A 132,589-nucleotide genomic window follows, 5' to 3' on the forward strand; every position below is an offset into this window, starting at 1 on the left:
ACAAAATTTCCAATAATATACAAAAAATTTCAGATCAATATCGTTTACAGATCCAAAAATATACGTTTTTTAATTTAAAAATTCAAAAAATTTTAGATTTTTGGCGTTTTTTTGCCAAAAATGTGTCTTAACTCTTTTATTAATAAAATAAATTTTTTATTAAGAACATATAACAATTTTATAGTTTTCTAAAAGGTATCTTTATGCAGAACGCTTTGGCGTAAAAAACTAGTCCTATTTTTTGAAAATGTTGCCACTGCGTCCTTCCGAATATGACCTATTTTTTATCAAAACTTCAACTTTGGGCGACATGTTCTAAAATCCCAAAGCTGGGATCAGAAAACTGAAAGCAGTTTTGGAAACCTCAATATGTTTTCTATTTACTCCAAAAGTATTTTCCCAGCCCTGAAAGAAATGTGGACCCTATGGGCAAAAAAATAAAAAATCCCATTTTTGGGATTTTCATTCCTATTTTTGGGAATTGCGGGATGCCCTTTGACCTTTTCAATTTTTTTTTTGCATATTCTTATTTGAAATGACAAATTTAACAAGCGTTGAAAATTTCATTGAGTTTTGTTCATAAATAAAGATTTTGTCATATATTACATATTTGTTTAATTTCTAAAACTATGATTTATATCAACATTTTAATAGGATCGCAGATAGCTACAACAATTTAGTCCATATTTATCCCTTAATATCATTTTTTAGTTAGATATGGAAATTCTCGACCCTTTACAAAAAATTTCAAGCCAATATCTCAATTACATTCAAAAATATGTTCATTTAAACCTGTGTCCTTTAATTTCATCTTTTTCATATTTTAGTATTAAGTATGACAGAACATACATTTGGTGTTGAATAAAATATTTGGACAATTTTTAAAAATTATTTAGTTAATTATTTTATTATAATATTGTATATTAACTAAAAAATTATAATTTTATTATGAGCCACGCACAACAACACCTAAATCACCTCACACAAATTACCTTTCCCGCCCACCGAAATATAAAACACAATTTAATACAATATCATCAGTTAGTATAATAGCTTTTTTTATTTGAACTGTTTATCTTAAACATAATACAATTAATTCTTACAACCTACTTATATAGTTAATTCCTAACACTACTTATTTTCTATAAAATAATCTGTCATATCGGTATACATATCCAGAAGGTAATATAAGTCCTTTAAATCTTCCTTGTTTTGAGATGATAGAGTTTCATAACAAATCCATCTTTTTCGCATAGTTGAAAGAACAGGATCAGAAGATAGAAGTAAACTATTAAAAATATCTTCATTCTGTGATTGCCTGGAGCATTTTCTTGAGCTGAATAGTTGAACATGCTTAAAATCTCGATTCCTCGCTTCCTGGGCTTCTTCTGTTAACTCTCCAAGTGGAAGAATATTCGATTCAATTATTATTTGACCATGACACAATACTTTGTGTACTGTTGGTGTTAGTTCCCTCCATGGATACAGAGATACAAGTAATTTAGAAATTTCAGATGTGTATTCCCCAAATTGATTTTCATTAATTTTATGTTTACTATTCAGTGCCATTAAAATAGTTTTAACTCTTCGAAGCAACTCCTTGTCGATTCCAGTTATTTTTGAAGTAATTTCAAAATCACGAAAAAACCTTCTCGACGTATTACCGTCATTTGTACTACCGCAACTTGAAAGTGGTTTGTCGATGTTTAATCTCATCTGAACTTTAAATTCTTCTTGGATTCTGCTTTTTTCCGCAGCTCTCAGTTCTTTCAATTCTTCATTATTTTTTGTTGATTTAGTAGGATCGCCTTGTATGATGGTAATATATTGTGTCCTTTTTCATGCAGAGCTTTTCTTAATATTTGGTACTTATTTCGACTGAGACCCAGTTCCAACATAAGCGCTATTGCTTCCTCTTCAGTAAAATTTGATTATGATGTTGGAGTTGGTATACTTTCCACAATTCGCTTAAGTCGTTTTGGTGATGCATTAGGAAGAATAGTTGCAATATGTACGACATCCATATGTTGGTTTTCCTTTTTCAGCATTTCGTTAAATGTATCAGCAATTTCCTCATTTGAGATTGAAAAAAGTTTTTGTGTGACCCTCTTTTTTTTTACCTTGAACATAAGTCTTCGTATGACTTGCAAGGCGCTCCTATTGATGTGTTGTAAGTTGAGATTTCCGTAGTAGTTTCCATCCAACTACAAAATTTTAATCGAAATTTCTTTTGATTTCCATCCACAGACTTACTTTTTACATCAAAAAGTTTTAAAAAGTTTTCAATTTTTGATATGCCTGTTTTGTCTACTTTTCTACTATATGTAGTTTTTATATAATTTGAAATGTCTTCAATTCTTTCTGGCCCTTTTGAAGATATACTCCATAAAACGGAACACAACTCTTCGTACTTTAATGTAATCTTCATTGTAGATTTATTAAATATGGTACTTAAAATCTGAGAAGTTTACTTATATACCAATTCTTGTCATTTCCGATACAGGTATTCCAAAGTAAAAAATTACGAATTGTCTACCTATTAACATTTAGGACTATTTTACTATAACCTGTAATTCAGTCATTGATATTTCTTATTAGTGAATGAATCGAAATTATCATTACCTGTACATTTTTACCTACATGATCATAAACGAAACAGAACGAAATGATCTGTCGAAAAAATTTAGGTAAAAAATAGTTATAAATTTTTGAAAATTTAAGCATAATAGGACCTTTCAATTATAAGGATAAGCAAACAAATAGAAAATAGGTAAATATAAGATTTAAATATGTGCTGTCATACTTAATACTAAAATATGAAAAAGATGAAATTAAAGGACACAGGTTTAAATGAACATATTTTTGAATGTAATTGAGATATTGGCTTGAAATTTTTTGTAAAGGGTCGAGAATTTCCATATCTAACTAAAAAATGATATTAAGGGATAAATATGGACTAAATTGTTGTAGCTATCTGCGATCCTATTAAAATGTTGATATAAATCATAGTTTTAGAAATTAAACAAATATGTAATATATGACAAAATCTTTATTTATGAACAAAACTCAATGAAATTTTCAACGCTTGTTAAATTTGTCATTTCAAATAAGAATATGCAAAAAAAAATTGAAAAGGTCAAAGGGCATCCCGCAATTCCCAAAAATAGGAATGAAAATCCCAAAAATGGGATTTTTTACTTTTTTGCCCATAGGGTCCACATTTCTTTCAGGGCTGGGAAAATACTTTTGGAGTAAATAGAAAACATATTGAGGTTTCCAAAACTGCTTTCAGTTTTCTGATCCCAGCTTTGGGATTTTAGAACATGTCGCCCAAAGTTGAAGTTTTGATAAAAAATAGGTCATATTCGGAAGGACGCAGTGGCAACATTTTCAAAAAATAGGACAAGTTTTTTACGCCAAAGCGTTCTGCATAAAGATACCTTTTAGAAAACTATAAAATTGTTATATGTTCTTAATAAAAAATTTATTTTATTAATAAAAGAGTTAAGACACATTTTTGGCAAAAAACGCCAAAAATCTAAAATTTTTTTGAATTTTTAAATTAAAAAACGTATATTTTTGGATAACTAACAAGAAAAAATTGAGTCCATTTGGTCCAAAATTACGCCCGGTATTCAAAAAAAGGCGGACCAAGGTATGGTAAATTTTGTATCACTAAATTTTTAAATGCCTATAACTCGGATATTATAAGAGATAGGTAGTATATCCAAGCATGTTTTTTCAAGATCTCGTCGTGCGCTTTCACAAAATATAAAAATCTTTGTATTTGGGTGAAAAACAAAAAAATGGCACGAGTTTAAAAATTTTACATGTCGTAGGTACCCTACTTTGAGCCGCCACAGCGCCGTCCCTGGGGCATCTGCAGGGTTCATCTTCAAAACTTAAACTCGAATACTCCTTGGCTACGCTCACGCCAAATTTTATCCCGATCGGATCAGCCGTTTAGAAATGCCAGATTTATTTCCAAAAAATTTCCATTCTGCCCCACTGTGCACTCTGCTATATTTTCCTTTTGGCAAAAATTTGTCAACTTTATGAATTGTCTCGTCGTTGTAATATTATGTCAAAGGCATTCAATGTTACTTGAAGAACTGATTCCAGTCTCCTTTCGTGCACGTAGCGAGTGCCAAGTGTTAATTCAATTAATTAGTATTCTTGAATGTATTCATGGCAAATGACAGATATTTATCATCATAAATATGTATCAGAAGATTGTTGCTGATGTAGTATGTATGTATTTGAAAAATCAAGTCAAATACTTAATAAAATGTAATTTATTTTTAAGTCAAAGAAGATGTTATTTAGCCAATAATAACATTATTTACCGTTGATGGCTTTACTGTGACTTGTACAAACCAATCTACAGGCAAACAGTAGTAAATTTTGATTTCCATATTTTTCTCTTTTATCCTCGAAGCCAAACATAAAACCGTGTACACAATCATAAATTTATAAACACACATTTTGCTACACCCTTATAGTCAGTAGAGTGTATCTATGAGGACTTCTTTGTGTGTGAGCTTTAAAATAACAAACATTAGCTTCAAAAAAAATGAGAAAATGATGAATACAAAACAGTTGTTCACACCCTTATCAAACACGTGTAAGGTCTATAGGTTTTAACAGGTTCCATTTCAAATCTTAAAATGATCCCAGTGACACTTTATTCATACTCATGAAGACTTCACTCAAAGGCTGATTATTATCTAGATTAAAAAAAAAATATTTTTGTAAGTGTTGCTAATTAAGCAATTGAGATAAAAAATTTACAATACAGGTATAGAGGAATTACTGGCGGTTAAGCTGTAAAGAATTCCCTATTAGTCTGAAAAAAAATATTGCTGGGGTATTTATTGTCTGAAATAATAAAAAAAAACACAAATGGAGACTTTAAATATATTTCAGGGGCGTAGATGTGTACATTTAAGGATTCGTTAAGAACACGGAACTTTATAGTGTGTCTATTTAAAATGGAAAAGGAATTGCAACAGATTTCTAATATTAAAAGTGTTTTATGATACATTTTTTAATATTTACTTTTTTACAAAATTAATTAGTGAGATTAAGGCTAAATTTGGCAATTGGTCCCTGCCATAGAACGCTGTCATGCATAAATTCTTGTAAAGTAAATATACATTTAATAGCGATAAAAACGCAAACATGCATAAAAGATGTGAAACTAATAAAAAATGATGAAAGTTTAAAACCACTTAACTAAGATATATTTGAACTTGAAATTAGAATGTCAATCGATTTATATATAGTGGTAAATATTAATGTCCTCCTTATCTCAAGTTTGAAAAAAATTGTTAGTTAGTTGAGGTCAACATTTTAGCAGTGATGTGGATACAAAACAAGCTGAAACAAAGAAAAAAAGCTGCACAAATACATGATGTCTGAATGTAGGAAAGAACAAATGTGTTGGTAGACTGACTATACATAAACAATAGTAAAGCCATACTTTTATGTACATATACAGATAAATATATTTATGAATTTAGGATGTCCAAATTTAATACACATTCTTGATTTCTAATAATTTTTATTCTAGCGATAGCTATTCTTTAACTTTTTAAGAACTATTATTTATTGCAAATATTAGAAAAGCACAGCTATTAAGATATTTAAATATATGTTTATTATAAAAAACTATGGAATATTAAATATATGTACATAAAATTCAATTCTATGGAAAATTCTTTTGAAATTAGCCAAAAATTTAATAATCATATTAACCTCGATTCCATATCACAAATTCTTTGCCGTATGATTTGCTTAAATTTATAAATCCTATTAACTGAATACCCTAATGTATAAACAATCTGTGTGCCGAGTATAAATTTCAATGTTGGTGGAAACACAACAAAAGATTGAAGATTGAATGTAAACATTTAGATACTAATGGGTTTGTGTGCAAATAAATGTGAGAAATGAAATAAAAAAACATAAATATTGTTTTATATGAATTTATATGAAGGAAAATAAAATATGAAAAGGATTTTTTAAATAAATTATCAAATACAATATCAACAATATCCAAATTTAGTAAAAAACAAATAAAAAACTTGTAAGTACGCTACATAAATACTTTGATATTTGGATAAAAAGTATTTTCTTAATTAAGTATACATACATATGTATACTTTTACTAGAACTTTTGTTTTTTATAATACATATTAAGTAAGTAACTATAATCCCGTTAATATTGCATCTACAACTGGAGATAAAATTCCAACATTTTACAAATTGTTAAAACTTATTTCATTTTTAATTGATTAAATAAATTGTTATTCGAAATTTAACAAATCCTTTGAAGCTACAAATAGTATGACAAACTAAAACTACTTTAACGTCTTGCCTCGCTTACCATGGAGGTTTGTAAACACATAAATGTTGATGATGTTTTACGGTGTGTGTTGTGTTTGAAAATAACTTAATGTGACTCAACATGAAAATGTCACTTAAAATTATGTGAAATAAACATTAATTCCAAATTGTTTGCTTTAAAGTATTTAAAGTGATTTAAAATTTAAAATAATGACTACGTAATGAATAGTAATGAATCCTAAAAAGTTAAAGACTGTTGAATTTTTTTTAAGAATTTAAATTAATTTTTTTTTTTTTTTTGAGTAAACGTGAGTTTTAGTATTGACGTTTATAATAAAATATTTCTTTGACATTAAAAATAGTAGAAATTTCAGAAAATATATAACTCTATAAAGGCTTTATAACGGAGTCTTCTTAGTTCCCAGTTGCAAAAAAAAAAAAACAAATTGGAAAGCAGTTGTGATTATATTTAAAATGTGATTTGTTCTTTTTTTGTAGTAAAATATGTATGTTGGTTGAATTCTACTTAAATTACGGCATACTTTAGTAATTTATTGATGAGAAACTGATTTTGTGCAAGGGGTTTTGTATGTGGGCTAGGGTCAAATATAGGCCTATCCTAGTAAAATAAGGAGGAAGGATTTATGTTTATATATGAGTTTATTATTTATTTATCGTAATATTAATGTTTATAAGTCATTTTTGGGCGTTCAAGCCAACTTCTGAAAGGAACTTTGAATGGGGCAAGCGTAAAATGAGGCCCAATCATTACAAAAACCCACAGTAGCATTTAAACTTATATAAAACAGTAACGATACGCTCTACAACATAGAAATTATTAAAAGAAAATGTTTAACTTTACATAATACATACTAAAATCTCTTTAAATCATTCTCTTTTTTTATTTTATTTTTTGCAAATTCATTTACGTCACATCGGCAACAATTGCATGTTGAATAAAGCAACACTGCAGCCGCAGAAGCAGTAAAGTATATGTGTATACGAACAACAATATAAACATCAAGGATTGTCGACAAACTGGCTAACTGACGACTGGTTAGAATAAAATGCACCAGCAGAAGATAAATAAAAAAATATAAAACAGTTTTATAAAAGGCAAAACGGAAATTAAGTACACAAATCTTACACAGCTGATTTCGTATATGTTAAGAAGACAAAAATAAATGTAAACAAACACAACAGAAACAATGATAAAACTAAACCAAAGCATACTGACAGTCATACTTATATGTGTCTGATATACATACATATGTATGGAAAACAGACGAAGAAAGACAATAATGTTGAAGGAAAATATTACCACGCTTTCTGTCTAATAAGTACAGAGAACAGAGCACAAAGGCACAATTCCTATTAGGTCACAAGGTATAGGTTAACTATGTTTTGATTACGTTTCTACCTTTTCCAAGAAGTAAACATTCAAAATAAACATATTAAAATCGTAAACAAAGTGAGTAAATGGCAAAAACAAATGTAGAACTAAGCGAGAGAAATGAGCAGTTTCATAAAGAGCAGAAAGCCAATCACAAAGGAGATAAAATATAAACAATTTGTGGTATAAAAATAAATCTTTGAAGGTTATAAACAGGCGCAGGATCAGAACATATCAACACGTGGTTCCAGTTTTGTGATTATGTAGTTAAACATCATCATCATCATCGTCGCCACTAAGATAAAATGCATAAAAAACATTTCAGAGAGAACATGTATACAAGAACAAAAAACGTGTGTAAGAGTATTCTATATAATTGACAATGTTACGAATAGTAGATACTACAAGTAGCAAGTATGTATTAGAATGATAAAAAGGCATGGCATGTCATGCGTATTAACATTTAATGTTGTTGTTGTTCTTGTTTAAGCTTTGTTTGTTTATACATGTGAACCATGAAAAGTGAATAAACTGTCAAAATTGACACTAACAGACAACAATTATCAAATTCACATCTTTTTACATTGTTCATTCCTTAACGCTCCTCATTCACTTTTACTTACACTTAATGCTCAAAAAAGAGAAGAATTCCCTAATAAGTATGCACATACATATGTGTATACATACATACATACGTTTATGTATGTACGTAATGTACATATGTATGTATATTGTACATACGTACATGTGGAATTCGATAAAAATAAAAGAGAACTTGTTTTAATTTGACAAAATTACAAGGGCGTGTGATTTGTGAGAAAAATTTTAAATAATTGACATTGAACTGAAGGAAATCTCTTTTATTTATTTATTTTTGTTATAAAATTGCCGATATTATAGAGACATACTGAAATATTAAGAGACATACTGAAGGTATGAGTACTAAAAATACGTACAGATCATATTGAAACTAAACTCTTGCCAAATGTGGAGAAAATTCCCTTTCTTTGCAGGGAATTTTTAATTTACAAAATTTAATTTTTTTGAAAAGTTTCTTACAAATTCTACTAGGTTTTTATTACATAATGAAAGTATTTTTAAATTTGAACAAAAAGTTTAATTTTTAATATTTCAATGGAATTTTAAATATTTGAGTCAAGTATATCTTACAAAAGGTATCTTCCATTTTTATAATTCCCACAATAAAATAACTTACAGTGTCAACAACAAACAATCATTAAAAAACGTATATTATAAAATATGAAATTCGATTGAAATAATTTAGATTGTTTTACTAAAAATTATTTTTTTCAGATCTCTTTCAAGTTTAAAAAGAAATCGTGAGTTTTGAATAGTAGAATAGTTGAATTTAATATGTTTCTTATCTGAATTTTACCTATATTTATACTTAGGCTGTGTGTAATTTTTTAAGTCATGGAAATAAAACCATATACGGACATCACTACGTCATTGAGGACCAAAAAGATCAGTGACTTCCAGTTTTGTGTAAAGTCATGCATATTTTTAAGGGTCCCCTCGGTATCATTTTCCGAAATTATGAACATATAACATTTTTTCATTTCATGTGAAAAGTTTTACATTGTGAAAATAAACTGCTTTTATTATCGACACCTGTACGTATACGTGTTAATGATTTATTGATATTACAAATATTAAGTATACGCCTAATTTAGAGAAGCACTTGAAGTGGTTTTTAAAACGTAAAAAATAGAATTTATGTATTGTTTTCCGATTTTGATCTTGAAGATGAAGAAAATGTCAGTTTTTTTCAAAAATGACACCAAGGTTCCAAAACTTTGGAAAACTTTGAGACACGGGTCTTTTTTTTGTCTTTTATCAAGTACTGGTGTCCGTATATGGTTATATTTTTTCGTTCTGCACTGTTTTATCAAAAAAACATGAAAACATTACTTTACATTTTTACATTTAAAACAAAAAATAGTAGGGATTTTTGAAAAAAATATATTTAAAACAAAATGGTCTTTTGTAAAGGCCCCTTTTGTTAACGCCATTCATTCTTGTAAACTCTTCAAAATGAGTAACATGAATAAGGATTTAAAGAGATTTTTTTAATCTCTTTTATATTTCATTTCAGTGAAAACCAAAATTTTTTGGATGGATGCTGTTTGCTCTGTAATTCTTTATTGTGAAATTGTAATGTGGAGAAGTCAGTGTATAAAAGTTGCTCGCAAAGGACGGCCGAAAGAACTCATTTAAAACGGAACAAAGTAGCGTCTAAACAAATTATTTACCATCATCACCAAAAAAAACAGACACAACAATAAAAATATTCTTAGCGATATAATGTATGTTGTGAGTGAGTGTGAGTGAGTGTAACAACCAAGCCTAGCCAAACAGCCACACCAATTTAGAAAAACAAAAACATCAAACGAAAGGAACAGAGAGCCTTCGTTTAAGAGTGAATAACGGCAGAAACGAGAGAAACAAAAGGATGAAAAAGAAAAAATAATAATAATAATAAAATGTATTTGTGTATGTGTGCTATGACGAGACGCGCCTAGCCTAGCAGCTGTAAGTTTTCCAAATAATGATGATGCCGACCGATGTGATGTGACGGCGACGATGATGCTGTGCGAAAATTTAGTCTACTCTATACATTTAAAGCGTCAACATCCCGGATTGGAATGTAGCGTAATGTAAATGTTTAACGAATAAAATATTACTAACGGTCTAATGTAGTTTATTAGAAAACGTACAAATATTGTGAGAATAATGCTAGAGGGGACTCAAGAGCAAAGGAATACTCAAATATAAAGCATAAATGAAAGAAGAAAAACAAAAAAACTAAACGAAAATCTAAAAAAGTTGTATGCTATAATTTTTTGGGTGTGGACTTTTTCCTTTAGCAGTGATATTGAGTGCTCTTGTTTTTATAGTTTTTCCTGTACCAACAATAACAAAAAATTAAACGAAAACTTTATAATTTGATAAATGATTGTATTTAATAATTACAAAACCACAATTATGATTATTTTATAAAAGAGAAAAAATAAAATTGTGGTTAAAGAATGAAAAAATATTTATTTAAAAAACCTTTTATTAAAAAAAGAGAGAGCAGAGCAAAATGATACACGGATTTATATAAATTTATCTATATTTTGTGTATGTGTAGTACAATGTTAAAGTCCTTGAAACATGTTATGCATGTATGTCTACGTATGTGTGTATGTGTATATTTGTATGTGTGTGTTTATGTGTTACAACAAAATATTAGACAACAAAAACAAAAATACTCGTTTATGAAAAAAATGAAATAAAATGAACGTATTTTAAGGGCAACTTGTGCGTCTGTAATGGAAAAATGGCTAAAATAACTAATCTAATCTAAATCTAAAAAATAACACAGAAATCCTTTTAAGAGTGCACAATAAAAAATAAGTCCATGCAAATTGAATTGAAAAAGTGTTGATACAATTATAAATGTTGTGATATTTATTGTAAATGGAATTGAATGTGTTGAAAACAAATTGCAAAAGATCTAGTTAATTTTATACACACAACCTTCACCATCGCTATCATCATTATCATCACAGTCATCATCGTCAATATCGGCAGTGGCATTAACCAATAAACATACCCGTTGTCTACGTTGGCTCCATTAAAGTTAACGCAAAGGACCTTTTTTATTATTGCAACTATAAAAAGGGACTTGAGGCAATTCTAATAAATATTTCTTTCTGTCTTTTTTTTATTTCGTTTGGCCTCTTTTGTTATGACACTTGCTAAAAGGAATATAATAATAAAAAAGACAAAAAAGAAAACAACAAAAAGAAAAACCAGATTGTACAAAGAATTTGTAATGACAACGCCATAAAAATCTCATATCCTGTTGAGCAGCAAATATTTTCTTATTTATTTTTAACAAACACCCAATTACAAGACCTAGGGTCAATCGTATATATGTACATATCGACCAAAATGCCTAATGCCTGCCACCCAACAATACATCGATAACATCCATACTCAATCAAATGTTTAATATCGCGTGAATTTATTAGGTTTTTTTTATAGAAATCGAATTAGGATTGTCATGATGCTGACCAAGTCTTTCCTTTTTTTCTTACGTTTTGGAACTTTTTTTGCCCTTTCCATAAGTCAAGATTGTTTGTGATTTTTTCATGTTCCTGTTGTAGTTATTGTTTTGTGACAACTTTTATTGAAAATATTGTTGGACCAAATATTAACGTTCATATGTATGTAGATACAAACATTTATGTATACTTAGTACAAAAGAAGTTACAAATATTTATATTATTTACTATATCAAATTAATAATTTATCAACAACAATATAGACATCGAGTTAACAAGAATTGGGTGTGGAAAAAATTCACACAGGCAAAGAGATTACGGCATAATATTTATATAACTTTACCTTATTCGAAGAATTATAAATTAAAGTTAAGAGCGATATAAGTTGTTTTCACTTTTATTTTTTGTTTAATACAACCACTGTTGTAATACATTCACTAACAACAAAATATAATATTTTATATATTAATAAAAAATATGTGTGTATAATATTCTTCTAAAGGATTAAATTTAAATTTTGTTAATTTTGAAAAACAGCCTTTTTCCCCACATTGCAATTTTTCACTTTATAAAAATTCTACTACTTGACTTATTAAAAAACAAATTAAAATGTGATTAAAATACCAAATTAAACTATAAATACTAATTATGATCTTTTGAAAAATAAAATATAAAAAAGAAAAAAATATAAAAAGGAGTGAAAACAGTATTCTACATAAACAGCAACGAAATTCAAAAGCGAAAGCAACAAGAAGTTTAAGCCACAATGACCATCAGAATTAAAAAGGAAAACCACGTCGAAACTCAAATGTTTTATAGAAAATTTAAATAGAAAGTGATTTTTTGTTGTTTTCCTAGACGGCATCTTCTTCTTCTCGAGTTTATTACCAACCAGTCAAACAAACCCACCCAAAATTAACCCACATTTTATATTGCAAAACAAAAAATCCAAAAATTACATGAGAATATACAAGAAAGTGCAAAAAAATAAACAAAGCTAAACAACAGATTCTAAAACAACAACAACCAAACAAAAAAATATAACCTTAAATAAAAAAAGCTTAAGAGGCAAAGTTAAAAAAAAAACAAGTTGAAGTAACAAGCAAAAAATAAAAAAATATATATATAATAATAACGACCGTCCTTAACAAAAACATAAAGTAAAAATAAAAATAATAAAAGTAATGTAAAAAAATAAACTAAATAAATAACTTCTTCATACATTCAAAGAAAACATTTGGTACAAACGACAAGTCGGCGAGTCTGACAGTCGACCAGTTTTTTCGTCATTTAGCCAACAAGCAATTCTTTTAAAAAAGATCTAATGTTGTAATAGTTTTTGTTGTTTCTATATTTTATTTCATTATATTCATTTTCTATCGTCGTCGACGTCGTAGTCGTTTTCCTGGAAAGATATAAAAATTCTTGCATAAAATTATTTATACGAGCAGAGCACTAAGAAAACTATAAATGTTTTTTAATACAACTCAAAATATTTACATATAAAAAGTAGCAGAAAAACAACAACATCAAATACAAAAAAAAAACAACAACTAAAACATTAATCATACGCCTCGATGCCTCTTCATTTGCTCATCTATAATAAAAAGAAAAGGTAAAAGCTAAGGGAAATGTAAAACTATATAAATACCTATACATTTACATACAAAAACAAAAGCATTAGGATGGACCAAAAAGCTAAGTTAGAAAGTATAGTTGGGCAGACTGGAATATATGACAAGTTTAATAGTTCATTCATACATATAATATAAAAAATAACTTTCTTAAATTTATGTGAATATTACAAAAGAAAATAGAAATTAAATTGATATCGAAAAAATCCTGAAAATTGTTTATAAAAGCCATAGAGTGATAGTGAAGTTCTTTAAGATTACTATTTCTTTTTATCTATATTTGTATGCCATGTACATTTTTTCTTATAACCTTTGACGCATATAAACCATACTTTAGCAGTATACAAAGTATATAAAGTAAAGAAAATATAAATTAAAAAACATCAAAAGTTGACTTAGTAATGTGGTTTCGGTATAGTATAAATATGTATGTATGTACCTACCCTAATGTATTTATATGTAAGAGTAAAAAAAGGTTTGTTTATATTTAGTTATTTCGTTTTATGTTTATTATAACAATAACAAATAACAGCAACATGTATTTACATTAGGTCGAAAACCAAACTGGAGCAGAGACCTTCAATTTATTCTGTCGTTAAATTTAAACTTGATTGAACTGACAGAGATCCTTAAAGTTCTCATTTTTACTTTAAGTGAAATGCTTTATTAAAATGTTAAGACATTCTTATGTGTTGTTTCTAGATAACGAGCGAGTAGTTTGAGCACAAATTTTACTTGTATTTTATTATTGTAACAAAAACAAAATACAAGTAAAATTTTAACTCAAACTACTCACACGTTATCTAGAAACAACACATTAATAATACTTTTGAGAGTAGTTAAAAATCTTAATACGTTTTTTATAATAATACGGTAGTGGTTAATAGTTGAAGAACTTATTTATAATCAAATGTTTATTTTATTTATACATAAATCAAATTTTGTATGGAAATATTGTTTTATATATATTTTTTTAATAAAAATTTGATTATAAAACATTTTCTAGTGGCATATTAAATAAATTTCAGGCGAATATAAATTGATATTAATGTACATACGTTTAATATTTTTGGGCTAAACACTTTGTAAATGGCGCGCAAAACATTTAGCTTTTAAAGTTAAAATTACACACGATTTAATAAAGTTGTTTAAGTTTAAACATAAGTATCCAGCAAAAACTCGGTAATGACTTGTACTTATAAAACTACTTACTTTTCAATGACTGATACATACCCTTAAAAGTATTGACTTACATATAATCAGATACGTACGTACTTTATTTTAAGTTTTGCTGTATTAGTAGGACCTTTTATTCGATAATGCGATAGTGTGTGAAAACTAATATTTAACGCACAATTAAATAAGTAAGCAGTGGTTTCGTAAGTTAGCGAACTTACAAACATGAGAACCAGGTTCGTATTCTGTGTGAGCATTTTTTGTGCATAAAACAAAACAATTTTTTAACTACTTATTTGTAAGTACTTATACAAGGAGTTATTTGTAAGCGAGCGTATTAAGTACTTGCCGCCAAAGTCATCAACGTGTTAAAATAATGAGTTAAAATGCTATTAAATAAATAGTTAATAGCGGCCTTTTTAGCTTTTTAACTTATTACATTTCTATATAAGTTTTTGCTGGGTATAAATCCTTAAATATGCAACAATGTTTTGATACTACAAAATTTTTAAAAAAATCATTGGTTTAGAAAAATTAAGCATTTAATTATCAAATGTCAAAACATGATTTTTAGTTTTAACGTTTACAACAACGAAAATTATAGATTGGAAGAGCGCATATTTTATAGCACTCAGTTCAAAAGATTTTATGTTGTGTCAGTCTTGTAGAAAAAGAACGTTATGTAAGACGGCGTAATTTCTTTCAGCAATAAAAACAGCTTTAAATTTTAATGCCATTTTACTAATTTTAATTAATTTTAGTTTAATGCTTATGTTTTAAATCTAAATATAAACAAAAGTTGTACTTAAATTGGTATCTATGCTAAATTTCATTCATAATTTGAATAATAAATAATATTATTGCGGTAGAAAGGGCGTAATATATTTACATATATTCTAAAATTCTAGAATTTGTATGAAAATGAGAGATATATAGGATTGTTTGCTGAATATTGACAAAAGACATATTCAACATGTCAAAGAACTGGCACTTCAGAATAACAACAATGTTCCATAGAAAATTTAAGTTAATAGTTCCATATGCATTCGTTATAGAAATATTTTTTTGAACAAGTTCAAAAATTTTCTCCGGTGTTAAAATATATATTTTTTTAATTTCCATTTTGACCCATCAACACACATTTAATTAACCTTAATACATTAAATTTATGTTTGCTTAAATATCTTTGATATTATGAAAGTATATATTTAAGACAATATAAATCGTAACATAATAGTTTCACGAAAAAATCCAACAAAACAAATAATTTATATGAAAATGTATATTAGAGAGTCCCGTAAAAATATTTAGTTATAGTATAGTTCATGAAGCGATTAAATAAGAAAATACAAAACTTTTGGGGAAAGTTTTTTATGTTATACGACTGAACTGTTTTCTTGTAACCATGAACGTAAACCCTTAAAATGGTTTGATATATAAATTCTCAATAATTAGATAGATTTTCATACAATTAATTTACAAAAAGCACTAAGGGACACTCTAAAGTATATGTATTTATGTCGTTATAAGTATATATACATACATATGTATGTATATATTGTAGTTATAGTTATAAATGTTTATGTGCTTAAGTATATTAGAATATATTATAAAAGTATAGTAATCTCTGCTAAACTAATCAAATTCAAACCACACCCTCTCGTTACAGAGTACAACACAACAATATCGAGTGAAGCTCAGCAGCCACAGTCAAAAACTAAATAAACATTAGATGAAACCTTCGAATCAAACGGCGAAAAATTAGAAACTAAAGTAATGTGTTTTTATTCTGCCTGTAAAATAACAAAATGAAATCTTTAGAAAAAGTTGCTGGCACAATGTCCTGCTGTTTTCAATAACAAAAATTAAACAAACAAACAAAAAATAGATGAGAAGAGAAGAATACATTCATTACGCCAGCACAAAAACATTTGCAATTTCATTTTACGCCGATTTCAAATATCTCTGTAGAAAATTCAAGGCATGAAATGAATTCTATCCATGAATTGGAGAAATTAAAGAATAGTGCCACACAGAGACAACAAGAGAAAGACGGAGATTGAGAAAGTTGGAAACTTTTCTAATGTAATAAATACAAATCCTTTCAAAATGAAAATTTAACCAAATATTTCGACTTTAACTAAAGACACCAACCACCTCATTTTGAAACAGTGAAACGGATGGGAACCTAACCGGAAGAGGGAGTAAACGATTTATATTGCAAAAATGAAAGGATTTAATTTAAGACAAGTGAAGGAAGGCTTAAACAGCAGGTACAAATCAAAAAACTGCTGGAGTCTTAAACAGCAGCCACCACTAAGACTAAGAAATAAGGCAGGTGGTAAAAAAACAATTCAAAAAAATCTTGAAAGTGAAATTGAATTACAATTGAGAAGACAAACATTCGAATTGAACATGGCACAACCCTACGAGAGATGGAAATTGGGACGTGGGGAAACAATAACGACAACAGCAATAAAAACAAGTTGTAAATTTAACACCAAAAACACTGCCGATTTTAAGTGTATAAAACAAACTACAATCAACACCTTCAGTAGGCAACGTTGCCATCGTTTTCTTCATAAAGATAAACCAAACAATAGCAGCGGAAGAAAAAACAGCAACAGCACTTGTGTTAATAATACCAAACATCATTTGATACGAAAAAGTCCTGAAGACCCAACAACCATTAACACTAAAACCAAAACCAACACCAGCACCATAACCACCACCTCCAGTAACAGTAATAACTACAAGAGCAACAATTACAATTATTATTATAGCACAACTAAATGTTTAAGTCCTAAAACAACACACTTTTTAAGTTTAGAAAAAACAACAACAACAGCGACAACTAGAGGAAAAGGAAGAACAATAGCCACAACCAACACCTCAAATTCATCATCAGCGAAATCTGCCTTAATCACAACTACCAACGACAAAAGCAACTACAAAAACAGCATGATTAACAACAACGATTCAACCTCCATTCCATCTACATCCTCCTCATACCAAACCACCTTAAAAGTAAACAACTCCAGGACAAAGTCGACTACAACAACCGCTACAACTCCTCCACACTTCGTAACCAAACCCTCGATATTTTATATTATTTTGCTTCTCGGTTTTATTTTATTGTATTCATGTCCTGCAACGCAGGCCATCCGCTTAGCAAATAGCATAACGAAAAGTTCTTCGGCCAATAAGGAACAATTGTACATCGGCCTAATAGCGCCGCATACAAATTTTGGCAAACGAGAATATTTACGCGCCATTCACACTGCCGTATCGGGTCTCAATAGAACGCGCGGTGCCAAATTAACATTTTTCAAAGACTATCAATTCGAACCAAGAAATATACGCTTCGACATGATGTCCTTAACACCAAGTCCAACCGGTAAGTGTACAATACCGTTTTTTTTTTTTTAATATTAAACTAAAGCCACAAATGGACAGAGTTATACCTAAAAAATAATGGTTATTTTGAATATAACGTGGAAAATGCTTGTTAGGACCTTTGCTTAATATTATATTTTATTACTCTTTATCTGTTTGCTCCGCAACGGAAATGTTGAATGATTCTAAAATAAACAATGTAACGAAAAGGACAAACAGTTTGTTTTCGTTTTTAATTTACTTCTTTATTTGTATTTTTATGGTCAACTTTTCCTTAGTAGGTAATTTCTTTTTTTTTTTTCATTTGTATGACATTTACCTCATTTTATATAATCTCAGCTGTTATATTAAGTACAATTATCTATAGAAATCTAAATAGGGTGTAAATTAAAATTTTGGGATATTCTACACAAAATACACATGTATATTGCCACTAGTCATTAGGACGTTTGATTTCATTTTTATTTGTATATACTTTATTGTAATTTTATAGAGAGATGTAGGGTGCTTAATGTAAAATGTAAAATTATTTAAATATTTATTTTATGTTTGTGGTAAATATAGTTTTAAGGTATTAAATTTTTACTCCCAACTAATGGTGGTGGTTACTAAACAAGAATTTTTTACGACAAAAAATTTTACCATAAACCACTTATGGTAGTGAGAGATGATTATTGTGTTAACGATTAAATTGAAACACCTTTAAATGAATAACATAGGTACACCAAAACACATTCTAAGTTACAATTTTCAGTTAACTATATTAGGGTATTTGGTTTTGTCTTAATATTGAATAGTCTTAATTTTTGGAAGTTTTTTCAGACATTTTCTACATCAAAAAAAAGTGATAATTCAGAATAGTTTAACATTATTCAGTATTGTTCAGCTCTGTTTGGCAAAGGCAAATACATATATTCAACGTAATAAATATGATCAGGAAATAGTAAATATGTAGACATATTTTAGTTTTTTTGTTTATTTACATAGACTGCTTCAAAAGTTTCATTTGAAATCTAAAACGACTAATCGCTTGCTACTCTTATGTGGTGAAAAGGATATTAAAAAAATTATAACAAGGAAGCTAAATGATTTAGATGAATAATTAAATGTTCCTTCAATTGTTCATCCATTTTTTACGACACAGTCTTAAAAATTAAATATTTACTAAATTGTGATAAAGAAACCTAAATAAACATTGTTGGTTTACTGCATTGTATGTGGATTTGGTCCTACATAATTATATAATTACAATTTTCATGCTTATATGACGGCATGTATTTTACAATGTTTTGTGTTTTATTTTATAATCATTTATAAATTATGTTGGATTTAAAATATTTAATAGCGAATACTTATGAAATTAATTTATTTTTATACCACTATTTAATTTTTATGATTGCAAATGCCATTTTTTATAAAAAAAAGTAATTACATTAAAACGATGCTGGAATATACAGCTTACAGGAATATAATTATAGGTCCGATCTTTTGCTTTACATAAGAAACTAAGTACTCCCAGTAATATAAGCTTAACTTTCTAATCAGATTTTTGTGTTAAAACTGCTTTGGAATTTTTATTAATTTTGTTATAGTTGTTAGATTAATTACGGGTTTGGTCAAAGTTTCTTTGTTTTCACTTCCTAAATACTTACGAGCACAATTATTTTTTGTTTCCTCTTTGCCTGTTCATTATTAAGCTGTTTGTGTTGTTAATTAAAAGTTGACGATTTTTTTCTTTCGAATTTTCCTGCAGCATTTCTTTTGAATTTAAAAAAGGAATCTAATTCTTTTTATAAACTTACTTTGGTAATTTTTGGGTTTCCTTGGTTTTTTTTACCAGTTTCCGGTGACCTCTTGTCACAGTAATTTCATTTAATGATACTAATGTAGCAAAGATACTTAAATGTAGCTGAAATGAATTATGGAGTAATGCTTTAGATTTATTATACATTTTATTAATCCTCTTTTATTGTTTGGACAAACGAACATCACACATCCATCCCACAGCCTCCCTCGGCATCAGGGGTATAATGGGAGGTTTCCTAAAGAAAAATTGATGAATTTCTCTTTATCAAGCAAATTTGTTGGTAATTTTTTGATAAATAGCGAAGTGTTAACGAGCTTTCACACATTGTGGGTGTGTAACTTTAAAGTTTTTTTTTCTAATGGAATTGCTTTTAAAAACACTTACTTCTAATGTCGAAATGGTATGAGTGTGAAAATTGTTTAAATTAATCTTAAATATTTGAATAAATTCGAAAGATGGTCGAAATGAAAATGAAAACATTACTTTTTTATTTTAAAATAAAAATACATTTATTATCTTGCAAAGAGAGATACATTTAAGGCACATTAATATATGTATGCTTTAGAACAACTTAATAAGATGCATGTCATTGTCCAAATTTATGATATTTTATAAAGTCTTTATAAGCCAGTATTTGTTTAGGAATTGGATTAAAATCTTCCTTGACTGTTGCTGAATATGAAATAATACAACAATCAATCATAATGACTTAAATGTCGATTTACATAATTTTATCAGTTTATATTACAAAAATATGAAACAGCTGACCAAACAAAACATTAATGGATTTTCCTCAAAAAAATTGAAATATTAGGGATATAACTTTTTTTATTAATATAAAACTTATTAATATTTGAAATATTTATAGTTTATCAATATTTTAATATACATATTTGGATTAAGGTTTATGTTTAAGATGGAAACATACTTATGTTTCCGAAAAATATTCAATAATGACCAATATAGTAACATTTTGAAAAATTTAACCAGACTCACTTTTTTATTAAAATATTCCAGAATTATTCGATACTACTAAGAAAGCAACTACACGTTTTAACAATTAATCAAATTTGTACATACCCTGCCAGCAATTTTGTAGTCGACTACGAGAAAAATTCACTTCTAGTTTACTTTTACAGACTGACTATAAGCTAACTACATTGTAATGCAGAGCTGTCCCGAAATTTTGTATTTGGCAACATAAAGAACCGACTTTTAAATACTAACTACAAGCTAAACATAATGTAATGCAGAAGTGCCTCAAAATTATCTGTATTAATTGTATTTCAACATGTTTTCTCTTGTTTCTCTATTATTATGATTTTATTTGTTAACTTTAGTAGACTGACTATAAACAAACAACAATGTAATGCAGAAATATTCCAAAATTTTGTATTTATTAACGTAAACAACCGACTTTTAAAGACTAGCTACAAGCTAACTATCATATAATGCGGGAGTACCCCAACATTATCTGGAGAGCATTTTGTTTCGACATGTTTTCTCATGTTTCTTTATTATTTGGAATTTTTTTACATTTTTGTCATTTTCTTGTATACGTTGTGAAATTAGAGTCAGTAAATTGGAAAAATTAATTATAAAAGGTTAAATATTTCAAAACTCGGTCCCTAAATTCTGCTGATTAATACTGTAAATATAATACATTAACAGTTAACATTACACATAACATTTTAAAATTTAGATTTGGGTCAATGGGAATCATGGAAATAATGAACAAATCATTCATAATTTTATGGATACCGGTGTTATTATTAGTTCCCCTGCAGAAAACTGATGTCTATTAATTTTAACGAACTAATATCATAACTTGTATTAAAGCGAAATATAATTTAGATAACTAGTAGTTAAATTTTAAATATATTAAATAAAATGTTATTAATTAATACAGTAGGGAATACAAAAGAAAACTATTACTTGACTTTTCTGAAACTAACTTTAAGTTAGTTAATAAAGAGTTTCCTTTAAGCTAATTTTTTAGTAACTAACTTTAAATTAGTTGAAAAGTCATGCAGAGGCGGACAATTGACTACTGCGTAGGACATCGCCATGTTAAAATAGTCAGTTGGCTCCATTAAGAATAATCCAATAATCAACCATAACTAGTTGATGAAAAAGTCGGCTTTTAATGCATTTAAAGTTAGTTGAGTTGCTGGCAGGGTACATACATACATACATACTTCTTTACAGTTGTGTATGTGCGTGTTAATAATCATAGATACAAACTAATGTAATTGTTATTTAATTTTATTTCAAATTTATTATTTATTCATTGAAATTCCCAAGAAACCTTTTACACACATTGAAATACGGGTTGCATATTTTTTATATAGAAACACACACACAGACTTTAGAATGAGAAAACACTTTAAAATACATACTACCTTCAGTTCGGAGCGACGGTTCCCACCGGCGTTTTAATATTTACGAAGGGGTAATTGACTTTTCAATAAATTATTGTTCATAAGAAAAATATAAAAATAAACCATAAATATGTATGTATGTATGTATATACAAAAATTGGATTCATCCAAACAATTAGAAATTGGTCTAATTGAGCACGATTGCCACTTAAAAAACTATTGAGTTATAATGGTAAACAAATACATACATACATATGTATGTACATTAACAGTTCATATACCCTTTGTTCTTCTTAAATAGGTTCTTATTTTCCATAAAAAAAAATTATTTCCACATTATTTTCCACAAAAAAAAATCATATTTATGAACTTACATACGTATATTAGAGTAGCTCCCTTTATATGGCTGAAATAACGTACTAATAATGTTCCCACCGAAAATGAAAGTTTGGTGCATTCTAAGATACCGTTATTCAAAATTTTTGTTCTAGAGTCAATATTTGCTGAACTGGGACAAAGGATAAAAACATCCTTCTCAAAAGCTTTTTAAATTAGTTCATTTTTAACGCAAAGGAGCGAGATAAAATTTTGATTTCATGTGAAAAGTCTTTTGGGAGACGCTTCGGAACCTTTTTTTGCAGTTTTTCGAAATTCAATTGTATATCAAATTTTATTTCATTTTTTCTAGACTAAAATTAATCCCAAACAACAACATTCATACATATTATCTGCATCTTAATTGAATTGCAAAAGCATGATTGGGCAGAAAATGAGATTTGAAAAATTAAATGCTAAATCGATGAAATTTTAAACACCAATTCGGTGAAATTGTATGTTATGTAACAATTTTGAAGACCTTTGTGGAAAAAAACTCAACAAAGGACCTCACTAAGTATCTTAGAATGAACTTCATTTTTTTTTAATTTCCGGCTCCCTAATATGTATGTGTATATATATACATCCCAAACACTTACATACATAGTATATAGATGAAACTATATATACATTAAAGACACGTTAGATATCTTAGTCATGTATATACTTACTTATATAGAGTTTAAGTACATTTCTTCTAATTTTACTATGAGAATTAAAATGATGAAAATGAAATTATATTGAATTAACGTTTATTTTTATCACTTTGACAACAAAGAGCTATTTCATATAATATACATATAGAAAATCTCGCTCAAGTAGGTTAACTACTAGGAAATTATACATACATAAGTACATACAATGTTACTCTGTTTTAATTGTGTAAATAAAAGATAAAAATGTTGAATAACAAATTGATAAATATCAAGAAAATTTAAATTACTATTCATCAAAAATGGCATTTTTTTGTTAAGCATACTAATACACATTTTTGAAATGGAATTGGAAATTAAATATGAAATAAATTTTCAATTTCTAAAATACATGTAAAATTTTCTGAAAAAAGTAGAAATTTAAGGAATACCTTTAAAAATTTCCAGAAAACAATTTTGATGAAGGTTACTACTATTGGATAGTAGACCAGACAGACACCTATTGGTCCTAGTAAAAATTGTCATACAAATTTTTTTTAATTTTTACAAAATGGGCTTTTTTTGCCCGACAGAAACATTATACCATTTCCTTTAAAGGCTTTATAGACCCATAATGGGATGCGAGTGGGATATCCATCATAACTCAAGCATACCATGAAAAATCGATTTTTATATGAAAAACATAAAATCGGCTCTAAATCCTTAAATAACGCTCCAATCGACAAAACTGTGAAAATCTGTGATCATCATATTTTCCATGAAAAATCGATTTTTATATGAAAAACATAAAATCAGCTATAAATCCTTAAATAACGCTCCAATCGACAAAACAATGAAAATCTGTGCTCACTCATAAGTTCCATGAAAAATCGATTTTTATATGAAAAACATAAAAACGGCTCTAACTCCTTAAATAACGCTCCAATCGACAAAACAATAAAAATCTGTGATCACTCATAATTTCCATGAAAAATCGATTTTTGAGTGTGTGCCAATCGGTAACAATTTACTTAAATATGTAAATTTTTGATAAATATGAGGTGAATAAAATTTTACTAGCTTATAGGGTTATATAAATTTTTGACAAATGAAAAAAAAAATTTGAAAATACAAAAAATAAAATATTTTTTTAATTTTAGTTTATAATACATTTGTGATTGTAGAAATTTATTTCAATAATAAAAAAATCAATAAAAGTGTTTCTTTTATTAAAATAAATGCAGATTTTCTTGTGAAATTAGTGACAATTGTAAAAATTTAATGTAATCAAAAAAGATATCGTTTGGCACAGCAAAATGTAAAAATGTTCCCACCATAGGAAAATTACAATCCACCATAGAACTTTGCTATGATTTGGCACACGCTCTTTATATGAAAAACATAAAATCGGCTCTAAATCCTTAAATAACGCTCCAATCGACAAAACAATGAAAATCTGTGATCACTCATAATTTCCATGAAAAATCGATTTTTATATGAAAAACATAAAATCGGCTCTAAATCCTTAAATAACGCTCCAATCGACAAAACATTGAAAATCTGTGATCACTCAAATTTTCCATGAAAAATCAATTTTTATATGAAAAACATAAAATCGGCTCTAAGTCCCTAAATAACGCTCCAATCGACAAAACAATGAAAATCTGTGATCACTCATAATTTCCATGAAAAATCGATTTTTATATGAAAAACATAAAATCGGCTCTAAGTCCTTAAATAACGCTCCAATCGACAAAACAATGAAAATCTGTGATCACTCATAATTTCCATGAAAAATCGATTTTTATATGAAAAACATAAAAACGGCTCTAAATCCTTAAATAACGCTCCAATCGACAAAACAATGAAAATCTGTGATCATATTTTCCATGAAATATAGATTTTTATATGAAAAACATAAAATCGGCTATAAATCCTTAAATAACGCTCCAATCGACAAAACAGTGAAAATCTGTGATCACTCATATTTTCCATGAAATATCGATTTTTATACGAAAAACAAAAATTCAGCTGTAAATCCTTAAATAACGCTCCAATCGACAAAACATTGAAAATCTGTGATCACTTATATTTTCCATGAAATATAGATTTTTATATGAAAAACATAAAATCGGCTCCAAATCCTTAAATAACGCTCCAATCGACAAAACAATGAAAATCTGTGATCACTCATATTTTCCATGAAATATAGATTTTTATACGAAAAACATAAAATCGGCTCCAAATTCTTAAATAACGACAAAACAATGAAAATCTGTGATCACTCATATTTTCCATGAAATATCGATTTTTATATGAAAAACATAAAATCGGCTCCAAATCCTTAAATAACGCTCCAATCGACAAAACAGTGAAAATCTGTGATCACTCATATTTTCCATGAAATATCGATTTTTATACGAAAAACAAAAATTCAGCTCTAAATCCTTAAATAACGCTCCAATCGACAAAACATTGAAAATCTGTGATCACTCATATTTTCCATGAAATATAGATTTTTATATGAAAAACATAAAATCGGCTCCAAATCCTTAAATAACGCTCCAATCGACAAAACAGTGAAAATCTGTGATCACTCATATTTTTCAAATATCGATTTTTATATGAAAAACATAAAATCGGCTCCAAATCCTTAAATAACGCTCCAATCGACAAAACAATGAAAATCTGTGATCACTCATACTTTCCATGAAATATCAATTTTTATATGAAAAACATAAATTCAGCTCTAAATCCTTAAATAACGCTCCAATCGACAAAACATTGAAAATCTGTGATCAATCATATTTTTCAAATATAGATTTTTATATGAAAAACATAAAATCGGATCTAAATCCTTAAATAACGCTCCAATCGACAAAACAATGAAAATCTGTGATCACTCATATTTTCCATGAAATATCGATTTTTATATGAAAAACATAAAATCGGCTCTAAATCCTTAAATAACGCACCAATCGAAAAAACATTGAAAATCTGTGATCACTCATATTTTCCATGAAATATAGATTTTTATATGAAAAATTTATAGTAAAAATCTACGATCACTCATATTTTCCATGAAATATCGATTTTTATATGAGAAACATAAAATCGGCTCCAAATCCCTAAATAACGCTCCAATCGACAAAACAGTGAAAATCTGTGATCACTCATACTTTCCGTGAAATATTGATTTTTATATGAGAAACATAAAATCGACTTTTTATATGAAAAACATAAAATCGGCTCTAAATCCTTAAATAACGCTCCTATCGACAAAACAGAAAAAATATGTGATCACTCATATTTTCCAAGAAATATCGATTTTTATATGAAAAACATAAAATCGGCTCTAAATCCTTAAATAACGCTCCAATCGACAAAACATTGAAAATCTGTGATCACTCATATTTTTATATGAAAAACATAAGTGACCACAAAGCAATTTATGCAAACTTATGATGCATTACGAACGGAATGTGTTTTAGTGTAAAAATCTTTAACTATGTATTATAAAATTTTGTTTGTTGCTGCAAGTAGATGCAAACAACATTATAAAATTAATTGATTTTAAAAATTCAATATTGCCACAATACTTACATATACTGCTCATTTAATATGTTGAGTTTACCCTTTTGAAGAATTTGTGTTTTTCCATTGAGGGAGCATATTAATTTTTATATTACATACATATAAACTTGACCTGATTATATTCACACATTGTTTCTTTGTTCCACAGCTTTTTCGTTAATCGGATAATTTAAGTAATTTTTACTACAGAGACGTAAATTTAAGGTTTTGGAAAGTATTCAAAGTTATTTCAACTCATGGTAAAATAGTTTACACACAAAAACTTTTAAAGCCTATGAAAATTCCCCAAAGATGGCTTTAAAATATGTATATTTTTAAACAAAATGAGAATAATAGAAAAAATGTTCGACTTTTTTTCTTCTCTGTCTAAAAATGATTGAATGAATACTACAATGCAAACAACAAAGGAAACAAATTGTATTTTTCAACTATTTTTGAAAAATACCCAAGATATTCTTCACAACAATAATTATTTATAAAAAATGTTTTAAGGATATACAAACAACAACAATAGCTGAAATAGCTGAAAAACAACAACAATGTTCTGAACGACAATGCTGCGGGCAACGAATGTTTTCATTTTTAATACCAAAACATTCATTGTTTATGGTTTTAAATGAATATTTCAGTTTCTGTTTTGTCTTGTGTTTTTTTTATTAATTTTTGCTGCGTGTTAAAAAAAGAAAGAAAATGGAAAAGAATCAGAAGAAGAAAAAGAGACATGGAGAGTGCGTGTGTGAGATTGAGAGTGAAAGTTAGTATGTATGACGTAAGAAAGCCTTGAATAGAAAAAAATAACCAGATGCCCTCAGCTACGCTATTGTTCTTAAGAGTAGGACTTGTTTCCCTTAAATTCATTTCATTTATTGTTGGTTGTTTTTTTTTTCGGCTTCAATACAAGTTCAATATGGATTTTGGAATAATTTTATTTCGTACCTAAATATCTTTGATGTTTCGTAATGCTTGTGGCCAACTGATACACGTTGTTCTTTTCCAGTAAGTTGTTTAAGCTAAAATCTTTTATATTGGTTTTGATTTTTTCTTTTTAATAGACCAATAAAAACTATGTAGATGAGCAGGCAAATGTATCTCTTTGCAAGTTTTGATGGTCGAACGCAAAGTGATGATAACTTAGCACCATGTTTTTATTATAATGTTTGCTGGTGTTTTAGTGGTAACTTTAACTCATTGTTTTTAATTGTGTCAGTCGAAAAAATAAAGTGTGTACATAAAAAACTTTCTTCATGTTTTTTTCTTCTTTCTGTTCAACTTAGTCTGCAATTCCATGTACATTCGATTTTTCCAGTTTTGGGTTGTTATTGTTTATAGTGATGGTGTTTGCTGGTACTGATGGTGTTTGTCTTTGAATTTTAATGATGTCTCAAGTTGTAACGAAATAAAAAATTAGTTTCATTTCTTAATGACAGTGATTTCAATTCATAGGGACACATGCTAACGAAAAATAAAAATAGAGAGCAAAAAAAGTGAAAAATAAACTTTGTTAGTTTTAGATTGCCTTAAGAATCTTAATGTTTCTTTCTCTTGTGTTCTTAAATAAATGTTTGGTTGAGTCTAATCACTTTTCCGTTGAAGTTATAATTGTGTTACATTTTGTCTCTTCTGCTTTTCCTTAAAATTTATTTGAAAGATGACAAGTATAGTTTTCTCTTATTCATAAATATTTACATAAACACTATGTTGTAGCAACAAATGCTGAAACATCTTGTAGTTTATTTATATTTTCAGTTTCTGAAGTTTTTGAAGAAACAAAAAGAAATTTTAGTTACTTAAAAAAAAATTTGTTTTCATAATGTAGGTTACAGAAGTTGTGTAGTTTTATCTTTTTAACTTTTCCGTTAATACTAAAATTGGGTTTCTTGCCACAAATTACTACTTAAATGTTAATGCCTTATAATATAAAAAATTAAATAATAATTATAATACTTTAATAAAGTTTATTAAAATTTAAAAGGTTTTCGGCAATTTACGTTTTTTTTTTTTCAATCATAAAGCAATGAAAACTTAACACATGACGTATAATTTATTTATATGTATAGGTAAATAATCATACGCAGTGAAGCACTATTGTTTCGTATTATTGAAGCTAATAAGAATCAATATTTACTAAACCCTAAATTTTAAACTTTAATTCGAGAATCACTGAAATAATAGAAATTATAAACATTTTCTTATAGAACTTTGTTCCATTTAAAATACAAAAAATAATATTCGATATTTTAGCAAATTGTTATACACAGCAAATTTATGTATCATCCAATGTTGATGATTTTGTAATAGGAAAATAATATCATACAAATGTTTATTTAAATAAATTGGTAAATGATTTTAAAAGAAAATCATTGAAGGCATGTATTTGATTTATAAAAAAGCTATGTAAATAAATATTTAATTTAAATGTTCTACTATCAATAATTGCCTGAAGCTAATGAGAAGATTTTATTTAACTTGCCTTGTTAGTTTGTTAGATGGCACACATTTTGTAACTGTGTTCCCGTTGCCCGAATTGTATGAACACACACAACATGATGGCAAATATTCCACTGCCATCATGTTGTGTTTGAAAATTATTTTAAAGACAATAATGTTTTAACATAATTTGTTTATTTTTTATGGGGTAGTAGCGTCAAATATTTCCCGATCCTCATAAAATTTTTGGATATAGGTATCGGTTTCTATATAACTTGTATGTGTCGAATTGTATCGCTATGTTGACATTTTAAAGCCAGTAATGAGTGTTAAACTTACTTTTTGAGAAAGACCCTATATTATTCTGGAATTTTTGGGGAAATATTTCCGTTTGTTTAAAACTTATTTGTGTCGCCGTATTTTTAATTCAGACTTAACATCATTTTCTGATGGGGGGCCTTATATGAGGGGTATGGACCGATTGAATAAAACACTGTATGACCAAAAAGTCCGGCAGTTCTTGACCGATGGAGCTGAAAATTTGTGTCTGTCCTATTATCCAATAGTACTAATTGGTTCAATTTCATCCAAATCGGAAGACATTTATTTTAAAATCTGGATCACTTGACACGAAATTACCTATATATGTATATTTTCTACGACCAATATTTTGGTGTGTTACAAACAGAATGACAAAACCAATATACCCTCATCTTTTTTGATGGTGGTTATAAAAATAAACCTTTTACCATATTTTTTACTGTTATTATAATTTTGAAACACAAACATTTTGTAATATTTTAATTTCGTTTCCCAGCTGACAAATGAATATTAATCATTCATGTGGAAGAGTCGAATTTGAAATCTTCTTTTGAATTCCATATTCATACAAATATATGTAGATACAAGTATACGTATGTACATTAGGATGGCCACAAAATTGAAGTTGCTGTTGTTCCCACTGAAAATAAAATTTTGTTCATTCTAAGATAACATTTCACAAAATTTTTGTCCTGACGTCAATATTTGGTGAGCTATGATTTATGTTTACATTTTTGGCAAATAAACCATATGCAAATTTAGTATCATATAAAAAGTCTTTGAAAGACGTTTTCAATCACATTATGTTTTGTATACAAAATTAATTTTGAGGAAAAATTTTATGTTTTATGTTTTTCATGTAATTAATTGTATAATGAAATTAATTAATATAATATTTGTAAACCTCATATAATTACATCGAACCGATTTTTTCTGTTTTTGAAATGTTTTGTATTTTATTTAAATTTTTTAAATCCTAATTTCTCCCCGATATTGTTGTTGGAATAGTTTCATTCAAATATTAATCAAATTTTTCAGTTTAACTAAAATATTAACACAATTTATCCTAAACGTGTGCTTCTTTTTTACGCTTGGGTAGTATGTTTACATTATTTTGCAATGTTTTGGTCAACAAATTTAAATAAAACTGAACTTTAAAAACGGAAAAAAGTTTCGGTATGATTTAATGAGGGTTATTATGTATTGATTTTAACAAATTATATTGAATTTATCTGTGTTAAAATGTAAAAAAATTTACCGAAAATTAATAAAATTTCGTCAACTTTCGTTGGAAATTTCTTTCCTCCATTTTTTCCCGCCACACTAATAAACATATGTATGCCGAAAAAAATCACTATTCATTTTGATTTGTCTTTAACGATGCGTCAAATTAAATTTATACAAAGCTATAACTAAACATATCATACATACATACATATGTATATAAACACATCTATATGATCATTCGACCTACTCTAAAAAATATAATTTATCTTAAATGGACAATATAACTCGCCATAATACTGTTCAATACAGAGTGTTAAAAATAGGCTTAATTTCGTTCTAGTAATCAATGTAGAAATAATTCGAAGAAATATTTTTTTTTTGCACATAGACAAATTTTTTTACAATTTTCGTCCCAGAATTAGTAATTAAATGTTCATTCCATAAGAGGTTCTGTAATTCTGCATAAAGACAAGTGATCGACTAAAAAGATTTAACAAAAGAAATCTTGTGATCTAAATCTGCCAAAATTAAAGATTGATGTATGATATAGATTCTTTAAATACAATCAACAAAGGAAAAGACGAATTTTGCTGTTTAAAATTTCATAATTTCCATAAGAACACTTCTGCACCATGTCTGCAAAATTTAATAAACCTTCAAATGAAAGCTACTTTACCGTTCATATGAATACATACATACATATGTTCCTCCTACATATGAATAAATATGGTTATACACATACATACCAACATAAATAAATATTTTAAAATTCATGTGACAATATTTTAACATGAACTTATATGTTACTGTTCATCTTTATAATCAAAACACACACATAAACACATAAACCATTCACAGAAAACAAGATTATCATTTGACACATTTTCAGAATCAACTTAACACCCAAAAACAGCGTTAACGTACATTATCTACGACTTAAGAGATAATGGAAAAAAGGGAAAACCTGACCTTAAATGCCAATAATACAACGATCAAAAATAAGGGCAAGAACGAAAAATGGCACATAAAATCATAAAGACTTGAGTTTTAAGTAAACAATTTTCCAACTCATTCATATGTATAAACTAGAGTTTTTGTATATAAAAGCAGTAGATACTTTTAATCTACATACTTTTGATCTATCTACTAACTAAACTTAAAAAGAAGATTGTGGAATTTCTTAAATGGAACTCATAAATTTCCAATTTAATGCTTGTAGATACACATTTGTTTAAATGAAAAATAAATAAATTTAGTACATAAGTAATAAGTTATTTATTTAAAGGAAAACTTAATATAAATACATACGTCTGCACATGAGTGCGTATGAGAAGTATTTTACAAATTTAAATTTATTCATACGCAGTGTAGTACAATTTGTATTAAAACTCTCTTGGGATTTTTAATGCGTACTGTTTTCGCAATTAGTATTGCTTTCAAATTCACTTAATTTATTCTCATTTTTGGGAGTAAAATTGTTGTTTAAATTTTTTTAATTTTATTTTTCTATTGTTTTAACTGAACAATTCGGCAAACAAAATATTTTATTTTATTTAGAGCGTTTCATGCATTGTTAGTTAGTAAAAAAAAACATTAAATTGCAAAACAATTCTCATAATTCGAAATTAAATTGCAACATTGTTTAATTTTGAGATAAATAAAAATAGTTTCAACTTTTGCATTACAGCTCTTTAATTGCTTAACATTGCTTTTAACACCAGATTTTAAGCAGAAAATGTCTAAAAGATATCGCTTGAAAAGTGTAAAATTGTATAAATAATGTATTTGTTTATTTCGTCGAAAATTGTGCAATTAACATTTTCTTATCTTCTACGAGATAGAGATACAATTTTTGAAGAAATTAAAAACAGCCTATAACTTTGCTAAGAAAGTCCTATTATTTACCCAATTTTACACTTTTCAATCGATTTCGGTACCCGTTTCGGATTCCCGTTATCCGATTGGGCTGAAATTTAACACCAGTTAGTTTTAGACACTAATGAACAATATAAGATTCATCCAAACAAAATCAATATTTTGTTGGCACTTCTAATGTACCAAATCTTATAAATCAACTAAGAGATGACTTTAGTAAAAAATTCTTATATCTGTTATATGGAATTTTAAAAGGATTTATAATTTTCCGAACATTCAAACAATACATTTCCTAAAATTAACTGACTTAATAAGAATTTTAGTAGAAATCTTTAAATAAATTTCTTAGCATTTCTGGAGATTTTTTAAAAAACGCAAAAATTTATTGGAAAAATGTTTACACAAAAAAAAACATTTTTTTTAATTATATATGAATCTGCGAATATTTCGCAGACTCTTGTAATTCAATGTGATATTTCTAAACTATAACATAACGATTATTATTTTTTTTTTTTGCTAAATAACTGTTCCATAAAAGGATAATTGCAAAATTGTACTCATACCAATTTGGTATGAGAAAATAATATGTAAATTAGAAAACAACATTTTAAAAATTACGATGGCACATAAATTTTTAAAAACATTCAAATGTAAAACCTTTTATATCTTATTACAAAAACAATTGTACTCATACCACTTTAAAAATTAACAGCTCATATTAATATTCACCCACTCTAATTCACTATATTCATATTGTATTCGTATTGATATGTAAACTAATTATACAATTTAAATATTTTACTATTGTAAGCACAAATAAATATTTTGTTTTATACAAAAAAGAAGAAAGGTAAAAACACATCGATATGCTTTTATTGTTGTTTTAAGAAGAATTCTATTATCTCCAGGTTTTTGCTTTAGGGAAATATCTATTATCAGTGAATCTCAGCATCTTTCATAAAAATACCTAGTCATCATACATAGAAAAACTAGACACTCACAGAAGTATATATATCAAGAACTCATCTACAAGTGTGCATTCGTAATGAAGATGTTACATTTTTCAAGTGTACCCAGCAAACATATTTTGCTTTGTTTAAAGTTTTATTATAGAACTAATAGAATATTTCTATTAAACTAAAATACATGTATATTTTTTTTCTATTTCATACATCCATTTAACTGTGAAAATTTTCGAAATTACTTGTAATGAAAGTTGCTTGTTTGTTGGGTAAAACTATATGCACATACACAATTTGATTTGTGATTTGTGTTAAAATTGCAATACATTTTTAACTACAGTGTATACTTCTGAAAACACACATTCCCACTAAGTTGTTTAGTAGAGACTATAAGGAAATACAACACAAACACAATCTTTTGTAAAAGTGAATAACCAACTTTTTGGGGTCTTTGACTTAGATCACTTTGGAAACAAACTTTACTAATACATGTTACGCTTTAAATGTGTGAAATTCAAAAAAGTACTATAACATTTACTATTATTATTATATTGCAAGTCTTTACGATGATCTAATTTATGCAAAACCCCAATGTTTGCCTTAAACTGGTTTTAAAAACCAACAAGAAAGGTTTAACAGATGTTCATCAACTACATTTTATTTAAATTCTTTTATATATAAATGTTTACATGCATACACTTGCATTTGAATACTTTTCATACTAGTATTTTCACATGTAGGTAACATTAGAGGCGTCCAAAAATGTGAATTTTGCTAACTAAATGGTGTAAAATGTTAGCCCACTTAGATAAGGAGAACCCGTGACGGAAATCTATTGAAAAATTTAAAACTTCGTAAACAATAGAACTTTTTGATTTCTTCAAAAACTATGCCCTCAGATTTATATATTCTTAATATTTCGACCAAATCATATCTTCTAGAGAAATGTGTCTACCCAACGAGGTATTAAACATTAATGTCGAAGGTCAAATAACAAAAAAATGTTGTTGAGTTGTGTAATTTAACCCGACAATCAAAGTATTTCCACTTTAAATTAAAAAAAAACAATTGGATGTTCTAATACTTTTCATAAAAACACAATTTTTCCTATATATAAAGCAATACTGATTTATATACGTATATATAGATTTGAAAAGTTTTGTCTGTTTAATCTGATTGATATTATATAAAATTTATCAAACAAAATTACAGACATAAAATATACATACGTTTTATATTACTTACCTTCAGGAAACAAGTTAAACAAAAGAATACTAAAATTTTCCATTAAATGAATATTCGTGTGAATAGGTTGTTCAATATAATGATTTACAAATATCTTTGCAACATCCTACAACAATACCAAAAGAAAAGCGAAAGAATAAACTTTGTTCTTTAATATTTTTCAAACTTTTTTAAATATCTCAAGCAAGTCTGTGAATAAAACGAACACATTTACATCAGTAAACAATGAGCAAAGATGACGATGTCAAATCTTAACATATTCATAAGATTGTAAAAAAAAGCAAACGAACGAAATTAGAAAAAAATGACAACTAAAAAACCATCGTTGGCGTAATAATCATCCTCAGCATACGTGTTGTAGAAATAAAGATGATTTTAATGTAGATCCTTTCATTCTAAAGCGTCAACGGAATCAAATCGAAATATGTATGCATGTACATATATTGATGAAAAACTCGAGTTGCACAAGCATAAGTACGGGTACAAGTTCTGTAAATAAGACTAAATTTGAAGAAAATTGAAAATTTGTATATATTTAAAATATAACAAAATCTATTACATTTTCTTTCTTTCTCTGAGCCACTAAAAATAATATAACGTCATGTGTATAAAACAAATGTATAATTGTATGAGTATATATGTATGTTTTTACATATATGTATCTGTATTTGTCTCCATAATGAAGGCAACAAAAAAATTTAATATTGTATGTCACGTCAAATAAACACAAAGAGTAGAAATGTTTCAAAATATAGAAAAATACTTTTAACATGTACTAAAATACTAACATACAAATACACAGAAGATACATACATACATACATACATACATATACTAGTTATGGAAGGTATTTTTTAACAACGAATGCTGACTAGCAGAAGCCAATAACAAAATCCAGTGAAAAAAAAAAAATGGCAAAAATTTCGAAATATTTCAATACGCTGTCAGTGAGTAGTAGAGCCTTTCTCTTTCGCATATATAGCAGAAACAGTAAATATTTCACTGATACATACAAATGTTGTTTTCTTTATCTATGCAAAAGCACGTCAGGTCTTTCTAAAAAAAACCAAACCGAAAGATAGAATCAAACTCTAGTCCGTAATGATGGTTGTCCATCTAAGTTCAATTTTACTTTTTCCCTCAAAACAAGAAACACTTAGACTTGATTGTCTATCAATTAATATAATTATATTGCCTACCATTTGTAGTGTAACACAAAAGAAACAAATACCAAAGATAAAAAGATTCAAAAGCTGAAAAAGGAAAAAAAGCAACAAAACGCATCAATCATTTTGCACTTTTAAATATACATACTAGAAGTTCCGTATTTAAAGAAATAAACACAAAAGTGAATACTTATATAAGAAATAAAATTTAAGTACAGGGCCACATTTCGATCATGTTGTGACATTCATCTTTCAGAATTGCTCTCGAGAAGTTTCCTATATAAAATAAGGAAAATCGGTAAATAAATATTTTACAGTGTAAAATTCCGAAACAATCCAAGAAAATATTACGTTTTGTTCTCATTCGTGGTTTTTTAATTGATCATAGCTCCCATATAAAGTAATAAACATTCCTATTAACGTTAAAGTGATTTTTTCAATGGCGATACGGTTTTTATTGGTGTTAAAATGCAATTTCAGACACATAAATGGTACCTTTGTGAAATCATGGACTGATTTGAACCAAAAGGGGTTTCATATGGTTAGGCGTGGTCGGTATGCTTTTCTACTAGTTTTTTGTTATTTTCATGCATTCTTTAAAACTTATTAAAAAACAAACATTCATTACAAAAATAAATATGACAACTTTAAATTAAAAATGACTTTATTCTAGCACATTATTTTCCTGGGATATACCTGGGTATACTGCTAAATTATAATTTTCGCTACCAGATAAAAGTAATATAAAACATAAAACAAGACGCTTTTGGTAAAGTTCTTTTGATGTTCTTGCCATTTTTCTTCTCTTGTTTATTTTTAAAAATTCTTTATAATAAAAAGCATTTTTGCTTGTATTCTTTTGATTTTTATCGATATTTAAATATACCTGAAAATTATTCAGTGTTTACCTATAATTGTATCTTTAAAATCCGTTTAAAATGCTTTCAATATTAAAATTGTGTACGTCTATTTATGTGTATGTATGTATAAACATTATATATGATACTAAATATTGCATGTTCCCTATCAAAAACTTACTAAAAGACTCGTCGAAAAGGAAAATGGAAAATCAAATATGATATGAATTTTTTGTATGATGTATTTAGGTGCGTATGTTTTAGGAAATGAAAGTAATTTATTTAAAACTCAATCAATGACTCAAACAAAATTATATGGCATTAAGTGAAAACGTTCAACAAACAAACGGATACTACATATTACATCCATATATTGTAGAACATTTCAAACAACACAACAAATAAAAAGTAAATTTTATGCGGGTGAACTACTTAGAGCTTTTAAATTTGGCCAAAAGTGACATATCAAAATGATAATTTAACAATCAATAAAACAAGATTTAAACGAGAATGTAAATGGTACGTGTTCTCTAACACACCCCCACTCATACCATTTTTTATCTCACCCCTACATACATACATATGTACATTAGGGTGGTTCGAAAAGACGTTTTGCGCTCGGATCAACTTCAATTTGTGAAATTATGTTGTCAAATAGAAGTACGTAAAATATAATTTATTATTTTTAGGGTAAAAATTAAAGGATTAATGGTTAAATTTGTCCAATATTTGTCTTTAAGTATAATTTGTATTTCCAGTAAAGGGCTTTCACAAGCTAAACTGAATAAGTCCATTTTCAAATTTTTTTATATTTTATTTTCAAAGCATTTTTTTAAACTTCTTACAATATAATGTTATCTTCGTCTTATTTATCCATTTGGAAAGCTTATTTTGTATACATTACGATTCTGTTTTTGAAAAAAAAGTAAAAAAAAAACTAATTTTGTTTCATATAAAGGCCAATTCAAAATTTTGACGCCGATGCACGGGCTCTTACCCTAAAAATAATTAAATGATATTTTAGGTACTTATAATTGAGTTAAAATACAATAAAATTTCACTATTAGAAGTTTCTCCTGGCGAAAAACGTATTTTCGACTCACCCTAATGCACATGTTAAAGATGGTTTGTAGCTTACCGAAATATATATGTAGGTATGTATAAGAAACAAACAAATTTAAATAAATGGAAATGTATGGATGTGTGTATATCAGGGATCTATGCATATTTTATGTACATACGTGTAGTTAATATTGTTGTACGCAAAGACCATTAGATAAAATGTACATTTCAGTCGGTATATTGAGGAAAGTCCGAGAATATCTTTAAAGGGATTACTTACATACATATGTATGTGCATTAAGGTTCACTTTTAACTTGACCAACTTTCCACAATTCTTCAACTTAGGAAACTTAATTCTTCAAAGAACTTTTTAAATTACACTCGTTCTAATGTAAATACATAGATAACTATGTTTATACATATCAAGACTACTTTACCTATTTGTGTGATTGGAGGACTATGGAAGAAGATGTTGAAAATGTTGAGAAATTAAGCTGAAGAAATATAGAAAAAGATGCTGTTAAAAATTAAGAAAATCTTTTTATCAACCAACAATTTTATACGATAGTTCTACAATAATATTAACATATAGAGTTATAACTTTTATACTTTTATGAAAAATTCAAATTCCACTACATATAGAGTATAAAACTACGCCTAAAAAGTGTTACAGGAAGAAAAATATTGTCAAAAAGCAATAAAAAAACATCAAGTTTACTTTTATTCGATTACCCGAATTATTTGGAATTATACGATTATTAACCGCATAATATAAAACCTCAAATAATTACGTTAAAAAAAGCGAATAATTGAAAAACCCTTGTGTATGTATATCTGTATTGCTATTTATATGCGAATGTGGATTTTCGTCATTGTGCGATATAAAAAGTACGTATACGGTCTGTTGCACAACATTTAAATTCATTTGCATTTGTGTGTAGAAATGTCACAAACAAAACATATTACACATGTAAATAATGCCAATAAGTTTTAGGATTTGTATTCGAAACCCGGGTTTAAATATGCCATAAATTTTGGCTAAACAAAAAAGACGATATGATAAAATCTAAAAGATTTGTGTACACGTTCATAAAATGTTTTGTATGTTATATGTACATACATACATATGTATAATAAATATGTTTATATACAAAAGACATTTCGTAAAGTCTTGCTTATTTTATTAACTTTAATTTTCTTATACATACATATGTATGTATAAACAACAAAACTAAACACAAGATTTGTTTTTTTTTTTAGTTTAAAAAAAATCTTATTACACTTTACTACTTAATGTCATGACTAAAAGGATTATACAATTTGTATTGCTCAATAATTATACAGGGAAACTCCAGAACATTTTGTAGCATTTTATCCTCAAAAAACATAAACATTTATTTGTCGCAATAATTCAAATGTTAAATATATTCTATATCTTTTTAAACTCAAATTTCAAAAAAAACGTATTCCTTAAATTATAATTTTCTAAATAATATCTATTGATTTATAACTCAGCTAATTTTCCATTTGTTTGAGTACTCATAGTAGATATTTAAGTTTGTATGAATTTGTTTCCCTCTTATCGTCATCGGTATTAAAAAGCATGTCAAAAGACAAAGTGCTTTTAATAAGTTGAGTCACTGGAAACAAAATTCCTTAGTTCCTTTTTTTGTCAAGAACTTTTTGTGTTGATTTCTTCTTCAAAACATAACACGCATCCACACAACCCACATACCCACTCACGGATGAAGTAAAAGTTTGCCGTATCAAATATTTTCACATTATTACAGTAACATGAGCTGGACTGATTTCAATCTGCTAAAAGATGTATATGTGTGTGTCTCTTTAGGGAAGTGAAAATATTTTCTTTTCATAAATAAAAAAAAGCTTAAATAAAGTGGCAGACGGAATGCTATAAAATCTGATTATTTCATACTAAAAGTAAGTACCTAATAAATATTTTAATTACTTCAAATTATAACTTGATTTATTAGGGATGGTCACCTTTAAACTCAAAAATATATATATTTCATTATGTGTATCTCTTCAAATGCATAGTTTAGTTTTATAAAAGTTTTTGAACCGTAGTCTTAAGGAGTCAAATAATTAATTTTGTGTGGTCGTTTAATAATATTTTTAGAAACAAGTTTGCCTTATTGTTTCATTTCTGTTTTTCTTTTCTCATTTCTCTTAGTTCGTTAACAGCAATATTCGAATTCTTATCTCGTTATATTGAATTTTTGTTACAATCATAAACACTGAAAACCAGTCGCACACAGAAGGTGGTCAATAGTCATATTGTTTAAGTAGATGTTTCATGACTTTGTAAAGTTGCCCAGTAGTCAACAACACGAACAGCATCCATTGGAACCAAATGAAATATAAAATTATATCCACGTAATAACCCGCCGCACTCATTCTTACAAACAGTACCAATGTAATTTTGCCGCACAAAAATAACGACAAAAACACAGAAATACCCGAAAGAGTAGTCCTCTCAATAAATAGTGAAACTGGAATGAACATACAGGGATGGAAACAAATGTATAATTATTTACTTAATATTTTCTAAACAGAAAAAATTACTCAAAATATTTCAAGTTAAAATGTACTCATTAGTGTCATCGTATTAGTCATTTTACTAATTCTCAAATAACTTTTAAAAAAATAATCGCTTTTGAAAAAATTTTTGTTTTATTGGATATTTTTCTCCATTAAAAGGTCGCAAACATACAAATGTATATGTTTACCACATATGGTTTATATATGCAAATGTAAACAAACCAAACAAAACTAAAAATTGATAAATTTCATATTTTTTTAAAGAAGAAATATAAATTAATAGCATCATTAATAAAATCAATCTAGCGTTTTTAAAACACTTTAGTGTGGATTATTTTAAGCCACATCGTGTAAATTTTGATTTTTGTAATCGGCTTGATCGTAATAGGATATTTCAAATATCCCTTTATTTATAACAAACAAAATTTTTCTATAGTTTGTTTAATCTTTGTTTATAAACAGAAACTTGCAATTTTGAGCAAATTAGCGTTTGCGTACTTCTTAGGGTATTTAAACTCTACACCACTTTAGTGGGGAAGTTATATACAAGCATTGATGATCCTGATGAATTTTATAATGATAGTGCCTAATTTGACCCTAGCCCTATACAAAGCCCTCTTCAAAATATGACTTAAATGTCCATAATTTTATTCAAAAATAAATGGCTTAAGTACTTATATCTGAGACAAGGTACAATTCAACTTAAATGCTTTATTATGAACACTAAATCACATTTTATTTTTATAACTGGTGTAGGGCCTCGGCCTCGTCCGACTATAATTTCTTTTTTTTATGGAGAGCAAATTAAAAATTACTATCTATCACCAAGTTACTGGATATTTTTTTAATGAAAAGTTCGCAAATACACCTATTAATTTATTATATAAAAATTAAATTACCATCTCTGTTTACGCATTCAAACTGACTAAAAAAACATTAGGCGAACCCTTGAAAATAAATTTGCACTAGAGGGAAAGGGAATTCTGTTGTTTATCAGTATATAAACATAATCGAAAATTGAAAACTTGATATATTTGTCATTTATTTAAAGAACTTTTGCAAAAAATATCTTCTAGGTGAAACATAATTTTAAAGGGCCCATCTAATGTATTCTGTACAAGCAATCAGCAGTTGTTTTTGTTGTACTAAACGAATGTATGAAAACGTGCAAGTTGTGTGCGAGATGAATGAAAAAAATCTGAATGAGTGAATGAATTGAGTACTTTAGAACACTTAATTCAGGTAATGGTCGTTTATAATGAAAATATTTACACAAAATGTCAATAAATGTCATCATTGTGGACGTTGTTTATTTTTTAAGAAGCTATCTTTACTCTCGCGCTTCAAACCAATGGACGACACCGCATTCCATTCATTCATACCTGTACCCTGCAAAAATTATTGGATCCATTTAAGTAATCCCAAAACTACTCCCTCGTAAACATTATTGGAGTACATGATCCGTTTAGTACTCCTTTGTAATGTAGGGATGGATTACATGTAGGACCATGTTGCGGATCATGTACTCCCAGAATTTGAGCAATTGAGTAGTTTTTCAGATTACTCTGATGTAATGCATGGATGGACTATGTGGTTCTCACCTAGAACATTACAATATTTAATGGAGTATTTTTTCATTTATTTGGATTAGTGTTGGACAATTCCTAGTCCTTTGAGGAGTTATTTTTACATGCGTGTGTCTTAATTTTTGCAGGGTATATGTATGTATCTTTAAGTTAGAATGAGCTTGTTTCTCCTTCAATATTTGGTAACTAAAGTGACAAACCAAAATGAGTATATGAATTTATGGCTGGTTTAGTTGTTGTTTCTTCACTCTCTCATATTTTCATCATTTTCTTCTTATTATTTAGTTAAAAAAGACAGGTACAAATTATGTCATGACAAGTTATTAAAAAGGCAAAAAACAAATACGAACTAAAAACTTTTTTCGTAGTTTTGAAATTCTATTATTATAGAGAAAAAAGTTGCAGAAAACATCAACATCATGTACTAACGAGACATTGAAAAGTTAAAGTTTTTTCTTTCCTAATTTTCCACACATTTGTTGTTTGTAGACAAAGTAGAAAGAAAATCTCAAGTTTTTAATAAAACAAAAGGGTGGCGGTACGAGTTCAAAGGATGGTTATATGTATGTATGTTGTATATAGTAAATGTATGAGAATATTTGTATGTGTGTGTTGTAATGTAGTAGTGGTAGTAAACATATAATTTTAAAATATTTTTCCTACCAAAAAAATGAAAAAAGGAAATAAATTAGAATTTTCAGCTCTATTGACTTTTCACAATGTCATCTACAACTAATATTAAACAACAAAGACGACAAACCACTACAACTATTCTCGAACACAATGAATACACTCAGATAAAATATTTGGTAGAAGTGTGTATTCATTTCAAAATTTAAATGAGTCGTATGGAAACAAAAAACTGCTTACACCTAAACGACTGAATGAATGCAACGTCAAAGTTGTATTTAAATCAATAATTAAGCCAAACTTTACAAGAGTACTATTTGCTTTTATTAGAGTTTTAGTTGAAAAACAGAAGAATTGTCAAAATCAGCAAGTTGCCTTTAGGAATGTGCGTTTACATTGAGGGTATGAATATTTTTGGACTAGAACTGTCTTAAATTAAATGAGTTTAATTTTAATCTTAAATTAAGAAAATAAATAACCAGTATATTCGCCAACAGAGTGATTTTAATATCTCACAAGATTTCTCTCAATTTTCTAATTTCTTACTAAAAAGGTTTTTTGATTTTTATACTAATTAAATTTTATGAGAGTATTATTCTACTCATTGTCTAAATTTTGAACAAATTATTTAAGACAAATTGGTTTTTGTTGTTATTTAATATTGTTTTGCTGTTGTTGCCACTGATGATGCTGTTGCTGATATCGGTATAGAAAACATACACACGCATCTAAATAAATTAAATTTACTTTCGTATAAAAGCATTTCAAAAATAATTCAAGAGAAGGTAATGTTATTTAAAAAATTAGAAAATTATTTTAAACATTTAACAGACTTTCAATGGTTTAAATTTACAACAAATTTAGAATTACAGACATAAAATAATATTAAAGAAAAATTTTATTAAGTACAAATGTACATTAGGGAGATACATAACTATTGACATTTCTTGCAAATATGAAAATTTACATAACATAGTCCAAATTGGTGTTGGTGTGTGATGTTTTTGATTTCAAATGACCCATAAAATTTATAACATTGGCCATTATGTAGTGGTATGCCAAAAATTTCACCAAAATTATTTATATACCTAATGAACTTACATATGTATTTTGAGAACACACTGTTAAAGGATGAATAAACGAATAGTACTTAATACATCCCAACTGTTTTCTTGTCTGTTGGAGGGTATTTTTCCAAATGTGCTTGGTTTATTATATTCATGGGTCACTTTACTTTACTTTTAAGTTATATACTTTGTACGAAATTAAACTTTATTCAAGAAACTTTGATGAAATATTTTTTTTTACTTCTTGATTATTTTTGATAACACTATAAGTATGTCAAAAATGAAGATATTGCGTTTTAAATTATGAACTGTTTATGATGTGATTTTTTTCTATTTTTAGGATATTAGTTTCATGTATTTATTTACTTTTCTATGCGAGAAAATTTTTTTTAAATTTAAATAATCAAAAATCCCCTCAGAAACAGTTTAAACTTTTAAATCCAATATCACCCGATTTTGACCCAACTTTTCAAAACGGAGTATGCCACTAGATTCTACGACCGAAAATTAAGTTCACGTGTTTCATTGTTTTTCTGTTTCTTTTTGAAAGTTGAAATTTTACTTACTGTGTACTTTTTCTGTAATTTCAAATAATCCTAATTACTTTTAGATTCCTTATAATCAAAAGCAATTATTTACAATAATTTTTTAAAAAAATACTATTTTTTAAAAAATTACTAATCTTAATTTAACCAGCTATGATTTCAATTATCTATATCTATTAGCCCAAGAAAATTAGACAAAAAAACCGTGGAATATAGGACCCAAAGGTTACAAAAAGCAGATTTTACAAATATTTCACTTATTGTGATTCATTCCTATGACTTTAGATGCTACTTCATTTCTGTTGAAATGAATCATTAGACTATCATTAGTTGTTTTCATTATTTTTCCACTGCATTACTATTTATAAATCTCAATATAGATAATAAATTTGTCATAATTTTTACGTTATTAATAAGCTGTTAACATATAGGTCATTTACTACAAGACAGGCATAATTTATCTAATTTCAAATACGTCTATTCTTTTCCGTGTGAGATCGATTTTCTGTTGTAAACGTAAAAACTAAAATTCATGTTTTCACGAAAATTAGATAAATTCAAATTGAATTTCAATTTAGATGAGAAACATATTAAACTCTGGTTAAATTTTCTGGTTGAATTTTTCATATAGCTTGTTTTTATTTTTTTTTTTTTTTTGCTCGATTTATCTCAGAATTGCTCTATTGCCCATAGTGCAATATCTGTCTATCCATAATTTCAGATAGTGTCACAGGCCATAGTTATAAATTAAATTAAAAGTAATGGTAGTCACAATACTCATATTAAAAGTAATATTCCCACTAATTTTTATCAAAATTAGTATTATGTAGCCATTTGTGAATTGTCAAAAAAGTACAAACACTATGATATACATTAATGTTAAAATGAAAGCCGATTGTGTGTATTGCACTATGGGCCAGAGAATGATGATATGACAACAGGTCTAATAGAAATTAATTATGAAAATTTAGCTAATATTAGAAACAAATTTGTGACATAATCTTTATTGGCGTCAAAAATATTAAGATTTTAAAATATCATTGCAATGGAAATATAATGAACTGAGCATCAAAATGCGTACGACGCATAAGTGAGATTTTTGTGACCTTTGACCTCCAGCGCTAATTTTCATTTAGCTCTCTAAAATTCCGCATCAAAACTCATATATTTCTGGGGTAAATTGGTTAATCTTTGTTAAAATATATATGTATATACTTAAAACAAGTACTTATTTAATTATGAAAATATATAATATTTGCTTTAATGAAAGTAACATAAAGTCATAAATAGAAAAGCAAAAGTCTGTTGAACAGTGTTATTACAATATGTTACGAGGTTTTAGAAAATCATAAAAATACAGCAGTTTATTTAGTTTATAACAAAAAATCGTTACAAAAACTTTACTGCAGACTTTATGTAGACAGATAATAATCGTACACAACAAGGTTAAAATGCTGTTGGCAAAAAGGTAAACCAAATCAAACATAACCTAACAATAGCTCAGCATGGATGTTCGACTGACTATAAAAATAAAACCATAAAGAATTGTGTCTGATGAAGTGCAATATAAAAATAGTATTTCCTATAGAATAAAAAATTTATGTATTTATATAAAAAAACTGTCAACTGCTATTCACAGATTGCAAATTTTCTAAATGGGTTAAAAATATGCACAATACACAGAATCTCGTCAGTAAGATTTATGTTTGAAATTGCAAACTACAAATGTTACAGTTTTATACTGTTCATTTAGAGTAGAAATGTTACAACTCAAAATTGCGGTAATATTCCAACTTGACACTTTTGTCAAATGTAATGCCAAAATTTCTTGCAAAGGTCGAACAGCTTTTAGCTGTATATTAATAAGTTAAACAAGGAAGAGTTCTATATTCGGCTATGCCGAATCTTCTTCTCCATGATGTGTTAAAAAAAAGCAGTCAGTACGAATTTTATAACAAAAAATCAAAAAATAAAAGTTATAAAACGAAAAAGTACCAGAACGTTCCATTTTATAGATTTTCATTTAATCAGGGTACAGAGTGTGTGCATAGAAACCGAAAAGTACCAGTCATAGAACGGAAAAGTTCAAAAAGTACCTTATGAAGAACGAAAAATTACCAAAACCAATAAATGCGGACTTGTATTGGTTCTTATAGAAAATTCAAAGAACACCTTTTGAAGAACGAAAATGTACCATCCCTTTTTATAGGTTCTCACTTACTCTTCTACATGCCTTATTTCATGTTTCTATGTTCAATATTATAGAAAATTCAAAAAGTACATTTTAAAGAACGAAAAAATACCAAAAAGTCTATATGATATATAGTTTAATCTGTACTTGGTCTCGTTCAAGTCCATTAAAATATGTAAAATAAAATCACATTTGCAGTCTAACTTAAAACAAAACCAAAGAAGGAAATAAAATACTTATTAACACTTTTGTGTTTTGTATCCTGATATTGTTTTCTCATTTTCGGTAAAATTAATATATTTCAAAACTAGTACCGGCGTGGAGGAAAAACAAAAGTTAACAAAAAGTTTTCTTAACTATATTCATACACTAAAACTTGTGTTAATGTTAGAAAAATTTGGGTACTTCGAACACGGTCATATGACGAGCTGTCAGTTATAAAGCAACCATATACATACATAATTTTTTGTATAAGTGAGTATGTGACAGATTTAAATTTTAACAACCTCCCAATATTAAAAGCATTTGTTAGCAGAGAATAACATTTGGTCATACCAAAAAATTGGAAAACTTTTTTCATCATTTTACTTTTATTTTTGAACTCCTTTGGAAAAAGTATTAAAATCTACAAATAAAACCCAAAACGTTGAAAATGTCATTTAGACAACAGCAACAGAAGCTGTACCAGCAATAACAACTAACAACATCAACATGAATAAAATAAACACAACAACAAATATTCAAGAGTCAAAGATGAAAGAAAGGCAACCACATTGGGCCGCATACAAATTGAATTGCTAACCTCGTATTCATTATATAGATAAAATTGTATGTGATGTGGATTTGAATTATAACTAAAACCAACCAAAAACTATTTGAAATGGTGACAGCTTTGTCACATCAATCCTAATGTCAAGCAGACAAAACTACTTCACAAACTGTTTTTTCTACTGTTTAGTTCACAAAGGAACCGACAAAAAGAAGTGAAAAGAAAAGGATCCCATTGTAATAAAGTCATTGACGTTGAAAATAGATGTTGTCTTTTCTAAGGATACACAATGGCCGACAAGGTGTCCACAATTCAAACTTTGAAAAAATGAAAATAATACAGAATTGGCAACGACAAAAACATCAACTAAAACCACAAATTGGCACACAATAAGTACAGTTAATCCCCGGTTCAAAATTGTCGAAAATTCAATTATAATGTCTTCAATTGTTAACTAAACAGTTTGTTAATCTTATTTATATAAATAATTATTTTTCTTCGATTTTTACATATACTTGTAATTGGAAAAGGTTAAAAGGATGCTAATAAATTTGCAGAATATATTATTCAATATATTTCCACGCACATTCCAACAACGATCAACTAACGAAGACGCAAGAAACTCTGGTTGATACCTACTTATGTATGTACGTACACAGCCACTTTACAAAAATTATCCAAAATAGAGAAACGAAATTTGTCTTACAAATTTTCAACATTAATTCACAAATTTTTGCACAACCCACAGCATGTTTCTCAAGAACGTTTAAAATTTTTAATAAGAAAAAAATAATATATTTTCACTTCCTATAATTCTTTAAATTTTCAAAAATGTTCAAAACCAGAAAAAATGGAAAAAATAATAATAACGAACATTTTTAAGTTAGTTTTACATAATTGTAATTCATTAATTTTACAGAAGTTGTGAATATTGTTATTCTCGAAAAATTTAGCACGATAGGACCGCGTTAACTTGTGCAGCCAAGGCTCTGAAAGGCTGTATATTAGGGTGTCCGTGGTCCACTTTTTATTAGGAATACCTCTAAAACGAATGTACTAAATACGAGAAAAAAGGTCCTCAGTTCCCTACCTAATGGATGTAAAAAATTTAGTAATTTTGAGCTTATAGCGGACAAATTTTGTTGGTGTATTTCTGGTCCGCACATCCATTTCGACAAAAAGCCCACTAAAAACCATTTTGTGGACCAAAAATATTCTAAAAAAAAATTAAAATTATTTTTCCCTTAATCAGCTCAAAATTACGGGATTTTTGAAAAAATCGAAAATATTTTATTTTTCAAAAATTATACTGAAGTCAGGATTTTCAATCGCTGGTAGGGAACTGAAGACCATTTCAAAAAAAAATATTTTTATTTTTCTAATGTTCAGTACATTAATACGCACCGATTGAGTGGTATTCCTACATAAAATTCTTAAAAAAGGGTGTTGCTCGGGACAATCTACTGTATATTAATAAAGTTCTATATCACCGTCCGACACTCAAAATTATACACGAACCGGATTATATACGTCTGAAAATATAAATTTAATGGAGAAAACTGCGTTTTTAGTTTTCCATTTCGTGATCCTGTGTCCTTTTTAATGGACTTCAAAGTTTTAAAACGTACATTTTTCAAAAAACATTTAAAAATACATCTTCTAATCAAACAATGCCAAATTTGATGTCAAGCGAATAAGAATAGTTGGCAAATATTTTGTATTAATTTTGTTTTAAACTTTCAGGATAAAAAGATGTAAAAGGGCCACCCTAATGTATTATGTATGTACACAGAGGGAAAAATAAATATACAAGCCTGGTACCAAATTGACACACAATTTTTCAATAACATCCATTGTCAAGTATACATACATACAACAACATGTAATGTAGACCACGCAATTTTGTCAACATTGCAACAATTCGTTGTCGCAATATAAACTTTATGCACATCCGTTGTCTAAAAGTTAAAAAACGTGATAAGCTCAAAATGCGTTGCCAATAGTAAAAATATAAATAAATTGATGACATTAATTTATTCATACTTGTACAATTTCTAAATCACCTCTGACAAAGGTCGCACAAAATATGACTAATAAGCTTGAAAAATCGTGGAGGAAAGTGTCAAAAAACTGTGGCTTTATTGGACATTTCAGAACCAAAAAAATACACTCTTACATTCATACTATCTATCTTTGAAATTAACAATATATCCAGTCATCAATTCAGACATGCAAGACACAAATAAACAAAAACACATCTCAATTGATATCATACATTCAACATAACAAGACTGAAAATTGTTAATGAGGACAGTTTCCTAAATAGAATCTTGTCACATGAATCATGCGGATAAAATAAGAAACTGAAATATAAAATAATAATTCTTGCAAGTTCAAAAGTCTTATTGAATATCACATTTCGGAACGAATGTATTTACATATATTTATTTCTATAAGAAAATAATATTTAAAAAGCAGTTACACACGTACCTACTTGTATATACACAAAATTAAAACGTTCTTTTAAAAACCATCTAAAATGTTAAAGGGGACGAACAAAAGAAAGTAAATACATATATATTCAAATTGTAATACACACTTGTAAACGGCAACCACCTCACCTGGTTTATGCAGACAGACAGAAAGACAGACAGACACCCTTTGCAAAGTGCGAGAAAAACTCAAAACACAAACCACAATGAACGTTGTTACCATCACCATTCTACCAACCCAAAAATGGTTAGCTGGCTATAATGGCAACAAAACGATAAGAACCTAAAAAAATATATAAATTTCCGACAAACACCTTTTGGAAAATTTTAGTTTTACTTTTTAACAAACAAAGAGATATACAGATGTGGGGAATGATAAACCCTAAAACCTGATAATAAATTATAAAACTATTTGTATTCGGTAAATTGTAATTGAACTAAATTAATGGCCGATAACATTATTACGCTCATTTTAAGGATAATTAATGTTTGTTTTATTCATCATTCGTCTCAGTTGTCCTGGAATGCAAATGATGAAAAGCTGTGTACAGTTTGGTAAAGTAGTATGTATGTATGTATGTATATATGCATGTAATAATTTTAATAATAATTACGGCATTTTTTAATTTTAATACTAATATTTTAAGATATGTATTAAAAAGTGCGCTATTATAAACTGCAACTTAATTAGGATCCTTAATAATTTTAGTGATTTAAGTGCTGTATTATCTATTAAGGTTCAGTTTATAAATAATATTTTATTCCTATGTTCACAGGTTTAAAAGATACATGGGTGTAAAAAATTACCACAATACAATTTTTACCCATTTACGGCAGTTTTTAACTATTACACGTTTTTAACTCCTAAATATTTAAATTTCCAAAAATCCCATCTTATTGGATCTGTCCAAATTTCAACTTTAACCGTTTAGGCTGATTTGGCTTAATCGATTTCCGGTACGGGATTCCGTTATCCGATTGGGCAGAAATTGAACACCAGTTAGATTTAGACACTAATAAACAAAATAAGACCCATCCAAAGAAAATCGATATTTTTTGGGCACCTCTAATGTACATACATCAAAAATGACTACATTCTCTATCCCAAACAACTCACGTGTAAAAACCATTTAAAATAACATTAAGTTAAGAATCATATTAACAACATATTGAAATTGGATTATTTGTTGTCTAAAAATAAAGAAAAGAAAAATCCATATTTATTTTGTAAAAGATGTTCCACTTTCACAGCAAGAGGAAGATATGACAGGGATATATTTTTGCATAAGGAAAATGATAAACAGCAAATAAATATAGAAAAGATAGAAGACATAAATATAAACATATGTAAATCATAATTTTCATTTTGAATAAATAAGAGTGTTATATTCAAACGACAACACCATTAGAACCATCAACACCACTGACTGTCATCGTCATCATCATCATTTTTACATTCATTTTAATATGAGACATTTGAGACCAACAGATTTTTTTTTTAAATATGCAAAAGACATGAACAAACAAATCAAGATTATCCATGACTGAGCTAACGGAAATTGGTCAGGATATCTGCTATATTGTTGTAAATGTTTATACATAGTACATACAATTTAAATACAAACATACAGTGTATGTACATACATATGTATAAACATAAATACATTAACATGTACTAGAACGGCAGAGCTTCTGAACAATCAATTCTACTCTGATTATGAGGAAGCAGTTTTTAATTAAATTCTCTTATGCCATTACTTTTCAAACAAGTATTCTGATGACATGTCCATTTATTTAACAAATCTAATTGAATTGAAATGAAATAATAGGTGTAAATGGAAAAAATCAAATGTTTGCTAAACAACCAAATTGTTATAATTAAATTTATTCTAAAAAACAATTCATTCTTTAAAGTTTACGAGTATTCAGCATTTAATGAAAATAATGTGATTTGCATGGCCCCAAGAGTTTAGCGAGCACTACATAAAATGAAAATGAAAATGAAAAAATGAATGAGGAACAAAAATACTAGAGGAAAACACGAAGAATCATAATAAAACGTTTGCTTTGTTTTCTTTTCAACATTTAACGAGTGTAGAGAGAGAGACAGAAAACAAAACGGAAATGAAAATTAATAGAAATTTATTTCGTTTTATGCTTAAAGAAGGCGATAAACATTTACAGTTGTATTTATCTAATGAAATTTTAGACGCACTCTCTTTAACTGGGTAAACATTTTTTTAAATTTATTTTAAACACAATAATCTTTTCTTAAACATCATATACAAATAACACCAAAATATTTTCAAATGTCCCTTCATATCCTCGTCTCTCCTATCCAATTAACAACGGAAATATCCATTATAAATGTGGCTATAGATTGTTAAATTAAAAACAAATTTTCTTTCTTAAGATGGTGCTGACAAATTATCTTAGAGACAATAAATGAAGAAGAAAAAAGATTTTAAGAATGATAAAATTTCAATTTACAATTAAGATGGCAATCTCTTACAAGTACTTTCAATTGTTGGACAATTTATCTGCAGTGAACATAAACAAATGCAGAACAAAAGTTAATAATTTAATGAGGGTTCTCCATTAAAAAAAACAACAATTCCAATATACTTTTAAACGTTTTATTAATTAAATGTTATTTTTAATTTTGTTCATGTTATTACTAAGGATTTAAAGCCTTATTGATAAACAATTTGTTTATACCCACCATCAATAAATATATCCCCCATATTGATTTTATCACTCCGTTTGTAACACATCGTAGACCCACAAAAATATATATGTATATTCTGAGTCCTTATTAAATTCTAAGACGATCTAGCTATGTCCGTCTGTCCTCGATAGGGTTCTAACGGACAGAGCTAGAGAGCTAAACGTTTCCATAAATATTCCTTATAGGTTAGGTTTGTTTAGTATCTCAAATGAGCAATAAAGATCCACGATTTCATAGCCCGCATACAAGTGGCGCCGCAAAAAACAACTGTAACACTGTAACTGGTTTAAAAATACGCTATACTCGTATTTCGAAAACTCACACCGCATATATACTTGTGAGTTTTTTCACTAACACAATCAAAAAACTTACCGTTTGAGTCAAACAAATTTGATGTGTGGCCGTGTCGCTTTAGAAAATTGCTTTAACGCTTATTACTGACTTAAAAAAACAATATAGCGAAGAATTTTGACAAAAGAAGTATTGTATGAATGAAAATGGCTCTACAAAATTTAATGAAGATGGGTCCATAATTAAACCTTCTCCTCATATATAAAGCCACCTCCGAATTTGATGAGGATTGGTCTATAACAGACCACACAAAGTTCCCCTCATGAAAGGGTTTCATCTATCTATCTATCTGGTTTAAAAATTGGACAAAAATATATATATTTTTTTAATTAATATTTTGTTAATTAAGCCCTATTATAAATATCACCCTGATTTTTGTATGGAAATTTTTTTTATTCAATTCTTTACTAAATAATAATGTAAATAAATTGGCATCAATCTTAAAAACGTAATGAATCGAATGCCCAATTCAATAAGAACACTATTTGGTTACACATCTTCTATAAACTTTAAATTAAAATTTTAATGCTACTGATATTAACACGTACAAATGTATGTACATTTGAACATGTAAATACTTAGAAAGTTCATTTTAATGATGTAATCATTATGTATTTATCATCTATATTAAGGAAACTATTACAGGAAGTTAATTAATTACCTTTATGACTTTAATATAACCACTTCCTTGAGATTTTGCTAGTTCAGCTGACAAATGTGTATGTAAGACACTTCTAAGACATTCACATGAATTTTTATAAATTTGATAAAGAAATATAAAAAGTTTTTCAATCTGGAAGAGAAGGCTGAGACTTGACAAAATATCTTCCAAATATCGAATGAATACACACAAACACCTACATACTTGAATAGTGACTACCATATATACATACATACATTCATACATATGTATTAATTGCAAAATAAAGTTTAATATTAACTTTATATATTTAATATACGAGTAAAACATATATAAATTTATATATATCCTGGCAACAGGACTCCAACTATGGAATAAGTTTATATAACTTTTTTCTTTTGCTGTTGGCCTGTTAGTTTGTCTTTTAACATTTCTCTCAATTTACACAACATACTTGAAAGAAAATTTTAAAAGTTTTCGCCTTTATTATTTGATTTATTGCCAAACGTTGTTTCAAAAGTCACAAATGTGTTTAAAACCCGAAACTCTTTCATCCACCCAAATCACTAATAAGTTCATCTTAATCACATTTGGAAAAAAGAAACAGACTTGCACATCTTATGTCCGTATATAATCTAAAGTCCTAATACAAGAGTTTTTTAGGTCGATAGCGAGTTGAACGGTAAGATATTTATAAGAAAATATATTTTATTCGAATATTACACTTTTACTTCTGATAACTTGGTTTATCTTTCGTTTAATCAATTGTCCTACAGAATACTAAAGAAATTTAAATATCCATGCAAAAGGCGATTAATATGTTTTAAATAACGAATTCCAGGATTTGTAGAAACCTGTTCTGTTTACCAACCCAAATCATATAAAAATTTCTTTATAATATATGTAACGCATAGTTCTATTATTAAAAGTCAAAGGGGATGTTATATTAATAAAAATTTTATATTTAATACAAAAAAACATTATTTCCAAAGATTAATTATGTCCTAGTACGATTTATATTTGTATGCTTATTTTCAATACATATAACATAAAATTTATATTAAATAATGAAAACACATTTCCTTTTAACGAAAATTGCATTAAAGGTTGAAGGTGTAACAAATTCGTTTCGAACTAAAATATTATATTACTCTAACTTGTTTTCATGTGAAAATGTGAATAAATGTGGTTTTATACTCAATCCACAAACACTTGAAATTTATTGATGTGTGTTTACTACAATATGTATTTGAAAAAAGAGAATACGAAAAAATAAAATCGAACAAAATTGTAATACCCTGGATATTGCTTCTTACAGTCGGGAGCAAAAAAGTAGTCGAACAATGTGAAAATAAAATTTACCTATTCAGAAATACATTATCATTAAAATCAGTAGAGAAAAAACTGATATGTGTTACCTTTCACCTACAATATCCTGCTAAGCCCTATACCAAGTTTTATTTACCAATTTAAATTTCGCAGTTATAATTTTTTTCTGCTCATTTAATACATAATATCAAAAATATTGTTGGTGTAGTGTTTTATTACTACTAACATATTGTCCACTGATGTTTATATCGGTTTTGTTTGTAAAGATTTTGGATGGGGTTGAGCTCTATTTATGTTGAGTTATTATATGAAGGCATAATGCGAACAAAAAAGTCTAGAGAAAATTCAACCGTTGAAAAGTTTTTCTATATATTGTCAACATAGAGAGGTTTTGTTACCCGGGGATAGTGAATGAGGATGGAAAGAGTAGAGCAATTGTTCCTTCAACACATAAACATGTACAATATAGACTTTTAAAAGTTGGTGTTAACTTGTGATAACATTTTCGAGTTGAAAGCAATTGAATGTTGTGAGTATATTCCTAAATAAAATTAATGGATGTTAAAAAGGTGGTGTCACTCCAATACTAAAGACACTTCCATTAACTCACACCTAAACATACATACATAAATACGGCTAATGTATGTATATAGGATTGTATACATGTGTACATTTTGTGTTTAACATGCGATTGTACACAGTAGAAATCTTTCAAATTGTACCAAATACGTACATACATATGTATGTATCAGGCGCGGATACAGCTCAAGCGTCTGAAGGCGAAATTTGGTCTTTATGGTTTTTAACGAATGGCCTTTTACCAGCTTTAATTTAACTAGCGTTCAAAGTTTGTAGCTGAATTTTGGACCAATCCTTGTTAAAATGAATAAGACACTTGATTACAATGCGAAATTATGTTCGATTATTCGAACTTTACAGTTAGTTTTTTAGTACATATTGTTAAAAATTTGTAACTGAAATAACAAAATTTTTAAAATTCAATTACGAATTTTTAACAATCCAACTTGTTAGTTAAATAAAAGCTTCCCGTTTCCCAAATAGGCTGTAATCTGTTCCAAAATTGGAAAACTTGAAGTTTAAAAAGCTTCTAAAATAAAGATCTTTGAAAATTTGTACTTCTGTTCGAAAAACTTGTAAAATTGTCAAAATAATATTTTTATCATGGGCATTCATTTTAAATGATTTTTATTTTGAATTAGGAAAAGAACAACTAAAAATGAAATTTTTCATTTTGAATTCAATTACATAATTACATAATTAATTAAAAATACATTTTTCATTTGAAATTCAGAAAAGAGCAATTGGTATTGAAATGTTTCATCTAAATTTCGAAAAAACATTAAAAAGTAAGGTTTTTTTATTTGAAATTCAGAACAAATGACAATGCGAATAACTAATTTATTTTTATTATTTTAAATAAAAAGGCGAGAAATAATAATGTAATAGTTTTTTTAAATTAAAACTTTTAAAATTTTTAATTCATTTCCTTGTGAATATTAAGTGAAAAATCTCACTTGATCATTTTCGAATTTGAAATTGAAAATAACAGCAGTTTTTTCAGTTCTAGTTCAGATCTTGATCATTTTCGAATTTGAGATTGAAAATAACAGTTTTTTCAGTTCTAGTTCAATTCTAGTTCAGTTCTAGTTCAGTTTTGGTTCAATTCTAGTTCTGTTCTAGTTCTGTTCTAGTTCTAGTCTTTTCTAGTTCTGTTCTAGTTCAGGTCTCATTGAAATTTTTCTATTAAAAAAGAGAAAAAATTTTCAGTTAAAGCTTTTAACAGACAATTTTCAATAAAAAATTTCTTTTAAAGAAAACTTATTTCTCAAAAATTTTCAACTAAAAGAAACTTTTTAAAGATAATTTTTTTATTAAAAGAAATTTTCCGATAGAAAATGTTTGATAAACATTTTCTTTAAAAAAAATGTTAGATCAAAATTTTCTTTTAATATAAAATTAGCAATAAAAGGTTTCTTTTTGTAGAAAATTTTCGATAAAAAAATATACCAACCCCCCCAAACCCCTTCTTCCGTGGATCCGCACCTGATGTATGTATGATTGAAGTTCTCAATTTATTAAGTATTTTATCATAAAATGTTGTGCCTTAAATAGGTACAAGTATGTATAACAATAATATCAATGAAGAAGGGCCTAACTACACAAAAATGTCTAAATAATATAGTCTAAAATAAGTAATCGTATTTTCTTCCTGAATACCGATATTGATATTGTGGTATTGTTAATAGAAACAAAAAGTATTGTTAATTGTCTACCATATCTTTCTTAAAACTCTACTCTTAATCTTCATGCCTCAAAATGCTGTCAGTATTATTTGAGTCCTTTTGTATTTAACTCAAGAATGTGCGTATATATATTTGTAAATGTCAGTCTCTTTGTATGTCTGTCTGTGTGTATGTTTATATGTAGATATTTAATTTGATAGAACTAATTGTAAGGATTTTACATTGTTGGTTGCGAAAGGCAACATCCACTTGTCTTTCGAAATTCTGCAGAAGCAACAAAGGCGGGAAAAAACGGCTGACGAAGCAAAATTCATTTAATTTTTTAATTAATTTCAAAGTTAATGTTAAAGAACGGTTAATTAAATTTTCGTTCTTTATAAATTTTTTTTTCGTACATACATACATTGTATTTTTTAAGAAATTCTTTTTACATTTCATAAAATATTGTTTTCCAAGGAGTAAAATAACATTTTACAGAAGATGTCTAATGCAATATTAAAAATGTATAAATAAAAATTATAAAGATGTTTTGTCATTATTTTTGCCAATTAAAACTTTATCAACAATTTAAATTTGAACCATTTTAGTCTTTTGTTTAAAAGACGGATAAGCGAGATTTCACAAAATCCCAACAAAATAAAATTAAAAAAGTTAAAGTATTAGGAAGTGTGTCAAAGATGTAACTTAGATGTTAAACAAGAGTTTTTTTCCATTATCTGTCTGTGGAATACATCGTCAATATTTGTTGACATTCTCTAAAAAAATCGATATGTTTTTGTTACTAATATTAATTTTAAAATATTTCCTTCTTTTCTCCATTTGTTGTGAACTAGCAATCCTGAGTACACTGTGCAAAGAGTTTTTGCAGTTCAATGTCTCTGCCATTTTATACATGATGAATAATGAACAGTTTGGTCATAGCACGGCGTCGGCACAATATTTTTTACAACTTGCTGGTTATTTGGGTATACCGGTGATATCGTGGAATGCGGATAATTCGGGTCTGGAGAGGCGTGCTTCACAATCGACACTTCAACTTCAGTTAGCTCCAAGTATAGAACATCAAAGTGCAGCTATGTTGAGCATATTAGAACGTTACAAATGGCACCAGTTTTCGGTAGTCACCTCCCAGATAGCCGGTCATGATGATTTTGTTCAAGCTGTAAGGGAGCGTGTAGCTGAAATGCAAGATCATTTTAAATTTACCATCCTCAATTCAATTGTTGTAACGCGTACTAGTGACTTGATGGAACTTGTTAATAGCGAGGCAAGAGTAATGCTCCTCTATGCCACGCAAAGTGAAGCAATCACTATTCTTAGAGCTGCTGAAGATCTGAAGTTAACTGGCGAAAACTATGTGTGGGTTGTCAGTCAATCAGTAATAGAAAAAAAGGATGCTCATCCCCAATTCCCTGTGGGCATGCTGGGTGTTCATTTCGACACAAGCAGCGCAGCTTTAATGAATGAAATATCGAATGCAATTAAGATCTATGGCTATGGCGTAGAAGCCTATGTATCAGATCCAGCAAATCATGGAAAGAAATTAAACACTCAGTCATTGTCATGTGAAGACGAGGGCAGAGGTCGTTGGGATAATGGAGAATTGTAAGTACAAATAACCAATTGTTTCCCTTAACGGTGATTGACTATTAATTCTTTGCTTTCCGAAGGTTTTTTAAATATTTACGAAATGTGTCGATAGATGGAGACTTGAACAAACCAAATATTGAGTTTACAGCCGATGGTGACCTCAAGTCAGCAGAACTAAAAATTATGAATCTTCGTCCTGGTGCCAACAATAAAAACTTAGTATGGGAGGAGGTGAGTGTTGCATATTTTCTAGATTCCTCAGTTGATTTCAATAGACAAATTTTCTGTGGTATTTTACAGATCGGTGTATGGAAGTCTTGGGAAACACAAAAACTTGATATTCGCGACATAGCGTGGCCTGGCAATTCACATGCTCCACCACAGGGTGTTCCGGAAAAGTTCCATTTAAAAATTACATTCCTCGAAGAAGCACCCTATATCAATCTCTCGCCTGCGGACCCAGTTAGTGGCAAATGTCTTATGGATCGTGGTGTCCTATGTCGAGTGGCAGCTGATCACGAGATGGCTGACATCGATGTGGGGCAGGCTCATCGCAACGAATCTTTCTACCAGTGCTGTAGTGGTTTTTGCATTGATCTTTTAGAGAAATTTGCCGAGGAGCTAGGGTTCACATACGAACTAGTACGGGTTGAAGATGGTAAATGGGGTACACTTGAGAATGGTAAATGGAATGGTTTAATTGCCGAATTGGTAAATCGTAAAACCGATATGGTATTGACCTCACTAATGATCAATACAGAACGTGAAGCTGTGGTGGATTTTAGCGAACCCTTCATGGAAACGGGCATTGCCATTGTTGTGGCAAAACGTACCGGTATTATATCCCCCACTGCTTTCTTAGAACCTTTCGACACTGCTTCCTGGATGTTGGTTGGCATTGTCGCAATACAAGCTGCCACCTTCATGATCTTTCTTTTCGAATGGCTTTCACCCAGTGGTTACGATATGAAACTCTATCTTCAGAATACCAACGTCACTCCATACCGATTCTCCTTGTTTCGCACTTATTGGCTAGTATGGGCAGTCCTCTTCCAAGCCGCCGTACATGTAGACTCGCCAAGAGGTTTCACCTCCCGCTTCATGACCAATGTCTGGGCTCTGTTTGCCGTAGTCTTTCTTGCCATATATACTGCCAACTTGGCTGCCTTCATGATAACGAGGTACCTTTTCTCTTGAATACATCGCATTTGCCAACCAGTTATTAACATGTTTCTTTCATTTAAGGGAGGAATTTCATGAATTCAGTGGTTTAAATGACAGCCGTTTGGTTCACCCCTACTCGCACAAGCCATCCTTTAAATTTGGCACTATTCCTTACAGTCACACAGACTCCACAATCAATAAATACTACAAGGAAATGCATTACTATATGAGACAGTAGGTCATCACATTTTATTGCTACACATTTCTAAACATTTATAATCCTTACATTTCTGCATGACCAAATAAATCAACAACAATAACAACATATAAATAAAAACTAAATAAAATTGTTCTTTTTACATTTTTGTCTCGTTTCTTATTTTGCCGGATCATCATTATTTTGTTTAGATACAACAAATCAAGCGTGGCAGATGGCGTTGCGGCTGTTTTGAACGGTAACTTGGATTCATTTATTTATGACGGCACTGTATTGGATTATCTGGTGGCGCAAGATGAAGACTGTCGTTTGATGACTGTTGGTAGCTGGTACGCCATGACAGGTAATGAGTCAGCAATTTTTGTAAATTAAATAATTTAATTTAACAATTGTTTGTTTTTCTTTTTTTGTATTCTCCTTACTGTTACGGTGTTTATAGGTTATGGTTTGGCTTTTAGCCGCAATTCAAAATACGTCCAAATGTTTAACAAACGTTTGCTAGAATTTCGCGCTAATGGAGATTTAGAACGTTTGCGTCGTTATTGGATGACTGGTACATGCAGACCTGGCAAACAAGAGCACAAATCGTCTGACCCTCTCGCCTTAGAACAGTTCTTGTCAGCATTTCTACTATTAATGGCTGGCATTTTATTAGCGGCACTGTTACTCCTGCTCGAACATGTCTACTTTAAATACATACGTAAACGTATTGCGAAAAAAGACGGAGGTCACTGTTGTGCTCTCATATCACTCTCAATGGGAAAATCGTTGACATTTCGTGGTGCTGTCTATGAGGCTACCGAAATACTTAAAAAACATCGATGTAACGATCCCATTTGTGACACGCACTTGTGGAAAGTTAAACACGAACTGGACATGACTCGTTTGAGAGTTCGGCAACTGGAGAAGACGATGGATAAACATGGTATAAAAGCTCCTCAATTAAGGTAAATATCACTTTACATTATATTGAAAGTTTATATGTAACTCTACCCAGATAATAACATATATATATACAGACTTGCGTCATCATCGGATTTATTAAATCATCATCATCTCAAAGAACGACCTCCTTTGATGGGAAATTTGAGTTTAGCAGCAAGCGCACAAGATTTATACAGGTGGTAAGTTTTTCGTTTTCTAGTCCCTTCACGCATGCTATCATGAACCAACCCATCCCAACCAATCAATCCATAATTTTACACTATATTTCAAAACCTAGCATGTTTGCTTTTTAACCAACGAACAAACCAACGTCTTTGATAACTTTTCAAAAGATAATATAGATCCTTTCCACCATTAACGTGCAATCCTAATAACTTAAGAACTAATTAGAAAATGTCACAAAAACCCAACTAATGTAAAAATCTCTTTCTTAAATTTATTAATTTTACTTCTATACACATCTCTATATTGTACATATATTTATGTACGAATATAAATATGTATGTAACTTCATGCATATGTACATTAGGGTGTCCCGTGGACAACATTTTTGTTGGAATACCTCTCAAACGATGCGTATTAATGTAATAAATACAAGAAAAATAAAAAAATAAACATTTGAAAAATATTATACTGAAACCAAAATTTTCAATCGCTGGTACGGAACTGAGGCCCTTTCAAAAAATACTCTTTATTTTTCTCGTGTTAGATACGTTATTACGCATCATTTGAGAGGTATTCCTACATAATATTCTTAAAAAGACAGTTCCACGAGACACTCGTATGTAATGTACATACATACATATGTATGTATTTATTAACTTTAGGAACGTATGTGTACGTATGCATATACATATATTAGGTTGGCCCTGCTTCTATTAGAAAAATTTAGGTACTGATATTTCCACAGAAAGTGGAAGCTGGGATCCAAAATTCTGGGATCAAAATTGGGTGAGCTGGGTCAAAGGATATAAAGGTTAAATAATGACATAAAAAATTGTATTTTACGAAAAATCTTTGAGAGGCGCTGGTATATCACCAACTTTTTGGGCTAGTTAAAAAATATTGAAAAAAATACATGTTTTAAATTTTAGCAAAGCTTTATTTCAATGTGGCGTAACAACACTTTTTAAAATATTACAGGAGAGACAAAAACTAATTATAATTAAAACTGTTGTTGTTAAAAAAAATGGCATTGTGTTTCATTTATTACAACCAATCTAACATGGCACATAAATGATTGATATCGAATTGAAAGCGCCTTTCGAAGACCTTTCATGTGATGCAAAATTGCGTAAATTTTCTTTGTAAGAAATATTAATATATTATCCAGCTCACCAAATATTGACGCCAGGACAATAATTTTGATAAATGGTATTTTGGAATTTGGGCACAGCGGGAACATAATCAACTTCCATTTTAGGGCCACCCTAATGTATGTCTATCAATGTTTATATTGACTTCACGCATACATACTTATGGATACGAGTTGTAAAATGTACGTTTATCTATTTCACATATTCAATTCCAATTTTATTACCATGTTTCCTTAAAATAAACAATGTAAATATTTCCTCATGTGCACCACTATTTTATATATTATTTTATCTCACTCCTAGATACACCCAACGAAATAAGAATATAGTCCCTTTAAAATTGTTTGAGTCGAATATGTAGATTACACAATAATCACAAAAGATACATATGTATGTATATGAATGGACATGATAATTATAATCGTAATAATGGTACTTAAATGTTTACAAGAAGTATTTTGTAAAAGTCATTCCACGTTCATACTATTGGGATGAATAATCTTAATTATTACTTATGTAAATCAATAACATTTTTAGTGACATTATAATTATAACGTTGGGTGTTCCTATATACATATTTCCTTTAAATATTTAGACATATGCACATGTATGTATGCTCGAATATACACACATACATACATACATACGTGTGCATATTTATCTATTGTTTATTGTAGACAAAATATTGTGTACCTACGTATGTTTGTATATTAATGTAGTGATAATATGATTATTATAATAATGATGATTTACATTAAATTACTTTTATCTTGATTACGAATTTTGGCACACTCACACTCACAAATTTCCGTCAATTCACTTGTTTGTTGTTTTAAGCCAGCCCACCAAAAATATCCAAGCAAGTATCTGACTAAACTTTCGTTTTTGTCATTTATTTATTTATTTATTTTTATATGTAATTAGATAAATACTTAAGTCCGTACGTTTATACATAAGTATTTGTATGTATGTATGTATTCATATATAGTATGTATTTTTGAATAAATCTATAGATGTATTCATTTGTATTATAAAATTTTTCAAGATAGCGTTTTTATGACTTTCAGAACTTTGCGACATAAGTAGATTGATAGAACTAAAATAGGAATAAAATATTTTGTAAATAAACCTTAATAAAACAACTAATAAGCATTTGTGCTTAAAATTAAAATTCGCGAAAATTTGGCAAACTCTGTAATACATATGGTGCGATATTTCTATCAATAAAATAAATTTGTGTTTCTTTAACCGAGCAAAAGTATTCTTGATTAAGATCAATAACGTTAACTACTTCCTCTATTGCATCTTAAAATGATTGCCTTTCAAAAAAGATTTTGGAATGCATATGTACATACATATATTCAGCAATTATTGTTTGTTGTGTAGAAGTCTGCTTTTCAACAGCTTAAAAATAATTTAATTTTGAATCTTTTAAAATTTTAATCAATGTTCAGTGTTGAAAAATAATATTAATTCAATGAAATCAACACAATTTCAACAGTGTGAAATATAAACATTTTGGATTCCTTAAGCAGAGCCTCTATGCGAGAAATCATATATAAAAATCATGTAATCTTTCACAACAAGTGCAAACAGAGAGCAGGCCTTAAACATTTATTGCTGGGAAATAGCTGTCTATTTAATAAAAGCGTTTATTATGAAATAGGCATAAATCTTTTTTCTAACAAAAAAATAATTATGTAGTTATATGAAACCAAAAAATATTGATTTTTTTACTTTTAAGTTATGTTTTACAAAAAATTAAACATAGAACAAAAAAATCAAATATATGAATACCCTAATATATTTCATATTTACTGACATGTATATTTTATGAAAAATATTTTGAAAAGATTTTCCAATTAAGATAAATTCCGTTCTTTTTATTTTAAAAACAATTTTAATAATTTACATAACACTAGCTTACAAACTTTTTTTGTTTGTTCATGAAATGAAACATATATTTTTAATTTTTATATTTTTTTCTATACGTCAAAATTTTGTTATAAAGAGGTTTTAATTTTGCATCTTCCTTTAGTAGTTTTTACGAATTATTTTTTTTTAGTATTTTTTTATTAAAAAACATAAATTTCGAAAATAATATTGACAATTTTTTCTTAATAAATAATTCAAAAATTTTACGTCCTAATTTTTTTAATATTTTTTCTGGTCTTAGCCTAAATAAAAAATCCATATAAGTTTTATATCATGAGCAAAATCATTGTAAACTAGTGTAATTAATAGGGAGTAATTGTTATTCATTGAAATACATAGTACATTAGTTAATATTTCAAACTTACTCACTACTGAACTTATCCTACTATGTGGCCACTTAAAACTACCATCAATTTATGGGTTGATATATTTTAGACATACATACACCTTAATTTTACTTCTTTTGTAATATTTTATGGTAGAATTGGGACATATTCCTTTTTATTATAGAATAAAATAGAAAACAAAAAACTAAATTGATTGATGAGATCTAGAAAAAATTGAATAACTGGCGACAATGACCCATTTGATGTCCCAATGCCAAAAATAAAAAATAAATACATGTTTCACACATCATCAATCACACACATAGATGACTTAACAATATACATTATATTTGCATTTATGTATTAAATAATTATATCAGTTAATTAAAATAAATCTAATAACATTTTTTTCCACCTCCACTCGCCCCATTTCTTTTTACAATAATATTAGGTCCTATAAAACGGAAATAGCGGAAATGGAAACCGTGCTGTAAAGTTCAAAATATAAATAGAAAATCTTAAATGCTGAAAAAAGTCAATCCAACACATAGTTAACCATAACTTCTGTTCGCAGCAACAACACCAACAAAATTGGAAAGAGCTAAACGTTTTTAAGGACAACAAGAAAAACCTTATGGGTTTTAACAACAAATGCAGAAAAAAAGTCTGTATCTATAAAAAAAAAACAAAAAAAAAACAAAAAAGAAAAAAATCAAGCAACATTTTGTGTGCCATATTTGTAAGTTAACAATGAAAACAAAAGCCCAACATTAAATAAGTAATACATATTTAACAATAGATACTGCTCGGCCAAGTCGAGCATTTTATATCCTCCACTACTGATACTCAAAACAAATCATTTATTGTCAATATCCATAACAAAAGAAAAACAAATAGACTTGTTTGTGAATACAATGACTTTGGTAAACCAATTTCCAACCAACAACTTCATAAATCTTTTCATCTAATTTATTTAAATTCGGGGACCATTTGGCCACCGAAAATAATGTAGAATAATTTTACACAATAATCGTCCAACACATTGAAAAAAATACTTTTGACCAACAGCAATGATGGAGAGTATAAAAGCCAACAAAAAAAGAAACCAAAAGTCAACAAATACTTATACATGTACTACATACATACATATGTAGATGCTTAGGATCTATAAAAATACAAACATATTGCATCCCAACAAACACAAAATGAAACAAGTAAGAAATTATAGTCGGACCTGGCCGACCATACAAAACTCTACACCAGTTGTGAGAATAAAATGTGAGTTATCATTCATAATAGAGCATTTATGTTGAGTTGCATATTGCCTCCGATACATTTAAGCAATTGATTGACAAAAAAAAAACTAATTCTCTAAAAGACTTTTTATATGGGGGCTGGGATAAATAAAAATTTTGCTGATTGGTTTACGTTTACTTTATGTAAACGTATGTTTTTATGCTGAATTTCTTCGCCGCATTTATCCTTTTAAGTGAATTTTGGATATTTAAGGCTTTGTATGGGGGCTAAGATCAAATGAGGCCGGATCATTACAAAATTCGGCAGGGTCAATCAATGGTAGTATAAAACCAAGTTGTGCCTCTTTTTGTGGAGATACGAATATATTAAACATAACTAAGAGCTAAAAAGCCCAAATAGGAGGGTCCGGTTGTATGGCATCTAGATGAAATAAATTAATAAATTACAACCAAAATTAATAAGGTTCGTCCTTGGGACAAAATTCATTAAATTATATTTAAAATTGCGACCTGTACATTGATTACAAGGTTTAATGGACGGACGAAGGACAGATGGACGGACATACTTGATTGACCCAGCAAACAATTCTAAGTCGATTGGTTTACTTTAAAGTGTGTGTAGGACAAATACTTTTGTGCGTTACAAACATTTACACACTATAGTGGTATAGGGTATCTCAATAAAACATCAATTTCATTTGATATTTGGATGACAAATAGAAATTTGAATTCTAAATTTCCATTTAATTCAATAAAATAAATGTTTTTTATTTATATTGTTATATCAAACCACGGTTTGCTGGGATATTACAAATAAAAATACATAAATGTTTATTTATTGTCTGGGTATTTGATATGTATTGACAACAAATGAAGAGTATAAAAGCTTATTAAGCAATCTCCATCATTTTCATAAACTTGAACAAATTCTTGCGATATTTGTCTATTTATGTATATTTTAAGTCTTATTAAAATTAAAATTTCAAATTAAAAAGTTTGTGAACTTTCTTTATACATACAAATGTTTATGTACATGTATGTATGTATACTTGAAAAATTTAGAACAAATGTTTGCGTATCTTAAATACAAAATGGACATTGTTAACTTTGCTTCTATGCTCTTGAGAAAAAAGTTTTAAGTATTTCAAGAGTGTGATCAAACGATAAAATATTGAAAAATTTACACACTCATAAAAACACACCAATGACCGACCGCCAGTTGTCATACACTAAAAAATCAAAATAGTTGTTTAGTATACAAGAAAACTTCAAAAAGAGCTTTAAAGTTTTCAATAACATTCAAACTAATTTTTCTATAAAATACTACCTTACTAACTCATAAAGCTTTTAAGATTGTCGCTATTGAAATCTTTAAGGTTTTTAATTATTCTTTTTTATTTAATAAAAACACATTCAATAACAATAATTTTTCATGACGAAATCCTTATTTATTAGTTAAAAATTAAGAGAAAAGTCCCCAAAAATAATATTTATTATATTTTTAAATGTACAGAAATCAGAAGCTTTTCAAGCGTCCCGGTTTGGAAAAGAACTTAATGCATATATTAATTAATTTAAAATGTTTTTAGCTTTAAGAACGTAAATTAATTGTTGTTATACATTTTTTAACTCATTAATATTGTGATCATTTTATAAAGATTCACTTAAAAACACACATACAAACATACAAAAAACCCTAAATCTAGATTTTAAAAATTATATTTTTTCTGCTTATAATATTCACCGAAAACAAAACAACAAATGCTTAATTAATTGAAGTAGTTTAAGTGTGAAAAATCTCTCTCTCTCTGCGTACAAACAAATAATTCTTTAATTTATTATAGTATTTCTAATATTTTAAATTACACAGTTCAATTACTGCCATTTTAAACAACTTTTTTTAATTTATTAAACTTAAATTATTTTTAATTAATTTTGAAAACTCCCCTAACTAAAATTAGAAAATGGAATTGCACTAACCTGCTTTCATTATTGACATACATATGTCAATAATGACATAATAATAGAGTGTCCCGAAGAACAAACAGCTTTTTAGGAATTCCATGTAGGAATACCTCGCAATCGATGCATATTAATGTACTAAACAAGACAAAAATATAAAATATTTTTTAATGGTCCTCAGTTCCCTACCAGCGATTGAAAATCCTGACCTCGGTATAATTTTTGAAAAATAAAATATCTTCGATTTGTTCTAGATGGGTCTCAAAAATTCTGTTAAAGAGGCATAATATTTTCACTTTTTATCAAAATGCATAGGTGTCAAAATTGTCCTAATAATAGTTTCACATTTGGTATAGTCCATTTCAGAGTTTTTAAATTTGTTTGGAAATTATATGCCCCTTATAATACACTAAAAGTTGTTTTGCGGACCAGAAATGCACTAACAAAAATTTTATTTATTTTTCCCGCGAAAAATAATAATAGAGTGTACACGGGACACCCTAATGTACATACATATGTAGGTACATATTTGAATGTTTTACAATAAATCGTTCAGGTAGTGCTTTTCTGATTAGTTTTGACTTCTTCTCATTAAAACCTGAAAATCTAACGAGTACGGAACTCAGAGCAAAATATATAGTAGCTACATTTTTATTTACAGTGGAATTAGAAAAGACAAAAAAAAACAAATATTTCCTTTTAAAATTACAAAAGTATTTGACTGTCTATCACTCCACCACATTCCTATTATTCATGTACATACATATGTATGTATGTACAAATTGTTTGTTCTAATAAATAATTTCTAATGTGAAATTTAGTTTTGTAAGAAAACACAAATACAAAATATGATAAAAATAAAGCAGGGTTACACGTATTTTTTATAAAACCAAAAACAAAAAGTTATTACAACTTACATACATTCAAAAATATATTTGAGAATTTAAATTATACAACAACATTTATTTTTTGATACATCGAGAGATTTTTAGTTGTTTCAAAAGAATGACAAGAGTGACAAGTATTAAATTGAATTGCATTGAATTTGTAAAGAAATACAACAAATACATTTACGATCAAATAAAAAGCATAAATAATACATATTTTTATTGCTTTTGTGAGTGCCATAGTTTAAAAAATCATATGGTCTTTGTTAGCATTTTTTATTTGTTTTTCGAATAATTTAATTATAAAAAGAAAAATACCAATTGTTTATGAAAATTTCATAAATTAAAAATTTAATTAGAGAACACTTATTTAATATACATAGTTAAAAACGATAAATTAAACGCAAAGAAAAAAATAGCAGACATAATTTACATACACAAAATATTTAGGTCGCATTTGCAAGGAAACAGATGACATGATTCCATATTCTTAGTGCCTGTAGTGGTATGCGGACAGGACGAGTCAATATCTAGTACAGTTGTGTGAATGTGGGCCTATATTTTATTACCATAAATATGTAAATGAACATGTTTGCAAGCCCAAAAATATTTAACGGCATGAAATGCAAAAGCACTTGAATGAAATAATTGGAACCCTACGTGTCTCAGCCGTTGATAAGTGGGTATGTAATAGATTCCATACACTGAGGTTAACATTTTAAATTACCTTATTTTTAGAAAGAAAAACTAAATAAAAATAAACAAATAATGTGCTCCTTATACTTAAATAATTTTTTTATTATTATTTTTTTTTTTTTTTTTGTCAGCATAACTAAGATATTTACATACATATGTATGTATATTAAAATTTTGTAAATACCTTTTAATAAGAAACTTATTGTGGGGGTAAAAAATTTACACAACTCGAAATATTAAAAAGTTCAGGGACACTATTGCACAAATAACAGTTTTCAAACACAAATTTCAAGTTTAGTTTAAAATATAGATTAAGATAATTTATAGAATTATAAACTAAAACTTATTAAGGACAAAATTCAAATTCTTTGGTCCGTAACATATTAACTAATAATTAAAGTTGAGAAAACAGAACAATTTAAACATTACACCGTTCGACAAAAAGAAAAAAATTAGTTAGACACGAACCGGATGATATACCTCTGAAACTGCGTTTTTTGTTTTATTTCGTGATCCTGTGTCCTTTTTAAAGCACTTCAAAGTTTTAAAAAGTACATTTTTCAAAAACTGTTTTTTACATCTTCGACATCGACATTGCAAAAGTCCGTTTTGTTTCTAGCCATATTTTTGCATAGCAAACATAAATTTTTAAATCATACTTTTGAAATTTCATACTGATACTTTTTCTTAAAAAATTTCTATATAATTAATTTTATTAAAATTATATACGGTTGTTTTTTTAAATATCAACTATTCGAAACCCAGTTTTTGCAAAATGCAAATAATTGATATATAAATAATATATAAATAATAGTTGCTACTTACTAACCTTCAGTCCATGACATGTCAAGTGCATTAAATGTTTTGAGTTCAACAATTTTTATACCCCCTACACATTAATGAAACCATTAATTTAATTATCTTCAACAATATTTGATCAATTTCTTAATCGTTTAAATGTGATAAATAAAACGTAAATAATTCAATTGCAAAATGAATTTTAATGAATTTCGCTAGTAATTCCAAATATAGTTTTTAATTCCAAACAAAACAAGCAAAATTTGAATGAATAGAAATTTGAAAATATTGTTGTGTTTAATTTTTTTATTTGTTATTTACTTTTTTATTTAAAGGACTTAATAATTGGAGGGAGAATGTTCGAAGGGAGAAATGAAAGAAAAAGCAAAACAAGTTAACATTACATGATATAAGTAGTTAGTAATTTTAAAAGTTAATATACATAAAATTTAAAAATTAAATAAATAAAATGTGAAAAACTATTAAAATTATTATTTAAATTTAAGACAGTCGCCAATATAAATACAAAATTAGAAAAAAAAACAAGTTTATTTTAATAAATGTGTTCTGTATAAACAAATATACTATATGTATTAATAACAAAGTAAAATACCCCATCAATGAATAAATATTATTTCGATAGTTCCAAACCATCCAAGTACTGAGTACATAATGCATTTTCTTTTTGAAAAACACACATTTATGCATGAAATTCAACATACATACATATGAACATAAAATCAATTTAAATAATTAATTGGATTTGTAACGGATTATTTTTGTGAAATATTTGGCATATTGCACAGTGTATGTACATTAGAATGTCCCGAGGAACGGCCTTTTTAAGAATTTCATGTAGGAATACCACTCAATCGAAGCGTATTAATGTACTGAACACAAGAAAAATAAAAAATATTTTTTTTTTTTGGAATGGTCCTCAGTTCAATATAATTTTTGAAAAATAAAATATTTTCGATTTTTTTGAAATGGGTCTCTAAAAAATTCCATAATTTTGAGCTCATTGCGGGAACGTAATTTAAATTTTTTGTAGGACATTTTTGGTCTACAAAATGATTTTTAGTGGGTTGGAGAGGCATATTGTTTTCGCATTATATTGAAATGGGTGTCAAAATTGTCGTAATTTTTAGGTCATATAGAAAAATATTTAAAAAATAGTTTGGCATTCGGTTAAGTCCATTTCAGAATTTTTTAAAATGTTTGAAATTTGTATACCACTTATAATACAATAAAAGTCGTTGTGCAGACCAGAAATATACTAACAAACATTTTTATTATTTTTCCCGCGAAAAGCTCAAAATTACGGAATTTTTGACATCCAATTCAAAAAGATTTAGTACATTGAAACGCATAGTTTTAGAGGTATTCCTCCTAAAAAGTGGTTCACGGCACACCCTGTATATTTGGAACCATCGAAATATTATTTAAAACTTGATTATTTAATATTGAGTTATTATACAAATAAATTTAAAAACAAAGTAAGTAACAACCAAACATGTTTATATTGCCCACATGGTTTTTTAAATAAGTAACAAAACTTTCATATACATGAATTGATATTTTTAAGTTTAACAAGAAACCTCATTAAAAATTTAAAAAGCTATAAATTTAAAAGGCAACATTTAAATAATTTAATATAAATCATAAATAAAATTTAAATGTAAAATCATTGTTCCAAAACATAAATAAAAAAATGTCACTTTAACTAAAAAAATAAACAAAATACAAAAATTAAAAATAATTGATGGTAACTAAATAAAACAAAACAAAAAAAAAACAAATAATAAAAAATAATTTAAAATAAATTTAAAAATGGAATAAATTAAAAATTGTTGTGGTAGATACTGAAGCAAAAATAAAAAATGCAATAAATGTATACATAAATAAATTAAAGGTGTTTTCATTTATCAATCCAGCATTAATCGAATTTAAATAAAAACAAGAACCCTTCAATTTTGTATATTTTCTGAATAAACCAAAACATATTTTTTTTTTTAATTTAAATTTAAAAAACAATCTACGAAACCTTTCTTTTCATATATGTATGTTTGTACATCTACGAAACCTTTCTTTTCATATATGTATGTATGTTTGTACATACATATAATAGTACGGTACATAGGATCCGAAATAAAAAAGGAATATCGTTATATTCGGCTATGCCAAATCTTATATATACACTTACTTGTTTACATTCTTCTTCTATCTCCGAACGGAGATATTATAGGTCCTATAAAATTAGTCATGTCGCATTTCAATGCTATACTAGTAGAACTTGTTTATGTCGAATTTCATCGCAATACTGGTATTTTTAAGCCAGTTATAAGTGTTAATGTCAATTATGGGCTGATCCTCATAAAATTTGATAGAGAAATTTTAGTTTCTATAAAACCTTTTGTGCCGAATTTCATAGCTATACATTCCTTCTTTAAGTCAGTTATGAGCGTTAAAGTTATTTTCTGGAAGGGACCTTATATGGGGGCTAAGTGAAATCGTGAGCCGATATTATCGCCCATTTTCGATGGCAAACAAACTGCATCAAGTAGAAATATTTGAAAAGCTCTATAGCTTCTTCCGTTCGGACTCTATTGGTGCTGCAACCAACGGATGGACGGACAAGGCTAGATCGTCTTAATAAGGACCCTGAATATCTGGATCTTAGCCAATATTTAAAAACGGAATTACGAAATAAGTATGCCTCCCACATTTTTTGCTGGCGGGTATAATAATAAAGCTGAAATATGCATGTCTGATAGAGTTTGCTAATTTCAAATACCATTGTTCAACTCGATAATACCTATCAGAAAATTGATATAACTTCCAAAGTATTTCGAATCAAGATTGTTTTGTTTCACTGTGTAATTGGATACAAAATTGCAAGGCTTTCGTAGTGATATTACATGGTTACAGTTGTATCATGATTCTATACAAATTTTACAATAACAGCCAATTCAGACCGAGTCGAAATTACTTACCTGTTCAGACCGGTGTTGACAGTTCAGGATATTTTTTGAGCGTATTTCGACATCTATTTATTATACAAACATTATATTTTAATTAATGTTGAACACTTTTATAATTTTTTTAAAAATTTAAATTGAATTTCTTTATTTTTATGTTTTTTAATTTTTGTTCTTGTTCATGGTTGTAAAAATATGTATTTTTTATATTTAGGCAGAGATGTTCACTATAATAAGTGGTGTGTTATTTGGAACTCGGATAACAAGCCCTACAAAGAACCAAATTAACTGAATAATTTGCTACTTCTTTACAGACTTTTTGAACAGTACAAACATTTTTTTAACATTTGAAGTTTTCTGTGACATAAAACTTAAAACACTGAATATTTTGATATATAGAAACAAACAAAGCACTAACTGTTTTCAGTTAGGTTTTAATAAAAATAATAATATAAATATAAGTTTTAAAATTTAAATTTGTATAAAAAGAACATTTTTTAACGAAAAAATGTTTGTTAAATTTAAAGATTTCGTTAATGTGGCAACGCTGCAAAAAAGTACAATAGTACAAGATTTACCAACCCTGGGAACAATTATTATTTAATACGTTCAATTGCAACTCTACAGTTTATACAACTGTGTGAAAAAAACGAACGAAAAACTTCGAGAACGCAAGACAAAAATGACAACTCGTCCATTTTGTTATCGCTCCCAGTGGCATCCACAACGTAAGTGTATTATTTTCCAAAGAAATATATTTAAGAAATCAAGAATACTTCTAATTTACAATTTCATAAAAATATTAAACTTTATAAAGAGTTTAGAATACTTAAAAGAATACAGTGAATGCAATATGCATTTAAAAAAGAAAATTCTGGACACGTGTTGTAATGATGTTAGTGAGGTTATGTCGAGTCAATCACATTGTACTAATATTTCATCGGTTTCTACTTACAGGTTCCGTAACTCTTAACACGTTAAAATGTCGGGAGGCTTAGATATTTTGTCCCTCAAAGAGGAAGACATTACCAAGATGTTGGTAGCCACTACCCATTTGGGTTCTGAAAATGTCAACTTCCAAATGGAACAATACGTTTACAAGCGTCGTCCCGATGGTGTCAACATCATCAACTTGGGCAAAACCTGGGAAAAATTGGTTTTGGCTGCCCGTGCAATTGCCGCCATCGAACATCCCCAAGATGTAAGTTGAAAAACGAAAAAATAAAAATTAACCTAAAATTATAGTGATGATTTTATTACTAATCTTTCGGGTCTGAAATTTAATGAAGCCAACATCAAAGCTGACAAAATAACTAAGAATATAAGCTAAATATTATAAAGAAATGAAAACTAAAAAGGGTAATCTATATTTGTATTACAGGTTTTCGTCATCTCTTCCCGTCCCATTGGCCAACGTGCTGTCTTGAAGTTCGCTAAGTACACCGACACCACCCCCATTGCTGGCCGTTTCACTCCTGGTGCTTTCACCAATCAAATTCAATCTGCATTCCGTGAACCCCGTTTGTTGGTTGTAACTGATCCATTGACCGATCACCAACCCATCATGGAAGCTTCATACGTCAACATCCCCGTTATTGCTTTCACCAATACCGATTCTCCTCTTCGTTACATCGATATTGCCATTCCCTGCAACAACAAATCTCCCCATTCCATTGGTTTGATGTGGTGGTTGTTGTCCCGTGAAGTTCTACGTCTTCGCGGCACCATCTCTCGCAGTGTTGAATGGCCCGTTGTTGTCGATTTGTTCTTCTACCGTGATCCCGAGGAGGCTGAGAAGGAAGAAGCTGCCGCTAAAGAACTCATGCCCGCACCTAAAGTTGAAGAAGTTGTCGACCATCCCGTCGAAGAAGCCACCAACTGGGCTGAAGAAGTTGCTGCCGAAGCTGTTGGCGGTAATGAAGATTGGAATGACGATACTGTCAAATCCTCATGGGGTAATGATGCCAACTTCTAAGAAATTAATGTTGATTTCTTACTCAAAATATTGACCGAAATAAAAAGTTTTATTTCTATACACTTTAATTTCAATTTTGTTGTTTAATTTACTTAAATTTTGGTGGAAAAGCACTCTTAGATTGAATTAAAATTTAAACCAAACAAGTTACGTTTGTTTTGAAACTCTTAGTGTATACATATATGTATAATATATGAGAGTTTAGGGTAGTGCGCTAAATTTTTAATCCACTTAATATTTCACTAGTACTAAATATCCTTGTAAAAAATATTTTTCACAGATTTTCAGTATATTAGTGGGTAGTGAAGTTTGTATTTTTATATATATATATATACTAGAGTGCTCCAAAAAAACGAAGTTGCGAATTTTGCCCGTCCCCCCCTCTAGAATTGTTCTATGGGTTGTAAAACTATGTCATACAAAAAATTAGGCTGATAGGATAACGTTAACAGGTGCCGCAACGGCACTAAAGTTTCCAAGTGCATTTACAAGGGGAAAAAATCGATTTTTTTCAGTTTTTGCTAAAATTTTGCCACTTAATAATAAACTTTACAATGTATTGTGATGGAATCGCAATGTACACATAATAAGCTTTTCGGAAAGATATAAAACATAAATATTGGTTGAAAACTTTCAGAGTTATTGCAAATTCCCCAGACCATTAACGTGTCTCACAGCACATGAATTCGAAATGTGACAAAAAAATTAACATTTTTTAGGAAATACTGTAAAAAAACATTTTGTTACTTAAAATATATCTATAATAACTAGAATGTTAGCTTTTGTCTTTATACGATAACGCAAACTTGTTCTCAGCTATGGTTAAAAAAGTTTGAATTTTTCAACGGCCGTTTCAAATCTCCAATTTCAGTTTTTTTGAAACTTTGTTAAACAAATTTTAAAATTTTTAGAAGATCTCATGGGGATTTATGGACAATAGATAAGGGAATAAAACGGTAAAAAAATTAGATCAATAATTCTTACAGTTTAGCTGTACCTGCGATTTGAACTCGGCGGATTTCGGGAAAATCGCATTTTTTTGTAATATATTAGAGAATACGTATTAATTTTTTACTGTTGTACATTTTAAACAAAGTATTTTCAGAGTATTATAGACCAGATAATATAAAATATATATTCCAAGTTTTATTCAATTCGGACATTCTTAACCCATAAAATGTGGAGTTCAAAGGTCAAATTTTGCTATATTTGGGAATTCTCAGTGTACCATATCGAAATATTATGTATTTGTCGGTCATATTTAATAAAAATGACTTGAATTTTTAGTATAAAGTCTTATGTTTAAAATAGCAGCGAAAAAAAGTAAAATTAACCCTTTAAAACACATGGGAAAAATTTAACCCCGAAGATCAAAAAATCGTAAAAACACTATCCATTTGAATAATGCTCTATATAATTAGAGGAATAACATAAATAAAACAAAAAAATATATATTAGGTATAAAAACTTATGAATTAACCCTTTTTGAACCTATAAAGTTTGTATTTTTAGACATATTATGTCGAAAATGGTCCGAAAAAATGGACTACATAAATTATCAGTTTTAAAAACAAAATTTTTCTTTTAAAAATGTACACCTATAGTTTACTCCATAGTCGAAAAGGGTTAAAGTATAATTTTTTATACTTAATATATACGTTTTTGTTATATTTCTGCTATTTCTCTAATTATATAGAGCTTTATTCAAATGGATAGTGCTTTTTCAAATTTTTGAACTTTGGTGTTAAATTGTTCCCAAGTGCCTTAAAGTGTTAATTTACCTTTTTTTCACTCTATTTTAAATATCGGACTTTATACGATAAATTCCAGTAATTTTTGGTAAATATGGCCAACAAATAATTAATATTTTAATATGGTGCACTGAGAATTCCCAAATATAGCAAAATTTAACCTTTGAACTCCACATTTTATGGGTTAAGAATGTCCGATTTGAATAAAACTTGGAATATATATTTTATATTATCTGGTCTATAATACTCTGAAAATACTTTGTTTAAAATGTACAACAGTAAAAAATTAATACGTATTCTCTAATATATTACAAAAAAATGCGATTTTCCCGAAATCCGCCGAGTTCAAATCGCAGGTACAGCTAAACTGTAAGAATTATTGATCTAATTTTTTACCGTTTTATTCCCTTATCTATTGTCCATAAATTCCCATGAGATCTTCTAAAAATTTTAAAATTTGTTTAACAAAGTTTCAAAAAAACTGAAATTGGAGATTTGAAACGGCCGTTGAAAAAATCAAACTTTTTTGACCATAGCTGAGAACAAGTTTGCGTTATCGTATAAGGACAAAAGCTAGTATTCAAGTAATTTTTAGTATATTTTAAGTAACAAAATGGTTTTTTTACAATATGTCCTAAAAAATTTTAATTTTTTTGTCACATTTCGAATTCATGTGCTGTGAGACACGTTAATGGCCTGGGGAATTTGCAATAACTTTAAAAATTTTCAACCAATTTTTGTGTTTTATATCTTTCTGAAATGCTTATTCTGTGCACATTACGATTCCTTTACAATAAAGTGCAAAGTTTATTATTAAGTTGCAAAATTTGAGCAAAAACTGAAAAAAATCGATTTTTTCCCCTTGTAAATGCACTTGGAAACTTCTGAGCCGTTGCGGCACCTGTTAACGTTATCTTATCAGCCTAATTTTTTGCATGACATAGTTTTACAACCCATAGAACAATTCCAGAGGGGGGGACGGCCTGTCGGATAAATTTTTTTTCCTTCATACAAGCTTGGAGCACTCTAATATATACATATATATATCATATTTTTAGTGATGAATGTTATTTGTTCCACTATAACTATAGTTTTACAAACGAGAGATTCCGAATTAATGCCTATTTGGCGTTCTGCAAATTATTCGAATTTATATTTTTAATTTATCGAGGGACTCGAGTCATAATTCAGGTCTGAGTTGGGGAACAACTCGCGTCATCGCCATTATTTCTTAAAGACGATCAGGCTTGTGTTTGTTTCCAAGCTTTCGACAGAGTAACGTCTTGCTCGCACCAGATGAGTGTATTACTCCGTATAACTGTTTCCAAGTTATGCATTGTTTGCATTAATTGCGTGCTTTCTATTAACTTACCTCTTTGAAGGTTGTTTGATTAAATTGGTGGAGACCAAATACTTTTGATTAATTAATTGTTCGGGGCTCCAACTTCCTATATAAAGGTATAGGTCGATTGGAGGGCTCTCTCCGAAACAAAGTGGGATAACCTGGCATTTTGAGTGTTTTAAATACACCGTCAACAAATTACAGAGTTTAAAAAAAAAAATAAAAATATCGAGGGACTATATTCAATAGTCTCTATCTTAAATAATACAAATTTTCAGGAGAGCAAAAAAACTTCATTTCGCTAGTTCCTGAAGATTTTTGAATTTTTTCTTATACAATATATTTTTAGGACCATATTCTAAATCCTTATATAAAAAAGAATTTAAAATTTTGCATTGTTTGCAAAATTATTCACAAATTTATATCAGATAGAGAGTTTTTCATAGAAATATAATTTTTTTTATTAAATATCAAAACTATTATATTTTATGCAATTTAAAATGAAGTAATATAAACCAAATTGTTGAAAAAGCAACATATAAGTTTTTGGTGTAAAATCAATGTTATATAGTTAAACACGGCAATAAAATTAATCAAATTAGTATCATAATGAGCGATATCTCGAAAAGTTAGGATTTAAATTTTGGCGGTACAACTTTTAATATTTTTTTTTTTTAATTATTTTAAAATTTATTTTTATTTATAAGTTATTTTTTATTTTAAATTATTTGTTATATGATTACATTTTTTATGTATAAATTATTTTTTCTAAGTAGAAATTTGTAACCGATTATGGCCGATAGGCTAGGTTTATTTAGAAATAAATTAAAAAAGAAGAAAACTATTAAACCGATTTTTAATATTTTAGCGGATTTGTGTTCAGCATGTCCAAATTAGTAAAATCACTTGTTTGCAACAGAAAAATTTATCCAAAATAATAGAGTTTGAAGCAATTTTTAGATAAGATAGAGAGTTTTGCATTCAGAATTTTTCTTTTTTTATGATAAAGAATTTAAAAAATTTCTATAAAATAGCCAAAAAACATTTTTTTATTTATGTCACTGATGCGGGATAGTTTGCTGAATATTTTGCCATCAAAATCTTATTTTCATGAAAATGACAGAATTAATAAAAAAGGCTTTATAGCTTATATATTAATGGTTTTGTTTTACTTTCGACTAGGGCAGTTTACTCGGTTTTAAAACGATTAAAATTATGTGAATTCGATTTAGGAAAACCAAAAAAAGTTAATTCGGGTTTAAACGATAATTTTTCTCGGATTCGGTTTACAGATCAGACACGATTAATCGTTTATTTTAGGTTTATTATGCATATTTTCTATATAAAATTCCTACAATAAACAACAACTTTTTTAAACATTTATGAATACAGAGGTAAGTCTAGAAAAAATTATTTCACTAAGTTACATACATATAATAAAAAGTTTAACTACATATTTACATGCTTTTGTCAGATGGTACAAATTTTGATACTGAATTCTCAACCAGTTTCCGTTGTTGTTGTTGTTGTTGTTGTAACAGCTTAAACTATACAATTTTAATCCGGGGGTTCTGTATTTAGGTCCAAGCCAAGAAATTGGGCTACTTCAACAGGGTTAGTCCATAAATCCATTGGGCTAAGTGAAGTAGGGTGGGCTGGACAGTTGAAAATGTGGTGGGTATCATGGGGACCCTGTCCACAAGATGGGCATATATTGGGGACGGCACGGTCTATGCGGGACCAGTAGGCGTTGAGCCTGTTGCTCCATCCCGATCTCAGTTGTGCCAGAGCAACTCTTGTATTCCGCGGCAGGTTCTTCTCTATTTCTGCTATGGGCGGTGGGCGACCTCCAAGAACGACATTCATGCGGTAACCTGAAACCGCGGTATTGATGGCGTCTCTATGAATATCGTTCAAAGCTGCTGTATACGAAGTCCGGTCTAAGGGATCCTGAACATAACTTCGTATGCTCTCTTCGTATACTCGACTACCAACTACCAGTTTCCGTAATCTGATTCTGATTTAAAAAGTAATATTAAATTGCCTGATATAGAATTTTAAAGCAAAATTGTAAAAAATTAAATTTGTTTGAATTTTCTTAGTTTGTTCTCAAACAAAGCAAAAACTGAAACAGCTAACAAATTATTTAATACATAAAAACTAAAAATCATTAAAAATTGATTTTCATTTTCCTTTCCATTTTCATTTATAATTTAACTGAAAAGTTTGAATTTATACTAGTATAAATAAATATGGACCCTTTGGGAACAATAAATAAAATTTAGGTACATATGTATATGTAAGTTACCGGCCCATAGGCCGCGGTTACTCCATTTAAAAATTTTATTTTATGGTGTTTTCAAAGTCCAATTTTGCATAAATCAATACAAACCAATTACACTTTATTAATAAAGAGGCATTTAATTTTTTTTTTTTTTTTTTTTGCAGTTTTATATAAAAATAATTTATATTGTTAATAACTAGGTATATATGTATTAGGCATTGTTAGTATAATATATCAGTATGTTTTAAATTGTATACAGTTTTTAATCTTGATATTTTACAAATTTAATCCAAATTGTATAAGGTTATTCTTAACTATCAAGGCGACAAATTTGAACACTACTATGTATTGTATGTGGATTGATTGTAAAGAAAAAATTTAACAACAAATTAAAATGAAGTTAAAAAAATAATCACACCTATTCTGCATTTCGATTACGCTACGATCGAAAAAAAATGTATTTCAACAAAAAAAGGAATCGAAAAAAGATAACGCAGCGTCGAATCGAAATGCAGAATAGCAAAGTTGCCGAAAAGAATTTCGATTTGAATTGAAATGCAGAATATGGGTGAAGAAAATATTATCCTACCTATTCATTTTATTTTAAAGTTTTTAACAAACGTATAAGACTCCAGTGATCGTTAATTTTTACGAAAAATTATCACCACAAAATGAGCGTGTACATATGTATGTACGTGTTTTGTTTATTTAACAACTTTTTTATTACAGATATTTGAAAGTAAACAGATGAGAGCAAAATTAAAAATTCAATTAGATCTTAAAAAAAATTATTTTTAATTTAAAAAAGGACAGTAAAATACAAATTGAATAAAATAAAATAGTGTGAGTGGTAATTAGTATATTTTATTATAGACGTACTCTATTAAAATCAATATAATTGTTTTTACAGTATTCTAAGAAATATAAAAATATATAATAATTAAAACAATTTTTACATAAACGCAAGATTTTCTTTTTTAATATGTGTTGCATTGCATTATAGCAATCTTCGAAAAAAGTGTTAGTACAAGTAGTTAAAAAGTAATAAAAATTATAATGAATGAAATTAAAATTTTAAACTTGTTATTATTTTTTCATATCTTTAGTGTGTTTGTGTATTTGTAAACGTGAAGGCTGGCTTGGCTGACTGGCTGGCTGGCTGGCTGGCTGTCTGCGTTATATCTAAATTTTGAAATATTAATTAACTGTTTGTTGTACATTCAAAAAATATTTTTATAGATAAACCCCTCAACAGAGCGAAGTTTTTCCTTAGTTTATTATATGTTATTGTTGATGTATTTCGTAAAAAGGAAAAATTTTAATATTCGACTTGTTTTTACAATTAAAACTATTTGTAAGTAACAAAACACAATTTTATAATTTAAGTTTTTAACAATTTTTCTTTTAGATAAAAATCTTTCTCGTATAAAAATGTCTTAATTTTTAAAGGGATTTGGTCGTGCTTTGAAAGTAGCAGCTTTTCTTAATTCCTTAATGCGCTCCTTTTCAAGTTTTTTACGTTCTTCTTCCTCCTAAAAAGAAACAAACAAATAATAAACAATCCATTTAAAAAGTAAATAAGTTAGATATATATATATATATATATATATATATTTTTTTTTTTTTTGTTTTACTGTTAAAATTACATTATTGGCTTAAACTATGTTTATACTATCTACTTACATACATACATATGTACGTACTTAAAATCTTATTTTGTACAAGAATATTTCAATATATTGCAACCTTAATACGTATCTAAACATTTAAATTATTTTTCGAAAGGTGAAAGAAATCTTTAAAAAAACCAATGGATAAGATGAAGAAAAAGGTTTAATGTAGTTTAAACTATTTATTCAACAGTTATTATATCAAAACAATCAAAAAACTTTTTGGAAATACATAGTTTATTCCTCGGAATTTTACTAGAAAATTAAAATTTACTTTTTATATTAAGGTGACGATATGTATGTACATATGCAAGTAAAAAATGTTTTGTTGAACAATTACAATCACATATGTACATACATATCGTCACCTGAAATGCAAAAAGGCGAACACTTTTCAAAATTTTACAGAAGAAACAAAAAACTAAATAAAATTAATACTATTGTTGTTATAAAAATGTATCTTTCCTCCACGTATTATATCCTAACGTCAATAAACATGTTTGAATATAAGTGTGACTCCAGACATTGTCTATTGTGTTGTTTTTTAGGACATTCTGTCTTGTAGAAATGACTAATTTGTTGTTACACCCTGAATTTCATGTTAATAAAATTGGTGTTTTTGACAATAAAGTTATAAAAACTTGCGACAATATGTAATTCGATGTAATGGACCATTTTCAATCAAAAAATCGATTTTCAATTTTTTTGTTGTTACGTCTTTTAACATTTCAGGTGACGATATATAATAACAAGCGGCACAAAATGGTACAAATCGCTTTGAAATGTTTTTTTTTTATAAATAAACATAAATTAAACTTCCAATAATTTTAAACTAACGTTAAATAATAATGTCAATATAATGACTATAGCTTTCGTCAACCAGAGCAATCGTTATTGTATAAAGAACATACTAAAATATACTATTAAGATTTTACTTTTAGACGTCAACATTAAAAAAATAGCACCCGGAAAAAAATGGCACCAATTTTTATCAAAATCAATTTTTATAAAATGCAAACACTGTACTGTATAACTAATATAAATAAGTAAAGCATGTAAAATTCTGTTTACAAAGATCGGATAGTCATTATTTATCAATATAAAACACAAAATCACTTGGTCTTGAACTTAGGAATGAGTCATTTTTTATGTAGAAATAATTTATGAAATATGACAAAGTAAAGCTCATAAATGATTATAAATTTGGATTGAAGCTGGATTTGCATTCTGTTGCGATTTAAACAAATTATGATTAATTGTTGACTCACGTGTTGACAAATGATATATTGCTCATTTATTACAAAACTGCCATAACTCAAAAAAGATTGTTACGAGAAATAATCATGGGTTTGAAAAATAGTAAGTGAGCCATACTTTTAATATACATTAGACCGACTCATACAAATTGTGCTTGTGTTACTCCTCTCAAAATATATATGTATATCTCGTTGTTGTTGTAACAGTTCGACTGTGGCCGATAGTTCTTTCCTGGGGAAAAACTTTCGGTTGATACAGCTGTCGCTGGGTTGACAATCTTTGGCCGAGTATGACTCGGGTCGTTCCGGAGCGAAGATCCAATTGTCGTGGGAACGACATGTATATCTTGTAATGTCATATGATGTTACCCAAAAACTGCACTCACTCAGGTTCAAGAAAACTTTGTTTTATTTTATGATGGGCGTTTTCAAAAAAGACCATTTTTATTTATTCTTTAATTGTAATATTATTCTTACGCAAAATATACATTATTTATTTATTCATAATTAGAATACAAAGCCCATAAGGCCAAAATATAAACATGTATTGCTTAGCAATAATATTAATATTAAGGGTTTTTTGAAGCCGCATCCGTATTTTTATAAAATAGTACCTTATTATCTTAAGTTTCGTTTAAACATAATTATTTATGTTTTAGAAACCATTGGATGCGGCTTTAAACCCCACATATTGAATATATTGTTTTAAAAAATAATAAAGCTGTCCTCAAACACGATTTTGTTTTCTATACGGAGTGAGTCAGTCTAACATAAAAATGATCACATTGTACCAATGTGCATTAAGGTAATATCATTTATACAATTATTTAAAATATACCAGGAAACATTTTAGAACTTGTTCCAAAAAAATTTAGAAGGGGTGCAAACAGAACCACTTCATATTCCTTGGAACTATTGATGTCACCATTACTTCTGGAAACCGTTCCTAGAGATAGTTCAAGGATAACAAAACCGAACAAAAACATTCATCAATGAACCAGTTCCAGAACTGATTCAAAAAATTCGTGTCGACTCTCAAAAATCATTGGTCTCACCGCCAAACTGGAATATGTTCACGCTAAAATATGCGTTCTAGAACTAGTTATGGAACTAACACCAACAATTTTTTCTGCGATCTATCCATTTCTTATAAGCATACTAATTTATTTATTCGTTTGTTTTATAGAAATTTTAAATGTATATATGGGAAATTATAAAACAGAGTTCAAAGTTCGTAGATTGTGTTTGATAAATCTTTGTGCAAATGTAATTTTACAGTGTGTTTACTCTATATCTTCCGTAATCTTACTGAAATACGATTCATTAAAGTTAAATCTTTTATTGAATAAGAAAATAAAACAAATAAAAACGCCAAAATATTAGAGAATAAACAGATAAACAGGTTGTTTTATAATTAGTAAATTGTTGTTGGATTCCATGTATTCATGTAGGTACGTTTGTGTGTCAAAAGAAACAAATACATATATTATAAGATTACTAAACTCATGTTCCTATTACAAGTCAGTGTAAACATCTGAACATACATACATAAGTGCTTGTTTTAGGAATTGATAAATATTTTTCAATGCAGATTACAAGGATTGTATAAAGACAAATACATAAGTGTCTATGTACCTGACTAAATGTTTAAAAAATTTATCAAAACACTTACCATTTCTTTAAGAAATAACCGTAGAATAATTTAGCCATTGATAAACGTTGATGAACGAAGTGCATAAGGCAATATTTTAAATAATTACAAATATAAAATTTTAAAAATACATTAACTGCTATAATAACAACTGGTGTTTTAATAACATTTGAATAATAAACGCTTCTCATTTCGATTTCTTAACCACCCACACCCAACCTTTTTCCAATTTATGCAAATATCAGTTACTGGGTGAGTGACTAGAGTTCAGCTGGGTGGCTGAAGAGGACGTTTCATTCTTTGTTGAATCATTAGCTGATAAGATGCTGGTATCACCATAAAATTTCGGTTGATCATGTTGTTCGGTGCCAGCACCGTTCGTCTCTTCATCGGAATCATCATCGCCTGATGATTCGGCCGTATTGGCGTGTGAGTCATTGTGAGATTGGTTGTTGACTGCAGAATGAATTTTGGACGATTCCTGTTTAACAGCTTTGCTGAGACGCTCATAACATGAGGTGCAAACACGTTGTGGTTTGGAGCTCTGTTGTGGTAATAAGAATTTTTTAGAGGAGCAAGGACCACACACGACAGCTCCGCAGTTGCGACAATGATGACGTCGCACGATCATTGTGAACTGAGTTTTCTTGCAGTGCATGCAAACCGTTGCCTCAGCATCTGGTACCCAAACGGCAGCATGATTTTCTACAGGCTTCTTACCAGATTTACGGAGCAAATCCTCTACACACTTGTTAATATGAGCCATCCATTCTTGTTTTTCTGTTGCTGTTGCAGCGCATACCACAAACGATTTTGTTGTTGTCCGTATCAACCAACCGTTGCGATATTGTACACAGTCATCTATGTTCTCCAATGAGACCTCTTCCAAAGGCATTATATGTTGTTTATTGTATTTCTTTTTTCCTATGACTATATTGCCGTACACCAAAATATCGTTAAAGAGGAAGAACTGCCTAGACTTGGGTCGTTTTCGGCACATTTTGGTTAATACACCCTCACCAACCAATACCCGTCCTGGTATTGCTAAAGGCACACCCGAACTGCCAAAACAGTTTTCCACCATGGCTATACGCCTGGAATTTGCTTCCGAATTCACCAAACGATCAACCATTTTTTATTTAAATTTTCTGCTCTTTATAAATAATTTCTCTATTACTTTACCAATTTTTATAGGCGTTTATTTAAGATCAACAGCAACTAAGGCAAATGTCGTTTTTATTAATGCATAAAAAGAAAACGATTTCACGTACTTTTTTGTCTTTCCCTTTGTGCTGTCTTTCTTTCGAACGGAAGTGATTGCAAGCTTATTTTTTCTTTTTACAATATCTCTTCCTTTTTTATCGAGAATTACTTTTTTAACTACACACTCATTGGAGGGAACTTAATTTTGTATATTAAAATTATGTATTATTTAAAGAATCTTCGTAAATTTATAAATAAATTTATGATTTGTAAATCGCTTTGTGCAATACAATAAAAAAAAATCACTCATGAAATGGGGAGAGTCTGTTGATTGTCAAATCGTTGCTGTAATGTTAGTGTTGGAAAGCGATAAAACAAAAACGTAAACAACATAAAAGAAAAAATGGTATGTTGGGAAAATCGACTATAATTATAATCAATATATAATATGAAACTTATTTCTATTTTATCTCGCTTATTTTGAACAAAATGTATCTTTATTGTTATATCGGGGATTATGTTCGTATTTTACAGTTGATTACTGATATAGGTGAACGTTTAATGAATCACTTTACAACACTTAAGAAACACTTCAAATGTCAAATTCCAAAACTCAAAACAACTCTATGAGTGAGATTAATCTGCAACAAGTCAATGGAAATTTCTTGGGAAGATGGATTCTTTTATACACACATTTATACATATATATGTACTATATATAAATATTTGCTTTAAAAATTTAATTTATTTTAATTACATAATTATACAACAAAATTAAAAAAAAAATAAATAAAAATCGAAAGGGCCAATAGCAAATTTGAAGGCACAAAGAAATACACGGAAAGCAACAAAAAATATGCAAGTAACAGACTGAAACGAAAAAATCAACTCAAAATATTAAATTGCCAAAGAAATACTAAATTGTTTTGTCGTTGTTTTTTTTTAAATGAGAGCCAGAGACGGAAAGTATTTTTCTGTTCGTCATAGAAATGTACTTTTTTTTTATCCGAAAAGCACTAAAATTAGTTCAATAATGAAATATTAATTAATATACAGTAGTGGTCATAACATTCGGAACAGAATCAACATTTTACATTTTTCTTAATTTATTGTTAAATTGTTAATGATTATTTATTAAAATTAGTATAAATATGAAGATTTACTTTACTTTTTTTTAATTTACGAGTTTTAAATTTGATAAGAAAATATATTTCGATTACATTTCAATTAAATATTGAATTGAAAATAGCGAAGACCAATTTTTGCGAAAAATGGCCCGATATTAAACAAATTCTGGGCCCAAATTATGACATACGATATCGATCGAAATCTCCATTTAGATTCTATTGAGATTTCGATCGATATCGTATGCAAAATATTTCAAAAATAATTCTTCATAAAGTTTAATTTGCCCAAATTAACAATTTGTCTTTTAATGAACAAAGAAAGTACCGATAGGCCAATAAATAAGTAAGAAAGATATCTAGTAAAAAAATTTCGGATAGATAGAAAAGACCTAGAGACTTAAAATGGATTGCAAGTAATACGAGTAGCATATCTTTTGAACACTTTGATATCGGGTACCTCACATAATATAACATTTTTTAACTTTATTTTGAGATAAAATTATTATGTGTTTATGTTTATAAATAATATTGAAGTAAATCTTCACATTTATACTAAATTTAATCAATAATTATTAACAGTTTAAAAATAAATTAAGAACAATTTTGAATCTGTTCCGAATGTTTTTGCCACTACAGTACCTACACACACTATCGGACAAAATAATAAATTTGTCCGTAACTGTCTTATTCTCATTCCATTTCCTTAGCATTCCTCTATATCAATATATTAAATATAAATCCATGTCTGATCCAATTTTTTTAAACAATTTTGGTCCAATATTAATCTATTGCATGGATTTGATCTGACCAGGTCATTCCTATTTTTCAGTGTTTTTTTATTTTTTTACAATAATGCTTTTTACCTTTGTCGAACGCTCTTGTTACACGGAAAGTGTATTTTTAGCGAAGCCGGTGTCCAATATATCTCAGAGGAGAAAACCCTGGCGCCCGGCCGAAGGCCGGCTATCAAACATATATTTTTTCTATTTCGTGATATAAAAGTAATATAATGAAATAACTTCCCAAAAGTATTTTTAGGGATTTATTTCATTTTTGAATTTTGAGGAATTATTGGCAACTGATTCTTTTGGCAATTTGTAACCGTAACTATTTCACTGTTATGGCGTTATTTCCACTTTGGTTACTTTTAGTTTATGGTGATATTGCACTTGGGTGTAGGCAATAAAGCCATATGGTTATATTTCTCATTTCATTGAGAAATAAGGACATATGGCTTTATTACCTATGGCTTTATAACACTGCGCCACTGTTTATACATTTTTGTATATTGGAAGGCAGAATTAACTCAAAAATATCTAGTGAGCACTCTGTGAACGTATTGTAGTAAAATTTAATGGGCAGTGCCTTCGAAGTGGACTTGGGGACTCGATAAAGTAAAACAACATAATTTTAGAAAAAAAAAAACACTGAAAATGGAATAACCTGCTCAGACCATCGCACTTAATCCAATATATTAATTTTGGACCACAACAATTGATCAAAAATTGCGATGGAATAGTGAAAAAACATTGATTTCTTTTGGGAAGGCTCCCCTTGCCTTCCCTCAACTCCTCCTTGAGCAATAATGATAAAAATAGCTTTGAGTTAAAATTACTAAAGGTTTTTTAAGTTTTCTTTAGTAATCTTTTGTTTCCATTAATTTTTTCCTATCATTCACAAGTGGCTGGATGGAAACCGAACATGTGATAGCTGAATTTGGGAGAGATGACCAACATGTTGGAATGTCACGAAAATTTGTAACACGATCCTATTGCTTCGTTCGTATTCGTTTTTTATAGAGAATTTCAAAAACTAAATGTTGAAATCATAAGAAAATTTTCAGTTTTGTTTGAAAAAACTTAAATTTGTTAAAAGCAGAGTATGAAAACAAACGAAACATTTTGCAAACGTTTTCCTAATGTACAAAACTTTTCAAAATTTTTAAATTGTTTTGTACATGAGCAAAACTAAAACAAAACTCAAGTGAGAAAGAGCGAAAACAAAACAATTGGCTGGCTTTTCACTCATTTACTTGCTTTTATTTGCTTTTACAATCGTACATTTGAGAACAAAACAAATGCAGAAACGTATTTTATGAAAGAATCATAAAGTATGTATGTGTGGATTTCATTTAATTTGTACGGTTTTTATTTTGTTTTTATTACTACTATATTCCACATAGGCATCTACAAAAACTTAAACCTACAACAAGTCTTATTTTAATTTTACACAAAAATGTTTTTGTAATGAGCAAAACCATCAGAAAACGTTTGCGAAAATGTTTTATGTTTCGCTCAAAACTTTTCAGTTTTGCTCCCATTGTTTTCTTATCTAGCTGCGTACATACATTTGAGTTAATGAACATGATGTGCTCAAAAACAAAAACAATACAAAACCAAATGAGAAAATCGAATTTGTTGTTTTGGTTTTGTTTCTGTTTTACTCACTGCAAAGTTCAAAACAAAACAATTGCAAAAGTTTCGTTTAGTTTATTTTCGTACTCTGGTTAAATGTATATGAACAAATAAAATCAATGGTGGTTTTTTGTAAAGAATATTAAAATAAATTTATAGCTTAGGAGTTATTCGTATTTGAAAATTAAATTTTCAACATTTAGTTTTATGCAACCAGCAATTATATTGTTATATGTATTAAATTAATCCTTTTTAATCACTTTTACTGCAATGCAGTTTGTTTTTAATAAATGGTTAAACATTATGGTATTAATAAATAATTACATAAGTGGGCGGACAAACATTAGTGGGCATTAGACCCTCAATATCAATTAAATTTCGTGTATTTAGAAAATTATAATGACAGGAATACATACATTTTCGTAAAAAGCTTTGTTATTAATACAGTCAAAGCCCGGAATAACAAATCCTCACCTTAACGAATTCGGGATATAACGAATGGGTAAATTTCTTACATTGACTACCTTATATAACGAATGTTTTATAATTTTCAAGCTCAGTATAACGAATGGTTTAAAAAAATGGTAAAAACAAAAAGAATGTAACAAAAGAAGAGAACACAAAAAATGTTCGTTGAAGTACCGTTGGTTTTCGTTGTATACAAACACACAGTGCTTTTGAACAAGTGGTCATAAAAATTTTAGTCATTTGTAACAAGTTGTGAGTTTTATTTTATAAAAAGATGGGAAATAGAAAAAGAATTTCTTTAAGTGAAAAAATAAAAATTTTAGAAGAGTGCAAAAATGGAATATCGCTTTCAGTGATTTCAAACAAATATAAAATATCAAAATCATCCGTATGTACATTAAAGAAAATGGAAAGTAAAATCGTTTCAATACTTGGAACTACAAACAATGGATCAAAAAACCGTCGATCCCTCAGAAAGGGAGAATATCCCGTAATGGAAGAAAAACTCTATCAGTGGTTTCTTAATCAAAGAAAGAATTTTATTCCGGTCAATGGGACAACATTAAAATTTAAGGCTATGGAAATTCAAAACCAGTTCTGCACCGGTGGTTTTCATGCTAGTGATGGATTGGTTACCCAGATTTAAAAAAAGGTATGGTGTACGACTTTCGAAGGAATCTGGAGAAAAATTGTCGTCAAGAGAAGATTTGGTGGATCCGTTTAAGAGGAAGTTGCAGAGAGTTATTCGAGAAGATGATTTATCATTCAATTTTTTTGATTCTATATTTAATGCTGATTAAACAGGTTTGTTCCAAACAAAACATTTGTTCATGCTGATGAATCAACAGCACCTGGAAGAAAACTATCCAAAGAAAGGATAACTGCTCTTCTATGCTCTAATGCATCAGGAAAAAAGAAAATGACGCCCCTTCTTATTGGAAAGGCGAAAAAACCTCGATCATTTCGAAAAAAAGTTTTACCAGTTAATTATCTGCACTCAAAAAATGCATGGATGAATACCGGAATTTTTAAAGTTTGGTTTTTTGAAATGTTTAAAAGACATTTGCAACAGATTATTATAAACTTTTGTTATTAGATCGAGTCATATTTAAAATCAAATAATTTGCCAATGAAGGCTTTGCTGATACTGGACAATGCTTCAAGTCATCTTCCTGCAGAGGAACTCGTAAAAAATACAGAAGATGGGAAAATTTGGACAATGTACATGCCACCAAACGTGACACCTCTTATCCAGCCAATGGACCAAAACGCCATTCGCTTACTCAAATTGCACTACAGAAATAGCCTCCTTTTAAAAATAGTGGCATCTGAAACAGATGACATCATTAATTTTTTAAAAAGTCTTTCTCTTTATGATTCATCCTGTATGATTGGTCTCGCCTGGAACAATGTTAAGGAGGACGCATTATCTAAATGTTGGAAAAATTCTAGTTTTTGAAAATTTTGAGTTTGATGATGAGGACGAGATCCCCCTTTCTAGACTTTTTCAAGGGAAAAGTACAATTTTTCCAAATGTAAGAAAATTTAAATCCATGCCTTAACCTTTTCACATTTTGTTTATCTATTCTTTAATTTTAGATTCCATTTAGTGCAGACGATTTAAACGTTTGGAACAATGGAGACTTAAATGATATTACTTTGGATAAAGAAGACGAAAATGAGGAAAATATTGAAATTGTTGACCAATTTTCTAATAATGAAACGAAAATAAATCATTCTGTAGTAATAAAATGTTTTGATAAATGTATACAATGGGGTTCCCAAAATAATATTAATATTTCAAAACAATTAGTACTCCGAGAAATACAGGAAGAAGCTCTTCAAATGAGTCTTCAGTTATTTGCAAACAAACGTCTATAAATGATTTTTTCCACCAACTTAAATAATTTTTAACACTTTTACTCACTTATTGATTATCAAACATTATTTTAAGGAAATAAATATATATTTATTAAAATGAACTAAATGTACTTTTCTTTTCTTAATAAAATTTTGATAAAAAAAACTTTGCGATATTACAAATTTTTCACTATAACGAAAGGGCCTAACAATATATCGTTCGTTATGCCGAGCTTCGACTGTACAAATATTTAAAACAAAAATATTAAAAAGTGGAAGAACAAATAATTTTGTATAATGTAAATGGAAAACTATAAGTAGTATCTTGAAATAATTCCAATACTATCCATTGAAATTTTTTGAACCGAAATGGCAGACCAGCAGTAGTGGGCGTGACCTCCAAAAATGTTAAAATAATTGAAATTATATCAGAACCTACGACAGTTTAGTAAAGAACAATGGACATTGCTAGTAAAACAAAAGATATACATATGTATTATTTATTTTCATTGAATTTCAAAAAATATGCCACACCCATTTAACAGATTTTGCCCATTTTTTGTATGCATATTAACATTAAGTCCACTTATCAAGAAGAGGCTTGTCATGGCCCTATACTTGTTTTATTTCAATCACGGCTACCGAACTTTTGAACGATCACAAAATAACCGTTTTTTAAAGGAATAATCGATTAACGACCATAATTGAAGTCGATTTATCAATCGCTATATATAATATATATACAGTGATGTTCCATAACATAAATTTCGGGAATCCAAATCTTGAATTAGATATGCTTTTAAGAATATAGCTGTTTAAAACCAGTAAAATCGGTCAATAAGAATCGGAGGTTTGGTCAAATCAAATATGATCAACAAATTATATTTTATGGACTTTTTGATTAAGGTATATCAAATAGTATATTTGCGTAAAAATCAAAAAGTCCAGAGATACAAATTACCGTATATAAATATTTAAATTTTAAAATAATAAAAGGAAAAACTTGAAAAAAAATTGGTTTATATTATATTATTAAAAAAATATTTTCTTTACTTGTACAACATGGGCAATCACGTGGTGGTATGCCAAAAATTTCGCCAAATTAGTTATATCCCTGATATACATATCTTAATTTAAATTTACATTAAAATTACGATAGCGACGCGTAAATTATTGAAAAAAGAAACAAATCAACACAAAATTTCAATTAGTTTTTCCAACTCAATTGTGGCTCAATTTTATGGAATATCGCTGTATTTATGTATGTATGGCTGTCCCAAAAATGTATGTATATATAACTAATTTTTGGCGAAATTTTTGGGATACCACCACGTTATGGACAATGTTGTAAAAGTAAAATAATTTTTAGGTCATTCGGAATCAATAACATTACGCACCAACCCCAATTTCTAATATAAACCATTTTTTTCTTTTCTTTTATTTTAAATATATTTGGACATTTACACCGAAAAGTCTACTTTTGTCACATCGCGTCACGCACAAATAACTGTGTATATCTCCGACTTTATAATCTTTTTAAATATATGTCCAATTTTACATTACCTAATTAAAAAGTCCATTAAAACAATAAGTACAATATTCCCGCAAAATCTAGTTGAAATTTGTTGATCATATTTGTATTTATCATATATCTACGATCGATTTTACAGGTTATAGTCAGGTAAAATCTTATAAGCGTATCTAAAGAATTATCTAAGATTTGGATTCCAATAATATATGCAGTGTGACCATTTTGGCATTTTTGCAGCTAGATTTAGCATTTTTTATTTTGATTTAGCTGTAAAATTTTAATTTAGCATTTGGCATTTTATTTAGTATTTTTATAAAATATTTTTAGCTTTTTTTGCAATTTTAGTATATAAACAAAAAAAAAAGACAAATTTTTGCAAAAAAGATTTATATTGGAAATAGGTTTAACCGGAAAAAATCAGAATTAAATGTCTACCCAAACACAAGCAACAAGAAATATGAGAAATGTAATAATTTACACTGTAATTCAAAATAATGCAAAAAGATTCATAAAGATAAATAACTTAAAATTACGCCAATACAAGTGAATACTTTAAAATGTTGTATTCTAAAATATTTTTCTGGAACCCAATGCTTTTTTCAATTAACTCAAGAGATTTCATATATTTTTACAAATACGTTCAGTACGCTATTTTACAAACTAATACTTTTTGTTTGCTCACGGAATGAAACATATAATTTTGGAAAAGGCTATGTATGACGGTTAATTAACAAATTTTATTTTTTCCTATACGAAATAAAGAGGTTTTAATTTTTATCATCCTTCAGGAGTTCTTGTTAATTTATTGAAAATAAGTTTGAAAAAATCAATAATATATAATTAAGACTTTCTCATCCTACTTTCTGTTCTTTTTATTTTTACCAAATTTTTAGTAATTTTGTTGTGACGTTCTTTTTTTAATTAAAAAAAATACATAAATTTCGAAAAAATACATAAAGTATGAGTTATAAACCTGACATCTATTCACCGAGATTTAAAATTATTTCAACGGAATTTTCAATATTTTTGTGACATGAAAACCATTTTTAAAGTGTTTTGAGGAAGACAAATAAAATTGTTTATATAAAAAAAAGTAAAACTAGAAATATTATACTTTTCCTTCCGAAAACACATATAGATTTTATACCATGAGCAACTAGTGTAATTAATAGAGTTTTAATGTAATTTTTGCATTCAGAAATATTTTAAAGTTAGAGACATTACATATTGCTAAATTTACAAAAATTTTGAAAAAATTTTTAGCATTTCTGTTTATCTTAATACCACGGAACTTAATTTTTTACCCTACTCCACTATACTACGTTTGAGTATACTAATCGGTTAAGAATCATTTTCTGAATCGATTAAGCCATGTAAGTCTGACCGTCTGGTAGAGGTTGAAATTATCAAAACAATAAGCACGTATGCTTTTTGATCCAATGACAAAACCTTTTAAAAATGGTTAAAGTCCGTCCTTTAGTTTACCTAGCCCCCATACATATACAAATGTATAAAGCCTTTCTCAGAAAATTAGTTTAAATATATCGGAACCAAGGTTCAATTCAACATAAATGCTTTATTACGAAAAATAAATTAAATTTTATACTCATATGGTCAACCACGGCAGAATATACTTTCTTACTTGTTATAAATTACAATGAATTTCAGTTACAAATTAATATGAATTGTTCATAAAAACACTTAAAAAATTTTAGCATTTTTTTGGCATTTTAAAATCAATTTAGCATTTTTTCTAGCATTATTTTGGATGGGATTTAGCCGGAACATTTATTGAGACCTGGTCACACTGGATATATGGGACCTTAAAAAACCGATTTAAAAAAACAGACGGGTAGACATTTGATGCGTGAACATTTTTAACAACCGCGATAAAATAATATCGTATTCGACTATGCTATGACAAATCGCAAATATGAAAATCAGAACCAAAATAGATAAAAAATTTTGATATACATAAAATTAAAATAATGATATATAAAATTTACACTATATTTTGTCCGACAAAAAAGTGAATTTAATTTAATTTTAAATGTTATACAGAAAAATTGTAGGTGGAATAAATTTGTTTTATTGTTATTTTATAGCATTGTATATAAACTAAATCAATTAAAAAAAATTCCATATTCAATAATCATTTAACAGATTTTTCGATGAAATAATGTAGCATGGGCACTTTTGCACTTTATTTTGTCCGATAGTGTACATATAATTCTATTATTACCAAGTTGAAACATCAAAGAATTACAGAGTTAAAAAGTTTTTACAACCCACACAATTCTCAAATCAATTCCTATATAAAAACACCTAAATATTCAACGAACGTAAACAAAAACAAAATTAAAGTTTTTTTCACGCGTATGGGACACACGATCACTTCACATCAACATCTATTGAATAGCAATTATAAACATGAATGTCCATACTGTGGCTCCACAATATCAGTCAAACACCTTCTCTCTACTTATTCCTATCTAAGTAGTCTTCAATTCAAATATCCATCAAACAATGGTCTCAATCTCCTTAAGAAAACATCAACGTCATTTTTAACTACATTTTAAAAATAAATAAAGAAATCTAATTCGTACTTAATATAATAGCTGATAGCCTACGTAGCTCTTGCTAATCTCCTTAGTAATATTAGTCTTATATTAATATACGTTTAATATCATGTAAATAAATAATAAATAAACTAAAACCAAAAAAATAATATATACAAGCATTTTTATCGAAGCCGATGTTTGGTTTACCATAGGTTTGAAAGTCCCTGCGTCTGGCCGAAAGCCGTTTATACAAATGCCCACCCAAACTTTTTATTGTTCTAGATTTGTTCATTGGATTACCAACAAATGTGTGTTAAAACCCTCTTTTCTGTGTAGGCGTCCTTCTGCCGTATCCGTTAAAAATGATTTTTGCATTTAAAATTTTTTTTATCAAATGTTTTTAGAAGAAATTTTGGAGTTGATGAAGCGCCCAATAAAAATTACAATTTGTAAGCAAAGTACATAAATTTAACAAAGATTAATTGTTAGTAAAAATGTCTAAGTCTTGCATGCAGGCCTTTACAAAATACAATTATTAGTATGAGAAGAATTAAAAATATAGCACACATATTTACAACAAATATCAGTTCAAGCCTTTCCTATGAAATGTTGCAAAATGTGCTTACAATTTCTACCTGTTTTTGTTTCTCCTCCAAAGCCTTCTGTTTAATTTCATCATAATGTTTACGTTCTTGAAGTCGTTTTTCGGTGTGTAACTTAAAAGGACACATTTGAACTACCATTGGTTTTTTTTCGGGGACGAATGGTTTTTCTTTTAACACTGTAGGAGGACGTGGTTCAAATTTGGGGACCTGATTCTTTTGTTTCCATTCCTCCAACTGTAAAAAGCAATTATTATGATTTAATATGTAATAACAGGCAAAATATTTAGTAAATTACCCTTTTTCTACGTTTTTCTTCAGCCTCACGAGATTTTTTTAAAACCTGAGGCGTGACGGCCACTGTAACAGCATGGGCTGGCTTTCGTTTCTGCAACAGTTCATGGTGATGGTTGAAGTTGGGTGCTGGTCGAGAATGAAATTCTCTCATTTTACGTTCCTCTTCCGCTCTGCGACGTTCGGCTTCTTCGCGATTTCGTTGATATATATCTTTAACTAAATATGCTTGTGGGGGAGGTGGCACATTTTTCGAAATTGCACCTTTATGAAGGCCTACTGTTTGAGAACATATTGTTTTTTTCGTTGACCACTCGCACGCTAAATTTGGAGCCACTTTTAAACATGGCTCTCGTCCGTCTTGCGGTTCCTTATTCACATCAACCGGTGATGCTGCGCTCTCTTTATTCTCAACTTTTACATTGCTTGGTGACAAATGTTCATCTGAAATTTTATTTTCCGATTTTTGTACCGGAGATGTGAAATTGACCTTCATGTTTTCTTTATTTTCAACAGACTCATTCAGTTCAGTTTTTACTGAAAAAGTAAGAAAATTAAATAAAACATGTTTAAAAACGCAATTTTTATTAAATTTCCTTACTCATCTTTTGTTGCAAGAACTCCATTTCGTCTACTCGTTCATGTTCGTAGTGCTTTTTGGCTTAGAATAGAATAAACAAAAACAATGTAATTAACGGGTTTTAAATAAAATTTTTCATTTTATGGGATGCAATTGCTAATTCGCTTTTCATACTTACAAAAAAAATTTTGAGAATCGTCAAGTTGACTGTTGCCTACATTAATGTCATCCCAATCAAATTTATGTTGCTCTTGCTGCATTTTACAATTTAAGAAAGCCATTTTCTTAACTATAAAGTCTAAATTGAGTTGAGATCACCTTTTTTTAAATAATTTAAATTCAATAGCTCTATTCCGTGTTAAAACAAAAAATATGAAATTTTTTTTACGATGCGCGGTAGTTTTCAAAAAGTCGGTTGAAAACAAAACGCACAAAAAAAAAAAAACAAGAATACAAGAAAGATGAAATAACGTTTGCTGCAGTGAAAAGAGACAGCTACATAAATTTACTAAATGTCAAAGTAAACGGAAGAGTTGCCATATCTGTATAATTTTGATTAATTAAACATTTTCAAGTGTTCTTTTGATTTTGCGTTTGGTGTTTATTTTGAATGTCGAAAATTATTTAACATTATTTATTAAATAATAGTAAAATTTCCTTAAAAGTGATAGTTATCGACCCATTCAACTTAAACGGTAATTATACCCTACACCATGTTCCTTTAGAAGGAAAAAGACACGATGTCAATATATGCTTTACTTAATTATGTCTTTCATTTAATTTTCCTGTTTTAATATTTCATATTGATATTATTTTTTCCCTTCTTAATTATTTCTGTTTTCTTTTTTTATATGTTTCTTCTTTTTCTCTTTTATTTTTTTTTCTTGCTTATCATAAAGCGACATGGCCACACATCAAATTTGTTGACTCAAACGGCAAGTTTTTTGATTGTGTTAGTGAAAAAACCTCACATGTACCATGCCAGCAATTTTGTATTCGACTACGAGAAAAATTCACTTCTAGTTTACTTTTACAGACTGACTATAAGCTAACTACAATGTAATGCAGAGCTGTCCCGAAATTTTGTATTTGGCAACGTAAAGAACCGACTTTTAAATACTAACTACAAGCTAACTATAATGTAATGCAGAAGTGCCTCAAAATTATCTGGAGAGAATTAATTGTATTTCAACATGTTTTCTCTTGTTTCTCTATTATTATGATTTTATTTGTTGACTTTAGTAGACTGACTATAAACGAACAACAATGTAATGCAGAAATGTTCCAAAATTTGGTATTTATTAACGTAAACAACCGACTTTTAAAGACTAGCTACAAGCTAACTATCATATAATGCGGGAGTACCCCAAAATTATCTGGAGAGCATTTTGTTTCGACATGTTTTCTCATGTTTCTTTATTATTTGGAATTTTGTTTTACATTTTTGTCATTTTCTTCTATACGTTGTGAAATTAGAGTCAGTAAATTGGAAAAATTAATTATAAAAGGTTAAATATTTCAAAACTCGGTCCCTAAATTCTAAATTCTGCTGATTAATACTATAATATAATACATTAACAGTTAACATTACACATAACATTTTAAAATTTATTTTAGATTTGGATCAATGGGAATCATGGAAATAATGAACAAATCATTCATAATTTTATGGATACCGGTGTTATTATTAGTTCCCCTGCAGAAAACTGATGTCTATTAATTTTAACGAACTAATATCATAACTTGTATTAAAGCGAAATGTAATTTAGATAACTAGTAGTTAAATTTTAAATATATTTAATTAAAATATAATTAATTAATACAGTAGGGAATTCAAAAGAAAACTATTGCTTGACTTTTCTGCAACTAACTTTAAGTTAGTTAATAAAGAGTTACCTTTAAGCTAATTTTTTAGTAACTAACTTTAAGCTAGTTGAAAAGTCATGCAGAGTCGGACAATTGACTACTGCGTAGGACATCGCCATGTTAAAATAGTCAGTTGGCTATTGGATTAAAAATAATCCAAGAATCAACCATAACTAGTTGATGAAAAAGTCGGGTTTTAATGCATTTAAAGTTAGTTGAGTTGCTGGCAGGGTATATATGCGGTGAGTTTTTTACTAACCCATTAAAAAAACTTGCCGTTTGAGTCAACCAATTTATGTGTTGCCGAGGCGCTTAAAACGTTATAATTTTAAATAACTATACATATGTTGTTCTTTAGAACTATCACAAGTCGTAAAGTCGACTATCTTGTAAGAAAAGGTCGAATAATTGACTTTGTAAATAAAAGTCGAACAAAAGTTGGAAAATACCGAAAAGCAACCTAAGGTGTGTTTAGAGGTCTTAATTTAAACAGTGTTCTTTTAAGTTCGTATATGGACTTTGGAGAAGATAAATGAGGACTTAAATGGTTCTTGCTTGGATACAAGTCGCTCTCCTTTGGCAGTTAAAGATTTTGAAAGACAACTTAGTGCGTTTTTTAAAATAATTCTTTATGTTATTTCATCAATTTCTATATTTTATTGAATTTCATTTTAAAGATTATTGAGATATTCAACACCGGCTTACCTAAAAGCATCTTTTTTGTATCCCAAAATTTTTGATTGTACCATTACGTTCATATAAGTTAAAAATTGTTTCTGAATAGCCGACCTTCGGCCGGGAGCAATGATTATATCCTCAATGATTATATGTACATATGTACTTTTCCAGTATTTGGAATGTCATAATTCCGAAACCATGAACCGCCGACAAAAAAAATCTATACCTCAAACTTGGATAAACGCCAAACTATTGGAGTTTCAAAATGGAAATAAATCTATATATTAATTGTAAAGCATGCATATTAAAAGTAATCTGTTAAGGGGAGTGTGTGTAAATTTGTATGTAAATACTTTCAAGGATATTGAAGTTGATTTTCTGCCTCGTTAGTTCGACACACGATTTACAAAAACAGCTGAGTGAATTTAGTTTTCTTTCAGCAGTCAGTCGCAACAGGTCACACATTGGCGGAGAAGTGTGGGTGTTTCAGTTTCGTAATGGAGCAAAATAAAAACGTTACAAAGTTATGTTAGAAAGTGGTGTGTGTGGTGCATATTTTTATGATAACGAAAAACTACCCCTCTTCTGTATAATTCTATTATGTATTAATGTTTTATTGACAATTTACATACATTTTCGACATTTTTAATGATTTATTATTTGTTAAAAATGTTTTTACAATTAAATTAAATTCAATAGAAAACATTGGTCCTTAAAAGACAGCAATTTAATATTAATTTGGAAATTGTTACAAATCACAAGACTTTTGCTGGTTTTTTTGGTTAAAATATTAAATATGTGTTCGTAGGTGGTTGTGTGGGAGTGTTGACAAAAAGTGATTAACAAAAGTAAAGAATATTGTCCTTTTCAATGATGTTTACAACGGCAATGTTCTTATAATTGAAAACATCATCAACACTATAATGGTATTTATTTAAAAACTAATGTTTCCAATTATTGATCTTATTAAAATCTTATTAAAAGTTAATCATAATTATATAACAAATTCATTCGTTATTTGTAATACATACAATAAAATAAAGTAATTGACAATAAGAACTAAAAGTTGAAACAAATTAATTACGCGGTTAATAGAAAAAGGAAACAAGAAAGATACATATGTAGATACAAATACATACATATCGTGACCCTATATTCAAAAAGTGCGAACTCAATTTTGGGCAAAGTGAGTTTTTGATGCAAAAGGATTCCTCAATGCATGATCCACTTCTGGTATAAATTTGAAACCAAAAAGTAATTTTTGCACTTTTAACAAAAATTTTTGTTAATATGCTATCTCAAAGTTAAATTTTTATTGAAGAAAATAAGTGCTATCTTCCATACAAATTTTACAACATTTTTTTAAAACTTCAAATTTATTTAAAATTTATTTTGTATATTAACAAGATGAACATGCTGAACACAAAACAGGTGAAGATTAATAAGTTGAATGTATAGTTTTTAAGATATGATCATTTATATATTTGTATATAAAGCCAGTTTTAGACTTTAAATAATGTTTTTCCGAAAAATGTAAAGTTATTTCAGAAATCGTTTATAACACTAAGATCTATAATATTCTATGGTTCCAATTTAGAATTTTGATTAAAAAAAGTCTTTAAATGTGCAAACTATGGAGTATTATTCAAAAAATATTGGTACTTTTTATATTCAAAAACTTTCCATAATTTAAAATATTTGTACTGAGAATAAGGAATAGTAAACAAGCAGATATGACATGAGTTTTTCTACTTAAATGGTGTAAATGCATCTTATTGGACTTACTGGTTTGACTTATATCCCTTTAAAAAAAACATTTCATAAAATTATAAAATAACGTATATTATTAGAAGAAATGTTTGTTCTATTCTTTGAACAAAACATGCTAACTTAGAACAAATATTTGTTTTTTTGTCGACCAAAAAGTGCTATCTTAAATAAGTCGCTAAAATGTGCAAAATATTAAAATTTTTTCATAGGTAAGAATTAGTAAGGATGTTAAAAACGTATTATGGAAGAAATATTTGTAATATTTCACGAATTAAATAGTTTTTTTGCTTTCCTGAAAACTAGACTTTATTGATTTAGCACTTTTTGAATATAGGGTATCGAATATATTGATATCTTAGATGTAACGGCATTTTTGCTTATTTCGATAGACGGCATGGAAAAAAAATAATATTTGATATTTATATTGCTGTTATATTTGACTCACAAAAATTTTTAACAGATGTTAGTTATAACACAATAACACTTCTAGGCAATAATAACTACCGAATTTAGTTTAATTTAGTTGCGGATATTTACAAGCTTTTTTAAAAATGCATTTTCCAGGAACCTATGGAACTACGTTTTTTAATATAGTTGACAATTTGGACCACAAAAATTAAGTTTTTTATTGTTTATTTTGGTAACGGTATTTTAGCGGTAAAGGAAGTAGCGATGAAGAGGTTTTTTAGTGGTTACGGTGGCTAGGCGGTAACAGTAGCCAACCTTGATTTGTTTTGTGTATGTATTAAAATAAAGGACGATATTCTACATATTTAGAATTAATTCACCAAAATTGTAAATTCACCTTCAAATTTGTTAATGTTTAATTATAGTTCTTTGACTTTATGTTGCATTAAATTAATTCCCAAGAAAATTAATTCTTTATAAGTAATATTGATTTCTTATTTTTTTAATAATTCAAAATGAATGCGAATATGTAATTGGTCTTTCTTCGTTTTTGTAAAATATTTTCAATTTTAAATTCAAAAATCAAAATCCACATAAATACTTCCCTTTGAGGCGTACAAAAGAAATCTTTCCAGCATGACACTTCCTACATTTATTTAGTTAATTTTTTTTTTTCTTTTAAATAAGTAACCAATTTAAACATTAACATACATAACATAAGTAAGTAGACTTTTTGACAGTTGATTTATGTAGGTTTATAACTCAAACATCCTCTTTATCGATGCCATAGACACACATTCATATACAATTTAATTTCCGTTTTTGTTTAAAAGTCAATAACCTCTTTAGTTGTCTGCTGCTTATTGTTCATTGCTTCCAATTCAGTCTATGTCCGAATAAACTAACATATGTATGTACATTGTACCTACAAATAATCATATACATACACAGAAAAAAGTACCCAGCAAAAAAAGTGTGGAAAAAGATGTAGAATTTTCATCACAACTATTAACTCGAAGTGCTTCAAATTCAGGTGAAAAACCTATGAATTTTACATTAGCGTGTCATTGGAGGGATGTTGTTCATTTTTGACAACTTTTAACTACATCTAATCTTTAGAAGCTGTAAAAACCCGATATTTGTATGTCAAAAATGAACCACATTCTTTCAAGGAACGCTTAAGTAAATTTCATAGGTTTTTCATCAAAATTTGAAGTACTTCGAATATGATGTTTGTAGTGACTTTTCTACATCTCTTTCCTCATTTTTAACTGTATTTTCATTTGTAAGGATATGTTTGGTTTATAAAAGCGAAAAGTATGCAATCGCATTTTTAGATGCTATTAAGATGTCGTTTGTAAAGTATGACATCAATTATTTTTTGCTGGGTATGCATAAAATTAATAAATCGAATTCAATAAAAAAAATTTTCTGTGTAAACTTTGTAATTTTTTAAATATCTAGTTTTGTCGTCTGCATCACTGGTGCCTCAAACTACTATAAAGTAACGTTCATCGTTGGACAGGAAAATATCGCCAATTTGTGGCATTCATCATCATCATTATTATAACTCATACCATCAGTATATCATAATTACTAACATGTTATTGCCAAACAATATTGATTATGATTATTTAATGAAATTTCTGGCACTGGGAGATTCGGGTGTAGGAAAGACAAGTTTCCTTTATCAATATACAGATGGACAATTTCATTCGCAATTTATCTCAACAGTGGGCATTGATTTCCGGGAAAAAAGAGTGGTAAGTAAAAATTATGGAGAAAAAAATTTTCATTTCATTAAATATTATTTTAAAATTAGATCCTTATAATTTCAGTTGGTTTAATTGATCCAAAAATTCTATACTAGGGTTACAATAATTATGGTCATTGCAAAAATTGTTACTAACTTGTTATTATTCGTGATTCGATTATCCGGCAACATCAATTATCCGGGATGGAAAAATAATTTTTTTTTTTGCATCGACCTTATTTTATTTTGCATTGACTTAAATTTTCTTGCATGATTTAACCGTGATTACCTCTATTATCCGCGATTATAAGCAAAGTTATATTATTTTTTAACAATTTATGGAGTTAATTCAGTTATTATTTTCTTGTAACTAACATCGAAATGGAATTAAAATTTTGTTGTTGTTATTATAATGTAGACACATAATATTATTATCAATTATATAATTTTGAATAAATCAGTTAAAATAGAAAATATAGCACTTTGTATACAATGCCAAAAAAAGTTGCTTAGGTTTCGAACAATACTGTACATATTCATTTATTAATTAATAAAAATTTCTATTGAAAAACTAGCCAACATTGGCACTCAATTAACCGGGAAAATCTATTATACAGAATGGTTCCGGTCCCGACCATTACGGAAATCGTAGTCCCACTGTATTTTAATTTTTGTTGTTTTTATAAAAAGTACCTATGTAGATATATATATATATAAGTATATATATATATATATATATATATATATATATATATATATATATATATATATATATATATATATATATATATATATATATATATATATATATATATATATATATATCGAATGCTATGGAATGCAATTTGAAAATCCTAAATTTTGTTTTTTTTTTATTTGCTAGCTCTACACTTCCAGAGGTCGAAATCATCGCATACATTTGCAGCTGTGGGATACAGCGGGACAAGAGAGATTTAGATCCCTTACAACAGCATTTTATAGAGATGCCATGGGCTTTTTATTGATTTTCGATTTAACTAATGAAAAGTCTTTCTTAGAAATAACAAACTGGTTAGAACAACTTCGAATTCATGCATATTCCGAAGAACCGGATGTTGTTCTATGTGGGAACAAATGTGATCTGGATACATATCGCGTCGTATCTCGGGAGCAAGTGACTACATTTGCTGAACGTTACAATTTAACATATATCGAAACTAGTGCGAGTACGGGTTACAATATTCGTCAAGCTGTCGAATTACTCGTTGGTCGTGTAATGGATCGCATGGAGAATTCAGTAGAAAATTCCGAATTGACTCGTTTAATGACTCAAACCCGTTTAACAAGTTTTCAAACATTGAAATTAGCCCTCCAAAAAGACCAAGAAACTGCGAACGATGCTCGAAATGCGAACAATACTTGTGGTTGTTAAATACATAATATTAGTTAATGGTTTTTGAAATGTCTTCATGATTTCGTACATTCGAATATTTTTGAAACATTCGAAACTATAAAGACCTCAATATTTTTAATGTTGTACATATTTTATTACTGACACCAAAGAGCTGCTATTGCCCAATAATAAAAGACTGGAAAAAGATGAATGTCACGATGGTGTCAGGTATATACAAATGTATGTATATATTTGATCGGTACTCACCGATTGACACTTCAACAGATACAATAATTGTTTAATGTTAAGATTAATATTTATGCTGCTGTTTAATGCAATAATGTTATTTCATTGCAACGTGTTGTGGTTTTCCAATTTGGAAAAAATATATGTATATCAAATTAATGTTATAGCTGTTTTTATTCGAATTTATATCATTGCCTATAATTCTTATTACTTAAAAATGACAAAATGTTACCATAACGGTTCACATACATAATAAAAAATAACTTTTTAACAAATTGTTTATCATCACCTTGCCATTTCTTCAGTGCAAGGTAGAGTATTTAACACAAATTGTATGTATAATTTTATTTAAATAATTCGTAAGTGTTTTATGTATATTCGTTAAAATTATATAAAATTAAAAGATTTGTTTAAATAAAATATTTTTATTGTGTATTTTTTTATGTCTTCATTTATTACAACTGAACCCTTTAGGACATATATATGTAGTTATAAAAAGCTACTACAATAATAATTATAATATAAATAAATTTATGTATTATCTAAAAGAATTTACTATATACGATATAAACGTTGTCAATACTAAAATTGAGTATACGGGCATTTTAATTATAGCCAAATTGCGTTCCGTAATCCATTTATTGTAATAGCGGACGTCAGCATAAACTCCTACATACATATTTTGTTGGCAAAAAGTAAATTGTTATTTAAAATATACAAAGTTTTGTATAAATATGGAATAAGTAGATGTATATTTTTTACCTGGATATCCTGGCTGTGCACATCCTGATCCCCATGATACAATACCAATTAAGGTGTTATTGAATACTAATGGCCCGCCCGAGTCCCCTTGACACGAGTCGGTACCGCCTAAAATGTAACCTGCACATATCATGCCATCATATAAACCACTACTATATGAAATTGCACAAACACTTTTTGATATCGTTGATACGTTTGCAACACGTAATGTCGGCGACAAAGAGCCCTATAATATAGAATGTTGCATAGATGTTAAATATATAATCGGCATAGATCACTTGAAGTTCAAATTGAACCAACAAAAAGCACAAACATTTTTGTTTTATTATTCTGATACAACAACTTTAATAAAAACTGCACCAATACTGTTGTTTAACAAATTTTTTAATATACCCGGAAATCAAGAATTCCGGTAAATTAGTGATTAAAAAAAATATGTAATATATGTACATAAATTTTACGAATTATTCCCTTATCTTACCCGTTCCGTTTTACCCCATCCTGATACTTGACACGATACTCCCGCTGGTGTGGATGTATTTGCCAAGGCTATTGGAGCGATTGTTAGATGGGTTTTATTTTCCGGTAAGCCTGTTTTTAAAAACATTAAACCAATGTCATCGCGCATGGTATCCATACTGAATGTATTCATATATGCAATAGACTTGACATGCGAGACAATAGTGCCATTAACACGTTGATAACGATTCAAGGTACCCATAACAACAACAAATTCTCTCGCTTTACGGTAACGTTTTTTATCAGCACTACAAGAAACCATAAACAAAAGTTTAACACAAAAATATAGTACAACAATACATCCCAATAAACATCAATTCAAACCTGTAGAATATTTAAAAAATTTTTCGACAAAATAATATAATTGTCAAATTAAAGTTTAATTACACTGTAAGTATGTCAAAAAGACACAGAAAACGCCGAGACACCTAAACTTAATTTTGGGTCGTAGAATCTAGTGGCATACTCCGTTTTGAAAAGTTGGGTCAAAATCGGGAGATATTGCGTTTTAAAGTATCAACTTTTATGAGGTGATATTTTATTTTTCTAAATTTTGAAAAAGTTTTCACGCATAGACATACGAACTAATCATGAATAACTAAATATACATATATGCATAATAATTCAAATAGACTCTAGTTTCATGATTTATTTACTTTTATATGCGTGAGTTTTGTTTTTTAAATTTAAATAATCAAAAATCACCTCAGAAACAGTTTAAACTTTAAAATGAAATATCTTCCGATTTTGACCCAACTTTTTAAAACGGAGTATGTCACTAGATTCTACGACCGAAAATTAAGTTCACGTGTTTCGGCGTTTATCTGTCTTTTTGAAAGTTGAAATTTTACGTACAGTGTTATTAAACATAACAATTTCAAAACACGTTTAATAAAATATAATGTGTGAAATTTATAAATTTTTTAAAGTTTTGCTTCTATGATTTTTTTTTAATAAATTATTTTAATAAAATAGATGAATTAAAAATATGCAAAAAATAATGTATGAATGTTTTATTATCAGGTGATGTAAAAATACATATATAAATTTTGCAATAGTTTAACAAATTAGCATTACAAAATACAAAGAATGCTTGAAATTCGTTTAAAAATTTTTCAATTTCAAGCTAACACTTTTGATATGTACCTAAGATACCATAGAAAACAAAAATTTTCACAAAAGTATTAAATTAAAGCATTTATTGAAAAAATAAATATGTCTATATTTCCAAAAATTAATATCGAATTCATGTCCTATTTAATAATAATAGCAGAGATAAATATTTGATAAAATTTATCTTTCAAAAAATTTTGTAAAATCACTATGTAAAAGTCCTAGGTAGCAAAATAAAAAAAAAAAAAACAAGTAGGAAAGTATAGTAGGGCATATGATACCCATGACACCATGAGTATAGGTTAGTACTATGAATAGTAGGCCAGATGGTTTTTGCTTATTGGGATTCTATATAAACAAGGCAATACATACATATTTATAAATATTATTACAACAAACACTTCTATTTATTCACATTACTTACTCGTAAAGGCAGTGGGCGGCTGTTAAGACTTTATTGGGTCCCACAAGAGCACCTCCACATATGTGTCCATTGCCAAATGTATTATCGTAACGTTTCAGTCTTATGGAAACTTGAAATTTTGCATGTTCCGCAGTAGCTTCTGTCCCGTTAATAATTCTTGGTGAAGGTGGACCCGCTGACGAGGGTGTTACTATGAGACATACTATAGATATATAGAAAATAAATTGTTTAATTTTATCAATGATTCATTAACTTAGAATTTCAATTTTTTTATTAAACAAATGTTAATTCCGATAGTAAGAACAGATGAAAATGATTTCATGTGACAATATTTATGAAATTAAATGTTCTATGCATTTTTATTACACAAAAATGAAAAGAGGAAATTATAATTTGAATCTTATCAATAATTTTTCAATTCAGCAAATTTTAACGTTTATTAATGTCATGAATATTACGGTAGATAAGGTATAGATATGCAGGTACAGGAATTCCCTGTAATTGTTGACTAAAATATAACAATACATTCTATTATTAATTCTTGAATTATGTGAATTTTTGATTGATCGCAATGTATCATGAAAACACCGAAAAGTATTGTTCACTTGATATTAAATAATACTTGTACATACATACATATGTCAAAAACAAACATCCATTGAAGAAGAATACTACGTATGTATGTATATACTATTGCTTTTCTCTTACGTATGTACATATATCGTCACTTGAAATGCAAAAAGGAATACCAACAAAAAATTTGAAATTGATGTTAGGATATAATAATGGAAGAAAGATATATTTTTATAACAATAGTTTTAAATTTATTTAGATTTTTTTCTCTCCAGTAAAATATTGAAAAAGTATTGTTGCGCCCTTTTGCATTTCAGGTGACGATATGCAACATAGTATTTTTTTATATTTTTATCGCAATATTCAGAATTATACATTAAGTTAAATTAATTTTTTCTTGTTCACTAAATTTTCACATACTTGTAACAATTAAATTGAAGATTTTTAAAAAACTTTTTAAAATTCTCAACATATTATGTATATTTTGAAACATTTACTGTAATTAATAACTTTATAACTCCCAATTTTTCAAGTGTTTTTCTCATTAACAACGTTTCTTTCTGACGAATACCTTTTAACTGAAAACAAAGTTATTACATTGAACTTTAACAAGAAACTGTTGATATTGATGCATGAGTATATTGATAAATCAAAAACTAATCAATTTCAAAACATGCTGAATGAGCGAAATGAAACGTAATTTATTGACAAAGTATTCATAAAGTGATAAAAGGAAATCTTATCATTATTTTGCTGAAAACGTAATATAAAAAATCATAAAAATAATGTAGTAAGAGAGTTAAACAATTCATATATTAAAAATGCATTTTTGTTTTATTTATATTAAAAATTGTATTTATATTTTGTTTATAATTTTATAATAATAAAAATGTATAAAAATATTCGAGAGGGACCTGTGTAATTGGACGGCAAATCTTCGATTAATATTAAGAATGAATTACAATACAACGATATGTACTTGAACAAATTAAAGTATTAATAAAAATATGTATATGTACTTAAATATTAACTACCATTCTAAGGCACTTTTTGAGTCAAATTTAAAATGAAAAAAGTATTAAATGAGCAAATATTTTAACAAAAATATTAATGTTTTAAAGTAAATGGACGGTATTAAAGACATCCGAGGGATTCGAATTTCTTTTTAAAATTAAATATTTTTATATAAAAGTGTAAAATAATGGAATGTTTCTCGTGTTTAAACTTCAATAAGAAAACTTTATATGTAACCATGTAAACTTCTTGACTGACTCTGATGGTGTCTGGGTGGTTGATAGCCCGGTTCTTGCATTTCCATTTGCATGACCAAATTCTTCTGTTCACCTCGCATCTCATATGCCTCACGAGACTCACGATGTAGTATTAAGGCAGCTAATCCCAATAAAATAAAAGTTACAACGGCTAAAGCATAGGACCATCCCAAAACGTTAAATTTAGGATACATTAACCAATCGCGTCGATAGGCACAGCCTCCGAATATACATACAGCCAAAAACATAAACAGAGCTTAAAAAGTGGAAGAAAACAAAACATAAATATAACAATGTAAAATAAAAAAAACATTTTAACTTACAAGAAATCGCAGTGCACAAGTATGAAATTCGAACGAGCAACCATTCATATTGCAATACTGCTTTTAATGGCAATCGAATAATAGTTAAGGCCAAAATGACCAAAACAATAAAAATCAGTATAAATGATAAAGTAACAAAGGCCTGAACAGACATCAACCAACCCGGCAAAAGCCATTCTCGTATAACATAATACTCCTGCAATTAAAAATAAAAATTAAGACATGATTAAGGAATAAATAATATGAAATCAAATTATTTATTATACCCCATGAATTTCCTCTATAGCTCGAAAACAACTAATGACATGCAAAAATATTCTTTCGTCTGTTTCGAAATAACGGTAATGAAACCATCTCTTATATTTATTTGTTTATTTATTTGTGAATCCAAGCAAATAGCACTTTATTAATCCTTCCGTGAGCAATGTAAACTCCAATAGAGTAACCCATATTTGCAAAGCTGGAGTCTGATGGTCTTTAAGAGTGGTAGTTTTCCAAAGATGAATATTATCTGTTTCCAATTTCAAGAATGGATTCTTATCCTCTAGAGCATTAATACTTGTCTTTTTTATTAGATGATAGTTTCTACTATTATAATACTCGTGTTGTAAATATCTTCAAGAAAATTTGATTAAAAACACAATAGAAATCATAAATTTGCTGTTATTTCATTGCGTTGCATTTTGTGCTCCCGGAAAATGTTAATTTTTTCCAGCAAGTATAAAATATTTCATTTTGTGTAATAGAAATTGGAACGAAGTGTTGCTTATTTGGAAACTCTAAGTTAAGAGAGTAAACAACAAATAGAAAAGATGGAATTGTTACCGTTATTTGGAAGCAGACATTTTTTGTACTGTATGTATGTTGCTCAATTTAGATCACTACCAATGTTGCCATATATTTTTTGAAGAAGAATTTTGCGTGAACTTGTCTTAGTACGGTGAACCAATGTACAAAATGTCTACAATAACGTATGTGCATTGCTTCCCTAAGTTCTAATCTAAGAAATTAAAAGTCATCTGTACCGGTCAATGTTTACAGTTTTTAGGAATATCTCCCATATTAATGGTATAAAATATTATTTTATTAATGGTAAAAAAGAGTTTTTTATATTCAAACTTATTTATTGAATAAATAAAATAAAAAATTTAAAATTTGTATAAATTTTCAAAACCTTTTTTTATTGGAATAAAACTTAAAAACTTTTTTGAATTTCAAAAAAGGGAAAACTTGATATATGATAACACCGATCACTACCCATTTAAAACGAATGATGAATACATGGAATCGCGCCAGTATTCACATTATTTTGTGGTATATACACACATGACTGAAATAATACCGCGAAAATCTCAAAATAATGCATTATTATTATTATGCCATTATTTTTTAGCATGTTTTCATCCAAAAAAATTTGATAATATAGAAAATAACACAATATATGGATATTGAACTTGTAGCCCTGCCTTTATCAATATCTTTATTATTCATTTAGGAATACAAGGAGTAAATTTTAATAAATAACATGTGGCGATTCCAATTAACGATATACATATGTATGTACGTATAATATAAAGTCGGGTGTAAGCGACTAGGTAATATATTTTTATTTTATGTATACGGATTTATTTTAAATGGGAGAAGACTAAATGAAACTTACATGACTGAAAACATTATGACATCCTGTAAATTTGCGCTGAAACTGATAATTGGGGTAAACAAAATCCTTAAAGCAATATTGCCATAGTCCCATGTTTTTAAAGCTGCTACGGGTTTCCTCATAAGACTCAATCCAATAGGGAGAACAGAAAGACATCATCATAAAGAAATAAGCCACAAATGTAATAATAGCTCCAAACACGACACCGTCTATTACAAAATCAAAAAAGTAAATTAAATATAATTTATGTTAAATGTTAAAGAATTCTCATTATGTTGCTAGAGTAGGTGTCGTCACACTTCAATTGTTTCCAATTACTTTTTAATTTTTAAAACTTACTTGTTGCACGTGGATAATCGTTCTTTTCTGTTCCATTCTCTGTTGTGTCCGTCGACGGCTGCTTTCGAAAATTATGCATTTTATCCAATCTTTTATTGCAATATCAAATTTTATAAAAATTTTCACAAAATTAAAATAAGTTGGAAATAATACAATAAACAGCGTCGAGAAATGTCAAGCAAGAAAACAACACCCTAAACAGAGACCTGTGCCGACAAATAAATATTAACGACGGCGGTGGTTTACACTAAAAGTTATATCATTGGGTTAAAATCGGCTACAAGCCGATTCAACTAAATTTTTTAACGATATTAAATAGAAACGGAATTCGAGTGATGATTACAAGACTGGATTTTGCATGAAAAAAATTGAAAATTGTCATTAAAAAAGCAACAATCAGCTCAAACACAAATGTTTTTCAAAGAAAAATACTCATAGTTTAAGTAGTCAATATAACGAAGTTTGGGCCGTTTGTATTTTGAATTATTTTTTACTATTTTATTATTGTTTTAGCGTTAGTATTTGGTTAAGGTACTTTCAGACAACAATACTGTATTAATACTTGTCAAAAATGTTTGTATCATAATACAATTTTCTAATCTAAACATAATTTGTGTTTTTATTTTTAAAATTATTGCTAATTTTTTTTTTTTTTTGGCAAACGGTCGGCATTCATAAATTTTTTAAAACAATTCAAAAACTTTTTATTATTAAACGTATTTTCATATTTGGTGAAAATTTGCTGAAAATTTTTCGGAGTCAAGGCTTTGTCTTTAAGTCGAATTAGCGCATGTCTCTGTACCCTAAACAGAGTTGCCAAGCCCGTACTAAAATGTAAACTAAACATACTTTTTCATACAACTCTGCAAAGTGGTGAGTAAAGGAGAATTGAAGCAATGCCTCTAAAAATATTGTAAAAAATGTTACATTTAAATACATAGATAATTTATTAGATATTTATTTAACAAAAAACATACAAGAAATTACAATGTATTCCTGTTAATTTATACTTAATCAATATTTTCCACTAGCTTTCAATTTTCTTCATTATCGAATAATTACTTTCATCATCCATTTGATGATGTTCTAAATGTTTCATATAGGCCAAAAAACATGTCCACAATAAGCTACATACACTAATGAAAGGAACCCTATTACGTTCAGGTATTACAGAGAAATTAATGGTGGCTACAATCGGCCATATAGATGCACCAATCTAAAATGGCAAACAATTATAATTAACTGAAACTTGCTAAAAACTAAAGGCGTCTGTATGATTACACTGACCTTATAGGTAGGCCAAAACTTTTTGCTCACTTCAGCTGCAGCTTCCTCTATTGTTTTCAATTCTAATATGCTCATGAAGAAATAAAAGCATGTCATGGCCGCAGGAGTGTATGATATCGTTTCAACAGCTGCTTTCATGACGGCTGTCTTCAAGGATGTTTGGGGCCACATCGCAGAAGAAATCTAAGAATCGATAAGATTACGATGATAAGCGTCTTAATTAAAATTGATTTTGTTGTCTAGTTTAAGCGGACAAAGTAACGGATTAAACATGAGCAAGATTATTAAAAAAATCAGTAAAATTGGCTCCAAGCCAAACCCGGCAACCTTAGTAAAACAAATTTTAATGGCAAATCTTGTGAAATGGATGTTTTCATGATGTGGGGAATGTTTTATGCATATGAATACTTTATGGGCTTTGTGTCTTCTCACCATTATTGTGATGAAAGTGCCATCTTTCCTTTAAATTCTTTTTATTAAAAAATTTTGTAAAATTTTTCTTTAAAATATCTAAATATATATTTTAGTCCATAACCCTATCAAAAACATTTAAAAATCCTAGCCCTTCGGCATAAAATGAGGCCCAAATGACCAGTAATATACTGTCCGTTTTAAGTTATTCGAATTTAACTACTGATTTTGGTTCATTTCAAATGCGGAGTTGACCATTCGATCCATAAATATTAATCGGTAAATAAAATCAGTTTTTAGAAAAGAAACAAGTTTTTATATTTACAGTACTTTTCGCTTATAGTCTTAATTGCACACAAATTGAGGGCTATATCGCTAAAGTGATTATAAACAATTTTTTTTTGTATATGTCACAATGTGCTTATAAAGAAAATCTTATACATATGTATATTAATTTTTTCTGAATATAAAAAAAATTAAATTCATGTTTATTAAAGAAATATTTTCATAAACTCATTATATTAAAAAAAATATTGTTTACATTCTTTAAAAAAATCAATAATTTTTGTTTGTTTTTGATGTACTATACATCCTCCTATCAACCTAACCTAGTTTGTTTTAAGCTTGAGGATGTTGGTTACAGTTGTATCTTCTATATTTTTTAAATAAAAAAATTTGAATTTATATCTTTCTCTAAGCAAAATATCTACTGCATTTAAAATTTCTTTAATCGAAAATCGTTTTTCTTCAACAAAATCTTCTTCATTTGGACAGTTACTAGTTAATTTACAATACATTTTTTGTAGTAGTAGTGGATAGCGACTTTAAAAACTATTTTTTTAGAAAAAAATTTCGTGTGTGACAATATCGTGACGTTTTTTCATATAACATGACTTTTAATATGTCAAAAGTGCTTATATCAGAAATGGACTATAAAGCAATATTTTTATATGAAATTCGATAGAGACATTTAAATCTAATAAAATTGACAATATGACTAATGTGACTATAACAGTGATAACTATAAACGAAAACTACTGTATATTGAAAATGAATGGCTTTTATTTGCTTTTATACCAATATATTTTTTTCCTGGCAATAAAGACCAAGGATATTTACACATAATTGATAGGGTTATGTACCAGACTATGTAATTAAATATTTTACATCAAAATTTAAAAAAATAATTTTTGAGAAAATACCTTTTATTGTTAGACGGTACACTAAGCCCACAAACTGTGATTTTAGCTTATGTAAATCCTTTCGAACTTCATGAAAACATTACCTCTGGATCCTATTTTGGAAGAAATTATGGAATCCTCTAAAACTTATGTGTTTTAGCAAATCTCTGTCAAATAAGGACTTAGTATAAAAATTTTATCTTTGCAGCAGTCCAAGTTTGACTTGTGCATTTTTCTGAAGTAGTTGAATTTTTTTTAGTCTATTTTAAGTTACAAACGAAGAAATTCAAATTTGTTTCTAATAGCTTAATAAATATACTAATGATACTCGAACAACATTTCCCAGCAAAAAATAATTGATGTCATACTTTACAAACCACATCTTAATCACATCTTAAAATGCGATTTCATATTTTTTACTTTTATAAACCAAATATTCCCAGCAAAAAAAGTGTGGAAAAAGATGTAGAATTTTCATCACAACTAGTAACCCGAAGTGCTTCAAATTCGGGTGTAAAACCTATGAATTTTACATTAGCGTGTCATTGGAGGGATGTTGTTCATTTTTGGCAGCTTTGAACTACATCTGATCTTATTTTTAGAAGCAGTAAAAATCCGATATTTGGATGTCAAAAATAAAACACATTCTCTTAATGACACGCTTATGTAAATTTCACTACTCTTTCACCAAATCTTGATGTACTTCAAATATCTTATTTGTAATGACTTTTCCACATCTCTTTCCTCACTTTTAACTGGGGTTTCATTTGTAAGGTGTCCAGATTTGGCTTGGAGCGACTAGATGTATTTCTATAGTGAAAGTTTTTGATATTGTGCACTGTTAAATTATGTATGTATGTATGTATGTATGTATGTATGTATGTATGTATGTATGTATGTATGTATGTATGTATGTATGTATGTATGTATGTATGTATGTATGTATGTATGTATGTATGTATGTATGTATATAGTTTTGTAATAAATATTTTCAAACAATTACCTTAAACCAACCATAAATTGTGGGCGCCACAAAAAAGCCTCCATATAGACTAAATCGCAGAACACGCCACCAATCGTAATTTCCTTAAAAAATAATTCGGTACTGAGTTTTACAAATAAACCTTTTATTTAACTATAAATTTACCCCATCGTTTTCCTTCAAACGTTTGTTGAATTAAACTGCTCGTTGGCCATATGAAACTGTAGGAAATCATACCCCTCACAATCGGATATTTCGTTATTAATACTTTGAATTTCTGTAGGAGCATAGACATTTTACCACTTCTTTGTTGTGCTAAAATGAGGAAATTGTTTTTGTTTTTTCATGAGAACCCTTATAAATTTTAAAAAGCACAAGCGGTAACAAACATTGACCTTGATTAGACGTTTGAATGCAAAAGGGCGGGTAGAAAAGTTTAGCTAAACTCATGTTATCAATACCTTCAGTGAAAACGGTACCTACGTATATATGTAGGCCATGTATTATTTGGTGTTAATTTTGTATGTTAAAACCTAATTTCACCAATGCAAATGCTTTTTATAAAAACCTTTGGTAAACTGTAACAGATCATCATAACGGTAGTGAATTTCTAACTGGAAACGTAATGGAAAACAAACAATGCTTGTTGCTGGCGCTTGTTGCATGCGTGGCCATTGAATATTCCGAGGGATTCGATAGTAAAATTGTAAATGGTTCGATGGCTTTGCCTGGCGAATTTCCATTCATGGTAAGATTTGTACATTCTCATTATGTTTTTTTTATTTCACAAAAAACGCTCTAAAGGTCTCTCTGAGACGAGCATCGTCAGGTCGTCACTCCTGTGGTGCTTCTCTCTTGAACCGCGTTTGGGTTTTGACTGCTGCTCATTGTGTGGTTAAATCAAAGCCGAGTCAAATAAATGTACAGTACGGAAGCATTGAATTGGATCAGAATTCAACGGATCTGGCAAATGTATCAAAAATATTTGTCCACGAAGGCTATGAACCAGCTAATCAATATATACATGACATTGCTTTGTTGAGACTCGAGAAACCGGCTAATGTAGAAAAAGATTTTGTCGGCATTCGATTGCCAGAATTGAATGCCACCACTGACAATAAAACACCAGTTACGTTAATCGGCTGGGGCTTAAACGCGGTAAGCGAGTGTTAAAATAGGTACCAGTTGAAATTAATTAATTAAATTATTTAATGCAATTTTAGACGGGTGGAGTAGTACAACAGTTCTTGCAAAAAGTTGATTTAGAAATATTTGACGATGACGAATGCAGTAACAGGCATGGTGTACAGATGCATTCGACAACTATTTGTGCCGGTGTGCCAGAGGGCGGCAAAGGACAATGCAGTGGTGATTCTGGTGGTCCTTTACTTTTGAATGGTACTCAAGTTGGAATTGTTTCGTGGTCTCGTAAACCTTGCACAAGACCTCCATATCCAGGAGTTTTCACTGAAGTATCCGCCTATGTTGGATGGATTTTGGAAACAATTCTCGACGCTGAGGATGATGAAGATAACAATACCGAAGGACTTGAGCAAATATTAAGTGGAAATTTAATAATAGTTCGTGCTAAAAATCCCTTAAATGTGAAACAATTTTAATAAATAGTTTAATAGAATAATATACAAACAATCATAATATAACTTGTGTTTTACTGCAAATTCCTATTAAAGGATTGATGTGGTTTTCAGTTTTTCATCCATTATATAAAAACTATCTAAATATTTTGAAATTATTTTGTAATTAAAAGTGTTTTATTGCAGGTATCATTGCGTTTAAAAAAATCCAAAAGACACTTTTGTGCTGGAACCATTATAAAGAACAATTGGATTTTAACAGCTGCACACTGTTTTACTTACGTTAAAAAGGCCGACGAGTTCCTCATTCAGTACAACTCCACACATCTCAATCCTAAGCAGCCACAATATGCGGTTGCTTTAGATATAATAAAACATGAGGGATATAATCCAACCATCACAATTCATGATATAGCACTAGTCAAACTGAAAGAATCTACCAGCTTATTTAAGAATTTATATAAAGTAAAATTGGATAATGGTAACAACGAGAGCTATGAAAATATCACTGGAACCTTGGTAGGATGGGGCTTAAATGGGGTAACTAAATTGGTAACTCTCAAATACTTGAGCAAATTTACCATAGAATTTTATTTCTTCATTTTTTAGACCAATGGCGCACTTGCAATTGAATTAGAAAAGGTACACATGGAAATAATCACTTTAGAAGAATGCCGCCAACAACTGAAATCAATCATTCACATTTCAAATCTGTGTGCTGGAGGAGTTGAGAACGGTCAATGTTCTGGAGATTCTGGTGGACCATTATTGTATGCAAATAAGCAGATTGGTGTAGTTTCATGGAGCTTAAAACCTTGCGCTTCTAAGCCGGGTATTTTTACTAATTTATCGTATTATACTAAATGGATACAGGAAAAAGTTGCAAGCAATAACACACTAATCAATTAATTAAATGCACTTTATTATAAATATTTTAACAACAAAAACAAACCTTGCTTATATACATACATATGTATGTATGTATGTATGTATGTATGTATGTACGTTAATTACTAAAATTGTTCTAACTATTTCTAACACGGAATTTTATTGTTCAATTGTATTCCTCACATTCGATTCGTGGTGATCGACTAGTTCCTTTCTCTTCATGTAGGCCAAAAATGTGGTCCACATTAAACTACAAATACTTACAAAAACAAGTCGATTTCTTTCGGGTATCACGGAGAAATTTATTGTCTGTAAAATCGGCCATATGCAAATTCCGACCTAAAAAGTATACATATGTAAATAAAACTATATTAAATAATTTATTCAATCGGGGAAGTACCACTAACGTGTGCTTACCTTAAATGTGGGTAAAAATTTCTCTTTTGTTTCTTCGACTGCCTCTGAAAAAGATTTCATTTCCAATAACGACATACCCATGAAAAAGCTGGCACAAGCAAATGGACCATAAGATATTTGTTCAATGGCAGCCTAAATAAATTAAATAATATACATACTTCTATATTTGTATAAACATATGTAAGGGGTTTTACCTTTAACAGACCAATTCTCACATTCATTTGAGGCCACATGGCAGAAGTTAATCTAAACCAACCATATAATGATGGGGCTACGTACAGAGATCCGAATAAACTAAATCTTAACATGCGCATATAGTCATAGGTTTCTGTCATTTTGAAAATTATAAATTATATACATAGTTCGAGTTGAAACTTCATGTTCAGAATGGGTATACTTACTTAAATTTTTACCCTCTAGTGTTTGTTGTATTAAACTTCCGGTGGGCCATAAGATCGCATAGGATATTGATCCTCTGATCAAGGGGTGAGTAGTGGTAAAAGCACGCCATTGTGTTCTTATAAAGTTAAGTGTTAAAGGTACCATTCTATTTGTTGATTTTAATTATTAAAAAATACATTTTGAGTTAACAAATTTAAATATCATGTATGTTTGAACTAACCGGTGCAATTTTTGAACAAAACTTTACTCATCGTTATTTTACCATTTTCAAATTGTTAAACGATTTTAGAAGAATCCAATCATTTTCGGAATTGGATTTGAAAACGTAAAAAATATACATACATATGTATGTGAGAGTCATACAGATGTATGTGCATGGTGTCCCGTAGACCACTTTTTTGGAGGAATACCTCTCAAACGATGCGTTTTAATGTACTTAATACGAGAAAAATAAAAAACAATTTTTTTGAAAAGGTCTTCAGTTCCCTACCTGGTTCTCTTGATCTCAGTACAATACGTTTAACACAATTTTCTGCAATCTTTTCGAAATAGGTCTCAAAAATTACGTAGTTTTGAGCTTATCGCGGGAAAACTAAGTAGAAGTTTTGTTAAAGTATTTCTGGTCCGCAAAACGATATTTAGTGTATTATTTCATATTTTTAATGCTCTATTCGACTTTACTATAACAATTTGCATATTTGCAAAAATGTCAACAGTTATATGCCTAATGTACATACATTGGTTTAATGAAACTCAATGAATGATTCGTTGTTTTGTTTTTGTTCAATAAAGAATTGAATGTAAAACATACATACATATGTATTAAATTGAATTTCATTAAAGCAATGTAGGTTTTTCTCGTTTTCAAATACAATTCCAACAACGATTGGATTATATGACAATCCTGAAAACTCCTTCTGTAGTTTTAAGGAATTCCAGCAATTTGTTTAACATTGTCACGAATTTTACGTATGTATTTATGTATGTACAATTGTATTTTAATGCTTATTCATCAATGAATTTACAGACTTATCGACGCCACTATATTTTGTATAATTAATTTAAATTCCGTTGATACACATCTGATACAACATTCACAAGCAATATGAACAAAAGACTTAAAGGAAATAAAAAATCAAGTTCAAGGCCGTAATTTTCTTGTAAAACAAGGTCAATGTTTCGGAAAAGCTTTTTTTAAATATTTCATATTTCATTAAAATTACCTCATATAATGTACGTTGAATTCGTATGTATATATTTTAAGATATACAGAAAAATTATTTAATTTAATGCACATACACATGCATAAATTTGTGCGATTATTTGAAAAATTATTCTGAACTATTTATTTTTTGTTCACTGATGTAAATGCTACAATAGTTGAGCGTGCACTAAATTGCATTTTTACTCAAATATATTTTTGTTGCAATTTTCTAATGATGGGACAGGCAACGACGTCATCAATTGCTTAAATTTCCTAAAAATTGACCGAATCTCTTTTTAATTAAAAATAATATATTTTTATTTTGACGAATTTAAACGAATTAGTGGTGTACAGAACTAAAATTTAAATCATTTCGTGGATAAAAGTTCGATACCATATCGTCAGTATATTATTGGTTTGACCTATACACCAAACACTTGTTATTGAGAAAAGCGACTTAGAAGATTTACATAAACTTTTCTCAAAATTTACGTGATAGATTTTTTTATAATTTTCTCATTTGATTTCGACATTAATTTTGAACAAAATTATAGATTTATACACCGTTATGTAAAATTGAAAAAAAGTTATTAAGTTTTTAATGGCAACAATAATTGCTGTTTAATGGTCTATATCAATTTTTTATTTTTGTTTTCACCTTTTAGGGTCTATATCCATACAAAATGAGTATTTTTTTATACCCATCATCAAATAAGATCCGAACGAAAACAGCTAGAGGGCTAAAATTTTTTAGTATATGTATTATATTATTATATCAAACTTTTGTAAGAGCCAAGCAAGGCTATTCTAATTCACATCACGAAGTTTGGGCAATTCCACAGTAATTGTTAAAATTATTGTAAAAATGCAATAAATCGAGTGTTAATATTTCCATTAATAAAATAGTAAAAAAATAAAACAGTAAAATAAATAAAATAATTAAATAAATAGTAAAAAAAATAAGCGAACTGGGAAATTTTAGATAGCTTAATGAAAGTTGACACAAGGCGTCATCTTTATTCAGGGACTAAGAGCGTTTTTTCGAGTTTGCAATTAAATGCCAATTAATATTCAAATAAATTAATATACAACGAAATTTAATCTAATGTTATTCCCCTTTGGCGTTTTTGAGTTCCATTAATCCAATGTATGCTAAGCGATATTGTATTTGGGGGCCAAAAGTTACAAAAATAATTGTTTTTTTTTTAAATATCTCGCTTATTGTGTCCTATGACTACAGTTCTGTTGAAAATTAAATCTCCTTCTATGTTTGTCCATCATTAGTTCTTTTCAAGATATAGTGTTCCCAAAAATCATTTGATAGGTATCTTCTAAACGCTTCTTATGGTTCAGTTACGTAATATTGGAACGACTTTATGAAATATGAAACTACCTACATATGTATAATATAAATACCAATAGCAACACGACAATTGTAGTTAGGGCTCCAAACCATAATTACATAAACATCATTTTAGGAAATAGAAATAATGGCGATTGCCCAAAAAAATTAGGACCATACATTTTTAAGTTGATAAATGTGTCAATGTCCATGTTGAAATTGTCAGTTCATTAGGGTGCCTTGGAGTTGATAGTAGGTTATATTTTAGACCAAATGTTAATAACATATGCAATAGTCTGTCTGACTTTACGATATGTCACCGGAATCTGTTTCAACCTTTACATGTTAAAAAGTCAGTTGCACATTCTTTACTTACATACATACCTATGTCACATGTTAATTATTGTATTAAGGTTTATTTGACTACTAAAAAGGATTAAATTGATGGTACATAAAATTATTAGATTTGTATACGGACTTAGAGTAAGAGTTCGTTTCCTCACAATTGAAAAATTTTTTGAATCTTGACTTTGTCAATTATCTTAAATTTCGCTTGTTAATATGTATACCTGTATAAAATTATTAAACTTCAAGAACCTCAGCATATTGTACAAAAAATATTACATATTTACAAGATCTATTGGGAATACACAAATTATATAAGTAATATTTTTTCTATCATGATATCTGCTATACACAATTCAATATATGGACAATAATTTGTTGTTGTTGTAGCAGCGACACGTGTAAAGTCGGTGTGGCTGGGTTGACAATCCTTGGTCGTTGAACTCCAGGTCGTTCCGGTGCTAAGAACCGTTTATCGTTTTTTACATGAAATGATTGTACAACAATTAGGGTACATTGATGATCTTATTTTATATTTAGGTATGCACATTGGTTTCTCGGTGTAACGAAAGATATAATGTCAACCCCATTCGTAAAAACGAAAAATTCGTTAAACGAAATAACAATTTTTCCATAATTTAATGATAAAAATATGGTAACGGAAGATAGGAAGTTCAATTTTTAATGCGTTCATATAGATTGTGCCTATTCTATGCATTTTTCTGCAGTTTGTTAAATATAGAAACATTTTTCGTTAAACTTAAAAATAAACCAAAATAAAAGACTTCAAGAAGGAAATTTATTAAAATTAGATAAAGTAGATTTTATTTCCATGTGTAAAATTCTGTACCTATATTTTCGAGTAATTTTGTTGACAAACAATTCCATTTCTCTCTATATTTTGAAATAATCACAATATTTCTTTAATTAAAGATTTTTACGTTAAAATGTAGGTATATCTTCTTTTAAAAACTTTGTTTTTAATTCACAAAATTATTTTTTATACCTATACCTATAAATTTAATTTCTATTGAAAGATTTTTTAGAGATTCTAAATCCATTTAGTTGGATTTAGAATCTAAATTAATTAATTTAAGCCTTTTGGATTATTATGAAGTTTAGTTGTCTTTTTGTCTTATTTTCACCACACTTTATAAACAATTTTTTAGAAATTCGTACAAAATTTACCATTTATTCGTATAAGGTACATACTCAATGGAAAAATTTGCCCGTTCGTTAAATCCCGCACTCGCTAAACTAAGTATTCGTTAACCCAGCTAAACCAGTATATTTGTGGGGGTCATTAGGAGGAATGGATGTTCTCATAGATAATAAGAATACTTGTAATACCTATAATTTTATTGACCAAGTGGCTACATGTATAACATTTGAATAAAATACGACTGTCAAATTTTCCATCCGTATTTTCTTTCAATGTGTGATGTTTAATTACATATTTGCGTTTACGATCTCATCCGTTCTCTTCTACAAATTTTCTTCTATAAATTCTTTATTAACAATCTGTCTTTAAAAAATAACAAAATAGTAAGGCGCAATTTACATGAAGACTTTTCAGACGTCTGTTTTTTCCAATTCTCTTTTGAGAATCTTCCAAAAAATCATGAACATTTATACGGTGATTTTTACATGCAACTATGCATGTCTTTTTTTGATGTTTAATTGTATAATCCTTTTTAATTACTTATTCGTAATAAAAATAAAATGAAATTTTTAACATAAAAACCATTTAATTTGATTTAAAAAAATTTTATTACACGCTATAGTATTTTTTTAATGAAAATTTTAATGTTTTCATGTAAAAAAAAGACATAATTATTTTTTTACATGAGCATAATATCAACAGTACGAATGAGTTTAAAGAGGAATGTCAAAAACAATCATGAAAAACCCAAATCATGTTTGTTTTCTTACCCCCCATTCTTCTCTACACCGCTCAACACCAATCATCGACAAACATGAAAACAGACGTCTGGGCAAACACGAAAAAAAATCATCATGTAAATTGGGTGTAAGTGGTTAGTTTTTCATTATGAATAAGCCCGTGGTATAATTACTATATTGTTTCAATTATGAAAAAAAGTAATCATTATCGTAGATTATGTGATTTTTTTTTTTTAATTTTATAATTTAATAAATTACTTTTTCTATTTATTTTAACGTTTTTTAATCGCTACATTAGTGTCATTATTATAACGTCATAATTTGTAGTAAAACAAAACCAAACATGTGATGGCCATCAGCTGTTTTTTAATGAAATACTTCCGCAAATATTTCTTGTAACAGTATTTATTTTACATTTTGTATCGATTTTATAGATGATGCGTTTGTATTCCAAAATCATTTATTAAATTCTCCTATATATTTATTTTTCCTTAAATTTTCATGGAAATATTTGTATTAGATAATAAAATTATGACATTGATTTGATAACGTAATTATTTGTTCAAAAATTGCAAAACTCTTTTTTGTGGATCACACTTACACGCATTTAAAATATTTATATTATTATAATTAATTTTGTACTTTGGATTAAATTCTATAAATAGTTAGTTAGTTACAATAAATTTAATTTATTTTATCACATTATTTTGTTTCAACGCAAAAAAATTACATTATCGTCGGACAAAGCAGTAATTTCGTACTGAGCGACATACAATAACAAAGGCGGCGGCAAACACTAAAACTTTAGGCGGCGGCTTAAAATCGACTGTAAGCCGACTAATACCCCGTTCACATGATGCAATTATTCGTCATGCTCTCATTCATCATTCAACCCCCAATTACATACTGAATGACATGATTGACCATACAAAATTTCAGATGCAAATTACACAAGCTCTACGTAATTCAGTTTGAATTACGTACGAATTACGTTATGTAAAAAAGTGATGCTCGGTACATCGTTTGGCTTAAAAAGTGTTCTCCGTTTTGAGACAATTTGTCCAGTGGACGAATGGTGTTCTATAAATCGACTTTCGAAGAATCGAACAATCGACTTTTTGTCGAAAAAAGTCGAAAAGTCGATAACTCAACTATCGTCTGTGAAAAAAGTCGAAAAGTCGACTTTGTGAATAAAAGTCGAAAAAAGCCGAAAAGTCTGAAAGTCGAAAAGTCGAAAAAAGTCGATAAGTCGAAAAAAGTCGAATAAAGTCGAAGAAAGTCGAAAAAAGTCGAAAAGTCGTAAAAAGTCGAAAAGTCGGAAAAAGTCGAAAAAAGTCGGAAAAAGTCGAAAAATCGAAAATTGTAGAAACAAGTCAAAAGTAGTCAAAAATTTAAAAAAGTGGAAAAAAAGTCAAAAACTTTAAAATAGTCGGAAAAAAGTAGAAAGAAGTCGAAAATAGTCAAAAAGTCGAAAAAATCGAAAAAAGTCGGAAAAAGTCGAAAAGTCGACTATTTATAAAATACTTATAGTCGAAAAGTCTAAAAGTCGACTTGTATTTAAATGAAAAAAGCCGAAAAGTCGACTTTTCATAAAATGCAAAAGGTCGAAAAGTCGACTTTTAACTAAATGAAAAAAGTCGACTTTTCGTTTCAACTATAGAACCCTAGTGTTCGGTAATTAGAACACCATTGCTTGAGTATTTTCACAGCCTTGGTGTATAACAAGTAATTAATTATTAAAGCCATTCCTTTTAAGTCAGAGATTAACGCTTGTATTTATAAAAAAATCTTATTTTGCTTTTAATGCACTCAATAGTTAAAGCACACTTTAGCCTTAAAAACCATTAATAAAATTGTGATATTCATAAACAAATAATAAACGTATATTAACTATTGTGCTGATTTATGTTTAAGTTGGCAGCACTGTACAATATGGCTGTCATTTTATGTGTTAGTGTTGCGTACAATTAGGATAAAATATTCGTTGATTCGGTTTTCTTAATTTCATATTTTTGTTTATAATAGATTTTTGACAATAAAAACAAACGTTTAAGAAAAATAAATATATATATGGCTTTAATAAATGTCTATTTAGTTCAGATGTATAAATATAACATATAATTTCTAATTATTATTAAAAGTATCCGAATAACGGATATTTTGCGACAAAATATACATCACTATGACACATTTTCTTATTTTTACTTATTTTCCTTGTAATTTTTGATAAATTTTTGCAAATATTGATAAATTTCTTTGATATTTGACTAATTTTAATGCCGGCGAATATATTTTGCATTAGTATAATACTAATCAATATAATTTACATGGTTAATTACTTTATGGCATTATATTTAACCAACAAACTTTGAAAAAGCCAAATCAAATGATTTTGTCCATCATTTGATTGACAGACGGGCATTTCCAAATTTCCTAAAAATAGTGCTGGACAATTGAAATATTGTCAAATATTCATGCATTAATCCAATAATGCCTAGATTTGAGTTTTTTTCTCAAAATATAATCGTTTAAAAATTTTCTGGGATTTTATTTACAAATTTGTAAACGTTAAAATTAGAATTTTTAGATTTTATTTTAAGATAAACCATAATTAGTTTTCGCAATCAACCTAAAATTACCGGAAAAATCTTTATCTGAGAAAAAAATTGTTAAAAATCAACTTATTGTTGGCTTAAAGAAGGGTCGAGCCTACAATAAAATTCTTCTAATTGTCAATGGTTTATTGAAGGTGTTTTAAGCTATTTCACGTTTATAAATACGATTTTCCTGAATTTTGCTTAAAATTGTTTAATAAACCTAAAACAAGTTTTTATAAATACAGCCGTAAGAATGATACACTCGCAATTTATACATTTTTTCTCTAATTCTTATTTCTTTCACTTCATTCAAGAAAACATACCATTGATCTAAACAAAACATACGGGCATTTCCGTGAGAAGGTCTACCAAGACTGAACAAATAAAAACCTTTCTTATTTTTTAAGATAATTTAACAAAATTCGATACATGATCTTCTATTATACTAATGACAAAGTGTGTTGAAAATATTTAAAATTGGTCCATTATCTAACTTATGTACGTCTCATACAACCGGACGTCTAAATAATGCTTTAGAGAACATAATTTCGTTAAATTCGACCGTTAACTATACTTCCGATTTTTGTAATCGGATATCGTTCTCGTATCGGAAACGATAGTATTTACGGACTAAATTGTATCTTTCCCTATAATATCGTTTTTCCATGAAATTATAATATCGTTTTTGCTATCATAATTTCCAAAAATAACGATAGTAAAATCGCCTTTTCCAGCTTTTATTCTGTATGCTCTTTTGTTATCAAAATCTCATTTTAAAGGATATTTAACTAAATATTTCGCTAAAGTAAAATAACAAAATCCTGAAAAAGAAAAGATTGCATATATACATTCTTAGATACATTTCATAAAATCTGCGTTGTCATGCAAATACCTGAAACTTTTTCAAAATTGTGTACACGTCAACTTACCACAAAATTTTAATATAAAAATTCGCGTATTTCTTTTAGTTTTATATTATTTATATAAATTAAATTGATTTTATTTGAATTTTCTTAATAACTTTTCATGAAAATTTTGTATTTAAATTATTTTTATGTTTCAAATATTTTTCAAATGTTTGTATTTTTTATTGGAAACAAAATATTTAAAAACGAACCGACTTTTAAAGACTAGCTACAAGCTAACTATCATATAATGCGGGAGTACCCCAAAATTATCTGGAGAGCATTTTGTTTCGACATGTTTTCTCATGTTTCTTTATTATTTGGAATTTTGTTTTACATTTTTGTCATTTTCTTCTATACGTTGTGAAATTAGAGTCAGTAAATTGGAAAAATTAATTATAAAAGGTTAAATATTTCAAAACTCGGTCCCTAAATTCTAAATTCTGCTGATTAATACTGTAAATATAATACATTAACTGTTAACATTACACATAACATTTTAAAATTTATTTTAGATTTGGATCAATAGGAATCATGGAAATAATGAACAAATCATTCATAATTTTATGGATACCGGTGTTATTATTAGTTCCCCTGCAGAAAACTGATGTCTATTAATTTTAACGAACTAATACCATAACTTGTATTAAAGCGAAATGTAATTTAGATAACTAGTAGTTAAATTTTAAATATATTTGATTAAAATGTAATTAATTAATACAATAGGGAATACAAAAGAAAACTATTACTTGACTTTTCTGCAACTAACTTTAAGTTAGTTAATAAAGAGTTACCTTTAAGCTAATTTTTTAGTAACTAACATTAAGATAGTTACTAGTCAGTTGATCAGTTGATGTTAAAATAGTCAGTTGGCTCCATTAAAAATAATCCAAGAATCAACCATAACTAGTTGATGAAAAAGTCGGCTTTTAATGCATTTAAAGTTAGTTGAGTTGCTGGCAGGGTCGTGACCCTATATTCAAAAAGTGCGAACTCAATTTTGTGAGTTTTTGATGCAAAAGGATTCCTCAATGCATGATCCACTTCTGGTATAAATTTGAAACCAAAAAAGTAATTTTTACACTTTTAACAACAATTTTTGTTAATATGCTATCTCAAAGTTAAATTTTTATTGAAGAAAATAAGTGCTAACTTCCATACAAATTTTACAAAATTTTTTAAAACTCCAAATTTATTTAAAATTTATTTTGTATATTAACAAGATGAACATGCTGAACACAAAACAGGTGAAGATTAATAAATTGAATGTATAGTTTTTAATATATGATCATTTATATATTTGTATATAAAACCAGTTTTAGACTTTAAATAAAGTTTTTCCGAAAAATGTAAAGTTATTTCAGAAATCGTTTATAATACCAAGATCTATAATATTCTATGGGTCCAATTTAGAATTTTGATTATAAAAAGTCTTTAAATGTGCAAATTATGGAGTATTATTCAAAAAATATTGGTACTTTTTATATTCAAAAACTTTTCATAATTTAAAATATTTGTACTGAGAATAAGGAATAGTAAACAAGCAGATATGAAATGAGTTTTTCTACTTAAATGGTGTAAATGCATTTTATTGGACTTACTGGTTTGACTTATATCCCTTTAAAAAAACATTTCATAAAATTATAAAATAACGCATATTATTAGAAGAAATTTTTGTTCTATTCTTTGAACAAAACATGCTAACTTAGAACAAATATTTTTTTTTTGTCGACCAAAAAGTGCTATCTTAAATAAGTCGCTAAAATGTGCAAAATATTAAAATTTTTTCATAAGTAAGAATTAGTAAGGATGTTAAAAACGTATTATGGAAGAAATATTGTCTTTTAGTGCAATATTTCATGAATTAAATAGTTTTTTTGCTTTCCTGAAAACTAGACTTTATTGATTTAGCACTTTTTGAATATAGGGTATCGATATGTATACCGCTCACTAAAAAGGAATCGTTCAATTGAACTAGGTCGTTCGTGACCGACACAACTCTAAAAAAAGGGACGCGAGAAAGATCTATTAGGTGTAGTGTACTTAAAGCTGATACACGGTTGTCAGATCTTACAACGTTGTCAGTAAAATGTGCAGAAAATGTCCAACAATCGTGTGAACTTGCAATTTTTCTTTTGCAACGTTGTCAGAAAAAGCATTACTGACAATATTGCAAGATAAAATTTGTAAATTGACGCCGTTGTTAGACATTTTCTGCACATTTTACTGCTAACGTTGTACCAGTGTACACAAAGTAAATTAATAAAGTAGCGACACGAGTTGTTGTACAACAAACGTCTACAAAAACCACAGGCAATTTGTTTTTGTTCGAAATACTCACTTGTCAAAATTTGTTTACAAAAATGAACCAATAATTAATGGAAAATATGGCATTATTGTTGTACTTTCCAAAAAAATGTTGTTATTTATATTAAAAGTCACAGAGTTTTCTTTATTTTTTAAAAATTAGAACATTTTTAAAAATATTATACACTTAAAATACACTTTTTCACATTAAATACAACAAATTACTCAGAAATTTGTACAAAAGCAAGCGTTAAAATGAAAACAAATATGGCAACATAAACATTTTTGACAAGTAAGTCCACAAATAGCAAGTTTAAAAAAAATAGTCAGCTGTTCAAATGAGTCTACTTTATAAATTTACTTTGAGTGTACACTTAATAAGGTAGCCTCGTCCACACAGCTGGTCATCAGCTGTTACAATCTTATCTGTCAAAATTCCTGTTTATTTACATTAAGAAAAAATCGCAAAAGTTGTAAAAATTTTTCAAAAGTGAAAAAAATTATGTTTTTAAATAAGTTTTCTGGGTCAATTGCGATTAAATGTCTTTGTTGTCCTCCTCCCTTGATAAAATAAGAAAATCTTTTGCTCCGGCATACGTTCCAAATCAGATTAAAAAATTTTTAGCACAACCAATTACTTTCACAAAAAGCACGTTCTATTCGCAAAATTTGTCCTCCCAATAGTTATAGTTATGATTTTCAGGCATTCCACGTTTAATTAATTTAATATATTAATATTAATAGTTAAAATTTAAAATATTTGCTAAAAACTCGTATTTTTATTATGTTTATTTGTTGCTTTTTCATTCTCCGCATGCAGTTTATTTTGACAGATTGGATTATTTCACAATAACAAATCGCCTGTTGTTTTTGTATTGTTGTATTTGTTGTAGCGACGAGGCTACCTTATTAAGTGTACACTGCGTTGTACAATCTATCAACCGTGTATACATAGCTTTATTTTACAATTTATTTAATATTTATCTCATTTGATTTTAAAATAGTATTAAATTGTTCTTGAAAAATGAAATCTTGATATTTTTTTGCTATATTTGCGCAGCATAACGACTGTTTCGGATTATCTCGATAACATTTTATTAATTCTTCCCTCATCCTTGTAATAGTTTCATTAACATCTTCTACCCATGCCAACGGTTTCCCAATCATCGTTTCAACTCGCTCGACTGATTTGTCGAATTGGTATTCTTCTAATTCATTGTATTTCTTTAGAAAAACATCTTGAGCCTGTGTCCAATTGTGTGGCACTTCTTGAACGGATCCATATTTCAAATGGGCTTTTTGATTTTCCTCTTGGCTTTCCATGGTATCATCTAATTTCTTCTGCTTCTGGTCTTCAACGCCCACCAATCGGGAGACTACTGATGGAGTAACTTGTAATGATAGACCTCGTTGGGGATTTTCTATGCGCACAGTTTGAGGTGTAGAGTTATGAGCTCCCATTTTTATGAAATAATTTAAATTGTGAAAAACAGTATTTATGCCATTTTACAAATAGTGATTCAACATTCCATATTTTTTCCAAATAACGTTTAAAATGTTTATACATATCGCTCATTGCCTTTAAAATAGCTATAACTCAACAAGGATTTTTAAGTTCTTAGTACAAATTCTAATAGAGAATTTTAAATATGTACATATGTACATATGCATGTATCTATGTATCATGTACTATGTACATATGTTTTTAAATGTCTTCCTATACAAATTTTTTAGTAAATGGAAATGTTAATGAAAATTAATGTACATAGAGGGGCCCAAAAATATCGATTTTGTTTGGATGGCTCTTATTTTGTTCATTAGTATAATAATGGAAACCTGTGACGGAAATCGATTGAAAGGTATAAAATTGGGTAATTAGTGGAACTTTCTGATTTCAACAAAAATTGTACCATTAAATTTATCCATCCATTTATTCAAAAGGACAAACAACAACCCAGCAAAAACTTACTTAAAATACTAAAATTTACCTATCATTTTAACA

The 132,589-nt window shown here is 28.3% G+C and overlaps 9 protein-coding genes across 26 annotated transcripts; 4 read left to right on the top strand and 5 right to left on the bottom strand.

Annotated features, from left to right (window-relative positions):
• Positions 1-9,955: 9,955 nt before the first annotated feature.
• Positions 9,956-71,018, top strand: LOC119606800 (glutamate receptor ionotropic, NMDA 2B). Of its 3 annotated transcripts, none has more exons than XM_037960396.1 (12): positions 9,956-10,419; positions 12,352-13,429; positions 16,294-18,021; positions 57,940-58,711; positions 58,777-58,927; positions 58,997-59,877; positions 59,942-60,094; positions 60,269-60,420; positions 60,517-61,024; positions 61,097-61,201; positions 65,051-69,387; positions 70,534-71,018. In XM_037960396.1, exons 3-11 carry the CDS (start codon positions 16,851-16,853, stop codon positions 65,091-65,093), a joined length of 3,936 nt encoding a protein of 1,311 aa, XP_037816324.1. In that variant the 5' UTR covers positions 9,956-10,419; positions 12,352-13,429; positions 16,294-16,850; the 3' UTR covers positions 65,094-69,387; positions 70,534-71,018. The 3 variants fall into 3 exon arrangements, with proteins under 3 accessions (XP_037816324.1, XP_037816335.1, XP_037816344.1); XM_037960407.1 differs by having other exon boundaries at positions 65,051-65,338; positions 70,534-71,014; XM_037960416.1 differs by lacking the exon at positions 9,956-10,419 and adding an exon at positions 10,442-10,961.
• Positions 71,019-73,795: 2,777 nt separating this feature from the next.
• LOC119606898 (40S ribosomal protein SA) lies at positions 73,796-75,225 on the top strand. The gene is made up of 3 exons (XM_037960559.1): positions 73,796-73,904; positions 74,134-74,377; positions 74,558-75,225. The coding sequence occupies exons 2-3, from the start codon at positions 74,159-74,161 to the stop codon at positions 75,149-75,151; spliced, it is 813 nt and encodes a 270-aa protein (XP_037816487.1). The 5' UTR covers positions 73,796-73,904; positions 74,134-74,158; the 3' UTR covers positions 75,152-75,225.
• Positions 75,226-81,370: 6,145 nt separating this feature from the next.
• LOC119606906 (translation initiation factor IF-2) lies at positions 81,371-98,164 on the bottom strand. Of its 6 annotated transcripts, none has more exons than XM_037960580.1 (5): positions 97,924-98,164; positions 97,767-97,826; positions 97,170-97,702; positions 96,905-97,108; positions 81,371-82,060 (listed from the first exon to the last, which is right to left on the bottom strand). In XM_037960580.1, the coding sequence occupies exons 1-5, from the start codon at positions 98,024-98,026 to the stop codon at positions 81,965-81,967; spliced, it is 996 nt and encodes a 331-aa protein (XP_037816508.1). In that variant the 5' UTR covers positions 98,027-98,164; the 3' UTR covers positions 81,371-81,964. The 6 variants fall into 6 exon arrangements, 2 of the variants coding, with proteins under 2 accessions (XP_037816508.1, XP_037816500.1); XM_037960572.1 differs by having other exon boundaries at positions 96,896-97,108; XR_005231690.1 differs by lacking the exons at positions 96,905-97,108; positions 97,170-97,702; positions 97,767-97,826; positions 97,924-98,164 and adding exons at positions 85,127-86,653; positions 87,066-87,226.
• Positions 98,165-98,259: 95 nt separating this feature from the next.
• LOC119606958 (ras-related protein Rab-27A) lies at positions 98,260-106,273 on the top strand. Of its 5 annotated transcripts, none has more exons than XM_037960646.1 (4): positions 100,729-100,828; positions 100,989-101,215; positions 103,932-104,230; positions 105,104-106,273. In XM_037960646.1, exons 3-4 carry the CDS (start codon positions 104,069-104,071, stop codon positions 105,629-105,631), a joined length of 690 nt encoding a protein of 229 aa, XP_037816574.1. In that variant the 5' UTR covers positions 100,729-100,828; positions 100,989-101,215; positions 103,932-104,068; the 3' UTR covers positions 105,632-106,273. The 5 variants fall into 5 exon arrangements, with proteins under 5 accessions (XP_037816595.1, XP_037816565.1, XP_037816574.1 ...); XM_037960653.1 differs by having other exon boundaries at positions 100,732-100,828; positions 101,098-101,215; XM_037960667.1 differs by lacking the exons at positions 100,729-100,828; positions 100,989-101,215 and adding an exon at positions 98,260-98,440.
• On the bottom strand, positions 106,272-109,830 carry LOC119606930 (trypsin alpha-3). Its single transcript, XM_037960604.1, has 5 exons — positions 109,650-109,830; positions 108,657-108,858; positions 107,082-107,367; positions 106,601-106,826; positions 106,272-106,507 (listed from the first exon to the last, which is right to left on the bottom strand). Exons 1-5 carry the CDS (start codon positions 109,720-109,722, stop codon positions 106,377-106,379), a joined length of 918 nt encoding a protein of 305 aa, XP_037816532.1. The 5' UTR covers positions 109,723-109,830; the 3' UTR covers positions 106,272-106,376.
• A 244-nt stretch (positions 109,831-110,074) lies between these two features.
• On the bottom strand, positions 110,075-112,901 carry LOC119606949. The gene is made up of 4 exons (XM_037960626.1): positions 112,823-112,901; positions 112,484-112,692; positions 110,824-111,019; positions 110,075-110,756 (listed from the first exon to the last, which is right to left on the bottom strand). Exons 1-4 carry the CDS (start codon positions 112,899-112,901, stop codon positions 110,470-110,472), a joined length of 771 nt encoding a protein of 256 aa, XP_037816554.1. The 3' UTR covers positions 110,075-110,469.
• Positions 112,902-113,574: 673 nt separating this feature from the next.
• Positions 113,575-125,567, bottom strand: LOC119606990 (mpv17-like protein). Of its 7 annotated transcripts, XR_005231704.1 has the most exons (8): positions 125,380-125,567; positions 119,985-120,130; positions 119,778-119,911; positions 119,584-119,715; positions 119,431-119,505; positions 116,849-116,998; positions 116,705-116,787; positions 114,110-114,292 (listed from the first exon to the last, which is right to left on the bottom strand). XR_005231704.1 is itself a non-coding variant. In XM_037960677.1 (7 exons), the coding sequence occupies exons 3-7, from the start codon at positions 119,489-119,491 to the stop codon at positions 113,850-113,852; spliced, it is 666 nt and encodes a 221-aa protein (XP_037816605.1). In that variant the 5' UTR covers positions 119,492-119,505; positions 119,584-119,715; positions 119,778-119,911; the 3' UTR covers positions 113,576-113,849. The 7 variants fall into 7 exon arrangements, 5 of the variants coding, with proteins under 5 accessions (XP_037816613.1, XP_037816605.1, XP_037816633.1 ...); XM_037960677.1 differs by lacking the exons at positions 119,985-120,130; positions 125,380-125,567 and adding an exon at positions 113,576-114,038; XM_037960719.1 differs by lacking the exons at positions 114,110-114,292; positions 116,705-116,787 and having other exon boundaries at positions 116,832-116,998.
• LOC119606939 (trypsin-1) lies at positions 117,028-118,310 on the top strand. Its single transcript, XM_037960616.1, has 3 exons — positions 117,028-117,431; positions 117,488-117,841; positions 117,907-118,310. The coding sequence occupies exons 1-3, from the start codon at positions 117,309-117,311 to the stop codon at positions 118,300-118,302; spliced, it is 873 nt and encodes a 290-aa protein (XP_037816544.1). The 5' UTR covers positions 117,028-117,308; the 3' UTR covers positions 118,303-118,310.
• A 5,658-nt stretch (positions 125,568-131,225) lies between the features above and the next one.
• Positions 131,226-132,080, bottom strand: LOC119607023. The gene has a single exon (XM_037960732.1). The coding sequence runs from the start codon at positions 132,046-132,048 to the stop codon at positions 131,557-131,559; it is 492 nt and encodes a 163-aa protein (XP_037816660.1). The 5' UTR covers positions 132,049-132,080; the 3' UTR covers positions 131,226-131,556.
• Positions 132,081-132,589: the final 509 nt, after the last annotated feature.

This window comes from Lucilia sericata, unplaced genomic scaffold (genome assembly GCF_015586225.1).
Source record: "Lucilia sericata isolate MDLA Ls3-8-SP2 unplaced genomic scaffold, ASM1558622v1 Contig000018F_arrow, whole genome shotgun sequence".
NCBI lineage: Eukaryota > Metazoa > Arthropoda > Insecta > Diptera > Calliphoridae > Lucilia > Lucilia sericata.

Excerpts from the sequence above, each read along its gene's own strand:
- LOC119606800 (XM_037960396.1), top strand. The coding sequence starts at position 16,851 with ATGAAAGGATTTAATTTAAGACAAGTGAAGGAAGGCTTAAACAGCAGG. Across the intron at positions 58,928-58,996 it reads AAAACTTAGTATGGGAGGAG|ATCGGTGTATGGAAGTCTTG; the intron begins GTGAGTGTTGCA and ends GGTATTTTACAG. Across the intron at positions 60,095-60,268 it reads ATGCATTACTATATGAGACA|ATACAACAAATCAAGCGTGG; the intron begins GTAGGTCATCAC and ends TATTTTGTTTAG.
- LOC119606906 (XM_037960572.1), bottom strand. The coding sequence starts at position 98,026 with ATGGCTTTCTTAAATTGTAAAATGCAGCAAGAGCAACATAAATTTGAT. Across the intron at positions 97,827-97,923 it reads CGATTCTCAAAATTTTTTTT|CCAAAAAGCACTACGAACAT; the intron begins GTAAGTATGAAA and ends TTCTATTCTAAG. Across the intron at positions 82,061-96,895 it reads AACAAAAACAGGTAGAAATT|GAGGAAGAAGAACGTAAAAA; the intron begins GTAAGCACATTT and ends GTTTCTTTTTAG.
- LOC119607023 (XM_037960732.1), bottom strand. The coding sequence starts at position 132,048 with ATGGGAGCTCATAACTCTACACCTCAAACTGTGCGCATAGAAAATCCC.
- LOC119606898 (XM_037960559.1), top strand. The coding sequence starts at position 74,159 with ATGTCGGGAGGCTTAGATATTTTGTCCCTCAAAGAGGAAGACATTACC. Across the intron at positions 74,378-74,557 it reads CCATCGAACATCCCCAAGAT|GTTTTCGTCATCTCTTCCCG; the intron begins GTAAGTTGAAAA and ends TTTGTATTACAG.
- LOC119606958 (XM_037960667.1), top strand. The coding sequence starts at position 104,069 with ATGTTATTGCCAAACAATATTGATTATGATTATTTAATGAAATTTCTG. Across the intron at positions 104,231-105,103 it reads ATTTCCGGGAAAAAAGAGTG|CTCTACACTTCCAGAGGTCG; the intron begins GTAAGTAAAAAT and ends TTTATTTGCTAG.
- LOC119606939 (XM_037960616.1), top strand. The coding sequence starts at position 117,309 with ATGGAAAACAAACAATGCTTGTTGCTGGCGCTTGTTGCATGCGTGGCC. Across the intron at positions 117,432-117,487 it reads CTGGCGAATTTCCATTCATG|GTCTCTCTGAGACGAGCATC; the intron begins GTAAGATTTGTA and ends AACGCTCTAAAG. Across the intron at positions 117,842-117,906 it reads TCGGCTGGGGCTTAAACGCG|ACGGGTGGAGTAGTACAACA; the intron begins GTAAGCGAGTGT and ends ATGCAATTTTAG.
- LOC119606930 (XM_037960604.1), bottom strand. The coding sequence starts at position 109,722 with ATGTTTCAAAATATACATAATATGTTGAGAATTTTAAAAAGTTTTTTA. Across the intron at positions 107,368-108,656 it reads GCCGCCCACTGCCTTTACGA|TGCTGATAAAAAACGTTACC; the intron begins GTAAGTAATGTG and ends GGTTTCTTGTAG. Across the intron at positions 106,508-106,600 it reads TGCACAGCCAGGATATCCAG|GAGTTTATGCTGACGTCCGC; the intron begins GTAAAAAATATA and ends ATATGTATGTAG.
- LOC119606990 (XM_037960677.1), bottom strand. The coding sequence starts at position 119,491 with ATGGCCGATTTTACAGACAATAAATTTCTCCGTGATACCCGAAAGAAA. Across the intron at positions 114,293-116,704 it reads CAATTTATGGTTGGTTTAAG|ATTTCTTCTGCGATGTGGCC; the intron begins GTAATTGTTTGA and ends ATCGATTCTTAG. Across the intron at positions 114,039-114,109 it reads AGTTTTGGCCTACCTATAAG|ATTGGTGCATCTATATGGCC; the intron begins GTCAGTGTAATC and ends TTGCCATTTTAG.
- LOC119606949 (XM_037960626.1), bottom strand. The coding sequence starts at position 112,901 with ATGCATAATTTTCGAAAGCAGCCGTCGACGGACACAACAGAGAATGGA. Across the intron at positions 112,693-112,822 it reads CGATTATCCACGTGCAACAA|ACGGTGTCGTGTTTGGAGCT; the intron begins GTAAGTTTTAAA and ends ATTTTGTAATAG. Across the intron at positions 110,757-110,823 it reads CTTGTGCACTGCGATTTCTT|CTCTGTTTATGTTTTTGGCT; the intron begins GTAAGTTAAAAT and ends CCACTTTTTAAG.